This window comes from Aulostomus chinensis, chromosome 24 (genome assembly GCF_037954235.1).
Source record: "Aulostomus chinensis isolate RoL2024-O1b breed Wild chromosome 24, RoL_Achi_v1.0, whole genome shotgun sequence".
Lineage (NCBI taxonomy): Eukaryota > Metazoa > Chordata > Actinopteri > Syngnathiformes > Aulostomidae > Aulostomus > Aulostomus chinensis.
Genome location: NC_141343.1, coordinates 15,897,263 through 16,033,197, shown reverse-complemented (window position 1 = coordinate 16,033,197; position 135,935 = coordinate 15,897,263). Strand labels below are relative to the sequence as shown.

The following is a 135,935-nucleotide window of genomic DNA, read 5'->3' as shown; positions in this document are numbered from 1 at the left end:
TTGGGAGTGTTCCATGAACCCTAGCGTTGTCGACCCAATCAGAGCCTTTAGGGTAGGCCTTCACGTTGGGCAGCAGCATTTCGAAGTTGTGCAACTGCAATCACCGTCCTACCTGCTGAAATCAAAGAGCCTGAGTTTGGGGTTTGGGGTGAAACATGTTCATCAGTTAAAAAAAGAAAACTTGCAACCCCTTGGTTGGAGGATTCATCCATCCAGCGAGGCTCCTGCTCGTCTGTTTTCTAAATAGATTTGCTGTTTTGGGTTTTATGCTCCACTACATAGGACAGTTGAAGGTCAACTTTGTTTTCAGGTAGAAGTGATAACATGTGAGGTTGGTTTGTCTCGAGTCCGTTTGGGTCCTACCTGCCATTCAGGAAGCCCCAGACTTAGAAATCCTTCATCCAACTAATTCATTCCGACTTTATTTTATAATTATTCTCTGACAATTTCTTGAGATGGAATTCTCTGTTGAAAAGGAAGATTTTACGATGAGTTAGGCCTTATTACATCTAGACTCAGATACAAAACTCTCTGGTTTGGAGAACTTGCTACTTGATATTTGAACAAGACTCAAACTCCTAAATCAAAATGGGGTTTGCAGGTGCAGCTATAAGGAATATGTGCGATTGGACGTTTCCTGCCCCTGATTATTTGTACAATTGTTTATTTCTTACTGGGGTTTTCGAGACTTCAGACTGGAGGGAAAACATTAATGAGCACGCGAAACTGCTTCAAGTTGGATGGTCGCAGGTGCTGCCATCTCCTGGCAGAAGAAGTGCCAGGTTGTTGTTTTTTGTCTTCATAAAATGTAACCTCAACTGACCACAACCAGTAATTCAACATCAACAATGCCTTCCAACATTCAACACATTCCATATTCAACATTTTCAGTGCTGAGTGCTCACTGAGTGCCGGGTCTGAGACCTTGGTAGTTGGTAGTTGATCCACCATGTGGGAGCAACAGAGGAGAGTCTAGCTAGAGATGTGGAGCCACGCTGGGCTGGGAGCACCAGCCGTCTCCCACAGGCAGAGCGTAGCGGCGAGAGGGTGTGTAGACCTGGATGAGGGGTTCCAGGTCGGCAGGAGACCTTCTGGTCACTGTTTGTTAGCCAGAGGAAGAGCTTTGAGTTTGACTGGAGCTGCCGCTGGAAGCCAGTGAAGAGGCATTAACAGCGGGGTGACACATGCAGTTTTGGGCGAGTGAAGGACCAGACATGCTGTTGCATTCTGGATCATCTTCAGAGGTTCAAAAGTACACCAGAGAGGCCTGCCAGGAGAGAGTTGCAGTCGTCGATGCGCAATGCTTTCAGATACGACATAGAGCCCACATTGTCAGTTCAGAGGGCAAAAGAATGTTGAATAAAGGAAGCTAAGAAGGAAAACAACAAGTTCCTTATCTTTTGCTAATCACTCAGCCATCTGAAAGCTAGCTGTTAGCAATTCCATTTTAACGCTGCTTTAATGAAGTGTCTGACAGACTGGAGACAAGCGACCTGTCAGATTCATCTAAATCCTCACGCCTCAGTAGGGAACCATTATTTCTGACTACTTAGCACCACATTTCTGTATTGCTGATTTGTCACACCATAAAAGGCAAAGCTTGACATTTTCTTTTCCTCTTACAAGCCACTTATTATAATAAGGGGGAATTATGATCTTTTTCACTGCTAAAACATGCACAGCGAAGCCAAAGAGTAACACTAACAAGTCATTGTTCAGTCAAACACTGGTTTAAATACATTTTCTCTGTATTGTGTCAACCTCCTGGGGCTGATAATTAACAACCAGCCTTTTATTTCTGCCACTGATGTATTTTTCTTCTATTTTACTACAAGCCATCATAATGAACAGCTCAATGTGGTGTGTCTTGTGTTAGATGAGGGTGCAGCAGGAGGAGGTCGACAAACAGAAGGTGATGCAGGGTACAGAAGCCGGTCTGCAGCGAGCCCTCGAACAGATATCTGACATCAGCACAGCGCTGAGTGATATACGGCGCTACTACCAGGAGCAGGTGTGTCTGTACATGTGCGTATGCTAACAGGAGCACATCTGCTGTTAAATTAACGTTTTTTGCCACGGCCATGTGTTCAGGTGCAACATCGCCCTACCTTAGACGAAGGAAGCGGCGTCCTTGGTGAACTGCAGAACCTGAGCGAACAGCTGAGGAGGAGCGAGGAGGAGAGGAAGGCCTTAGAAATCCAGCTGTCTGAGACTCACAGAACCGCCGCACACCTGCAGGATGAAGGTAGCTGCTGGTGGGGAAGCCAGTGGGCCACAAATGTCATTACATGTTGATGTTTGGTTGAGTGTCAGTTGTGTCATCAGGTGACGTATAACGCCTCCAACCCGAAGGAGAACACTGATGGGCGCTGATGATTTAAAGAGATAGTTCACATAAAAACTGAAAATTCAGTCATTATCTATTCAACCTCATACTGGTGGAAGATTGGGTGAAGCTTTTTGGGCCAGAAAACACTGCTGCAGTTTCACAGGACAAGGTGTTGCAGTTATCTCCCAAACAGTTGTGAATGGTGTCCAATTTTCAAAACTAAATATGTAATAAAACCATGAAACTTCTTCACATTGCTCATCTAAAGTCATCCAAGTATCCTGAAGCCTCGATATTCCAGGTTGTTTTGAAAAACACCACAGATGCCGTGGTTGTAGTGAGGCTGAAACCGAACTGCTTTCCTCTCACGAGAACCACAGGGGAACAAACTCAAGAGCCAAAAACTCGTATTTATAAAATAACCGAAAGGGAAGTAGAACCGCTATTCCTTTGGGTCGAAAGGAACCAGTTGAGGTGGTTCGGGCATCTCGGTCTGATGTCACCTGGTCGCCTCCCAAGAGAGCTGCTCCAGATGCATCCAGCTGGGAGGAAGCCATCGGAGGGACTTCATCTCCAGGCTGGCCTGGGAACGCCTCGGGATCCCCAAGTCTGCAGGACTTTCAAAATCATGTTTTTTAATGTTCTGTAACACTGAGCAATGTTGTGTGACGTCCCCAGAACATTGCCTCCCGGGTTGCCAGCCATGACACGACAATAGTTAAGAGCTCGTTTGGTTCTGGCCAAAAACGGAACTACGTATTTCCACTTCCTCCCGTTGTACTAAAATGCAACCAAATGTGATTACCCATTAAATCTTTAGGCAGATTTTTTAACAAAGCAAGAAAAAAAAAAAACCAGTATTTTCAACATGGCGTTCCATGGTCTTCTTTATTGCAGTGACGCAGTTAAAAGATACACTGAAAAGGGAAGAAAAAGACGTCATACCAGACCAAAACACTGTCCTTGCTCCTCCACCACCGCCTCCTCCTCCTCCTCCACCCCCTCCCACGATTGTCACCATCAAGTACGTGCCACCAAGTATCGCTAATCACAGACTACAAACATGGCTGTAAGAGCCAGAATTGTTTGTGAAGGAAACACTGCTGAATTCAGGTAATGGCAAATATCTAATTGTGAGATACTCAAAAGCTGTATGTGACCTCTCGCTCTGTGTCTGACTAGTTCACTTGATTTCCTGAGGAAGAGGAGGAAGAATAAAGCAGATCAAAGTGAGTGACACTTGCATTTCACTGGATTTCACTAAAGCCTCTTACCAAAAAGAACAAAACCTGCAAACGTCCATGAACATCTGGCTTATGTCTGCACCGGGAACTGGTTTGCTCAGCCCTTTTTAGCGTGCACATGCACACACAGTATAACTTCCATCCACAAGCAGACCATAAACAATCTCAACTAATCGGCTGATTTATATCCCAACAAACTAACAAAGTTTCATGAGTGAACGCATGCTAGCAAGCCAGCAGAAAAACTGAGCTGTTTCCACAATTCAAGCTACGACACCCTTGTTGGACGTAAAGGCGAGAGCTATGGATGAGATGATGGAGCGGATAAAGAAAGGCATTGTCCTGAGGCCCATCACCAGTCTACAGGTAGTCGCTGGTAGTTTGAAGAACAACCAAGTAGAAACCCAAAGTCATGTGCTTAAAGAACCGTCTGATTTGTCTTTGTCTGGTGACTGCAGGAGGATGACAGCTCATGGACGGTCAGTAAGTCTTGTGGTTGTTCATTTTCTTGCCTAATATCCTGTCAAACATGAGCCTTAGTGCTAAAAAGCGTTTTTTGATGAATGTCTTCTCATAGGACCAAAAGAGCGAAAACAGGAAATCCGCTATCGTCGAGTTGAAAGGAATGCTGGTAATTCAACTCCAGTCAAACCCTTGTGATTAAAAGACGACTTTAGTGACTACGTTCTGATCTTTCTCCAACCCTCTAACACCTCAGGACAACATGAAACGCAGGAATGTCAGCAGAGTTCCATCCAGGAGGAGAATCGGCCGAGATGTGGGTGAGGCAGAGCTCCTGCGGGTGCTCCAGAGGAGGAGGAGAGCCATGGATGGCTCCCAAGACCTACCCTCCTCTTCGCCTGGTATACACTCCGTGTTTTAGTTTGTACCCTGTACAAGCAGTCAGCTCAGGAGCCTGAAGTACATCAGAATTTTTGGGGCTTACCTCCACGGATGCAGCTTTGATCCAGTTCTGATTCCTGAAATTGGTACTATCAGTGGTCACAAACCCTTTTCAGCAAGACGTACTCACTCAAATGCTGGGAAAACATATGTCCCATACTACGAGGAAAATTAAATCAATTTGATTTTTTTTTTTTTTTGTTGCTTCTAAATCCAAGGAAAATCTAAGTCAGAGATGTCAGACCCGACTTCCACAGTTACTAGGCAGAAAAACTGATGTCAGAATACCAGATTGTTCCCAGACTGCACCGTTTTTGATTCAAGCAACAGTACTTTGTAGTATTTATGATAGGAGCAAAGTATTCCACTACTGTCATTTGGTAAATTTCAAGATGCAGTCATGTGGTACTAACCTGCGATGATCTCTTGGTTAGACCCTGAGTCGTGTCAACTCCATGTCCCCGCGGCAGCAGATGTTCCCGCGGCAGCCCTGTGTGCTGACGCCCCTGTGCTCCGGAGGCTGAGGCAGAACAGGGAGAAGCGGGACTCTCGCATCCGAGCTTCAGCACTGATGATGAGCCAAGACGAATGAAGGGAGGCAGTCGAGCAGCTTCAACACCACCGAGGTCCAGTCTTACTTTGAGGATGTACAGTTACTTTGCTTTTTGTCAGTAATTAATTGAATAACCTTTTCTTTTGACCTCTTTTGATTATGTTGTTAATTTTAATTGATTTAAAACATGAATACTCACAATTCAATATCAGTAAATTTATACAAATAATTATTATAAAATAATGGCACTTATTTTACTCGTTTTCCAATGTATCACAACAACGTTAGCTAGGATGTGGCTGAATGCTAATGAAATTAGCTGTTAGCTGAAGGTAGCTAACGGATATGTTGGTACCTTCAGGTATGGCCTCTGGACTTTTACACCTGACAGATTTTTTTCAGTTGCCAGCTGCCAGTTGGTAATTACCGTGATAGTTGCTGCTTGGTACCGCACTTCGACATTATTGAGGAGAAAAGCGTGGTTACCATGCAAATGTAATGACTGCCAGTAAACAGCACAACAACACGGTTTGTTTTACCCTCCAGGGAGTCCCAGACGGGAGGGTGTACACAGTCAGGGTGAGCTAAAAAGCAATGAAAAGCATCTCCTGAAGCCATTTTAGCCAGCTTCTCTTGAAATAACTTGTACTTGTTCCGTGCGAAAGAATACTTGATGCATTCAGATGTGTTTAATATCCAGTATCATTCTACTTTGGCGCCTGGATTTAACTGACCCGAGTGCAAGTTACAGCACTATGCAATTCTGCTGTGAAAAAAACAGCCATTAAAAAAACACTACGAGTGGCTACGAATGCCCATTTCTCTCCTGAGGTGTCGTCCTCTTAAAGCTCGGTCCTGCAGAAGGAGGGAGGCCGCCGCCGTTTGTTTAGGCACATTAAAGCTCTCACACCCGCAGCTCAGAGGTGTTTTTAAGTTAAGAGGGCTTCGCCTGGAAGAGAATGCGGCAGGTCGCCTTTTGTTTTCTCACCTCCACACTTGCAGGCTATATATGTGTGCATGCACGCATAAATGAATACGCGCACCATCTATCCAGCGGCTTATCTGCCTTTGTTAAAAGCATTTGAAGAGAGAACGCAATTACTCTCACCTTTGACTCCATTTTTCTTCACACTGTTTCACATTTTTTATTAACTTTATTTAGCTCTTTTTACACTCTGCACTCTCCTGTATACATATTTTATTGTTTTCCTCCACAAAGGTGTCAGCTCTTGGAATAAAGTAATGAGGGCTGCCCCCTGGCTGTTATTGAATCCACTCACGTGACTGCCAGTGTGTGTGTGTGTGTGTGTGTGTGTGTGTGTGTGTGTGAAGTCAGGATCTGTGAACTGACATTGTGGATGCTGATATTACCAGAAAAAAAGGAAATAATACATCTGTGTGAGTCGCTAAAATAGAAACCATGATAGCTTAAGATAAGCTAGAACTTTATTAATTGCCATAATATATTATGCTTAAACCAGGTTGCTCTAAACCAGTGGTTCTCAAACGTTTTCATTCCCCCCTTTGGAGGAAGAAAAATTTTCATTCCCCCCCACGCCAAATTTTTTGACAAAATAGGCCATGTTTAACTTTATTGACCAATTAAAAATGACAAACATTCCTTTAGTTTTTCAGAACTAGAAAAAATGAAATAAAATGTATTTCATCCGTGTCAAATATCTCTCCATTTTAAAAACAGACCTGACAGCAGTTGCTATGAAAGAGGTTTGAAGCGCGCTTTGGTTCCGCCCCCCCCCCCCCCCCCCCCCCCCCCCCGGTGAGGGGGAACTAATGTTTGGACGTCGGAATTTTTTTCCGAACCATAAACAAAGCGAAAGGTGAGGGGGAACTAATGTTTGGACGTCGGAATTTTTTTCCGAACCATAAACAAAGCGAAAGGTGAGGGGGAACTAATGTTTGGACGTCGGGTGACTCGCGCCCCCCGGGACGCCTCCACGCTGCTCCAAAGTAATTCAACACAAATGATGTAAGTTTCAGTGTAATGAGCATTTTTGGTGTTTACGCGTTGTGGCGGGGCCACAGAGAGAGAGAGGATCATTTGTCAGCACGAGAGATGACTTGTTCCCTCAATTTAATCAATTCATGGCCACAGGATTGAACTTAAGATGATACGATTCCTTAAATTAGAATTTTTGAAAGTATTCCCTATCTTGTGGCCTCTAAATATCTAAATTGAGAGAATAATTTACATTTTGTGGCCACAAAATATGTATTTTTTTCTGTCTCTGGGGCTGCTCCAGGGGCTAAAGGAGCTGTGTGTAAGTTTTAGAGGAAATATTGGGAATTACGTTCATTTTAGTTCCACGTGAGTCCAAGTGTATCTAAAAATGATTGAAATCAGTGCTGCCTGGTCATATCAGAGGAACACATTTCCCCCATGATTAGACGGATCGATCAGATCGAGGATCAGTGGTCGCTGCACCAGAACAGATCATGCAGAGCAAACAGCAGGAGAACACCGATATTAAAACCTCCTGGTACAAAAATCCTCAACCGCAAATTCAAAAGAACAACATTCACTGAAACAACTGCAGTTCTGTAGGTAACGATGTTTTTTTTAATTTTAGCCATTATTTTCCTTCAGTGCAAACAGTAACTGAAGAGTAACGTGAGCGGTGCATTTCCAGGGTTTACAGGCCGGAATTTGTCAGTTCCTCCCCAACAACAGATGGCTCTACAACCACGAGACACCAACGCCTTGTTGAAGTTTGTCCCTTCTCTCTTGCCCTCGCCAGCCTGACAGCCGAGGCGGCGACCTCTGACCAGCCGGAGTTAGCAGCCAGCGCGCTGTCCCCCCTCCTGTCTTTCTGTTGCGTCGTTGTCGTTTCACATGCATAGAGATGTGGTTTATTTATCTGCTTAGCTGGTTGTCGCTGCTCATCCAGGTGTCCTTCGTCACTCTCGCGATAGGTGAGTGGCGCTGAGGATGTACTCCATGACGCGCGAATGTACCAAGATGCTAATAGCTCGGCTAATGCCAGCGGGGTGAGTTGAGCGGGGGAAGTTGCACCATTTCGCCTTGTTTTGCCAAGCCGAGACGGACGAGTGCGGTAACATTAAACTATGGTTACACGCAGTGTTGTCTGCTCAAGAGTAAACTGATGACGCTGCTAGCTACGAGCTAGCTGCTAGCTAGCTGGTGCTCCAACTTCAGACACAGGAAGTTATGGCACCGACACAGATGTGATGTAGTTTCTCATCCAAGACTAAACCCGGCAGTCCTCGCAGCACCGAGTAGAACGGAACCGGGTTCGACATGCACTTCTATCAACCAGATCTTGAGGAACAGCTCGGCTGCCGGTGGTCATCTAAGTTAGCATGTTTTCTCTTCCCAGCTCAGCTTTATTGATATGAACCAACCAGTTAGTGCGTCAGCAGGTGGACGCACTTGGACATGCGTGTGTTTTATCCGGTGTTCAAGTTGAGTCTGCGGTAGAAAAGGTAGCATGCGAGCTAACCCACCACCTAAAAGGTTAGCCATGCTTTTTATTGCTAAATGTTACTTGAGCAGCTTGCGAGCTTGCAAGTGACACGTTAAAGTTAGTTGTGTGTGTGTGTGTGTGTGGGGGGGGGGGGGGGGGGGTGCAACTGCTGTGGTGAGGACCTGCTGCGTCCACGTCATCAGCCACATAACACCAGTCAGGTGTGGCTGTCTTAACCCGTTTCTATCACATGATACCTGCATGTTCATCACTAGTAGAGCTGGACCAATAACAGAAGAGAACACTGTTGATTTATTGGCACCAAACCCACTTGAACGCGACTGAGATGATGAACTATTGAACATTTAAGCATTCAAGCCGGCTTCAGTCTCAAGATCAGGATTTGCTACCTGTTGGGGTCGTTCGTGTGTTGTTGTTCATTATTTTGAACAAATAATTTTGGTTTCTGGGAAGTTGAGCTGAGCCGCATGATTTTATTGAAAATACTGGTGTGAAATATTGGGATATGGTATATGATGTCACAAGTCTACGCGCTCGATCGTGAAGAAACACGAGCACACGTCACGGCGTATTCTGAGTCGTGTAGCCTCAAGTCAGGTGTCCGAAGTTGGACGAGCACGAAAGGCTCCTGAACATCTCTGCAGTGCTGCAGGTCTTGTGTTTGGGGGCTCATGGTCTTCTCTGCCCACAGCTGCTGGCCTGTACTACCTGGCCGAACTAATAGAAGAATACACGGTTGCCACCAGTCGAATAATCAAGTACATGATACTGGTAAGACTGGATTTACTGGTCAGAGATGTAGAAATGGCAGGATCCAGGAAGCATGCTGATGGGACTGTGAATGTGTGCAGTTCTCAACAGGTGTGCTGGCAGGTCTATACATCTTTGAGGGCTTCCCCATGCTGATGGTGGGAGTCGGCCTTTTCACCAACCTGGTGTACTTCGGCCTCCTGCAGACCTTCCCCTACATCCTCCTGAGCTCCCCCAACTTCATCCTCTCCTGTGGTGAGTGTGGACGACCAGCTTCTCGTCCTGTGTCCAACGTTTCAAGGTTGTTCGTCCATCCTCATCTGAGGAACCTCCCCCAGCAAATGTCTTCAGATTTCACACGGATGTCCACCGAGGCTCGAAGATGAACTGAGGAGAATTTAGTGGTCGAATACCTTCCCGAAACGGGCCTTTAAGAGTGTTGTTTTGATGCCGAGCCATTGTGATTTTGCCCATAATTGCCTAAACATCTGTGTCATCAGGGAAATGTGGTGTCTCTCTTTCTCCTGCTGCAGTGTTGGTAGTGGTGAACCATTACATGGCCTTCCAGTACTTTGCTCAAGAGTATTATCCCTTCTCAGAGGTGAGGTAGTGTCTCTTTTCGTGCGTCTTCTATCGTCAGTGTCTCTTCCTGTTTCCCGTCCAATAACCTTCCCTTTGCCCCACCTCAGGTGCTGGCGTACTTCACCATCTGCCTCTGGGTCATCCCCTTCGCCTTTTTTGTGTCACTATCAGCAGGAGAAAATGTGCTTCCATCCACCATGCAACAAGGAGGTGAGCTCTTGACTCCATTTTGTTTTGGACTGGCGGCTCTTAAGGGGTTTGGCCTGCTTAGAGAGATCTGGACCAGCGAGGGCTGCCGGGACAGCCTCTTGTGGAAGGGCATCACTGTTGCTCTCACGTGCTAGGGCTTTGTTTAGATTTGTTACAAAGACTGAATCATGCCTGGGATGAGTAGTTACTTGTGGTAGTAGTAGTAGTAGTAGTAGTAGTAGTAGTAGTAGTAGGATTTGGAGTAGTACACCGCTTTGCACCTTGACATTCTTTCTGTCATCCTTTTTGCCTGAACCAAATATTTTATGGTCTTGATTCACTTGTTATAGCAGGATTTGCTCAAATGTCAATAGAGGAATTTCGCTTGAGACTCGGCATATGAGATCGCTGCTGCTGGTGGAGGTGACGCAAGACCCTGCGACGTCCAGCGGTCCCATGTTGTCCAGGATGGAGCTGAGCAGGATCTCGCGGTTGGATCCTGTCATTAACAATGGCCTGTATTTTCTTCCTAGATGACGTAGTGTCTAATTACTTCACCAAGGGCAAGAGAGGGAAGAGGTCCGGGATACTCCTGGTGTTCTCCTTCCTCAAGGAGGCGGTGCTACCCAGCAGGCAGAAAATGTACTGAGCAGCTGGACTCTGGGTGCAGCCTTGGGGGGTCAGAGGTGTGAAGGAGATCCAGTAGAAGCAGGACAGGACGGACTGTATTGAAGTGAAGAGGATGGACCAACGCTGCTGGACGAGCTGATGAGTCACCACGGGCCACGTTCGTCTGTTTCTGTCTGTCTGTAACGACCTCACTGTGGGGGGTGTGTGTGTGTGTGTGGGGGGGGGGGGTCTCGTCTGCATCGCAGTGCTTTCTTTTTGTCACGTCGGACTCCTTCGACTTTTTTAAGCTTCGATATTGAAATAAACGTGTCTGTGCAGGTTCTGGAGAAAAAGCCTTTAGATTTTTACAGAACCATGACGGCCCTGAAGCGCCTCCACGTGCTGTCACTTTTTGTGTCGTAGGTCCCGCCTTGAGGCAACATTGGCTCAGATGAAGACTGCGGGAATGAGCGAACGCTCTACCCTAGGAAGTCTAGTCAGCACGCTGCAGGACAATGCAGAAAGAGTAGCTAGGAATGGCAGTGAGAAGTTGCTGGGTCCTGTTAGAAATCGCTTCCAGCTGCTGCGTCACATTTCTAAAAAGGGGGCTAACTGGGACTTGTGTTCATTCACCCCTCGAAAACGGGAATCCGTGAGTTTTCTCTTCTAAGAAAGAGGAGAGTAATACTTTTAGCTGTTGTACTACTGCTGTTTATGTAAATCTGAAGCATCTTGTAGGTGTTTAAACCTTTAATCTGTGGTCCTTTTATCGGGAGGAAGACTAAAATTTGACAACCGAAGCTGTGGAATGTGGAACCACGGCTGCCGGCGAGTGATGCTGTTACCTGCTTTCAGAACCTCAAATCTTAAACATTTCATGTTTAACACTTAGTGAGACATTTGAGCCTACAGCAAACCCGACTGCATTCCCCCGTGTGAGGACGTTTTGGTGGCGGCCCATCAGCAGCAACCGTTAGCTAGCATGCGTTGCCCGAAGGGAACAGACGCAAAGTCATCCCTTTATAATTGAATCTTTGGTGTGAACACAACTGTCAAATTCACCCACCCGTAAATGAAAGTGAGCTCTTTCACTCCAAATACACGACAAGACGATACACTGCGTGTGTTTATTCATGCTGTTCTTTTCAGTTGTCTTAAATGTCGAGATGTGCGTCGATCAGCAGCGCTGCAGTGCTCAACCTGCCCAACTAAGAGAGCATCAAAGTACTGGAGCTGCTGCAGGTGCGCTTCAGTTTTGTACCTTCCAGGTTGTTGGGGGTTGGAAGTATGACTGAAGAAGCCATGTCATACTTCCACCGTTTTAGATGGATTCATTTTCTAGATAAGAGTCTGATTATCAATTTGCTGTTGAATTTTGATTAAAGGAACACAACAACTTGATGGGAAAGTCCTCTGTTGTCCATCCTCTCGAGTGACTGACAAGAAGATAAATATCCTTCCCTCCATGAGCCCTAAAGACCCATGCTAGTTAGCTTAGCATAATGAATGGTAGTGGGTGGGGAGTGTTAGCATAACCGTAAAAGTCTTCAAATGCGATTTTCATTCAAAACATCATGAGGGTTGTGCATGGCACTTGTGTAGTGACTGGACTTTGTCGTTTGACAATCATACAGTTGGAACTACTTTTCTGCTCGCATTGATGTCTTTTACCTCCAACTGTAGCATGAAGCTGCAGCTTATTTCCACATTAGCACCAGTTTGGAGTCATGTTTCCGAGTCCAATATTCTCTTTTATTTAGTTGTTTCTGTTTTGTCCCTGCCTTGCTGGGGGGGATGATCTGGCTTTTTTAGCTGTAAAATTCTGCGCTAACTAGACACTAAGTATGCTGGCGGGTAAGCAGGTTGTAACATGGTAGAGCAGGTTCTCTGAAAATGGCTGCCTGCTGCAGCAGAAAACCACAGCATGAGAGCTGTGGTGACATTTACGGCTAACAGATGAACAACAAACTTCTGTTGTGGCTGGTTGTCCTCTCACCAGCTGCATCAGCCAGGTTTATTCAGCCTGATGTCATGTTTGAGTCTGCTAATGTCAGTGGGATGGAAAACATGGTCGATGCTTCTTCGTTGTGACATCGGCTAAACCAAATGTCCGTTTATGAAAAGAAGTGCAACTGCTGCTACAAATCCAGAGAGGATGAGGACGATTACCTCCATAAACACCGATATTGGGAACCTGATCTATTCTGACTTTTCAGAGGTATGCTATCACTTACCATCTACTACCATTCATTTTGCTAAGCTAATTAGCAGTCCTCGTGTCTTTTAGAAAAGTTGAAGGAAACAGGACTATCTTGTCTGCCCTCAATGACGGTGAAGAATAATAAATATATTTCCCAAAAAGTTGGAATGTTCCATTATCGATAAAAATGAATGAACTCCCTTGATGCCAGAACAGCTCGCTCCCATGTGGTTTGGTTGAACTTAGTCCGCACTTGGAACCTCACTGAGGTGTGACATGCTTCACCATCTAAAGGAAAAAAGACAAAACCACATCCCAGCACACACACGCACACACACACACTGTTGCCAAACCCTCACCTGGAATCCAAGTTGGTTCCCTGGAGGGAATCGGTGAAAATGCAAGGATGTAGCTGTGACAGGTGACCCAGTTCACCAAGGGTTCTCACCCCAGTCTCATCAGTACATTGAGTGAGCAAGACGTTAATTTTGTCACTTTTCTTTCATGCTTGTTACTGGATGACACTACCAGACAACTCTTGAGTAATTTATACATGTTTTTCTAAAAATAAAATCCTCTAATTATGTTTTTCCTGATTTGATATTCGTGTAAATGTTATTAATTTTGATGCGTTTCTTCAAGCTACTGAGGAGGTGTAAGTGGGGGGGGTCAGTAGTGCCCAGGCTCCAGCACCTCTGCCAGGTGCATGGCCACTTCTGTCCAGGGGGAGGAGCTCCCCCTCTGTGGGCGTCCTCTGTGTGGGACCTCCAGAATGTCCTTACTCTTGAATTGCTGGGGGGAGGTGATCCTGGAGGGGAAGTCTCGGGGGAACAACACCCTCTCCAGGACATCCAGAGGCACATCAGGGGCGTCACGTGGCGTACTGTCCCACTTAGTGGTGTATTGAGGCAGCTCAACACTGTCATCCCTCCACACTGTGAGGATGCTGCGGAGGTCTGGGTCTTGGGCGGTGTTCTCTGTTTGGAGGCCCATGTAGATGGACCAGGGTTGCTTGGTGGAGGTGGTGTTGGTCTCCTGAGGACCTCCTGCCCGGAGAAGGTTCGGATCAGATGAGAGGCAATGAGCATGATACCGGCTCGCTACAGCGTGTGGGGACAAACCCTTCGGTACAGTCAAGCCTTTTTTTTTGGCCTCATCCAGCAGATTGGCGTACAAAACCTGAACCTGCTTCCTCTCCACCGTTTCCTGCTTCTTCTTCTCCTGCCACATGCAGCTTTTCAGAAACCTGCCCACATGAAATCTGTTAAGAAGCAGTGTGTTTTTACAGCGACGTTTCAGTATGAGCCTTTACCTTGCTACGTTACGGTGGCACCAGATGCGGGCCAGGTCCAGAGGTGTATGTCCCATGTTGTCCTGGGCCATCACGTCCCCTCCAGCCTGCACCAACAGCTCTGTGCAGTCCAGGAGGCCCTCGGAGGCAGCCAGGTGGAGCGGGGTCTGGCCACCATCTGTGGTGCTGGTTAAAAACAATAATGGTTATTACACGAAGGTGTTTGACAGAACATGAAGACTTTCAGAGAAAGGCCTCTACGCGTGAACATCGGCGCCATTCTCCAGCAGGTATCTGAGACAGCTGAACGTGTCAGGTGAGCTCCGGGGGGTCAGGACCATGTGAACCGGCTGGTGACCGTGGAACCCGCGGCTGTTGATGGAAGACTGCCCAGAGGCCAGCTGGAGCTGGATAACCGCCAGCCGGCCGTACAAGCAGGCCTCATGGAGTGCTGACGGGACCTGAAGGATGGAGATCTTGTTGGTACAGTGTTCTCTTGTCGCTACTGCAAGGTTCTAGGTACATAGGAGAGGACGTTCTCCATTGCACCAATATCGAACTTTGGGCACGTTCTTAAAACATTTTCTTTCCTGCAGTGTAAAATTTACAAGATGACCCGAGAATGTTCCATTTTGACCTTTTTATGGTCGCTGCAAAATTACAAAGGATATACAGGGTGCAAAGAAAACGTTCCGTATGGTTCTCTGCAGGTGAAATGGATACTTATCCAAACCAGAAAGCTGTAGCTGTTGTAAAGGATGTCAGCTTCTAATTTCACCACAGTTCCTTAAAGACTGTGGGAGTGTTGTTTACCAGAACAATGGGAATATTCACTACTTCCTGGGAATGTTCATGTGATGTCTCCCATAAGGTCTTATAAGGTTAGGGCATTGGAACCCTCAGCATTCTGCAAATGACATGGCTAACATGTTGGACCTTTCCTCCAGGTCTCTATGCTGTGTTCACAGAACATTTTCAGAACCTCATGTGAGACTACAGGAACCTTCAGGGGACCAAAGAATAATGTCTTGGTTCTATTTAGGTTCTAGCATCACCTCCTCTGAATGTTTGCACACCCTTAAATCAAATTATAAGAAGTTTCTCCAGGAGACCTTGAGGGAACATGCCCTATGTTCTTGTTAAACATTCCCTCAGTGTTTCTAAAACTGTCCCCAACATCCCCGTAGTCTTTAAAGAACCCAACTTGGAAATTAAGAATGTTCTAGGGTTGTTCCAGGACAATGTAGAGGACGTTTTGACATCTCCGTGTTAAATGCAAGCAATGGGGACGTTACTTATGGTTGTAGTTATCACATTTATGATATATTTGCATCATAAATTGATGAAGTAATCGATTTTAAAGTAATGTAAAAGAAGCCACCTGTCTGTCCAGGTCCCGAGTGTCCACCGTCAGTCTCTCACTTGGCTGCTCAGAGCTCCCAACAGCTTTGTGGGAAATTTTCCTGTTAGATATAGAATGTAAAGCTGTGATGGAGAAGAGGCTACCAGCAAGCTAACTTGAACCGGGGGTATGGAGTGAAGGAAAGAGTGGAACAATGCTGTAAGTGTAATTGGTCCCAACAGAACATCTAGATATGATAATTTGACGTGAACTTAAACTTACAGAAACGTACCGTTAAGATGGGACTTTTTCTTCTTTTTTTTAACCCTAGAACCTGAAGCTAACTAAAGCCAGCTAATAAAAATGTAAATATGTATACCTATTTAAGCTAGGCTACCGTTAAAATGTTTGTATTTACCCGTTTTTACCTCTCCCTCTCCGGTCCCTGGATTTGTTGGTGGTTGCCATGGTAATGATGTAACCAGGAAACCGTTTTTTTTTTAACCCTAGAACCTGAAGCTAACTAAAGCCAGCTAATAAAAATGTAAATATGTATACCTATTTAAGCTAGGCCACCGTTAAAATGTTTGTATTTACCCGTTTTTACCTCTCCCTCTCCGGTCCCTGGATTTGTTGGTGGTTGCCATGGTAATGATGTAACCAGGAAACCGGCGCTGATTCAGGTCTGCAGTTGTAGAACTGTGAGTCTGAAAGTATTTGTCAGTAGTATTTGTATGCATGCCACTTGCGTCATTCTTTCGGTGTTTTTGTGGCTGGGGTTGTGTTTCTTTAAGCAAGAGATACAAACATCTCACATGTATATTCTGGTTCTGTGTTTTTGAGAACCCTCAGCCTTTTCTAATTTGGTGTCCACTTTATCTTAATCTAATCAGGCCTAACATTACTTAAGCTGATGTTATGTGCATCTTTTTCATTAAACATTAGGCATAAATAAATGTTACTAAAAGTAATGTGAATCATTGGCAATAGCTTCTATTGATGATGTCAGAGATCAACATGGCACCAAAAAGTGAGCTAGCGTTAGTTAACACAACTTTTGTACCCTTTGTACAATTTTTGTAACCCTAACAGCTTACAAAATAATCAGTAATTGCTCTTCTTGAATTAAAAAAAATGATTAAAAACCTCTTTCTTTACACAGCGCAGTACTCCGAGTCCATGTAATAGCTTGTGACAGTTGGAGGCAGATGAGTAGCTGCAGGCGTGGCAGGAGCAGATACTTGCACCCTCCCATGAGTCCACAGCCCTCGTATTGATGGCCGCTACGTTGTTTGGTCTCAGTAAAGCAGATCGATGTCGCCACGACCGCAGGAACCCGTTTGTGCCACTGCATCTCAGACCGGCAGCCTCAATGTGAGTAAATCAGGCAGAAGGCCTCTGAGTTATTGACCCCTGACTGACACCGTGAGCTCTATAGCACACAAACGTTTAATGTGTGTTCTAACATTGTTAGCACTCGTACGTAGTTGCTTCTCTCATCCTGTCAGCCCAGTTCCTGTAAAACAGTGTCGTTTCAGCAACTCCGATGTCATCATCCCCTTAAATCCTCCTCTGTCAGTCCTTGACCGAACACAAAGCATGAGAATTTTAGCGCCTTGTCCAAATACCCAGTACTGATTTGGATTATCGAACATGGATCTGACATGAAGAGGAAAACAGAATTTACATTCCATTAAACTGCTCATATAGAACATAGGGAACTGTAAACGGGAACATAAAGGAGTCGTGTCTGATGTGTCCCGTCTAGGAATAGTAACTGATTTGGAGTCCTGAGGTCATCTGACACAGAAGCTACTGACAAAAAGAATCAATGTTTAAATTGTTAAAATATATTCATAAAAAATGGGTATGAGAGAGTCCAAGCTGCTGCAGGAACAGCAAGGGGGCGATTGGGGGTTAAAAGGTGTTGGCGCCACCTGGCTATGCCCCCTGTCCCTGCAGTGTAGTACCACCTATATAAGCCCCCAGCTTCTTTAACTGTCTCCCAGCGGTGTGTTGCCGTACAGTCAGTTTGATTTATGTTGTGTCCTTTCATTCTGTCCGTCTCCGTCCATCAGAGCGATCAGGGTCCAATGGAGGGTCAAGGACAGGCTGTGGACCCCTGCCGTCCTGCTCCTAGCACCAAAAGCCCCAGAGCCTTTGACACAGCAGTGCTGCTACTTCGATGACGCATGCATGCGTGTTTATGCGCGCAAAACGTGAGTGAGAACTTGGCTATTTGTATATCTAAGTGTGTGTGTGTGTGTGTGTGTGTGTGTGTGGGGGGGGGGGGGGGGCTTAATAGTAAGATGCCTCAGTAATTTCCACGTTGACCTGTCATGGTGGTTGTACGGAGCCGCTGATGTGGAGCCCTTTCATGTTCATGTCCCTGGACAATGACCCCACACAAGGCCTTGTTCTTGGATGACTCAGTGTGTGCGTGTGCATTTGCGTGTGCATTCGCGTGTGCATTCGCGTGTGCATTCGCGTGTGCATTAGCTACACCACACTCATCGGTGCAGAGCAGATTAACGATCAGAGCAGTCCAAACCTGCTCAGGGCGAAGATGAAAACGAGATCATGTCCCACCAGGCTGGCGGAGGATGCTCCCATTGGTCCATTACATTATTCATTCACTTCTGGTCTGTTCTGATTGGTGGTTTCTGCCCCGATAGTGGTCCTGACCAATGGGAACAAGGAACATACACACACAAACACCAGCTTTTTATGTATACAGAATAATACCCTCAATTAATTTGGTTATAAGGGACAGTGCATTCAAATGCTCAACCCTACCAAGAAAACACTCTGGGCTTTTGTCTGGTTTCACTTCATTTAATGGTCCTATAATGAAACCTTTGGTCTGATGAAATCATATCAAAATATACTTTTGAGAAGGACAAAAGAGTTATGAAATGTGGAAAACATTGACCTATATGGAATGGGTCACCTTTCAAGGACCCTTGGCTTCTGGACCTGTGTAAATGCGCTGATTTCCTTTTTTTGCTTCCCTTTTCTCCTCCTCTTCCCTTTGACTTTTACACCATCCCTTAGCTCCTCCTCCTCTCTCTCTCTCTCTCTCTCTCTCTCTCTCTCTCTCTCTCTCTCTCTCTCTCTCTCTCTCTGCCTCATGCTCAGCCAGGCGGCAGCGCGCTAATGCATCATGGCACATTCTGCAGCTTCAAGTCACAATGCGACCAGGCTTTGCGCAGTGACCGCACGGCGACCTCCCTCAGCATCGTTGCACACGGGCGCTGTGCTGTACCAGGGCCTGTTTAGGGCCAGGATGAAGGCGGTGGGTGAGGAGGGGGTGGATGGAGGATGACGGAGGAGAGAAAGCCGGATTCTGCCTCTGACAGGTATGATCAGATCAAATGACAGTGAGATAAAGGAAAGACTGAAGCACCCTTACATCGTCATCAGCCCTCGTCTTGATGCCACATTTACACACTCAGTCCAGGAGGAACACGATGATGCAACATGAAGAAGGCCTCGGTAACCAGGTTATTCTCCCAGTCATGTTCTGCACCAGTGAAGCACCTGTGCATAAATATCCAGCCTAGTCTCCTCAAGCCGGGGTTGGGTGATGTCTACAGCAATGACGGGTGAGCCAAATGCCATATCTCACAACAGGTTTATAAAAAAAATGTGAAGCAAAATGTAGAGGGTTCTTTGGGCTAAACTACACCTTTCCTCCAAGCTTCCTAACTGTCATGCTACACAATTGTCTGTACAATGAAACAAACTGTACCAAAAGCACAACTTCGCTCTGGGAGGTAATGACGGGAAAGAATCTTCTGAGGAACTGCTCCTTGAATTATGTTTAACTGCTCAGAAATCAAGGGCCTCCACCAAGGGGAACTTTCCAAATTAAAAGCACAAATTTTTTGCATCATACAGCTCACAAAAGCAGCATCAAAGCTAACAAATCGTTCCTCATCCCTAGACGTTTATGCGTTGCACCAAAACGTAATTGTTGTGAATGTTAAACCTTGATTATTTTTTATTTTTTGTATTCTTTCACTGCTCATGTTCTGTGCATCCTGTAAAAGTGGACGTTCTCTTCAGACATGAAGGGGAATCTTGAGCACACTACACACAATGTGAACATGTAAAGTTTTGGGAAGGGACTTCGACTTTGTTGAGAATATTGTTACTGGAGGAGTCAGGGAATCGGATTTAGATGTTGCAGCTGCCTTACCCTTCTTATGTTGGTTCATTTGCTCGCATCCCTGAGGTCCCGACAGACATCCTGACATCACACCTTCCCATGATCCACAGCTTTGCCCCACTTCCCTCAGACACATTCCTCACAGACCTCACAACTCCGCAGAAACAACCGGAGGGAAGTGGAGAGAGATAAAAGGACTGGGATAGTGAGAAAAGAAGGGGGAGGCCATAAAGGTCAATGCTGTGAAGGTAAGGACGGGAAAAGATGGAGGGAAGAAGTGGCTAATAGCATAGCTCAAGCTAGGTCATGGCAGACTTGTCCGTGTTCTGAAGAAGGCAGTGTGTCACCTCTTCATCAAAGCTGAGGCTGTCTCTGTCCATCTGTTGAAGTCAAAGTGTAAAAGTCTCCCTCAATAGTTGTTGGATTAAAACAGACGCTTCTCTAATTACCAGTGAAAACCAGTCGATTGCTCCCACTAAACTCCCAACTGGTCCTGTCAAGGGTTTATGTGATTACAGAACTAGAGAAGAGGGGTTTTGCCTGCTTGTCAGGTACTGCGTTCTGTTCTGGCGGATCTTTTTTGTGTAGCTGTTGTAGCTCCGCTTCCATTAAGGAAACATCGTCTGTGAAACACGATGTCATAAATGTGACTTGAAGACTCGCCTCCCTCTGCGATCTCCAGTGGTTTTTGCGACGGTGACCTGTCCCCTACGTGTTCTCTATCTGCTCCTCTCACGACTTATCGATGTCTTAAATATCTTTAGCTATATCTTTAAATACAGCCAGCTGTTTTAGAGGGTGGCACCAACAACGTCCATTCTGGATGCGGACAAACTTTTGTCAAAAAAATCAATTCTTTGCCAGTTCCGCTATTCTAGGACAGTGGTGGTAGTCTAAGAAAATGGCCAAACCAACATTCAACTCTGCATGTGAGTGGATGGACAGATCTAGTTTAAAGCACAGGAATGTTTTTGGAACTAGAACAAAAATAGAGGTACCGAAGTGTACCTAAAAAGAGCGCCAATGTAGAGGGTGACAATTGAGTAGCCTTCAGTTTATTTTGTACCCTTCTGTTACGCAAAAGTTGCACTTCTGGATCCTTGGAAACAGAAATTGTACCTTTGAGTTAACAAATGTCCATTCTTTAAAAATGGACCTCTGAGTACACAGCTGTTCTTTTCTCGTACCTCCATTTCTGAGCGGGTAGAGCCGTGTCCACAACTTAAGCCAGTAGAAAAGGCTTTGCGACAGGTCACTGTGGGTGCATATTTTCTCGCTTTCTCACATGAACCTTCCAGTCGTGACCCAGGAGTTTACTGGTTCAGCTGCTGTGCAAACTCACACTCTGGTTGTGTGTAAAGCTGCAAAGATCAACCGCTCAGCGACACCATTAACAAGGTCGAACTTCCCCTTCCAGGAGAGGCAGCAGCAGCTATCACAGCTTTGCACTCTTAACCTGCACATGAACATAAAGCTTTGACAACAATGGCACGCCACATGTGTGTGCAAACCCAGCATGTGCGTGTGTGCTTTAAGCATCGCATGTGTGTGTGATTCCTTCGCCGTGGTCTTTTCAAACATGGCGGCCTCTCCTCTTCAATCCAGGTCACAGAGCATTGGTTCGTCCCAGTTCAGCAGAAGGGCAAAGCTCCACAAAACCCATTGTTCTCGTGACATGCATCCAGATTATTGGCAAATGTGGTGTTGGTAGTGATAACATGGTGTAAAGATACAAATTCCATCGGGACGGGGATACCACAACAGCTCCAGGACAATCAGACACTTTACAGTATAATGTGTACATGCTGGTGAAACAAACACGATACAACAGGACATGAAAGACGCACACACACACACACACACGCTGTATATTCTGCTTTTGGCCTGAGGTTTCAAATTTATTCAATTAAAGTGCTTGCAGTTTGCTCCTTTTATGTAGAATGGGACCTGGAATTAGGCCAAAACCTAAGACAGAGTAGGGAGGGTGGAAAGACAGCTGATCCGATGAGCTCATCCTAAAAAACTAATCTGACAGTTGCTTTACTCTCCGGAGACGCACCGCAGCTACAATCACCTAATTACCTCCGTAAATTATTCAGCACTACGGCAGCTCCGTGCAGAAACACTGAAATCCATTTGACCAAACAAGACTAAAAGGATGTAGCTTCAAATCCAGCGTAGGACATGTTGATAGCTGTATTATTGATGCAGGAGCGTTCCTTCAAGCTGAACTAAACCTGGAATAGACCTGAACTTATCTCAGAAGGGTATTTCTCACTGAGCGGAAACCACGAGTTCAGTTTGACAATAAATGCCTTTAACAGCAGACTGGCCTGCGATCATCAGAGGTTGGACATGTTTCCTTCAGCAGATGCCAGAATCCACAGTGTTGAAATATTCAAAGTTATATACTCGATTCTGGAGGTCTTCGCTGCTGCTGCTCTCCCTGCCTTCAGCTCATGTGATCCCAGGACTGAACCGCATACCAGCCAATTAAATCTAGTCCTTTTTTTTGGTGAAAGTGGTCCTGACCTTCTCAAACCTTTCAGATTACACATCGAAACCCTTACCAGAGGATACCAGTGCATCATGGTGACTGTGGAAATGAGGCCTGAGAGGGGGAGAAAAGGCTGTGTAGAAGATGTAATGAAGGCACAATCCCTCCCATCTGTGGTCCTCCATGAGCCACTTGAAAGTTTGACTCTTCTGTTCTTTTTGCGTCCTGTATTATGCTCTGAGACTTTCCAGAGATTCCGGACTTGTCCATCTGGACTTTGTTTCAGTCTCTGGAAGACCTCTTGCCTGTTACCTGGCTGGGCGATGAGATCCAGGGTTCACCCATCACCTGAGGACTCCATGGTCCTCGCTTGAGGAAAGCAATGTCTTTCAGCACTGGGACGCTGATATTTGCCCTCCCAGGCAGCTTACAACCACTGACACTGACAAACTGCTCTCAGATGAGTTTCTCAAATTGAATGCGTATACAAATTTGCTGGCTTTTGTTTTTTACTTGTATTTCTACAAACTCCATATACTTCCTGCCCCGCAGGGGGAACTTCTAAAAATTGACAAATAAATCAACATTATACAATTCTTAGTTTACATGGACAAGAGCAGTGAGCATGAGGGGAAGTTGCCCAACGCTGAAACGATGCGCTGAAAGACAGTAAAGGCTTCTGAGGTGAAACTGCAGAGTAAGAGTGACTGCTTCCTGTGGGTCATCACAGTGCACAGAACCCTTCACACTGGTCATCTGAGCCACAGCTCTCATGGAAATAGAGATTATTTAAAAGTATAATCATAGGAAGATGCACTAGTCTGGTGTATGTTTTCTGCTCTTGTTTAGACTGTAAGCACGTGAATGTGATCCTCACCTCCCCTGGCGCGACCAGCAGCGCCAGTACTGAGGTCTGCCACCCTTTAAACCAAGGTCCTCCTACCGGGGGTTCCTCTGTCTGGCAGTATCCTGGGTGATGGTGACGGGGCTTCGGATGGGCCAAAGGGCAGCAGATTGTAATCCTCTCTGGCATGTTTGGGCTCTCTATCTTTACAGCCCGCTCACCTACTGCGTGTGTGAATGTTTGTATCCGTGACAATGGCAGACGTGTTTTTTACACTTCCACACAGATCCGTGTGTTTTCCTTCTGCCATGCTTTTATATACATCGACAGCAGTCATAACATGTGCTGTTAGGCCATATGTTAAACACCAGCTGTGTGGGTGAACGTGTTTGTGTCTGGGATCGTTTTATCTCATGAAATCAAACGTGTGTGCGGGCTTTTGCACACTAAGCTGTGTTCCTATCTGAGAACTTACGTAGACGTTGCTCAGAGGAAGTCCATGTGAGACGTCTGAATCAACTAGACCAGATTTAAACTGACTTTAGCCTGCCAGACCCTGTAAAGTCCGTCAGCTGACCCTCTTCAGTCTGTCAGGACGTTGTCCTGAGGAGTCACATTGAGCGAGTGGTTCACATTGTTGCCATTTCGACTGGTCCAAAACTAGAAGACAAGAAGATGTCTGCAAACATTCAGACGTTTTGTGTTTCTGAACTGGTTGATGAGTTTGTATTCTCGATTTGTTCGAATCCAAGTGATCCGGAAAGCCTCACAAACCCCTGGAGAATGTTCAGTAAAAGTAATTGTGGGATGTGTTGAGAACGAGAGTGAGACAGAACATACATGAAGACAGCCGCCAGTTGTGGACAAGCAGTGCAACCAAAAATACAAAGAAGACTTGGTTAGGAACGGTTCAGGTCAAACTACACCTGGAATTACCTGGAAGTCAGGTTGGATTGAGTTCTCTGCACATTTTCTGCTTCAAACAATAGTAGCCAAATGGAGCAAACCATGTTTGAGGGGGAGATAGTAAAGGAGTTCAGACCAGAGGAGATGTGATGTGCTAAGAAGTCTGTGGTGAAGTCTGCATCACTGTTGTGTGATTTTATGAATCTTGGGAGGTGGATGCAGGAACAACCTTAAATACGTACAGAGGCCTGAAGAGTTGGCTTTCCTACCTTGGTAAGAGCAACAAAAGTGTCGTACCGGAGGGACCAGGAGCTCTCGGAAGTTCTGTCGGACAAGTTCAAGGAAGAGACTTGTTTATGACCTAATGACTTTTTATGCCATGTCCTTACGCACTCTACCCAGCCACCTCTCACCAATCTGAGTACTTCTAGTAGGTGACAACATATCTGACATGGACTATATCCTGTTGTGCGCTTCACGTGTGAAAGGGCAGTCCTGGTTCATATGAGAAAACAGCTTCAGTTATGTGTTTGTCCACCCTCGGGGGATGGGACGTGACCCATTAAGCCAGGCTTGGCAGGGGCGTGCTCGGTGTGTCCTCTCACGGGTGAGGGTACCTCCAGATGAATTACCCGGGGTCCTCTTGGCAACTGTGATGGAAGTGTGAAAAGAAAGTCTGGGCATGAGAAATCAGGTTGAAATCCCACCCGCCGGACCGGAGTCTGGCTCCTCTGGATCTAAGGTGTCCTCTCACCTCTGATAATGTGAAGGAAAGACAATCCTGAGAGGCTGAAATCATGAAAACAGTGTGTCCTAAGACATTTGTTGGTTTCATACTGCCGCCTCTGAACTCAGTACATAGACTCCTCTACGTGCTGTTGATGTCGGTACCTTCGTCGTCCTCCTCATCACCCACCTGCTCCCTCCGTGTCCCTCTATACAGCCGAGGAAGCTATTATATCACTGTGATGCTGCTCTCAGGCGGTGAAGGGAATGACATCTCACCTCAGCCAACAGCAGGGGCTTTTAAAAACCTCCCCCGGTCATTCCCAATATTACACCGCCAGCCGGAGAGCCGGGCTCCTCGTTCTGTTCTGACCTAATGGGCAATGAAGCAGCAAAGGTGGGAGGGGACTCACCAGGTCACCTCCCATCTGTCTTCCTCTCAGGATCTGTCTGTCTATTTCAGTTTTGATTTCTCTGAATTATCTCCTAAAACCATGAAAATATTGATCTTGTTAGTGCCTGATATGAATTCTGTGTCTAAACTGCGGAGAAAGGTTTATTGTCACAAGCGCACGCAGTCGAGCAGAGGTTTGCAGACTTGAAGTGCCCGATTTAGCCTTAGGGTGATGGACAGCGATCTCAGGAGAGCAGCAAGACCGATAAAGACTAGAAGACGAGAAAAACAGACAGACTCCTTCAGGTACCCATCGTTTAAATCCTAATTTTATTCTTTAAAAACTGCTTCTCTGTCCTCTAGGCTCTTCCTGTCAATGTGTCCAAATGTCTTGCGGGCCATTAGTTAGTCAACCTCTATTTTCCTCACTCAAGAGCTTCTTTCTTCCTGGTCCTCTGTTCCCTGGGTAGTGTCATGCTGTTCCCTCTAGTTCTGTCCTCTGCCTCCTCCTCTGGCGTTTGCAGCTCTAAACTTCACACGTCTTTGTTTTTTTGGCTTCACGTATTTCTTCTGTCCAGGTGACGTCCACCTCAAAGCTACTGTAGCTACGCTGTCTCGGGTCTTTTTGAAGGCATGGATGTAATTCGACGTCTCCAATCGGTCAGTCGGAGGCAAAGCCTGGCTGTAACTGGAAGGTCAGGCTTTGTCAGACCAGTCTTCAGAATGGACTTCACACCGGTTGCACCAAGCAAACCTACACTGTAGCCTCACTGCACCCGAGCTGAACTACCCATGTTTGTCTGACCGTTGCCTTGGCCTCATTCATGAAATGTTCTTTAGCACAAATTGGTTTGTACACATACGTGTAGCTGTCAGGGTGGACCCAGTAAACATCAGCAGCAAAGTTACTCAAACTCCTCAGGTTGTGTTTCCTGCCTGTCAGACTAAATTTAGGGCTGAGCTAATCTGGGTGATGCAAAAGATCATCTGGAGGATCAAAGAACAAAAAAGGACACTGTCATAAAGATGAGTACCAAAGTGAGTGAAGAACTGAGGAAAGCTTCAGCCGTTTGGTCGGATCTTGAGCAGTCCTGGTTGCGATGATGCAACGCTTCACGTCAGTTAACCCCGCCCTGCCAGGTGCTCGGTGATGGACGCCAGTCAGTCAGAAATGTTGCTGTGACAGCTGCACATCACTGTCGGCCATGACAGCAGTTGACCTTCTGCACTCAGAACCTACAACCTACAACTGCTCTACAGCCCAAAAATCCCCCTCTCCCCTCTCGTGTGCTCTCGGCTGACTGGACTCAGCAGCAAAGATAGCATCATTAGACGGCTCAGCTCAGCCGAAGACATCACGAAAGAGATCTCATGATGGATGATAGTGAGACTGAAAGGCACGTTTGCCTGCTGGACACACACCAGCAGCACCTCCGGAGCCGGTGCTGCTCGGTGGCCAGAGTCGGAGGACGACGCCGGGCCGAAGGAGCCCTCTCACGTCGGCCTGTTTGTTAAAGATCTGCAGGCTAAAATGAGCTGACAGCGCTTGATGCAGCTGCTGCCCGGCACCCGAGCCATCAGAAAAGCTATTTTTTGCTGATGTTAATTTGCTCTGTGTTAGGGCGCCGGTTCACAGCTCGGTCATCCCTCCCTGATACTATATTGCCGTTTGTTTCAGTAAAGGTTCTCCCGTCACATCGCATTTAGGTCGAGATGCCTGTGAACTGTGAATGCACCGCGCGCAGGGACCGGGCCGCGCCGAGGTTTCTGGGTCCTGGAGTCCATCAGTTTCAGCCCAGATCCTCCTCTCACTGTTGAGGCGGTTATTTCTAGGTTTTCCTGGATGTTCAGAGCAGCGTTAATAGCAGTCGAGCTCCACGTAAAGCTTTTTTAAATCAAACGCATTCTATTGATATTAAAGTGATCATCTTTGACCCCCCCCCCCCGAGCTTCTAAAAAAACACTTTAATTTTTTAGCAATCAATGAAATATTTAAAAACTATAGCATGCAATGATTTAATGTTAATTTAATCACATCAACGTTAAGAATATAGATTTACTTTTTAGAATTAAAAATGCATACATATGCCAGAATAATGCATAAAACCAATTTTTAGATTAAGAAAAAATCACACTAGAATTTACTAGAATATAATCTGAAGTACCATCTCGTCATTACTGATGTAATTACCTGATTTCTCGTCCTCCAGGCGGCGGCAGACCTGCGGTGCGTCCTCTAAGAATCAGCCGCGGCGTCTCCTGTCTTTATAAGCTCCTCGTAGGCGAGCTGATGCCTTCATTCTCCGTCTTGTTATCGCTGATTTCATGAATAATTCATCACACCGCCACAACTCAGCAGCCTAATTGGGGCCTCTTTTTTCTGGTCATCATCATTATTATCATGATTATTATTCCCTTCTCCTGTGCATGTGTGATTAAACATGAAATTAAATTAATGCAATGGTGAGAAAAATATTTTTCCTAATAGAGCTGCATTAACCCTCTTGTTAATTTGAAAACAGATAAATTAATTTCAAATTTGAACACAGTTTACGAAGGCGTGGGGGGGGGGAGACTGCAAACAGCTAATTTAAGTATTAATTTATGTAATTGCTCAAATTATTTGCCAGCTGAGATATGCTAATATTTCTTTTCAGCCAAGCCGAGGGGGAAGTGATGAAACGGAGGTTAAATAAAAGATTAAAGCAGATAAATATTGAAAATGAATTTGGATCCTGATACTTTAGAGGATTAGGATTATGGCAGTCTATATTTAAACACACATAAATATACACACACACACACACACATATATATATATATATATATATATATATATGTGTGTGTGTGTGTGTGTGTATGAGCAGCACATCCATCTGTGATTTTTTATTTTTTATTAAAGGTATTTTCCAGTAGCGCATACACAGTCCTCATAGCTGCGTCAAAGTGTGTGTGTGTGTGTGTGTGTGTGTGTGTGTGTGTGTGTGTGTGTGTGTGTGTGTGTGTGTGTGTGTTGCCAGGGGGCAGCTGAGTGTGTACCTTACAGTGAAGCGGTTAAACGGAGGTTAACATGTGACGAGGCAGAACACAAACATAATTAGGTCGCATCAAGTTCACGACTTCCCCTGAACGTGTTTCTTTCTCTCAGATTTCTTTTTATCCGGCGTTTTGATTTGAGGTTGTTGTGGGGGGAAAAAGAAATAAAAGAAAGACACGACTCCATTCAAAATTGATGTAACATCTCCACTCACTTCTCCATGCTAAAGGCTCTCTGGTTTACCAGCTCTTGCCTCTGCTGGGTCGCTGCACACGGAGGGAGGGAGAGCCTCAGAAATCGTTCTCCGGCCTTTTTTACCTTTCAGTTCAGAAGCAACACAAACAGCAGCGATACACCAGATGACCACGAGGGCAAAACGCACATCACTTGCCACAGGGGCAGTATTTATTCCCTCAGTGGGTTCCTGAGATATCACATCCAAAAAAAAAAGAATGGAACAAATACTGTATAACATCTGGGGCGACCTCGACCTTTGACCACCACTGTCGCCAGCACAGATGCTTCGTAACCCTTGATGAAGGATACAGAAATATCATCAGTTAGATAAATGTTGTTCATAGTTGGAACCGAACCTGGACATGAACACTTGTTTTAACCAGCAATTGAAACCACATCGCAGGAAGTCAGGAGACGCCCATAAAGGGGGTGAAACGTCTGTATACAGAGGTGGAGGGAGAAAGGCAAGTCAGTTTTGACAGGATTTTTTTCAGTGGGTGTCAGAGCTCATTTGAGACCGAACCACAATCTGTTCCCAACCCCAACCCAGCGTTTGGTGCTACAGGTGTCGTGTCAGAGTTGTTGGCTCAACCTCCAGACTTTTATATCATGGAATGTCCCAGTTCTCTCTCTAGGAGTCTCGGGATGTGTAAAATTCTAGAAAGTAATGAGCTTAATTTTAACTGCATCTCTTGGTCCATCTCGCAGGGGTTCTCCACTGCCCATGGAGACCACCTCTGGCTCCCTCTTTCCCCTCAGGAACCGGTGAATAAGATGTGTTCCGATGTGTTGGAAAAACACTGGTAATGGTCGTGTGTGTGAGAGGATTGAGGACCCCCAGAGCTCCTGAAAAGCCGGGCGTCATTACGCTCCACTTGGTGTCAAAGCACATTAAAATTCACCTGCAGCAATAATAACAATAATAATAATAATAATAATAATAATGAAAAAAAACCCTTTATCTTCTTCTCTTCCTATCTGTCCAGCAGCAGCAGCATGCAGTTGCCATGGCAACAGAGGCAGATGTAGCAGGGGTCTCCTGTGTGATGGGATGTGAACTATTGACCTCTGCCTTTAGAAAAAAAGAAAACTGGCAGTAATGGATATGGATTTATGAGTGTACGTGCTGCAGCTGTATTGCAGCTAACGCAGCTTGGCACACCATATGCCACTGTATGCATTTTTTATGACGTGGGTCCTCTTACTCGCAGGGGTTCCGGCGGCTTACACAGGCAGAACACACATGAGCTCTACAGTATAAATGCAATGACATAAAAGCGTTTTCAACACAATCTGGCTGATACATGAATAAAACCTCCCGATTCATGTGACTCAACCTAATTTGACAGGACGCATGTATGCATTTACGCCTTCTGGCCCATCGTGAGTCACAGAAATGCAGCGGCGACCACGAGGGCTGCATGCTGTCCACAGGCGGTACGACTCAGGCTTCGGGCTTGGGCCGGTTCCTACATGAGCAGCTCTTGTTGTGGAGCCTTTGTTACTACAACAGAGCAGGGTTGCATCCTGTCATGTCACTCTTCATCTGTCACGCAACATTGGACAGGAGACCCAACAAGTCCTCTGACCCACGCAGTCATACAAGTCACCTGTTCTGACCCTCTGATGCAACGCACTTGTAGCACAGTCTGGCTATGGTAGGGGTCTGAACAGGCCCTGATTTGGGTTCAAGTGAGCACTGTTTCCTCATCCCTGGCGATAACAGCAGCCAGCTCCCACAACACGGTATCCACTCCCGTTTAGCATCCGTACCGTATCCAAATATCCCCTTCAAAATGGCCAACAGCAACCATCAAAACAGTTTTGTACCCCTTGAAACCCCAAACACGATAACCCTACACGGCAGCGGACTCTTCACCAATCTGGGAACCCATCAGCTGACCTCTTGGAACGAGTGCCAAGACTTCCTTGCTCCATCTGCCGCTCACTGTTAACAGTCTGAAGAGTGACTTCAGATGTTCGGCCCTGCAGTTCAGCCAATGCATTCCGTCTCTTTTGCACTCCGCACGGATTGTTCACGTAGGTGCAACCAAAGGCCGCTCAAACATGATTGGTCGAATCTACTCCAGCGTAAACCAGAAACTTTCCTGTCCAGATATTTTCTCCCTCGCTGCAGAACAAATTATTTGTTTAACGAGATGAACTCTTCCCCCGCTGCTCCCTCCACCTCAGCATACAGAGTTTCCCTTCTTTTATCATTCTTACTATGACCTTTCTATGCCCAGGCTACTTTACACCCCCGCGCCAAGTGTGGTGAAATTTGGTCTTTTGGACATCCTAACAAATGGCGCAGATCAGCCATGATGGAGGTAAAAGTTTGCTTCAAGGACTTTGCAAACTCTACAGAGTGAGATCATTTCAGAAAAGCAACTGAAAACCCCAATGTGAGATTTTCAAAAAAAAATTCTTGGTTCCGACTAAAAAGTCAGGAGATCCCGACCAAACACGATAGGTGTGAAAATGGCCAAAATGAAGATTCAACAGGCGCAGCCCAGGCCACCTGAATATTTATGCCAGCGTAATTACATGATATTATAAAGTTAAAGTGCCATTAAGTTAAAGGAAAAGTGGAATTTGAATGCATAATATGTTCTTCATTTTTCAACAGAAAAATGTGTTGGTCAAAGTGCTTTTCCATTCATAGATGATGGGAGAGACCTCAGGCGTTAATGTCCCTATTAGGGATTATTAAAGTTATTAAAGTGAATAATTACTCTGGCTCAAAGAGGAGATGAATGATGAATTACAAGCAGAGTGGCTGCTTTAAGCGACATCTCTGACACGGTCCTGAAGCACCAGCCTGGAGAGCGAGCAGATCGGCCGTACTTCACCCAAACGTCTCGTGCCTTTCAAGTAAACTGATAGTTGTTTTGAGCTCATGAAGACGAGTGTTCCAGAGGGAAGTTAAAGGCTGATTTGTATCATTCAGTCTTCATGCAAATGTTTAACTTCCCTCCAGTTCACCCACTAAAGGTTTCACTCTGTGGGTCTTCTCTTCATCAGGAATGGCTCCAAAACACCTCTCCACCTTATCGTCACCAAAACCAGTGGAGGGAAAAAGATGTGTGAACTTGATGAGGTGTTAATGTAGTCCAGCAGGAAGTTAGCATCTCCTTGGGTTCCCTCAACCAAGAACCAATGGGATTGTTGCATTGGATTTTGGGTTATTACACAAAATGAGCTCAAGGTTTACTCATGAATTTGATGCCGTAGAACACAGCATTTATAACCCCTCAGCTTGTGCTCACCTCACACCTTCTGTTGTTGATCAAATGTGCTTAGTTCTTTAATCTTTCAGACACTCGCCGGCATGAACAACAGACCTCTGCAGAAGACAGTGGTCCTTCTGAGATTGACTTCATTATACTCACACAATTAATCTTTCATCTGCTCCTCACCTCCATCCCGAGCCATGACTCTGCCGGCCTATCAAACTTTTATAAGGGTAATCGAGATAAAACCAGAAAGAAATAACCGCTGCCTGCTTATAATCCCCGAGGAAAGGTGAGAGAAAATGTTTCCAAGGTGTTACGAGGTGCCAGACGGCACTCGGAATGAGCTTTTCTATCCGAATACGTGCTGCTGGAGCAGCCGGCGAATGGTTCCGCGTGTAAGTGTTTTCCAATAGAATATTCTAACTGTGCCAGAGAGAGTGTGTGTGTTCGTTCCTAGGTTTGTGTGTGTTCCTGTGTGTTTGTGCAGCAGCTGTTCATACGACCCACCTCATAGCTGAGTTGCTGGTGAAATCAGTGTTGAGTTTCTTTCAAGCCTCTAAATGTCCACTGTAGCACAAAGGTCAGAATACGAGGCACAATTTGGGCCTTTTTTTTCATTGTTCCCTCCAAACTAAGTCCTTTAACCCACTGTTGTGTTTCCTCTCCTTCAAGCCTTCGAGGGGTCTCCTGGGTAAAGACGAGGTCGGATGGGTCGAGGTCCACTTGTTTCCAGTTGCTTCACATCTGTATGTCCGTCCCAGTAGGGGATCCATCCGCTGAGGTTGCTTCTGGTTTTCTCTGTGTAGGATTCCTTTGGTAAGTTTTTCCTTGCTTGAATCAAAAGTGGAAGGAAAATGTATCTCATGGTAGCCAACAGGTACCTGCCATGCTGGCGACTGATGCTGGCACCAATGAGTTTTAGCCTCCAAGCTAGCATGTCCCTTGCCATGGTTGTGGGTTCAAACCCTGTGCCAGACCAACAACAGATCGGGCTTGTCTACAAAATGCATGTCACTCTTGTTCCAATCGTCCCCTCTGAGGCCAACTGTGGTTTGGCCTCTGAATAGACAAGCAAAACCTGTGACCCCAACTACTTTATTTTTGGGTGAAGCTAAAGTTAGGCAGTCAGGGTTATCCCTTTGACGCCACCGTCATCAAACAAAGGGGCAGCTGAGACACTAAAGGCGAAACGCAGGCCAGCGCGCATCATCCACAGTATTCCAGTCCCATGTTACCCTGAAGGAACGAGAGTACGGAGCTTAGTTACATCCTACCCACATCCTGATAAGAGATACTGACACGACAGTCTTCAGGGCCTGCAGAAGTATCCTGAAAACATCGAGACTCATTCATGAAGTGTTGTTACATGCAGGTTTGTTCTTAATCCTACATGTTGTCTTACAGGCACGGTTCAAAAAGTCCGATGGGAGCAAATTTGTGCAACCCATAAGAACATTTCAAGATGATCTGAGTCAAACTAGAGGTGTGTGTGTGTGTGTGTGTGTGTGTGTGTGTGTGTGTGTGTGTGTGTGTGTGTGTGTGTGTGTGTGTGAGAGTGTAGCAGGAGGAAAGGCACAATGTAAGACGCTTTTGGGCGCACAAAGGAGACACAAGAACAGTTCATTAGGGCTCAAAAAAGCACATCTCTAGCTGGTAAAACACAGATTTGGGGTCAGTTTTTAAGGTTAATGCCATGCAAGTGTGTGTGTGTGTGTGTGTGTGTGTGTGTGTGTGTGTGTGTGTGTGTGTGTGCGCGCACGTGTTTGCATGTGTGTATGTATGTATGTAAAGGAAAATACATGGAAACAACATCATGGCATTGTGCAAATACACCAAAATAAACGTTGCCCAGGGGCTTACATTCATGCATGCATGGCTGCCCTGTATGCATCTGCATGCATGAATTAATGAGCAAAGCAAGGCGTGGAGGACATGATGTACAGTTGGGACGCCGTGTTCTCCACTAGAGGGCGCACAACCCCCCTGAACTTCTGACCCCGGCTGCTGCAGGCGCTCAGACCTTATCACATCTGCTATTACGTGATCTGGCTTTGATTAATTAGGCGAACGCGATGATATGCACTGACTTCATGACCCTCCTGCGCCGGACAATCTCCATGTCCCCTCTCCTGATTGGTTGTAGCCCTTCCACCCTGCCACTCTCTTCTTCTTTTTTTTTTCCCTGCTGTGCTTCAGCCTTCAGGCATCTGCCACCATGAGCTGATCAGAGGACGCTCAGTTCGGACCAGAAATGCTCATCATCGTCATCCCCTCGCCGTACATCCTGACCTCCAGCTGAACTCCCCTCCAGAGCAGAGGAGGCCGCTAGAAGCTAAATGTCAGCGACGGGGCGAAAAACTTGCAGGTTCTCTTTTCTTACGTCCTCCTCCTCTCAGTCCCCAGTGCTTTTCTGTCTCATTCTCCTTCAAATGAAAGGTTTTGCTTTTGCCTGCACTCTTTATTTGGTCGTAGTTCTGCACAATAATGAAATAAGAAGGCAAAGAGGTGAGGGCGAATCAAAAAGCACAAACAGAACGGAGAGGAGAGCAGCTCTGCATCGTCTCCTGTGTTCGTGGGCAAAGGGAGGAATACATTTCTATATTTTGAGGCCATGAGACGTTTCATTAATTGTTCCCACCACTAAGAAATGCTGCATATCACTTCTCCCCACAGGAGATCGAAGCTCCGAGGCCATAGAGGAGTACCGTAAATTTACAGCTAGATTTTGTTCCTTCAGTTTGATTAATTCGTGGCCACAAGATCGCGGTTCCTGCCTTGAGTTTGGCTCTTCTGAATCCACAGGAGACAACTTGTTCCTCCAGTCTGTGAGGCCACGAGATGCAATTCGTTCCCTCGATTTATTATTTTATAACAAGTTACGCTTCATGGCCATATTTCATTTCAACTGAGGGAACAAGATGTATCACGTGGCCTGAAAAAAAAATCCAAAACATTTTCTTTGGCCGAACAGTCCAACATAAAAAGAGGAAATTGTTGCTCGTGATGTTGTTCCTCTTGGTCCAGTTTCAGAAAGACCATCTGAGTGCAACTAAAAAATATTTATTCCAGATGAGAAGTACTTCCCTTTGCACGTTGTAGAAAATACAATCTTTAATTCATGCTGCGAGCATGTCGCTCATTGTCAAAGACTGGGATATCTCGCCCTGAATTAATAAAATCTATAGATATGTTTTTTTTATTTTACAGCAACCTGGATGATGTCTTGTGATGTTCCCAGGGACCAAATCATGACTTATTCAGCCAAGAGAGGGCGGCGGAACACGTCGGGGATCAAACGCCATGGACGGAGGTTCATGTGGTGTGTCAAAGAGCTTCAGATTGGAATTTTGCCGCCATAAATCTTTAAAATGTTGCATTTTTCAAAATATTTGGTTCGTGAGACTCCGAGGAGCCTCTTGACACCCAAACATCATCTCACAGAAGTTACAGGGACATGAGCAGACTTTAGATTAGATTCTTAGATTTTGGCGTCTGCGTTTCACTGCACTCACTCAGGTTGGTGGGTTCTGGATATGAATCCTGCCACTTTGATCTGCAACTGGCCCTGACAGCTGCTAGGAGACGACTCCACCAGCCAATCGTCTCGGCCGCCGCCGTCCTCTCGGCCAATGGGACAGCCGGGGTCCTCGGGGTGTGTGTGTGTGTGTGTGTGTGTCTCATTAGCTAGATTCCAGGACCTGGCTCTGGCCCACCGGACGCACTCAGCCGGAAAGGATGCAGTCCAGAGGGGGATTCGTCATCTGCAGCATCCTCCTCGCTCGACTCCCTCCCTCTTCAGGGAAAACCTGGTAGAATTTGGGGAAAAATATATATCTTTCTAGTTTTTATGTCTCCAAGATCAGCTGATCAGTTTGCACCTGCAGGTACATTTTGTACCTTTTTCAAGTCTTGTAAGACACAAAGTGGGGGGGGGGGGGTGTTTCCTCAAAACCAGGAACAACAGGTTGAAGCATCGGTGCCAAGGGGGTTTTCTCTCTGTCCCGCTTTTGTGGCACAAAATGTGCTACGACTATTTTGGGCGAAGAGTCCAGGGGGCCTGTAAATGAAAGCGTGGGTTTATGAAAATGATCCAAGTGGGCCAAGTCAGTCCGAGGAGGGCGGGGCAGATCTGGAGCTCCTCCTTAAAAACCTCCTCACACTTGAGAGACGAATGACTCTATAGTCTACTCTAGACTACTATCTATCTATCTATCTATCTGTCTATCTATCTATCTGTCTATCTATCTATCTATCTATCTATCTATCTATCTATCTATCTATCTATCCATCCATCCATCCATCCATCCATCCATCCATCCATCCATCCATCCATCCATCCATCCATCTATCATCTATCATCTATCTATCTATCTATCTATCTATCTATCTATCTATCTCTATATCTATATACACACACACACACATATACAGCCACAATACTTAGCCCTAATCCGGGCCACATGTGGCACTAACGGCCCACTTACGGCACTAACGGCCCACTTGCGGCGCTGATGCGGCCTCATGTGAGTCAAATCTTCATTTCTATCTGAGTGGATTTCCTTTTAGTCAGCAGCCAAACAATAAAGTCAAAAACTAGTTTTCTATAAAAGCAGAACAATTTTGCTTTGTTTCATAAAACTCAACCTCAAATGTTGCAAACTAAATAATAAGAACAATAATAACAACAATAGAACCAGAAGAGCAGCTCTGAGGTATTTCTGTCCTCTCACAAGGGAGGGTTTCTTCCTCATGAAACCATCTTTTTTCCTCCGCCAGCCAAAAGCAATAATCAGAAGCTGATTTATCATAAACTGCCAGCGCGCCGCTGCAGCTCTAATTACAAGAATAAACCTTGAGTATTAAAGCCACTTGAATATTAATGCAGGTGTTAAAGCGGCATCACATTTATTTCCTTCCTGGGTCAAGTACTGAAAAGACAAAACATTGTTGGAAAGACCATTATTCAAATGAGAGTGCACAGACCTTAATAGAAATCCGCCCGACCATTAACTTCTGCTTTAACGCAGCCGTGTAATTTGGTTTCCAACATTTGCAGACGTGAGTGACTGCGGCGTTGCCGTCTCCTGTAGTGCATGTAAATGTTCCTCAAAAAGCCCCATTCGGGACCTTAAAAGGCTCCAAATAAAGACACATCAGGGTTACGTTATTGCCTTAATCGGAACTAACCAGCTCAAACCAGAATGAGTGGCCAAGAGTGGTTCCACCAGTCACTGCTGCCGGCGCTCAGAGTGACAAAGATGACACGTAGCGAGAATTCACCTCTGAGCTCATGCAGCGCCGCTTTTTACCCACTGAAAAGACGAATACCGCCCCGAATGGGCAGAAGACCAAAGAGCCGTCCGTCCCCGGGTCTAGGACAGCGTAGGACAGTGTAGGACAGTGTAGGACGCACTATGGACTTCATACAGAAACGCTCAAATATAGGAAGCATTAAAAATCCATTCCAGTCTGGTACTTACATCTAAAACTTGGAGTGCCTAAGTCACATGACCTCAAGCCTAACCCTAACCCTGAACACTGGAGAACAGGAACACTGAAATATTCCAAACATTGAAGTTCTATGTTTGCAGTCATGTTTGGGCACTCTGGATGAACCCATGAGGTTTTGGTGGTCAAGGCCACCGTCCCCTCACGTAGGACGTAACGGTGGCCTGATGCCTGCGTGATATCGGCCCCGCTTTAGTTAACGCCACACCCCGGGCACGCCTTGAAGAAATGACATCACATTGACTAAAAATGTTCACTGGGACTCATGGATGACCTGAAGACGTTTTGGTGGTCAAAGGTCAAAGGTCATAGTCGCTGTGACTGGCACATCGATTGATGTAAACGAAATTCTGCTGTTCTGCAGAAACAAAGATAAAGTTTTTTAAACATTATTGGAAAAACTTTGTTGAATCCAAACTAAAACCAAAGAGTTTGAAATGGTTTATTTATTTATCATCTGTCTCAGAATACTTGATAAACTCAGCCAGCCTCAAATGTGTGTGTACTTTCTCCCTTTAAAAGGATGTTTAGCTTCACAACCTGATGCACCAGAAGTCTGGAGCGTTTCTCATTCAACCTGTAATGGCGGGTCCGTACCGCGTCATCAGTCCCACCTCATAATCAGTAAATCGCGTGCTGTTATGCTGTAAACAAGAAATGTGAGGATATAAATAAATGTTTAAAAGACAGAAAAGTAGCGCTTCTTAGAACATATTATGGCTGAGTTTGCGGCGAATTTCTGCTGCCTTTTAAACCTGACGCGAAATATAAGAAAATTACGTCTGCGTCAACTGCAATTTTTGCTCTTGATTTCTGGCCGTTTGAAAACACCCTGCAGAGACGCTCAAAGAAGACGCAGCAGCCTCTCATCTCGCTGTGAAGGCAGCGCGCAGCTGAATGGGCCGATTAAAAAGCATAGCTGCCATGTTGGATGCAGACCAGCACTCACACTCCATAATTATTAGCCCGATGATTGCGCTCAAGTGTTTTTTGGATGTTGCATCTGGCGTGGCCGATGATGGGGGTTGTTGTAGCTTTTTTTTTTTCTTCCCCTGACTGTCAAAAATTGCGTTGTGAGAAAGCTGCACTCGTCTTTTCCAGAGTCATAATTTACTTGTCAGAGCAGGAGCCCTCTCAGCGTGCGTGAGGCCCCCCGGGGTTATAATTGCGAAGACGGTTGCGGGTCCCCTGAAATGCCTCCACTCAAGAAGGAGCCAAGGCCTTCCAGTCAGGCTGCGGGCTCTCCAAAGAACCGCCTCTACCTCAGCACAGACCAGTGTCTCTGCACTGGACACGATCGGGTCTCTCAAGGCGGCGAGGGTGGTCTCTAAACCGACGCAATGTCGCCATCTTGTGGGCAAAGCAGGAACGCTACCAGAGCAGAGCAGCTAAAGATGAGGATGTGAAGCTCAGTTAGGATTAATAAAGTCATAAAATGAGAAGGAAAACTGGTCGTTTTTCAAGAACCAAGCGGACAGTTCTTCCAGTTCATGCAAAGGAAGTTGGTGGCTGGATTTTTCAGCTGTAAGCACCTTTGCAATGCTAGAACAGGTTCTGAAGGGAGGTTATTATGTTTGTTCCACTCACTTTCTTCCTGTTGAGTGATTCATTTATTTATTCATGATTTTCTCTGAGGTATTGGGATGTTCCATGGGATGAGCTGGGACATTTTTCCCATCAGAACAATGCCAGTAAGGTTCTAGTGCTTGCCTGGAGAGGAGAGGCTGACGTTTTCTACCTGAAATAGCAGGTAAAGCAGTTGCTGATGATGAACTAATTAATATCACGTGGTTGAACACAATCCTCAAAGAAGATGAATAAGAAAAGTCTGCCTTTTACAGTTTGTAGAGGAACGCAACTTTTCTGAAAATACTGTTGCTGCTCATCCTTTTACACGGCGACAGTTGTACTTTTACTTGAATGAAGAGCCGGAGTGCTACAATGTTTGGTTCACTTTATTATCGCATCTCACACGCTGTCATATTTCGCGATGATTGTCCCTGCTGTTCAGAGCCACCATGTCCTCCATCTTTTCCACTAAAGCCTCTGTCAGAGAGCGGCTCCCTCTGCTGGTCAGGACGTGGAAACGGCCTCCGCATCGCTCCACCAGCCCCGCCAGCTCGCCGTTCCTCAGGATGTGCTGCTCCCACCTCTCTCCTAAAGTTTCCCCCCAGGTGCAGACCAGCAGGCAGCGCTGCCATGCGTCCCCCCCCAACAGACCCACGTGTTCCTCCAGCGCTCGCCGGTACTTCTGTGTGCAGGTGATGAAGGCAGGCACCAGCAGGAGGACCACCTGAGGACCTGGGTGGCACCAGGTCAGGCTCTCCAGGATGCTGCTCCTCTGAAGCAAGCTGGCGTTGCCTGGTCCATCTCGCCACCTCAGACCGAGCGGCTCCACGACCACCAGGTGGCGTCCAGCGACCTGACCTCTCCAAGGCCTGAATCCAGAGGAGGTGAGTGCGGCCGCCTCTCCCCCCAAGATGGTGACTCCAGCTGGGGAGCGAGAGGACCAGCACTCCCCTAACACCATCACCCTCAACTCACCCCCTGGGCCTCTGGATGACACCTCAACCTCCCTTATAACCTTTGACCCCTCCTGCTCCTCGTTGTCTTTCTTTCTCGCCTCTTCCTGCACCTCTGCCGGCGCCGTCTCACAAGGAGAGTCATAACTCTCGTCATCAGTCTGCACCTGTTTTCTCTCTCTTCCTCCTCTCCTTCCCTCCCTCTCTTCCTCTCCTCCCACGCTGACCTCCTGGTACATCAAACACCTTCCGTCCGCTACATCCTTCCGCTTTCTCCGGCTAAGCTCCGCCTCTCTCTCTTCGAGATCCAGCTGCCATGCTCTCAGTTTCTTCAGCGAGGTCTTTAGGTTGGCCTCCTTGCCTCGGAGCTCTTCCTTCAGCAGCGCCAGGCCCCGCCCCATCTCGTCCAGCTGCTGCGTTGTCGTGGTTACGTGCTGGTTTTGCACCTGTAACTCAGACTTCCAGTTGAGCAGCTCCCGCTCCTCCTTTCTTAAGAAACTCTCCCGGTCGTTCAGCTCTCTGCCTTGATCTTTTAGGCCTCTCAGCTTCCTCTGGAGGTCCCGCCCATGAACACTCAGCTCTTCCTGTTTGCCCTCCAGCGCTCGCAGCAGGCCCTCCAGCTCCTGCTCTTTCTTCTGCCTGCTTCGCTTGTGTCTTTCCTCGAGTTCTTTCTGTTTCTCCTCCAAACTCGCCTCCCGTCTTCTAAGTATTTCTTCGTTACTTCCAAGCGTTCCCTCTTTGGCATCAAGTTCGAGCCCTCGTTTACGCAACTCTTCCTGGCGTCTCTTCACTTCCTGCTCCCTTGTTGCTAACTTCTCCTCCGCCTCCCTTTCCCTCCCTTTGACCAGCTCATCTGCCTCTTTTCTCATTCTCTCCTTTAGCTCCTGCAGCTCCTCAACTCTCGTCTGACTCTCCTTGTACTTCTCCTCCAGACACCTTAAAGCGCCATCTTTCTGCTTCGCCACTGTTTCGAAGCTCTTGTTTTTCCTCTCCAGCTCCTTCTCGTAGCCCTCAATCATGCAGGTCATCTCCGCCTCCATCTTGTCGGTGAGCTCCTTCAGCTCCGCCTTAGTCTGCTCGATGGTCAGCCTCAGCTGGGCGACCTCCTTCTCGTTGTCTTTGTCTCGCTGTCGCAAACGATTGAGCTCCTCTTCTTTCACCGCGAGCTCCGCCACTTTTCGCACCTCCTGCTCGGCGCGACCGCGCAGCCGATCGAGTTCTATCAGAGTCCCGGTGGCCCGGTGGAGCTCGTGGTCCTTCTCTGCTAAGCAACACTGCACACGCGCCAAGTCTTTGGCGTTGATGTCACTTATTTCTGCCAGTCGGTTTATTTCCTTTTCTGCTCTCTGGTCTTTCTTCCTCTGCTCTTCCCGCCATCTTGCCTCCCTGGAGTCGGCTCCCTGTTGGACGCGTTGCATCTCGCTGTCCTTCTCCCTTACTTTGCTCTCCATGTCCTTTAACAGTCTTTCTCGCTCTTCCTCTTTTCTTTGCTGTGTTTCATGAATTAACTTTTCCATTTCTTGCTCTTTCTCTTTGTGACTTTGCCGTTCTTGTTCTCTCTCCTCCTCCGTCTCTCGCAGTTTTCGCTCCAGCTCTTTTAAATCCTCCGTCATGGCCTCCACTTGCCTTTCTTTCTCTTTCAGTCTTTGTTCTGTTTCTTCCTTGCAACTGAAATAACTTCTCTCACTCTTGTCCTTTTCTTCCAGTCTGTCCCTCACTTCCTCCACCCAAAATTTCAGCTCCTCTATTTCTTTTTCTTTTTCTTTCACGCTCTCCTCCAGCTGTTTCTGGTGACTCAAAACAAGCTTTTCCTTTTCCTTCTGCATTTTCTCCTCAAGTTCATGAACGTGCTGACATTTTAATGCCTCTATTTGTTTGTCTCTGTCTTTCATTTCTTTCAAAATGTCCCTTCTGTGTTTTTCAATCATTGTTCCTTTCTCTTTCTGGTTTTCTCTCCTCCTCTCTTCTATTTCGGAGGCATGTTTTCGTTCTAACTCTTCTATCTCGGCTTGTCTTTGCTTTGTGAATTCTTCCGTCAGCTCTTTCGTTGCTCTTTCTCGTTCTCGCTCCATCTCCCTGATTCTACCGCCGTACTCCTCTCGCACCCTTCGCACTTTTCTGTCCATTTCCTCCTCCATTTCCACCCTCCTCGCTGCCATCACTTCATCCACTTCATTTGCTTTTCTTGCCATCTCATCCTGATGCTGCAGTTTTAAGGCTTCCACTTCTTTTTCTTTCCCCAGCAACTTTTGCTCCACCTCTTTTTTGTGTTTCACGAGAATCCCTTCTTTTTCTTTTCCAGCTTCCTGCATCTCTGCCTGCATGTAGAGGCGATCTTGTTCCAGCTCTCTCTCTCGAGCCTGCATCTGTTGCTCGACGTCCTTTTCAATCTGCTCTTTGATCTCTCTCATCTCTCTTTGTTGTTTTTCATGCATGTCTCTCATTTCATCTGCATGCTTTTGTTTGTTCTTTCCCATCTTTTCTTTCAGCTGCTCTACTTCTTCTTGCTGTTCAACTCTCCTGCTCTCCATCACTTTTTCTAGTTGGCTGATTTTTCTGGCCATCTCATCCCGATGCTGCTGTTTTAAGTCACGGATTTCAGCCTCTTTCTCTCGCATTTTTCTCTCTATCTCCTCCAGATGTTGTGATTTCATCTCTTCAACTTTCCTTGCCATGTCTTCTTCACATGCTCGCTGCTTTTCTCCAGAGGCTTTCATCATCAGTTCTTCTGTTGCTTTGTCTTTTTCCAGCAGCTTCAGTTCCGTTTCTTGTGCTTGTCTCTCATTGAGTCTTTTCAACTCTTCAGCTTCTGCTCTTAAAGAATCAACAGCGTCCATCCATGCTGCTTTCTCTCTCTCGTGATGCTCTACACTTTCCTTCATCCCCTCTTGGTACTCTCTTCTAATGGCGTTCTCCCTCTGTTTCCTCTCCTGTTCCTTTTTGGTGCTGGCACATTCAAGACCCAGCAGCTTCACTTGCTGCTCATCGATTCTTTCGTTCAGCTCCTGGATCTCGTGCTCCTTCAGCTGGAGTTGGAGCATCGCTCTGTCGCCGTCCCATGTGCTCTGGTTCAGTGCCACGCGTATTCTCTCATTCTCTATGCTCAGATCTTGAATTTCTTTCTCTTTATCCTCCGTCAGCCAGCGAATTCTCTCCTCAAGCTCGCCGATATCATTCTTCCTCTCGTCAGTCGTCCTGTCCTCATCTTCCTCTTCCTCCCTTTGGACGTCGGCCTTCCCAGCTGGTTTTGTCTTCTTCTTACGATCGAAGAACCAGCGGATGCTCCTCATCTCCCTCTCTCTCATATTCTTCAGCTCCACTTCCTGACGAAGCATTTTATCGGACATGTCCTTCAAGCGTTGGTTGAATCGCTCGTTCCTTTGCTGGCTCAGATTCCTGACCTCCAGCACCAGGTCAGAGAAAGCCTCGCACCGGTTCGCTGCCGCCATCGCTTCCACCTTATCCAGCAGCGATACAGGGCTTCCTCCGCCATCCCCACTGCCAATCACATGATACCTCCTCCTGCACTTGTCCAGCAGCCAGTGCATGTCCTTGCCTCCCCCCAGGATGTACTGCTGGATATCCACCCCCTGGCGAAGCTGATCCCCGTGGGTGAAGAGCAAGATGGTGTGCCGCCATACCCCCTCCCCCAGAAGTTCCAGATGTTCCCTCACATGTCCGGCCCTCACCAGCATGTCCACCCTCAAAGTCAGCAGGATGGCGTGGGGACCCGGAGGACACAAGGCCACACTACCGACAATCTCTCTCTGCACCCTCTCAGGTGTGGTCCCCGCTACGCCGCCCTCCCAGCCCGGTGTGTCCACCACCGTCACCTGCCGCTTGGCCACCTCCGCTTGGTGACGGATACACTCTTCTGTTGCCGTTCCCACCTGGAAGAAGCGCGTGTCCCCCAGGATTGTGTTCCCGGCAGAGCTCTTTCCCGTCTCGCGCTCACCCAGGAGAACCAGCCGGACCTCCTGCAGACGTCGGGGAGTCTTTGAGAACGAATGGTGGGCGTCTAACTGGGACGCCTGAAGATCCTCACCTGGAGGGAGACAAAGACCAGTTGAATTTGTTCGTAGTCTGTGAGCAGCGTCCACGTATTCCATCATCTTTAGTGACGTTCGTCACTATGGGTCGACGCTCTGATCATATGCATTCTCTTTTTGTACATGATGATGATGAATGAATTAACTTACTGGGAGTTTACTTTAACTTTACAGAAGAGATTCTGTTAAAGAAAAAGAGAAAAATGTAAAAACAAAAATGTAAACAAACATACTTTTATGTTCTCTTTTTGTGATTAAGCACTTTTCCTGCAACCCGCAGCAACAGAGGGAAGTATCTTCTCTCTCTTTAGCTGCTAAATGTTCCACAGTGTTCAGCTTTGCCTGGCAACTAGCTAGTTAACTAGCTAGCTTAGAACTTAAACAGGCCAGTGATGTCAGACAAAAATGACCACCGTGTCAATAGAGTCTGTCGCTGTGAACACTTTTTCTTTCCGTTTCTACAAGAGAGGAGTCATATCCTGAGGAGAACTCACCCATGAGAGCGGCTTTGATAGTTCCCCTCTGCATCTGCGCCTCCATCTGCCGTTGTTTCTTCCTCCTCTCCCTCGCCCTCCTCGTTCTGTCTGCTTCCAGATCCAAGAGAACGGCGTGATTCATCTCCAAATAGCTGCCTCCGTCCACCATCTCCTCCAGCTTCCTCATCAGCTCTTTAACCTGCGTCCCGTCACCTTTGCTCAAGTTGTTTATGACGTGGTACCTGTTCCTGCACTTCTGGAGGAGTTTCTTGAGTGCTGGTCCACTGCTCAGGATCCGCTGCTGCATGGACACCAGGCCCAGCTCATCTCCCCTGGTGAACAGCAGCATGATGTGATCCCAGACCGCCTTTCCCAGCGGCTCTAGGTGCTGCTCTATCTCAGAGATGTACGCCTCTGTGACTGAGGCACAGGACCGAACCACAAGCAGCACAGCGTGAGGTCCAGGAGGACAAAGCGACACACTCCGTAAAGTCTCTCTCCTCACCCAGTTAGGGGTTCTGTTGAGTGGGTAGTACCACTCCCACCCAGGGGTGTCCACGACCATGACATTTCTCCCTGCAACATCGGCTCTCCCCTTTACACACTCCTCAGTGGGCCTGCCACTCTCAAATCCTCCTCCTAGAACTGTATTGCCTGCTGCGCTTTTCCCTGCACCTTTCCTCCCCAGGAGAACCAGACGAAGCTCCAGGGGTTGAGGGGGGACAGCGTGGGAGGCAGGAGGATGGTTGAGGTGCATGGCCACAGGCAGGCTCTCATCTGTGAAGAAAGGAAGAAGTACTTCCTCGGTGCTGCGTACCGGATAGGCTGGATGAAAAAAACACACACGAATGTAGCAGGTGTCAGTCGGCTAGTTGCTGTTGAAGAGTTCTTGAAAACTTCAGCAAAGTAGTAAAGTGCCTCAAAGAACTTCAGTACTACTGAACTTACCTCCATTCACAGCTGGGCTGCACACTTCATCTTCCGCCTCCATCAGTTCTCTAACCTCTCGTCCTTCCGCTTCCTCTTTTTGGTTCCTTTGTGCCTTTTACAGGAAGAACAAGTTCTGTTTTGTGGAACTTGGCTGCTAGAATTTGAAGGTTTGGATGCCACTGAGCTCCTGCACAAACACAGAAGGCACACAGAGACGGACCTGTGGGTTTCTGACGCTTGTGCAAGATGACAGGAAGTTGTGCGATGGCACGTTGGGTTCATACGACAACTTCCAAAACCACACACACACACACACACACACACACACACACACACACACACACACACAGAATACTCTAATGTACTGCTGTACTACCCCCGCTTCTTATTTGTATTTTATTTCTGTGAAAAGGTACTGTATTAAACTTTATTCATTTGCATTTGCATGCTGGCACCCACAAGATAAATCACACTAAATTTGGACTTAATTAAAAAGTTTATTTTTTCATATAATCCAAAAAAACTACACAAACGAAACAAAGATTATGTAAGTGTAGATTATTTTTTTAATATATATTCCCTGTCCAGGGTGAACCCCGCCTCTCGCCCGTAGCCGCTGGGATAGGCTCCAGCCCCCGCGACCCTTAACAGGAATAAGTGGCAGAAAATGGATGGATGGATATTGGAAGAGTTCTTCTGAAGTTGCCTCCACATAAAGACAATCAATCAATGCTGACATGAACCTCCATCTGATCTCTAAATCTGGTTGAAATGATTAAAATTGTTATGCAGAACAAAACTCCAAACTGATACACAGGACAGAAGATAAAAGACAAGTATTGGACAAAAGCAGTAAAAATATTGATAGAAACTCCCAAAATAGAGTGTGATGTGTGAGCAATAAGTCCACATGTTTTTGGGTAAATCAAATAAAACTTTGTTGCTTAGACAACCAGGAAGGACAGAAAGGGCAGTCATTTAATCTTTTGCATCTATGACAGTATTTAATACCTGGTAGAGGAGTCATTATGACTTGACACCCTTGATAATGTGTGGGTTAGCATACCTTCACCTTGCAAACTCAGCTACCAAACCCCATTCTTCCTGTTTTTATCCTGATTCAAACAGATACGTTTCAGCAGCTTGATACGTCCAGAGGTCAGCCATCTTAGGCCACGACTAGTAGGAACAGTCACTCTTCTAGGTGGAAACGTTTTGTTTTGTCGGTTGAGGTTCACGGTTTAACCGTTAGCCGGTAGTCAGCACTCAAGGCAAGATTTGTCAAAGTGGACAGAGCCGCTGTGCGCATGCGAGGAGCTGCTGCAGTAGGTCTGACAGTGATGCACGTTTTCACAAGTAAAATTCTAAAAGTTAGGTGTTTGAGACGATCAAACAAAGGAATTCAATTCACTTTCTATTCATCCTCTAAATAAAGATTCTACGTCTGCTCGTGATTTAGCTTTCCAGTTTGTTTTCTGTTCTTCCTCCCACTGGGACGTGAATTAGTTTTCACTCCTTTTAAATATCAACTTGATTTATTCACAGGCTGTAATACATTATAATGTAAAATTACATGTGTTTGCTCACAGTGGGTTCTTTCATGACACCTTGGCTGTGAGGCGTCGCTGGCTGCACGCAAGCACCAACATTAGATTACGTCCTAAATGATTCAGCTTTTCCTTCAGCTTCACTCGGGGGTATAAAATACAAACCCTGTTTGTGGAAAGGACTGAACCAGCCGTACTGATTTGCTGCTGTTAGCACCCGCGTTGTTGTTTTGAGGTCCGTTCCCTGAATTTGACCATGATGGATGTTTTCACTCATGCTGCTTTTTATAGATGTCTAGGTGAGAAGGACTTGCTTTCCCATGGACTCTCCTCAGCGGCAGCATCTGAAAGTAGCTGAGGTTTAAGAATGCAGTTGCTAACTAAGCTAACTAGCAGTAGATTAGGATCTTTTTTTCTTTGAAGCTTCCTCCATTCCTTGTTGCCACATAAGCCTGACATCAATAATTCAGATCGTCTTGCCTCCACTTATGTAGGGGTCCTTAGTTCTGTATTATACAAGTTCATCCCCAATTTAATTACCGCTTCAATTTATTATCTTATACAAAAATAAGAATGTTTGACACAGATTTCTGACAGTGTAAAGTATGCTTGCATAAACAAGCTAACAGGCTTGGAATGAGCTAAGCGACAGGCATTTGGTGGACACCACACATCCATGTGCAGAAAATAGACAAAATCAAGGACTGTGTGTGCAAATGGAGGCGTACAATTAGGCCTATTTTCTTCTCTGTTGTGATTTCTGCCCGAACACCAAAATCCCTGAAAGCAGCGCTTCAAGCTAGCTGGAGTTAATTAGCTCAAGAGCAGGGACACACGTTTGGAGGTCAGAGTTGGAGTAAATAAGTTTCCAGCCGCGGCAAAACCCAGCATTCCATCAAAAATAATGATGAAAATGTTATTTTAAGCTAAAAAGTTAGCAACTGAAATAGACACAGGAGGACTTTTTCTCCTTCTTCTTCTTCTTTTTTTTAATGACGACTACAGGTTAAACCTAAAAACTCTCAGGAGATGCCAGAACAGAGAGTCCGTCCCCGGCTGGAAAGACAAACGCCCACTGGTGGTGTCCTGGAAGTGATGACAAAACCCAACACTTCTAAATCCCAAAAGCAAACCAACAACGTGATGAAATGTGCCATCGCCAAACAGGAGTGGGCTCAAAAATAAGTGCTACTAAAAGCGGCCATAGACCTCATAATAAACTGAACTCAACAGACGGAACACTGTTTCCAAATCGGGTGCAAGCTACACACGACCTGAGCGGTAGGACGTTATGGCATCTTAGCTTAGCTTTCATCTCCTATTCAGAGTTATTCAGGTGAGTAAGTTCAGTCATTACCGTGGAATGTCAGAACCCTTGAATATTCCGGTAACTCCAAAAATCTGTGTACATGTAAGCGCTAAGTAAATTAGTTGAAGAGAAATCTGCAGGGTTTGGTGTTTTTTTGCTGTCCAACAGAAAGTTAGCATCTCCGTGGGTTCCCTCAACCAAAGGATGGGATTGTTGCATTGGATTTGTGTACGACCACCACTTTTATGATTTTTTTTATGTGTCAGTGTGATTGTCAGAAGTACAAAGCTAATGTTAGCCTAGCAAGGAATTGCCCTCAACCTGTCACCTGTCAGGATGTGTGTAAGAACAAAAACGATTGTTCTCCATGGACTTTGTTTCTGGAAGTTAGCGATGGATGAGGGAACCAGACGCTCAACTATGTTAACTTATTTCAAGATTTCTGGACTCATTTCTTTGCCACACTCCAGAAGTCCTATGCCACTTGATCTGTCACATGATCTGTTCCTTCTACGTGTTCCCAAAAACAAAGCAACTTGGTTAAAGTGTTGATGGGCACGTTCAAACTGACGGATCATTGACAGAAGCGGCGCTCCGTTTGAATGCCGTGATCAGCCAAGGCCTCATCCAGCTGTGGTTTTTACTGCGATCACAGATTCCACATCCTGTTCCTAAGTTACACCCATGACAGCCCCATCTCCCCACACACACACACACACACACACACACACACACACACACACACACAGATGCTGTGGTTCTCCAATGTTCTCTGGCGTGTCCCACATGCCTCCAGAAACTTAATAACAGGAGAGGCAACTAATAAAGGAGGTGTTTGTTTATTTTCCAGACAAAATTCATATTCACTCCACGTTTAATGACTGTATGCCCCCCCACCAAGGGGACCCGCCCCCTGTGTTAGGAGCCTCCAACACACTCATGGAGGGCAGCCTCCTCCTCGCCTGGTGGGGTATATAAGAGGAGACTCCCGGACGGCAGCCAGCAGGCGATTCTCCGACTCTGCCGCCATCAGCTCTGCCTGAGGAGACCATCCAGGTAAGAACCCAAAGATTCCACGACATGCTAATAACTCGCAGCCCCGAATACGCGGATGAATCCTCTCCAGCTTCTGTGGGTTGTTTAGAAGTGATGGAACCTTTCCAAGTGAACCACACGTTGTCTCTGTCGGTGAAGGTGCTCATGCAAATGTGTAAACGGTGAGTGCAAATCATGGTTGAAGACTTTCTGATGAAGCTGCAGAAGCCTGCAGATGTTTTCAACCTCCGCGAACAACAAGGCTCACTTCTGCTATCCCCCAACCTGCCCGCGATTCCCCTGCGTCAGCTTTTACCAAAGTTGTGTTAGAAGTGTGCGTGTGTGTGCATGCGTGTGTGGCACGTAGATGTGACACAGTAATCTGACAGATTTAGAGCCGCTTCAACTTCTCAACCACAATTCAAAGGCAACAAACATCCGTGCTGACACATCAGTACTGCTGTTACGTACGAGGTGAATGATTCTACTTATTTATTGCTTTACTCACAGAACATCTGCAGGATTCGGTGCAACAGCTCTACTGCAATGCTGCAATAAAATAAGCAAATGTTATCACTGGAACCAAGAACTTACTGTGAAATGTGTATTTTTTCAACTTTTACCAGCCAAAAATACATTTTGTGCAGGAGAGTTTTCAGAACAATGTGTTGCTGAGTAAAATGTCTTACAAAACAAAATATTTATATATTTATATTTGATGTTTTCATTAGATAAATGACAGCATTTTATTAGATAAACTAAATACAAATATCTTTCACATTAAATACCAATATTTTGCTAAATAAAATAAACACTGATGTGTTGTTATGAAATGACAGAATTTCACAAAGCAAATACAAATATTAAAAAAAACTTTTTCTAAATAAAATAAATACTAATATGTTACTAAATGAAATAAATAATAATATTTTACAAAAAGTAAATAAATGGCAATGACCAAAACAATATTTTACAAAAATAAAACACATCTGCAACATTCTGCAGTACTGCTGAAAATACATTAAATACACTGATGCGTTTTGGTCATTGGCCAACCTGAGTGGCCCTCCCTCACTTTCATCGGTTTCTGCTGATGAGTTATTTAAATATTTCAAGTCTAGCCAAATGGTTTGCAACAGCTTAAACTGTGAAGAAGAGAAAAAAGAAGTGCATGAATGTGTTGAGGGGTCCTGGGGGGCCACGCTGGGGCTGCACAGGATATTAAACCAGTGTTTCCAAACCCGCGGTCCTGCCCGTCTGTGCCTATGCCAGACAGTGAGCAGGTCTATCGGTGGTATTAAGGTGGGAACAGAGCCCTCACTGTGCTCCACCGCGACACACCCTCATCCAGCGGTCCACACCCACCTTCCCCAGCTGTGGGCTTCGCCCCCAGGCAGGTGCTGGCTGCCTGCCGCCACATCGAGGGAAAGCACTTCCTTTGTCTTTATGAGTGAAATCAGTCGCACTTTTATCATCAGCGTGCCAGCGACTTCCTGAACCGCAGGACCCGATGTAACGGCTCCTCTGTGTTTGATGCTTTCACGAGTCACACCAGAGCTGAAAATGCCCAGTAGTTCAGGGGTCAAGTTTTCTCTGCTTGACTGCGTTTTGAAGAACTGAATGAGCCTTCATCACGTTCAAGTCCTCATCAAGCCAGTTCTCACGATGCTCGTTGAGCTAATCGTACATTATGACAAGTTTCACTTCAGTTCATCGTCTGTCTCTGGTAACATTGATCAATAAACAACTTAAAATGAGGAACTCAAATTAAAAAACAAAAAAAGGTTGTTGCAATAATAATCTGAGCTATTTTTAGTTAGAATTAATGCTCTGTGTTCGCGACCAGAATAACAAACAGTATTTGAGGAGGGAAAGTGAATAAATATTCTATACCAGGACTGTACAGGAAGAGGAGAGACCGTAAACTTCCCTCCAGCCACAAACACATGGAAACCACTAGCAGTTGTGTTCTAGGCCTGTTGGAAATCTCTGCTTTCACAGGTTTTATTGTTTACTCGCTTTATTTCCTGAATAGAAGAGCCGCTTGGGAATACTGAAACATTTTGCACACATGGTGAGCAGATGTGAAAAGCCATGGAGAGAATTCAGCCTTTAGAAATGAAGAAGTACCAAGCAACAACATGTTTAAGACATGAGCTCAGGTTCAGAACCGGCCACGCCCACCTTCCCCTGCAGCCCCCACACCTGAGGCTTGTTGCCCCACTAGCGAGTGTTTATGGCGACTCGCTCAGCTCTGCCCGACTGTCTCTGTATAAAGTCTTCTGAACCCTGGGTGTTTTTGCCCCATGTTTGGGTACTTCTGCTTGGCTGGACTGAGCTTGATATTTTTATTTATTTGACTGTTTTTGTCTTTCCTGAAGCTCCAGTAAAGCATGACGAGCGTTTCTCTGCCTCTCACCTCTTAATCTGCTCAAACTTTCCTCCAGACACGTTTGTGATCTTGGAAATGTGTTTTATTGGTGAACCCTTGTCCCCCTCTTCCAGTCCTACAAGGCCACATTGACCCTCAACCATCACCGCCATGTCCAACCAAGGTGACCTTGTGACGCCCTCCCCCGCTCCCCCTATTCCCACCGGCCCTCCCCCGAAGGTCCCAAACCGTGGTCGTGCCGCGGCTCCCACCGCCAGCTCCAATGCTGACACCTCGGACGTACCGGAGTTTGAGTTCTTTGGTACTCCGAGAGGACTTCCGCCTCTGACTGGTGAGACATGCATCTGTGGAAGCTCAGAGAGGACATATTTGTAGTTAGTATTTTGATAAGTAAATTATGTTTTTTCTCTTTTATTTATCTCTATAGCTACTAACAGGTAATGAGATTTGAACCGATTATTCAAGTATTTAAACAGTAATTACAAATTTGTAACTGGTCCACATGTGGAAAAGTTCATAACGATGCAGTTCATTTGGTCACCCAGCGACTGCGTCATCCTCCTGGTACTTCGACATCCAAAAGAATTTGAACAGCTGATTTTTATTGCTGTTGGTTCTCAGTTAAGAACCCAACATCTTCAAATGTTCTTATTTGACCAGTGTGAGAAATATTAATGATTTTGACGCTTTTGTTTTTTTTTTAATTTTTGGTAGTTTAACAGCAAGGACAACAACTCCCATGATCCCACGCTGCATCATCCAACTACGTATTCTGTGGCGTGAAAGTCTGAGTTTCAGAAGTTACAAGACTTAAACAGTGACATAAGACAAGAGTCCAAGTGTCGCTGGCTGAAGAACCACTCTGTTCTTCTGCTGAAAGGTTTAGAACATGATTGGCACATGAGTGACATGGAATCTGGATAAACGCCACCCACTTCCACCCACCCACGCAGAGAGATGAAGGCTCTGACAGGCATAGTAGCGATAGAGGGTAAAATTCGACAGGACAGCAAAAAGCTGTGGCGATGAATGATTGACAGGCTTCTCTCTAATTTTTTTTTCCTCTCAGAGTTTCTGGACATCTGGGACGTGAACATGGTCAGCGGACTAGAAGAGACCAACAAGAAGCTTCACCACACTAAGTTTTACTACTCCGATCAACTGATTGTCCGAAGAGGCCAAGAGTTCCAGATCAAGGTCACCTTCAACCGTCCCTTCAAACCTGCTGAGGACAAATTCGCTTTGGAGTTCCTCATGGGTGAGACAGCTGAGCTAACCGCTGTGTTGTAGCCTACATTAAAGCACTGCGTTTGTCTAAAAGTTTGTTCTTGCACTCATTATATGAAACATTAGCTGGTTTTCAAATGTACAGACGTTGTGACAGTAAAATGAGGGAAAAAGTCTGAGCCAAAGGTGCAATTTATTGTGGAAGTTTTTTTACGTGGGGGAAAGGTTTTGCTAGGATTTTTTTTTTTCATGTGTTTAGAAAAAAAAAAGCTGAAAAATAATCATCAAGATCATTTTTGTCATTGTAATACTCAATTCAGCCACGAGAGGCACCGTTCACCACTCTGTGTTATAAAAGTCATAAAATCCAAGTGGAAATCATTTGAAATTACAGTATTTTTGAAAATCCTCTCCTTTGGCAATGTTTTTAAACTTTTCTTCCTCATGTGCCCATCCAGGCTTCCGTATTGTTTTTATTTCTGAATAAAAAAGGCTACCAGGGGCCAAGTTGGGCTTAATAGTTGCTAATCTTAGTGAAAAGGAGGTTTTAAATCCAATCCTGTTCCTGTAACAGCCTCTTGTCCTCTCTGGCCCAGGACCCAGCCCCCAGTACAGTAAGGGCACCTACATCCCTGTCTTCCCCACCGCCGAGCGTCAGAGCTCCTGGGCTGGACGCATTATTGACTCCTCTGAGAATATCATCACCATGGGCGTCACCCCCTTGGCAACCTGCATTGTGGGGAAGTACCACATGTTTGTTGCTGTGGTAACCCCCTACGGCATCCGGAGGACCAGACAGGATGACCACCGAGACGTCTACATCCTCTTTAATCCCTGGGTGGCAGGTTGGTTCAGTCGGTAGAGTTTTTAATTGAACCAATGAGCAAGAACATGACGCTGTACTTCCTCTTCCCTCAGAGGACGCCGTGTTTCTGGATGATGACAAGGAGAGGGAGGAGTGTGTGCTAACTGAGATGGGGATCATCTACCACGGTACCTATGATGACGTCGCTGAGAGGGACTGGAACTATGGACAGGTGGTAGAACAACTGATCTCAGGACTTAAGTGAACTTCATATTTTTATTGATTGATTTTGATTTGTTTGTTGTGGTTGCCTCTAGTTCAACTATGGAGTATTGGATGCTTGTCTGTACATCATGGACAAGTCTGAGATGCCCCTGACCAACAGAGCAGACCCAGTGAGGGTGGCCAGGAAGGCCTCGGCCATGGTGAGAAGCCCTGATCCTGATCATTATTTATATCATCAAAGAGCTCCCCCACGATTTGACCATGATTCCAAAATTCCATCTCAAAGACCAGCATTTTGGGCACTGAAACAAAGCAGGCATTTTGAGTTGTCATCGTAGGTGTAATTTGTTAGATTTCTAATGTACACGGCTCCTTGGCTTAGGCAGGGGTCCTGTTACTGGGGATGCTGGCTGACTGGTCACACCAAAATGAACAGGAACACCATTAGTTTGATGAATCACGCATTGGCCGGCCTGGGTGTGCAGCATGGTAGTGCAGCAGTTAAGACTGTTGCCTCACAGCAAGAAGATTCTGAGTTCAAAGCCTTAAGCTGGTCATGGCCTTTCTGTGCAGACTTTGTTCTCTGTGGGTTCCCAAACATTTACATCAGGTTAAGTGGAGACAGAGTAGGTGTGACTGGTTTACAGTCCCTGTGTGGCCTGGCGACCTGTCCAGAATATCCCCGCCTCTTGCCCCATGACATTTGGGGTAGGCTCCAGCCCCCCACTACCCTGGAAAAAAAGGACAAGTGGTTGATGTTGGAGGGACAGTTTGCCCTGCCAAAATGTGACAGTACCTACCCTGCGGTACCTTCCCCATCCTACCCTGCGGCCAGCTCATCAGGACTTTTCCCGGTGTAGCATATCATTGTTATGCGGACGACATCCAGTTGCATTTTTCTTTCAGGCCCGAGAATATGCAATGTCTCAGCGTTCTGCTGGAGTGTTTGGCCGCCATCGAGGGCTGGATGGTGAACAACCTCCTACAGTTAAATGCAGCCAAGACCGAGGTGCTCGTCATTGCCTCTGACAGTGTCACAGCCAGGCTAGGAGATCATCTGGGCCCTCTCAAAAACAACGCCTGTCCTAGTGTCAGGACCCTTGGTGTACATTTTGATCATTCAATGCTCCTGGACAATCATGTAAAGTCTCTGAGTCGTAATTGTTCCTTTCACTTAAGAAACATTGCCAAATTGCGTTCCATCATCTCGCACTCAGAGCTGGAGATGGCCGTACATGCTTTTATTTCGTCCAGGCTCGATTACTGTAACGCACTTTTCTCTTGCCTAAACCAAGCATCCATAAACCGTCTCCAACTGGTCCAAAATGCAGCCGCCAGATTACTCACCAGGTCTAAGAAATCTTGTCATATCACACCAATACTTGCTGCCCTACATTGGTTACCTGCTACGTTCAGGATCCAGTACAAGTTATTACTGTTCACTTACAAGGCTATCCACGGCTCTGCTCCCAGCTACATCTGTGACCTCATCCACCATCACACCCCCAGTTGCTCTCTGTGGTCAGCTGACCTGGGGCTCCTGGCAGTGCCCCGCACTAAATTAAAAACTAAAGGTGATCGGGCCTTTGCAGCAGCGGCACCACGTCTCTGGAACTCTCCTCCTCAGGCTCTGAGAGCTGCCCAGTCCGTGGACAGCTTTAGAGAGCAGCTCAAAACCCGTATGTTCCGGCAAGCCTTCCTAGCGTAGGCCTGAGGCTACACCCTCTCCAGGGCTCCATTATTTTCATTTGTACAGCTGTATGGTCTTCTTATTGATTGCTGGTGAAAAATGCACTTGCACCCTATGTCAGACGGCCTCTGTCACAAAGCTATGGCTTTTATTACTGATGTTGTTTTTGTTGTTGTGTCGGTGATATCGGTCACCTGACTGTTCTGTTCTATCTGTTTTTTACTGTAAAGCACTCTGTGTATTAGTACTGTGAAGAGCGCTATACAAATAAAGTTTTACTTACTTACTTGAATACATATGGTACCTTTTCCTCATTGTATCAATGTCATTGATCATCTTGTCATCTCTTCCAGCTCAACTCTCGTGATGACGAAGGGGTCCTGGTGGGGAGCTGGAGCGGTGACTACACCTATGGGGTGCCACCCACCTCCTGGACTGGCAGCACTGACATTCTCCTCGCCTACGCCAGCAGCAAGATGCCCGTCCGCTATGCTCAGTGCTGGGTCTATGCTGCTGTCTTCAACACCTGTGAGAGCTTGATGGGATTTTAGAGGCTGAAAATATCTTGAAAGATTCCCTTTTTGATGTTGTTTTTCTTTTTCCCAGTCCTGAGATGTCTGGGCATCCCTTCCCGTGTTGTCACTAACTTCTTCTCTGCCCATGACAATGATGGAAACCTGAAGACTGACATCATCCTGGATGAGAATGGCAGGATAGACCGCAACCGCACCAGGGATTCCGTCTGGTACCACGCCACATAGTTTGCTGCTTCTGATGAGCTTGAGTGGCTTAAAAATTGTTCTGTTTTCTCACCAAACAGGGGTGCTTTCCCACCCCTGCTGTACCAACCTACACGGCACCCTTTGGCATCAATATGGGATGCAGCGGGCCTTCAAATGACTTTTGGTGTAAATATGTGAGAAGAAAGTCTATAAGACTCGGGCTGGATGGCAGATGACATTAGCTATGGTGCTGTAGTGCCTTCTTACACACTGAAGTAACAATAATTGTTCAATATAAAATATCCCACTGGCCTCCCCTCACCTGGCTGCCACAATATGTTGCACATTTGGATGCCATCAAAAGATTGATGTCACTGATTTCTCAAATAATATCTGAAAATTATCAGGAACTATCACTGCTGGAATGAGTGCTTCATGTCCAGACCAGACCTCCCCGCTGGCTTTGGAGGCTGGCAAGCTGTGGACGCAACGCCACAGGAAACCAGTGATGGTAAAAAAAAAACTAAAAAAAACAAAAAACATTTGTGAACTCTTCACTGGCTTCAGATGTTATTTGTAGTTCTATGAATGGCTCTTTATTTACAGAGACACAAATGTGCTCTGACTCAGGATACAAATCACTATTGATCAGTCTTCCCTCCTGGTCCCTAAAGGCATGTACAGATGTGGACCTGCGTCAGTCCAGGCCATCAAACACGGAGAGATATGCTATCCATTTGATGCTGCCTTTGTATTTGCTGAGGTGAGTGTCTTTAAGCTAGTTTTTGTTGAACGAACCCTTCTCCAAGGAGCTTAGACCCACACTCGTTAGCTTAGCAAAATGAATGTTAGTAGGTTAAAAGTGTTAGCATAGCTCCATCAGAAGTCATCAGGTGGGTTAAGCCAGGTTCCTTCTCAGTCGTGGGGTTTCTCTGTCTTTCTGCCCACAGGTTAACAGCGATGTGGTGTTTTATAGCCGAAGGAAGGATGGGACCTTGGACCCGGTCAAAGTGAACCACTCTCATATTGGGCGCATGGTTCTGACGAAAGCTCCGGGAGCGATGACCCGCCGAGACATCACCGAACAGTACAAGTTCCCTGAAGGTCAGTGACGAGAATGCTGGCACTTTGACGGTCAACCTGCAGAGTCTCAGCAAACCAGTTTGTAACCATTAGTTTTTATTGCACGTTAAACAACTAGGTTAACCTGAATAATTTCATTTTTTGATTTTGATACCTTCAGTCATAGCCAGGATTGTTGTTCAACACCCTAGTAAGAATGTACGTTCCGGACAACTTGCATCATGTTCTCTTGCAGAACTTCCTCAGGTGATGAACATTGGTTCTTTGTAATCTTAGTTCAAAGATCCCTACAAGGCTTCATTAGAATCCATTTTGTATATTCTATGATCAACATTATGGTGAGCAAACGTTACCACATGGTTCTGCGTAAGTCATAAGACAAGATTCCTTGTTGGACATCTTGAGAGGGAACTGTTCCCCAGGTACAACTGCTACAGTCTCAGAACATACTGGGAACGCTGGTTTAAAAGAACGTTGCTCTGTACCCTGTAGTTGATGCTCGGTATGCTCTGGAAATGTTTAAGGGAGATGTTTCTCTCTAGCTCCCAGCAGTATTTTACCAGAACTTCTCTGCGTATTCGGGATGATTCAACAGACGTTATTGACGCATTAAATTGTTACCAATTTGTTCGCGTGTTTCCATCGTCCGCTCCAGGAAGCAAAGAGGAGCGAACCGTCCTGGAAAAAGCTGAGGAGTTTGGATGTCGACGAGAGAAGTCCAGCCTTCCTGTGGCTGACGTGGATGTGCTCGTACCCACCCTGGAGATCAACTTGGGTGACGACTTTGAGCTGAGCGTGGAGTTCGTAAATCGTAGTGACGAGCAACGCACTGTGGATGCCTACATCAGCGGGAGCGTGGTCTACTACACCGGAGTGAGCAGCTCGGAGTTCCTCTTCCGGACACCATCTGTTAAGATCGGCCCCAACAAAAGTGAGCAGGGGGGATGATTCTATCACCGGGGAACCTATGCAGTGGTTTCGGGGTGTTGAGCGTCACCTGGTTTATGTTCTGCAGGTGTGAAGGAGGAGATGATGATCGAGTCAAGGAAGTACATGAAGCATCTAGTTGAACAAGCCAACCTCAACTTCATTGTCACCGGGAAGGTGAAGGAGACTGGCCACATCGTCTCCACCATGAAAGTCGTCACCCTGCGCAATCCCAAACTCAAAGTAGAGGTCAGAAAGCAATCTTGAATTTAAAAGTTGTAGACGCACAAGCAAACACTGCTCAGTTTGTGAAACTACGTCTGTTTGTTCACTGGTTGCCTGGCGTGTGCTTCAGGTGTCGGGTCCAGGAAAAGTGAATGAGGAGATGGTGGTGAGTGTGGAGTTCACAAACCCCTTTACCTTCAGCCTGGAGGACGTCTACATCCGCATGGAGGGTCCCGGAATCATGCAGCCTAAATCCAAATATTACAGGTTGGTTTTTGCAGTTGAAATATACCCTTTTTATGTTTTCATAAAAAATATATTTATATGGATTAGTCTTATGAGGCTAAAAATGTTATATTCCCAGAAGATTTGAATGAGTTCTCCTCTGATGTAAAGAACGTTGCTAGAGGGTCACGTTGTTGAGTTCTTTATTGGTTAGGCTTTTTTTTTTTGGTGGATCTCAAGGGAGCATCCACATGATCTGGAGGGTTTACAGAATATTAACAACCATGTGGGGAACTGTAAGACTTTCAGAGGAAAAGGAAGTTCTGCAAGGGTTTAGGATGTTTGTCATTTTTGCAGAACCTTTTGAACTGTTCTAGACCGTTTATTTTGTCATATAGATAATTGGATGCCTTTGCCCTAACATTGTTTAGGAATCTAACCCCAACTCTGCTGCTTTCAGTCTGATCCCAGGGGGCTCCACCCTGCTCTGGACAGAGTATTTCATCCCTCAGAGGGCCGGCACCACCAGGATGATCGCAGTTCTGGACTGTGCTGCTCTCAGGCAGGTCCATGGCCAGGCGTCCCTCACCATCAAGCCCTGAGGATTGGTGCAGGATGATTGACACCTGGCACCGTTCTGCTCGTGTAATACAAACATAGGCCTTGCTCTTCCATAACTGTAGTTTTATAACCAGCTAGAGCTTCTTCAGCATTTATGATAATGACAGTTTGTCTGGAAATAAAGAGTGTAGTCCTCAAATCTTGCAGATAACAGCCTTCTTTATTCAATGTATTCATGCATGTCTGTAGCTGCTTTGCTCAGTTGTTTTCACCTTCCAGTCGCTGCACGGTTGGTGACCTCAAAGCCAAAACAATGAGCTGAAAGAGTCCAGAGATACTGATGGAGGAGCAGAGCTGGGGAGCGTTAACATTCAACATGAGCAACCCTTTTCAGTGCTGCATTAAAAAAGTTATCTTGCTTGAGTAAAGTGCCTTTTCTACCTTTTTATATGAATCTGTAAAACTTGATTTTCCCTGTTTTTTGCCTCTGTACATCACCTGCAAAATCAATCAAATAAAGGATAGCACAGACCTGTGAGAACATGTTGATTGCAGGTTAAATTCCAGCATGTTGAGCAGTACCACACGGTTGCAACGTGGAGAGAAACACCTGATTCTGATGACAAGACTCAGAGAAATACATCATGAAAAAGATCTTTTATGCTGGCTTTTTCTTCTTAGCTTCCTCACAACATCCTCTTCCATCTCTGAGATGATTTCTGTCTTGAGAATTCCTAGCTAGTTTCTTGAACATGAAAGCAGCACTTCAAGACAGCGTGAGGTGAAACTAGCTCATGTGTCAAAATGTAGTCGCTAACGACCGGTGCTACATGGGCTAAGACTAGCGAGCAGGTAAGAGTTTTACTTCTTGGCTCACTCCAATAACATCGTCTTCATCAACCTCTGATGACATTCCTCTTGAGAATTCCCAGCTTGCTTCCAGAACGTGCAAGCCAACGTCAGGTGAAACTGTAGCAGGTGTTTAGATGTAGTTGCTAACAGCTAGCATGACACTGACTGGATGGCTAGCAGCAGGTGAATGTCTGCTTCTTGTCTTATTTTCCTCCATAAACGTTGTCCTGCTCTGCCCCTGTGTTGAGAATTCCTAGCTTAGCATCTTGTAAGTGAAAGCAGGACCGTCAGCGAGCAAGAGGTGAAACTAATAAAATGCTTGGTGGATCATTTTCTCAAATAATTGAGTGGCAGTGGGGTCACGACAAAATCAGACACACAGTAGCTGACTGAGGTGAGTTAGATCTGATATGTCATGCCGTCAAAAATATGTTGAAGTGCAAACTAAATTCATTTAAGTGCCATCAAAATACAGTTTGACTCAGAGGAATTCAATTCCTCAGGTAACAAATTATATTGCTGTAGGAAAACAAAAGTCAAAGTTTTTCTCAACACCATTTTGGTAGTTTTGTGTAATAATGTATGAAATATCTTTGTACATTCTATGCTGTTTTATGCATGTGGCCCATCAAAATTACACCTGGAAAAAAATGCATCAGTACCAGAGTACTGTAAATACTACATTTTTCTGTATCCATGTATACATTCATTGGAAGTGTAAGTTCTCTCATGTCTGTATAGATACAAATACCTACTGTAAGGAAACCCACCGTTTTGACTACAAGACATGGAGGGCAGTCACTTGAATGTGATAAGATAATCTGGGTAAGCTTGGTTATCTTGGAACACGACAAACATGTTGGGGCTGTTAAAGTCGTCCACCACGCTGTCATAGCGGTCATGGGGCTTTGCAGCGCTGCGGGGCGGGGCGGAGGAACTTTCATGTCACTTTTGCCAAATGTGTAGTGTCCGGTCAGCACTTGAGCCACAAACATGAACTGAGAGCCGTCAGCATTCGGCCTGGAGTAGATGGGATTGGCTGAGTAGTTCGCATTCACAGCGAAGTAGCGTCCAAGACCGAACGTAGTCGCTGAAAATAGTCAAGAAATAGAAAATGAACCAACAGTCATCACTTTTGCACCTTCTGTAACAGACAAGACATATTCATATGAAAGTTTCTTGATCTGCTGTTTTCATGGTTTAGGATTAGTGAAGTTAGGGTTAGAGTTACGGTTCATGTGTTTGTGATAGTCAGTCACAAGAATAGCTTAAAATAAAGTACCATTCTGCCCAGCGAAGCGCCTGTTGAACCCAGTTTTCATGATGGAGTGGCAGTTTTCTTGGCTCGTCCCATGGAACAGAAGTCTTTCGCCTGCCTCCTTTTCCTGTCCGTATTTATCCCAAATGCGCTTCCTCTGGACTTCATAGGCTCGTCGTAAATGAACATTCTGCAGGCGTTCAATCTATAGTAGAAAAAAACAAATCCAAGAAAGTGTTGAGACTCTAAAATTAACTTGGAAAAAAACTGAAAACAAGAAAGCATTCAGAAAGTGTTAACACTAAATCCAACCCTCCACCAAGGCCTCTGGAACTTTTGTTCTTAGGTCCTAATGAGCACTCCATACAGCAAGAAGGAAGTTAAACCCAGTAACACTTTGCCTCCGCATGAAGCCAGACTAATGTTGTCCACTGGGTGGTGAAATGTCAAAATTCTCTGCCTCACCTCAATAAATTTGCTGGACAGAAACTCAAAGCCTGACAGTAACCCATCACCAAGTTCTTAAGGTTTTTCTGACCAGACTTGGGTTGGATCTAGTCAGTCCTCTAGGAGGAGGACATCCAAGTGTAATGTAATTTGCTGTTGCCATGTGGTGGTGCTTTGACTAAATTAATGACTAAACTGACACCAAAAAAAAATTCATGGATTCTTTCTTGGCCCACTCCAGACCCCTTATGATCTTTTGTGTTTCCTACTGGGAGTCAAACAGACAAACGCCACCGAAACAACCGCACTGCTTGGGGGAAGGCTATCGCACATCTAACTGACTGAAGCCCTCAATCTAAACTCCAGCATGCCCACCTTCATTATCTTCTTGTTGACAGTTTGTCTGAAGGCCTCTTTCACTGTCCTGTACTCTGAGGAGTAAGGCTGGAGCACAACCACCTTCAGACCTTCCCCAGTAGCCATGTTATCCCAGTATAAGGGGAGAGAGAAGTCTAACAAAAATGGATATGTAAACATGAGCAAAGATGTCAGATATTTTAGTGAATGTGTTTGTTTTCAGGAGCACGCTTAGAATGAATTTGGGACTATGTATTTTGTTAGTCAGATAAGCTGGAGTTTAAACGTACCATGTAGCTTTTCATTTTTCTGAAGCATAGGTTGGTCCAAGTCATTATGTTCATGACATCATGGAAAATCAGCCAAAAATTAGCTTCAAGGTCAAGAAGAAATTGAACTGCGTTGAACCCAGAAAATAGCCGCAGGCATGATTTCAGTTCTGACCTGTCTAACTTGCTAGTAACACATAGACTACTGGTACGCCCCTAAGGCATGTCTGAAAGTTCAGGTCCTAAACAAGTCTTGTGTGACCTTTATATTACATTTTCAAGCAAAATCTTGTGACGTAGAGAATCAAGTTCTGACTTACAAAATTTAGCCATCAAATTTGTGACTTGAGACCTCAATTCTGGCCTCGGGTATCAGTATCCTCATGTGTCTCACACTCTGTTGACGTGTATTTCCTCATGGAGGATCATCTTCTCACCTGGCAGATTTACGATACGCTTCAGCTTTGTTATTTGACCGGTGAACTGTCTTATGACCTCCATCCTCTGCCCGTTCACACTCCACTGGTTGTTCTGCTGGTCTGTTATTCCTTGTGCCGTGTTGTTAGTTTCCAGGTTGTAATTGGCTGTTGAGGGTAACCTCTCCCAGGTACCGTTATCTCCCAAGATGCACCATGTCACACGGTTGTACAAATCCATCTCTTCCCTGATTTTCATCTCTCTCCTGAGGCAGTCATGCAGACAGGTGTTGATCATCTGCATAGCTTGGCTGACCCCGTCTTTTAACCCACTCAGGACCAAGTCACCTGGGCTGGACTGGTCCTCACGCACATTCAGGCCCAGCTCCTCAACCAGTTGCTTCAGATTGTTTAAGTCATCCTGAGTTAGGACTTCCAGCTGTGACTTTTAGACAGTTTGTGTAAGGCACTGTGTCTCATACAGAGATTTTAGCTTTGTCATGGCGCTGTCAACATCCTCTCTGGAGAGACCGAGGAACAGGAAGCTGGATGGCTGACTTGTAGGACTGGTACAGAGGAGGCTTATGTCAGCATTCAAGATTGTAGAAGAGGGAGCAGAAGGTGGAGGGTGTGGTTGTGGTGCAGGAGGCAGCTCAGGTACTGGTGCTGTAACAGGAATCAATCAGATTCCACGATAAGACACATTTTGAAACCATGATAAAGGAGGCATTGGCAAAATCTCTCATCACCTTGGTTGATCATGGAAAACACCTGCAATGCCTCCTGTTTAAATGCCAGGAAAACTTTGCTCTTGATGAAGACAAGGCTGATGGTTGTGAGAGAGGAAAGTGGAAAGGATGACGTGGCTGCATGGATACCCTGGAGCATGGAACCTGCTACGACACCACTGTCCAGCCCACCAACTCCTGTACATTTGAAATAACAACTGAGTGACTCAAGCCATGAAAATGATAACTGGATATCAGTTTTTAACCCTTAACGTGTATTTTTGTCTTTTAAGTACTCACTAATATGTGTCTGGTGCTCATGAAGTTTTTTCCCTCCTGCATGACTTTTTTGACTCCAGAGTGCAGCGAGAGCCAGCCTCGTGTATGTACAGTGACCGATTACTAAGAATGGCAGAACTGTCCGTTTACAAACCCTTTAGGTGAACGGCTTTAATCCATGGCTTAATCCAGCTGTGTCCTCAGCTCAGTAATCCACAAACACTTTGATTTAAATTATAAACAAACAAAATAAACAGTTCACGGCTAATTAACAGTAGCTCGGAACTCAGGTTGGTGCATGCAGTTGAACCTACCTGCTCGTGCACGCTAGTGGTCATACATGGTAGGGTCAAAGTGGAAGGGTTAAAGAAATAGTTATTTTCTCTTAAATCAAAGTGTTTGTGGATTACTAAGTACATGGGTCATATGGTTAGCTGTTCGTGTCCTTTAGCTTCAAGCTAAGTATACATGGATGGTTCTCTCTGCCTTCTGTCCAAAAAAGAAGTAATGCAAGTTGAGAACATTTTTATGAGCTCAAAATGCCTATTAGTGAATACACAAAAGGCAAAATACACTCGGTGGGTGAAGTATGGCTTTAAATGTCTAGTAAAACATTTACCTGTACAGAGGGCAGGAATGGCCACAGAGCTGAGTTCAAGTGCCTCGCAGTACTGAATGATACAGTACATCAGACGTTCAATGACCTTCGTATCATTATTTCCATTCACATGTAAGATGGCCTTACATGGTAATAATCCAGGCTGGGTAATAACGTCTTCCGGGCTCACTTTTACTGGACACAATACAACAGACGAAGCATCAGTCAGAAACTGTTTCATGTGAGTGACACCAGACGATTGGTCCCATTCACTCACCGGCTTTCAGTTCAGCCTCCACCTCTGGTCCAGCTGTGGTTAGGATGTCTCTGCACACGGCCGCTTAACAATAAAGAACACATTTACAATTCAACATGACACAAAAGCCAGTCGGCCAACAGCATGTTAGAATCACATTTCACTCAAAACCATAAATGCTTACCCCATGGTGGTGCGAAAGGAAACGTGAAAGGGGACATAATAAGGATCAGGCCAATAACCACATCAGTTCTGCTGAATTTATTTCATTTTCAGAGGCAAAACATACTTTACACTCACCATGCACACAGGGTCAGGTAAAAAGGTACTGGTGACTAGGGTTTTTTGCATGTTGACCAGTGGGGGGTGCAATCGTCAAAGTAAGTATTCGCATGCCCTGAATTTTTGTGATATCTCTTTTTAGAATTGCATGTAGGCTGTTCAACCATCGCAAAACTATATGCATGATCTCAGCACCCTCATAATAAGAATTCATGAAAAGAATTATGACAATCCAAAAATTGAAAAGTTATAAAGGAACAAAGTTGCCCTCCATTTAGGACGTGGTACATATCTTAGCAACTATACATCAGTTGTTTCTTGATCCCCATTGAACCAAAATTAGGATGGAGTGAGCCTAAACATGTGAGGTTTAGTCCTACCTAGTGTCAAGGATGGGGCAGGCTGAAACTATAAATATTTAGGGCTGCGCGATCTCACAGGCTCCAGAAATCAGATCAGTAAATCGGAGCCAGTGCCAACCAGCACTATGTGGCACCTGTCCACAAAAAAACGAAAGCTTGTCCTCTGCGCAGGCACAACCTAGACGCTGCAAATGGTACTTGCACCACAGTGCAGCATTTGTCCACGCCGTCACTCAAAGTCCAAATATTATTGGGTTTCATCATCCTCTTAGTCTACAAAACAACTGCACACTGCACATGTTGCTGCTGGTAGTTTAACCCTTAAATGGAAAATACAGAGGCTGGAAGTTCACCTTGGTGGAGATTTGCGCACTTTCAGTGCTTTCTTGTTCAGTCTGTGATGGAACTGCATTGGCTGACGTTTCCTTTTAGTACCAACAAGCTAAAAGAAAACGTGCTGCTGCTGCTCACTAAGACATCCTTGTCAGGCATTCTCATCCACAGTAGCACCAACTTACTTGTCTGTAAGTTGATGAAATCAGTCAAATTCACAATAGCATCCGTAGACTCGTTGATGATGTCGCCAAACACCAGCTTGAGGCTAGCACCACCCGTCAGTGTTATCATGACATCATCAAGGTCACTAGTTAAGGACTTGAAGATTGCTAAGAGAAAGAGAACATGTTTTACATTTGTCTGATATTTAATCTCTTTCAGTCAATCAAAATAATGTCTTACTTTGGCCTCCCTGGTCCATAGCTTTGCTGAGGTGCCTGTAGACTTTGTGATAGCACTGTTGATAAAAAGTCCATCATTACACATATTCCACAAATCATTCAAATAGTGGTCCAAGTGTTGACAGTCACCTCCTCAAAGTCCTGATAATCGGGTTGAATGACAATGTGGATGGTGGAGAGAGACCCAGAGGACGGTGAGAAACCAAACTGTCTCAGTCAGTATGCGAATGGCTTCTCCTTGAGGATATTTCAACAAAATCCCTGGACCAATAACTGGAAGAGCCACTGAAGACAAGCCTTGCTGTACACAGAGATCCAAACAGGTCCTCAGCCCACAGGCAAGAGCCTGCAAATCAAAAGTAGCTGTAAATTGCTTCTACTATGTGCACTAAATGTTAACTGCACTTTTGAAGTCTATCTAGCCAAGGTAGCATACCTGCCCACTCTGCCCGCTGCCTCCATCCCATGGCGTACACTCAATGAAGAAGATCTTGGAGCAGGCTAGAGAAGGTGGTCCATCATCCTGAAGGACACCACCCGGGCCAAGGGGGCAGTTTGCTGCCATTTTTGTGAATTTCTTCAGGATATTTCCTGCTTTACTCAAAATACATTTGCCAATTTTGGTTGATTGTAATGTCTTGTTGAGCATTGGGACCACAAAGACATTCACCTGTGGAAGTAAAATTAAATAATGGATAAATATAAATTCTGTATTCCTTTATTTTTTTATAAAGTCCTTTTTGACCATGACAGCTTTCCTGAGGACCAGAGACTAGGTTCTAAATTTCTTTTTAGAAAGTATCTCTTGATCTTGTCCATCTCTTTTTGCGTGACAGCTTTTGCTTCAAAGTACACCGGATATAAGTATTCCTCCATTTTTACAAATACCCTTTCTGTGTGTTGCTCCTCTAGAGTTCTTAATCCTTTATTCTCCTTTGCTTTCAGTTTTTAAGAGTTTTAGAAGGGAGTCAGGTATTTCCCTGGTCTGACCTGTTGGGCAGGTGTTTCTGTTGCGTAATCATCACCTGATGCATTGCAATGACAAGACGTAGCAGGAATAAAGCAGACAGATGAAATAAAATAAGTGCTACTGGCTTCATCACTGTACCCAAGGTGCGACTACATCATTGTAACATTTTGTGCTACCTCCACCGAATATGGGAGGTCCCTCAACGACGATCTATACTCCAGCAGGGGTGTCAGGGATCAGCTAGGTGACCAGCAGAGGCAGGAACTCTGTAGACTCAGACGCATCCTCACACTTCTAATGAGGCACAAGCAACAACTGTGAGGGTCTTTGTTCGACTCAGTTGGGGTTATTTCTAATAACAGTGCTTCTTCTTGTGCCTTTTAATTTACAGGGTACATACGGTGAACGTTGAGGAGGGGCACTTGGGCCATCCAGAGGAGTATTTGGGGGAATGCTTGGGCCGTACTGCAATTGGGACCATTCCTTGTGTTCTACTGTGGCAAATGTCCTTTGGCATGGATATGGCGAACGGCAAAGATGTGGTCCATGAACCTGGTGGCCCAAGGGCAGGATTTTACAGGTACGATTATTTTTGAGGGGCAGCACAGTGGCGCAGTGGTCCTCACTGTGGGCCCCCCAGCAAGAAGGTTGTGGGTGGAGCCCCGGCTGGAGCACGGGGTCTTTCTGGGTGGAGTCTCCATGTTCTCCCTGTTCCTGCTGGGTTCTCTCTGGTACTCCAGCTTCCTCTCACAGTCCAAAGACATCAAGAGGGGACCAGGTTAATCCAGACTCTAAATTGACCGTAGGCGTGGCTGGGAGAGCCAATGGTTGTCTGTCTATATGTGTTGGTCCTGCCATGGACTGGTGACCTGTCCAGGGTGAACCCTGCCTCTCACCTGAGGGCTGCTGGGATAGGATCCTAGATTATAAATATAGTTGCAGCATATACAGGAAGTACAGGCGCACACTCTGTGTATGACAAGTGGCAGTCTTGTGGGTGGTGCAAGGGGTCAGAGTGCAGGGAATGCAAAGTGTTCAGGAGGAGGACAGCCTGGTGGACAAAGGTCGATCTCCTCCTCTGTTTCCTGCAGGCTGGACACCAGCGCCTGTGGCCTGATGGCAGCCTCTCGAATGCCGAGAAGAGAGGGTCCTTCAGGATCTGGGCAGCCATGCCACGGACCTGCTGCTCACACACAGGTGTCAGGGAGCGAAAGGGAAGTCCAGTTATCTTGGAACATACCTTGACGATGCTATGTAGGCAGTTGATGGAGTGGAACCAGCAGACCACTGAGAACGATAAGACTGACCCAATTCATGTGTAGAAGAAGATCAGAAGGATCTTGCTGCTGTCAGAGAAGGAGTGCAGTTTCCTCAGCAGGTTCATTCTCTGGTGGCACTTCTTCAGGATCACCTCTGTGTTAGAGGAGAACCTCAGGTGGTCGTTGAAGACACAGTCACAATCTCCACCAATGACTGGAAGGGTGGAGATGGCAGCAGCCATCTGCCAGGCTGTGGGGCTGCAGGTTGTTCAAGCAGAGGAGAGGTCTGCAAACAGAAGCCTGGCCGAGGTGTTGGGAGGCTTCCGTTTGCAGACCTCTCCTCTGCTTGAACAACCTGCAGCCTCACATGGATGAATGGATGGATGAATGAATGGATGGATGGATGGATTGATGCATGAATGGATGATGGATGGATGGATGGATGGATGGATGGATGAATGGATGGATCATCCCCTTGTTGGAGGTGTTGAAGGATGTTGGCGACCTTTGTTGTATTCTCTGTCCAATTTTGAATGACTTGGGTGTGTAACTGGAAATCATCATCCCAGTGGAGAGCCAAAATAAACTTTAACAGGCAAAATTATGTGTGTGTGTGTGTGTGTATCTATATCTATATCTATCTTATTTCTTTTTATTATTCTTATTATTATTTCTCGTTAAATTTTGCCTGCAAATATTTGCTGAGTTCAGCAAGAATTGAGTTCATTTAAAAACTAAGCACAGAAAGGAAGGTGTTGAGAAACGGCTCCATCACGGGACGCCTCATATTTGTCTTTTATGGTTGTGCAATAAGTTTTCCCTGTCATGCTGACTCATGCATCACAATGTCGGCCATGCCTCTGAGAGTGCAGTGTGCGGGTCACCTCATAGGCACCAGTGACTGAAAATATCCATCTTGCCCGTGTGCCATTGTGTTCAGACTTTTACCACAACGCTCCAGCCGTCTCCACGCCACTTGAAATCTTTAGATGCGTGGTTCTGCAGACACTTGTCTTGTGTTGTGTTGTGGGAGGGTTTTAGGGGAACGTCTGTCGGACATTCCAGCAAATGCGTCCTCTTCCAGTCCAAATCCATGATTCCTAAAGGTTTTTTTGAATATTGCAACGGTGTGAACTGGTTTGTCCTTCCAGACAGTGGACATGTATCCAGGTCTGCACGTGTCGGTGCAGCTCAGGGCCAGGGGCATCAGTCAGGTACCTGTTGTGGTCTTGTTTGTGCATGTGTTCTGGAACATGAGGACAAAGAGACTAAGACGGGCATGAATGCGAGCAGTGTCTGAATGCATGGCTGCTCAGTGGATCAGCATGGAGCCAGACTCTCCTTTGTTCATTCATTCACCTCTCAGAGGACGAGAGCAGACACTGTTGGGACGAAGTCCTTCTGGGTCCCGTGTCCACGCGTCTCGGTGCAGTTTGGAGTAACAGAGTTTTCATTTTCATCCCAGCTTCAATTTTCCCATTTCTATACCCCTGAGAACATTAGCAGGGAACGTTCTGCTGATGTTCTCAACAGCTGTGTTTTTCCTCATGATTCTCTAAAACATGTTTGGCAATAACCATGAAAAGTCCGGACGTCGGGCCCTGCCTTCTTCTGTTCTAACGAGATTATTTGGAGGTAATTAAAGTTTTTATTCGATGACAGGAAGCAGAACCTGTGGTATTTATTTTCAAGCCTGTCCTTGATTCTGCTGAGCCTCAATAGATGGTTCATTTTCAAAAGTCATGTGAGGTTTAGCTTGATGACCCACATTTGTGACCGACATGTCTGATAGAGACAGACGCCTGCAGTCATATGGGAGCTCCGTGGGTTCACCACGCCGAGTGACCTCACCACGTCGAGTGACCTCACCACGCCGAGTGACCTCACCACGCCGAGTGACATCACATGTTGCTCATGACATAAAAAAACCCCCACACCGATTCCGTAGAATATCTTTGGAATGTATTTATTTATTCATTGTTAATCAAAGTTTTATTTTGGAATCCAAATGTTTGATGTTAGCAAAGCCATAGCTGTCCTTTGAATTGGTGATTTGGCTCTGAGTCTTAAAAATCGTACTTGAATGTATTAAAATTCTTGGAATCCAAAAAGTTCAAAAGCCCAAACTTTTCTCAGTGAATTCCGTCGCTGTTTGCAGATTCAAGGTTTACTTGAAGAATGCAGACGTGTTTTTAGATGAAAATATTTTGTTTGTGGATCTGAAGAACTTCTTTGCTAACTGTATTCTTGTTTACAAATGCAAAACAATTTGTTCTTGAAACTAAACATTTCATTTAAAAAAAAAAAGCCAAACTTTAATTTGTGGGTTTTAGACGTTGTCTGTCCGACTGAGCTGCCGACCTGTCCTGGTTCAGATCGCAGCGATGTGAGTCGGACAGCTCGCTATGGAACCTGGAATTAGAGGTTTTGAACTGAACGAATCCTGACCGTTAAAACAAACCTGTTGTGTTTGATGAAGAACAAAAGTAAAAGTAACGCCGTAAACAAGAGAGCAGAACGAGCCGCCACCAGCCTCAGCTCAGTGCCTCTGTGTCATGTGTCCTGTAGCCACCGGTGCAAATGTTGAACTCCCATCTGCTGACCGCCCCGCCGTTAACCTCCTCAGGAATCAGGTGGCAAAACGGCGTTCAGAAGCTCGGGAGCAACGGTGACAAGCAGAAGAGCAGCGACGCTGCAGCCTGACGGTCCAGACAGACACGTTCAGGCTGCATGACTCATTTCTGTGGCCAGGGACACCGAGGCCGCACGCCGGCCTCCACACCGCTCCTGAAACCGTCGGTCCCATGACTGCACATGTGCGTGCACCAAAGTGAAAGAAACCACACACACATCTGGGACTTTTTTTTCTGAAGTCTTCCACAGCTGAGGAGCACATGATTCCAGGCATAAATACAGCAGGGCTACTGTATGATAACAGACCAGGCTCATCAGAGTCCAGCATCATCAGACCAGGCTCATCAGAGTCCAGCATCATCAGACCAGGCTCATCAGAGTCCAGCATCATCAGACCAGGCTCATCAGAGTCCAGGCTCATCAGACCAGGCTCATCAGACCAGGCTCATCAGAGTCCAGGCTCATCAGAGTCCAGGCTCATCAGAGTCCAGGCTCATCAGTCCAGGCTCATCAGAGTCCAGCATCATCAGTCCAGGCTCATCAGAGTCCAGGCTCATCAGACCAGGCTCATCAGAGTCCAGGCTCATCAGTCCAGGATCATCACAGCACCTCTCACCAGCAGCGGACCCAACAAGATGAAGCTCTGCTCTGTGCTGGTGTTGGGGGGCCTGTTGGCCCTTGTCGACGGTGAGACCCCTGAGTTTCTGTCTGTCTAAGCTGGAATGTGAGGATGAGCTTCGGCGTGCGTGGGTTTGGGTTGTGTGTTGTCATTTTATCGTGGAAAACATCTGAAGACAGGCTCTTATTGTGGAGGGGAGAAATTGGCCTCAGGCCGTTGTGATGCTGGACGCAAGAATGAGCACAGCAACTCTGCTTTCTACTTCACTTTCCTGCAGCCGAAGCCTTTGTGTTACCTGTTCTACGTACTAGCAAGTTAGACTGCGCGTCCTGTGGAACCTTCACATTCGTACCCGACAGCGAGCAGTTTTCCAACTGAGCAACCGTTTTTGGTTGAAACCTTAGACTCCACAGCTGGGAATTTTGAAGCCTTTTTATTCGCCTCTACGGCAGTGGTTGCTAACGAGCAGCTAAAGATTCCAACTGCTGTCTCGGATGGTCAGCATCATCGCGCCGAAAAGCAGAATCACGAGTCTTGGCGGCTTCCAGAAGGGCGGTGGGGTTCTTAAGGTGCGAGGATCTTGACCCAGAACAAGTGTCAGGCGTCTGTTCAGCACCAAGGGTTGCAGCGCGTTTGTTGGAGCGGCCATTCTTGATCACTTAGGCCATTCAGCATTCTCCAAATTGAAGTTTGTACTTTTTTGAAAACCTCCAGTTTGAACTGAATCTAATTGAAGTCTGGATGGTGAAACGTGTGTGTGGGGGTGTTTTATTATGGCCGCCAGTGAACTTTTCACACCACAGTAAGAACAGAGAACTGGGGCGCCTCCTCATCGTGACTTTGTGTATTTGAGTCGTAGTTGACAGGAAGAGAAAAGAGGAAGTTCCACCAGGGTTTCACAAGAGTGAAGCTGGTGGCTGTGGTGAAAGCGCCTCCTTTCACTTTGTTATATCACCCATGGTGTTAAAGTGTGGGAATCAGCACAATATTTATCAGCTGACTGTGAGGAAACAGGAAGAAAAAACACTACTTTTCAGTATGCCAATGTTTTCTTTGAAAATGATCTGACTTTCAAAATAAAAGACCAACCAAAGCTCTGAGATAAAAGCCCTTTTTATTTAAAAAAAGAATGTAAAATACATTGCGAAATAACTTAATTATCTAATTGATGACAGGAATGCCACCGATCAACCGTGACTACAACACCCACTGCCGGTGCCTGCAGGTGGAGTCGAGGATCATCCCCCCCGACAGCCTGAGGAGCATCAAACTGGTCCCTGAGGGACCCCACTGCCCCGACACTGAGGTCATGTAAGTGCACGCCAGTATACTGTATGTAGTATTTTATTGTATTTTTATCTTTAATCTTATTTTTATTCTCTTATTTATTCCCACTGTCATGTCCCTGATTTTTTTCTATTGTTTTTAATGTCATGCTCAGTTGTACCGTACTTTAATTGCCCCTCGGGGATAAACAAAGTCATCTGCATCTGAATCTGTATCCTCTGACCAGCATGGACACAAAAACCTGATTTTTTTTTTTCTGACACTGGAGCTTTCTTGTTATATTGCTAATTATTTTAGGGGTTCAAGAGAGTAGAACGTGCTCATATATGCAGTAGAGTTCATGCTTTTATTTTTGCATTTAAAGGAAATTCAGTGTCATAAACAGCATCTACTAAACACAATTTCTGGTGTAATTCCATTTAAGAATTACAAGTTTCAAAGTTAATGTGATATCAGTTGACAAATGGGCGGGTCAACGCTCGTTTAACCCCTCATTCGCTGGATCAGAACTGTTGGTATTTGAAAATCTAAGAGTGGAAATGATGTGGAGTTCTCCAAGGCTCAATCCTGGGACCTCTAGGGTGAATATTATTTATAAACATCAGAATATCTCAGACTTACTGTGCAATACCACACAGAACTAGTAATTGAATGTAACTGCATTTTTTTCTTTGATAAATAAATCAGTAATACTCTGAATCTTTTTTTTTCTTCTATCAGTGCCGGACTGGCGAACGGTGAGAGGGTATGTCTGAACCCTCGGGCCTCATGGGTGAAGCAACTGGTTGGCTTTATGCTGGAGAAGCAGCTCCTCCAGAAGGGCGGCGCTGCTCGCAAAAACAAAGCCTAACGTCATGATGAAACTCTCCAGTGCAACGATGAGCCCGCTGTATTACTTTAAGAGACAAGTGTCCCAATATTTAATCCCTCTGTCTTGCCTGTTCTAGTTCCTACTGTGGAAGCCAGGTTCTCTGTATTTGTGTTATTCTATTTTATAGATCTGAGCCACGCTGTAGCACGCCAGAAAAAGCACTTTAGTCCAGAACTGTTTGTGATGACAGTTTGGTTGTTGGAGGCCTTCTGCATCTCATTTGTGTTATTAAATATTCAAACACACATTTTTGATCCGTTTTTTTTATTAAATCTCACGTCATGATTTAAAATCTTTACAAAACCTCCAATGGAGCTTAAAACAAAATCACTTGTATTTTTTACTGAGCAGAACCCTCCAGCTGTTGCCATGGTACCAACGATGGGAACGCCATCCCGCCACAATCAGAAATCAGAAAAGGACTCATAAATAAATATACACATTAAAACAGGTATACAGAACTAAAAACCTCAATTATGAGACATCAAAGCTCAGTTTTGTCGATCCAACACAAGGCCGAGGCCAGGTGAACAAACCCTGAGGGACTCCGCATCAAAGCAAAAACAGGAGATGTAAAAGAATAAGTTGATCAGTCATAATCTCAAAATAACACCAAAATAATTCATATTTGATGTCTTCGCTCGAACCAAGAGTCACCCTGTCAGAATTCCTTCTAATCCACTGGGACGTGAGGATGAACTGGACGATTTTGGAGGTCAAAGGTCACTGTAGGCCAGTCAGGAGCCTCTTCCAAAGGTTACTGATGAGGATGACTGTCTGTTCTTCTCCGGCGAGGACGCCGCTGCGGGCTCCGCCATACTTGACGTTGGTCATCTGATTCAAACTCTGCCACTTTTACTTGGCTTCACATTTATTTTTAGAGTTGCTTGACGAAGCATCGCCCTGTTTTCTGCGTCCACCACCACTGTGGAAGCGACTCTGCCACCTACTGGTAGACATCCAGGCTGTTCGTCAATGTGCTATGTCAGCGTTGGAGAAGCAGGAGGAAGTGTGTCGTCCAGTGCCACCACGTAACCCTTCCCCGGGGGGAACCATGTCCGCAGGGCGTCTGTCCAGCTGCCGGTCTCACAGAACGTCAACAAGATGTCAAACACTGCGACGGGCGAGAGGCGTGTTTCATTAACCAGCACGAACGAGGGTCAAGAGACGACGCCGTGAGGGTCAGGACTCACCCTGGTTGATGGCGAGGATCTTGGAGTGGAAGTTCTTGGCGTTGTCTCTCTTCCTCATGTACTCGTCTATCGGCAGCCTGGCCGTGCGGACGCTCAGCTCAGCAGCCCTGGAGAGGCTCAACTTCTGCAGGAGGAAAAGAAGATGAACCAGAGGAAACCAGGCAGCTTCACATCCCAACCGCCTGAGAGGGAACTTTCAAACCTTCTGGACACTTTCATCCACGAGACCCCCCAGGACGTAGACCTTGTCAGGGTCCAGCGTCTCCAGGACTGGAACCACATCGGGAAGGCCAGGGAACACCAGAACAGAGCCAAAGCCATCAGATACAGACATGAGATCGTGCTAAGTGCTTCTCTGTTGTTGGTACATTTGTCTTCGTGTCCCACCAGCCCCTCATGTTTGTAGTTGAGATATTTATTCACGCGTTTACCTGAGTATTTCTACACATTTTTAAATTAATTGCCATGTACAGAAAAACTCCACGATATTCAGCTGTGATGTCACAGAGCGGTCAGTGGTGTCGCGTTGCTGAAGCATGAGCCGAATAGCAGTAGTAGTAGTAGTTGTAATATTAGTAGTAGCAGCAGCAGTAGTAGTTATAGTAGTACTGGCAGCAACAGCAGAAGTAGCAGTAGTAGTACAGTAGTAGCTGTAATATTAGTAGTGTAGCAGCAGCAGTAATAGTAGTAGTCATAATACCAGAGGTAGCAGTAGTAGTAACAGCAGTAGTACTTGTAGCAGCAGTAGTAGTAGTCATACTAGTAGCAGCAGTAGTAGTACTAGCAGTAGTCGTAGTAGCAGTACTAGTAGTACTTGTAACAGCAGCAGTAGTAGTAACAGCAGCGTGTCGTGGCCGGGCCAAGGGCGCCCTCTGCTGGTCAGGGCTCAGGCTCCTGGTACCCAGCAGCTCTGTGGGCCTGGACGGGCCTCACCTTGCTCGGCGTCTGGCGTCAGGTAGACGATGGACTCTGGAGCGAACAGGTCCAGACACCCGTCCTCCGTCACGTCCATCTGAGGACCGGCAGCACAGAGACAAGGCATGACCTTTGACCTGTGTCATCAAGCGTCCTCCTGGGGAAGTGACGCCACTACCCACCGTGTAGTTGAGGAAGCCGGCGTTCATGCGGACGCACTCCCTGTAGAGACGGCTGTCCTCTCTCAGGTCCGCCAGGATCAGATGGAACGGCTGCCGCGTCCTCCTGTTGGAGCCGTACAGCCGCCTCAACTGGCCAGCCAGGCGGCTGACCTCCTGCAGCACATGGGAAGATGGCGACATCTTAGCGGAGACACGCACTAGGTGACGTCAGAGTCCCAAGAGCGTTCCCTCACCTTATCAGACATGAGGTGGGTCAAACTGAGGTCCACGCACAGTCTGAGGCCGCTGGACTGAGCCTCAGCTAGACGCTCTCTGGTCTCGGCCTTCATCTCCCATTTGGTGAGGCGAGGACGCTCCTCGCTGCCACCTGCTGGAGAAACCGAGATGCGAGCGACTACGGGCCGCAGGATGGAGGGGCCCCTGGTGTTCTGCTCCGGCCCCGTCTGGTGCCCGCGCTTCTGCTTCCTCCGCCGCTTCTCCTCCTTCCTCTTGGTCTTCTTGGCCGCCAGGCGACGCTGCCAGTGACGCTGCTTCCTCAGCACGTTCTTCTGCCACAGAGAAAAAAGACTTTCAACCCTGAATTAAAAAATCTGTACTTTTTAAGTTCATGGAACTCAAAACAGAAATCGGTGTTAAACTGCATTCTTGAACTTGTTTTCCCACCACTGCCATAACGACATGACGTTTGAGCGCAGAACGCGTCCCACAGGAAGAACATGGGTGTTCTCTGCGGGAATGGACCTCTGTCCTGAGGGAACCAAGAGCCGCGACCCACAAACACAAATGTGACACACCCTGGCCACATGTGAGCCTCATGAGGACAGCAGCAGGGGGGAGGACGGTGACGAGCCACTGATGGACGTCAGACGTTTGTTGCGTCAACTTACTGAACAGAGTCCGTCAGTCCTCGCTCCTCTGTCCTCCTCCCCCTCCTCCCCCTCCTCCCCCAGGTCGATCAGCAGCAGCTCCATCCCCTCGGACACTCCGTCCACTTCATTCATAGCAGAGCTCACAGGAAGCGTCCCGGTGGTAAAAGTCTCAAAATAACTTTATAATAAATGAATAAAGAAATATCGTGACGCCGCTGAAAACCTCTCAAGTTTTTTTTTTTCTCCCGGAGATCCAGCAAGCGACGCAGTCGAACCGAAATTCGTTCAGAAGCCGAACGACATCAAGTCTGAGTCCAGGAGTTTGGAACAACTCGCTTTCAGGGTTCAAACACGTTCACGTCGCATGTGGATGGCGTCAGTTTGAGCTCATGGGCGGGGCGAGGCTCCATAATAATTTAACAACAATAATAAAACATATTTTCTCACATTCCATCGGAACTGAAATGTTTGAGAACTAATGTTCCGTAAAATATCTACGACCTCCATCCTGGTGATACGTGGTTCCACATGACAGTGTTTTGAGCCGGAAGGCAATAAAAGCTGCACCCTCGCACCCCTGCTAGCCGGCTGACCTGAACGTTGTCATTTAGAGACCAACATTTCTTTTTATTTCATGATGTTGAAATGACGTAACAACCGGAACTCGGGTGATTCGTGATGACGCTACAGGCGTTAGCCCGAGTTTGTTATTAGCAAGTGATGTTAACACGCCTTCATGCAGCAGCCAATGAGAGAGAGGTGTGCGAACAGAGGCATTGTGGGTAATCGTAGTAAATATATTCCCAATCATGAATCTTCCGTGTGAGTGATGCAGGTACAGGTACACCAGGGTGTACTTAGTATGTGTACGTTACTGGAAGGAGTTTTAGATTTTAGAAGTTGTAGTTTTTCAAATGCAGTCGAGCTTCATTGTTGTGATGACACCTGAAACTTCTTCATCAGGAATGAGTTCGATATTTTAAATCAAGTCACGTGTCGCAAATATTGGCTCTGATAAACAGCTGGAGAGGTGAAATTATTCTCTGCCGAGCGCAAGTTATTGGGGGGAATTCCAAGAGAATAATTGAACACAGAGTAGAAATATTTGATTTATACCTAATATTTGTTCATTGATCCAGATTAAATCCCTCTCCCTCCTGTCGTTGATCCTCAGACTTGAACACACACAAGGGTGATTACCTGCTGAGCACTAAACTGCAAAACAGTGTAGGAGGATTGTAAGGAGGCCCGGAGTGGCCGTGTAAAGAAAAGTAAAATCATCAACATTAAATTAAAAAATAATGTTATAATGGCTACAAGACATAACTTGTTCCCTTAGTTTAGTTACTTTGAAGATTCAAGGTTCCTCCTTCAGTTTACAGTAGGTATTTTTCAGTGGATCACATGATTAAACTATTATATTTCATGACCACAAAATGACTTGTTAGGGAGCGAGTTTGGAGTCCTGGAGACACCCTCAATAGAAGACATGTAGAGGAGGGATAAATGGAATTGTGGCAACAAGATTCAATTAAATCCTGTTCACGGGGTTACAGTTGTGAGCTTATTTTAGTTTGCGTGAAGTTCTGTTATTTTTAAGCCACAATGTCAAACTTTTTCACACAAGTTACAGTTTTGGATCAGATTGTTAACTTGTTCCCTCAATTTAATTCTTTTAAGGTCATGTAATGTCCTCCCTACATTTCTTCTTATCTCAATGTAGTTACTTCAAGGCACTGAGATTAACTTGTTCCCTCAGTTTAAAAACAGCGTGGGACCAATTATTTTACTAGTTAGGTTCACGATACAGTGACATTGAGGGAATGAATGACATTTTATGGGCAAAAAGAAAAAAAAAAGCTTCTCTAAAGAAACTTGTTTTCTCTGTCTGGCCTCTCCGGGCCTCCGTAGCTCGTGGTCCACCTGCACGGAGCCAGCAGGAGGATGGCCGGGACACATCCCGCCCTGCCAGCCTGCTCAACTCTCTCCTCCCGGTTCAGTCGCTCTGCTGCGCCACAGATTGACGCAGCCTGCGCGGTCGGAGGCGGACGGGTTCACCCCCCCTGGCCGCCGGAGGCTTCTCGGACCTTTCTTCTGGAACTTTATTTGACTTATTTATTTATTTGTGGAAATAAACGAAATGACTTTTGTCGTTTAAAGCTGACGGTTGAGCCCCAAGGCAGGCAGGCAGGCGCGCTCCCTCCTCCAGCCGCACCATGAAGCTCAAATGATGTTCGGGGTCCCCTGGGATGGAGGCCCCCTCTCGAACAACTTGGAGGACTTCGACTCGGTCCGCAGCGTTCTCCTCTACAGGTCAGCTCGCGTGCTCTAACCGGGGGGGGGGGGGGGGCGCTTCAGCCTCCCCGTGTGTGTTGGAATCAGCCAGAAAAAGCTTTTTACGACACTTTTGATGAATTAATTAATCGTTATTTTTTGCTCATAGTTCCTGATTTAACAGTCGCGTCATCTTCGTCTGGGGTGGTTCTCTTCTCTGCGGTACTAAGAGTTGAGTCCATGAACCAAAGGTGATCCTTAGCGTATTAGTGACGTAACGGGCTCGGTGACGTGCTGCGTCATTCGCCGCCCCGCGGGTCCTCCGCCGCCAGCTGACGCCACTGCGGCGCGACGCTTCCGCGTTGTCAGGGGCAACTTCGCTGTCCACCAATGAGAGCAGGCGTACGGCATCATGTGACTCCCCCCTCCCCCTTGCGGAGCTCCAGCAACATGGCGGGGTGCTACTGCGGTGTGTTCTCCGTGCCGTCAACGGTTACCAGACGCGTTGAGGGACTCCTCGGGGTGTAAAGCGATGGCTAGCGGCCGACGGTTGACCGGGGAGCACCGGGCTCGCGGCCCAACGGAGGAAGACGGTGACTGTAGTGACGGAGGAACAACATCCTCGAGTTTCAGCTCTGAGTAAGAGGCAGGAGCAGAGCGTGAATGTTCGAATACTCCGGTGCTCCTCAAGATCCTGGACAACATCCTGCTGCTCAGCAAAGTCCATGAGGGCTGGCAGCAGCGTGGGTCCAAGTGCCAGAGTCCTGGCGGTTTAGACTTGTTACCCTCTCCTATCAACACCTGCGCTGAAAGTTGAAATAGTAGATTATCATCTTTGTGTCTACGTTTGTTGCTCATTCCACCAATTTATTAAAAAAACAAAGGACGAATATCTGCTGTCCAGGGTGAACCCCGCCTCTCGCCCGTAGATGCTTGGAAAGGCTCCGCCCCCCCCCCTCGACCCTAACTAGTAAGGAATAAGCGGAAGACAACGATGGATATCTGCTGATGCGTCTAGAAGCCAAACCGTTAACCTGGACTTGATGTCTGGAGGACATTGACAGACGTAAACACAGGGCAGCCGTCAAAGAGTCAGGTTCTCTGTGTGGTTGTGGCTCACACCCTGTCGAGTTGTCATTCTAACAGGAGCTCACGAGGTCCCTGAACATGGCACGGGTATGGAGGCCAGGAGCGGCTGTACTACGTCGTCAACTCGTTATCATTAGATACCACCAGTTTTCTCAAGATCGGCCTATCAAGTTAATTATCCGATGCTAATGAGTTGTTATCTCATTAAAGAACGTTAAAACAGTGAATAACAGCCCAGCCTTTCTCAGTTCCCTCCCGGTTAGCGGCTGAGTCCTGAGAGCTGCCGCTAACCCTCCACTGGGAGGTGAAGCCGCTCAAATAATTGCAGCCTTGAGCAGCAGATTTATGGACGTCGTGTTCCAGCGGCATCTTCAAAGCAAAAGAAAAATATTTACTCTCCCCCTGCTGGTCAGGCACGTGATTAGCTTGTACAAAGTAGCTTGTCATTTAGCTATTTTAGTGTCTATTACATGAGCAAGTGAACCTCAGTACTAGAGCGGTCCCAACCGTGGAGCAGGTGCCGCTGTCCTAGTCATTCCAGGACACCTCCAGGGGGGATTCCTTCAAGTTTGGTACTAACATCCTCTGGGACTCTAGGATGAACAAATGACCTTCAGATATTGGCGGTCAAAGGTCAAGGTCACCTCGACAGTGTTTTTTTTCTCCTGTTACTCATGTGACCTCTCTCTCTGTCCTGCTGTTCCCTCACTTATCTTCTTGTTATTACAAGATTTATTGTGTACTTGTACTGCAACTTCACTCTCCCAGTTCAGCGAAAACTTTGGCTCGACTCATGTTTTCGTTTTTTCAGCGATCTCGAACCAGAATGGCTGGACGACGTCCAGAAAAATGGCGAGCTCTTCTACCTGGAGCTGAGTGAGGGAGAGGAGGAGGCTGTATTGGCGCAGGCCACTGCCAGTCAAGGTGTCTCCACCAACCATGTTCGCTTCAGTGAAAAGGAGGCGGAGATTATCACGGAGCAAAAGAAGAAGCAGCGCTGCAGTTCACGCTCAAAAGGTGAGCCCACGCTTAAGAAGCTGGCGAGGATCTTGAGGAGAAAGCGGCGGCCGTCTCAGCGGAGAGGCGGTGGGAAAGACGCATGTAAAGACAGTTCATCGTTATCGTCTCCACCGGCGTCCATCCTGAAGAACCAGCCAGGCCAGAGGCAGGGCACGACCGTCCAGCAGCAGCTGAAGGAGGTGTGTGTCTACCTCAACCCTAAACGTCTGGGGGGATCGTCAACGCCTCTCTCTCACAGCGGAGGACTGTTGGAGGCGCTGCTTGGCGTGGTGCATCGCCCCTCGTGGACCAGAGGACAGGGGGGCCCCGCGGCCGTCAGACAGGAGGAAAGACTGACTGTTCATGGGTTGATTCCCAACAGTCCTGCCATCAAATGTGGCCAGATCCTCATTGGTGAGATGATATTTCTTCAGGGATTAACGGTTTTATAGAAATATTTGTAATCAAACCCACCATTGTTTTGGGAATTTTGCTGATTGTCCATCCTTCTCAGAGCCAGACAAGAGGCCAGAGACTCTTCTCCTCTGTGCTACATAGGCAGTTAAGAGTCACGCTAGTTAGCTTAGCACAATGGCTGGTAGTGGGTTGGAAGTGTTGGCATCAGCTAGCTCAGGTCCAAGCTAGTTAGCTTAGCCCAGTGGCTGGTAGTAGGTAGGAAGTGTTAGCATCAGCTGGCTCAGGTCCAAGCTAGTTAGCTTAGCCCAATGTCTGGTAGTGGGTTGGAAGTGTTAGCATCAGCTAGCTCAGGTCCAAGCTAGTTAGCTTAGCCCAATGGCTGGTAGTGGGTGGAAGTGTTAGCATCAGCTGGCTCAGGTCCAAGCTAGTTAGCTTAGCCCAATAGCTGGTAGTGGGAGGGAAGTGTTAGCCTCAGCTAGCTCAGGTCCAGGATGCTGGTGTGTCCAGCAGGAATCCTCCTCCTCCTCATCATCAGTAGCAGCAGTCGCTCTTCTAGTCCTCAACAAACCTTTGGTTCTGTTGACCCAAGTTCTAATGGAGCTTTGGAGGTGCTGCGTCAAATCACTGCTCCCAGTCAGGAAAGTAGTTCCGGCCACGTGTCTGATTCTACCACTACAACGTCTCCTCATGTTAAACTGGTATTCATCACCAAGGTTACACACAACCCTTCTGATATCAATGCAGGCAGAGACGGAGCTACGCTAACACTTCCCACCCACTACCAGTCGTTGCGCTAAGCTAACTAGCCTGGGTCTCACAGAAGGCATTCTGTCTTCTTGTTTGGCTCAATCGAGTGCACAAATATCCCCCAAAAGTTAGCATGCTCTTTGAACAGTGATCTCAAACAGTGGACTCTCAGCTGAAACCAGCTCATTGGGCTGACTGTTACTCTGTAGAACTGGTGATTTCCTCCTATCTGGGTGAATTATCGGCCACAAGCATCAACAAACACGAGCAGCTGTTTAGAGAAGCTTCTAATGCAGCGCAGCTCCATCCTGAAACAATTTGAGTGGAATACCTGAAATAGCTGCGTTGATGAGTTGGTGGTCGCTGCATTCACGCAGCTGAAGTGTAGCGGACAACAAAGTGGCGTGGTTGTTATCTTAGAGCCCTCAGCTCCTCCAGTAGCTTAGCTCTGTTTGTCCCATCTGGTTCTCAGGTGATGTGCTTGTAGCTGTGGACGATGTGGATGTGACCTCTGAGAACATCGAGAGAGTTCTGTCCTGCATACCGGGACCTACACAGGTTTGTAAACCGTGCCTGTGCGAGCAGCTGGTAATGGTCAGAATATCCACTTTTATTTGTTGCTTGCCTTTACAGGATAGCAGATTGCTTCCAGAGCAACTTCACACTGTTTGGTTAAACTATCAGTCGTGCTGATCTGCGGAGTCAGACCCTCCGCCCCTGAAAGTGAGAGTGCGCCCATATGCTGACCTTTATGGAGGGTGCTCGGAGAAACCCCACAGAGTTGCTAGGTCCAGCTTCTGAATGAGAGCATAATAAATCCTCTATTGAATTGGAGAACTGCTCATTTGAAGCACTTCAGAGTTGACACACCTCCTCCTCGGTTGTCCAACAAGCTACCTGCTAAATGTGAAGTAGGTTGGATCGCGAATGGTTTGTCGAGTTCGGCAAAGTCAGATGAAATTTTGGCCCTTTGGTTTGAACCGGGGTCCTTCCAGACTTTGGAACCCGATATCAGTTTTAGAACAGAGAAAAATGTCACTGTTTATTGTTGGTAATTTTGAGCCTTTTTGTTTTGTTTTTTTTTTTTTTTTAAATATTGCAGCTCGGACCAGACAAGGTAGGAGTGAAAATTCCTTAAAACGATTTAGATGGGAATATTGGCGGCCTCTTAAATGTACGTGTCTGTACATTCATGCAGTGTATAAAAGGACAAATTATTGTGCTCGTCTGAATTAACGGAACTTTTCAAAAACATGTAAACACATTCGTCCGACTAAATTGTACTTTTCAAAGTCGGACTAGATAATTCTGTTTGGAATTCACTCAGGGAGACGCTTCGCTGGGCCCAGAGTTCTGTCTGTGTCCCGTAGGTTCTGTTGTGGTCTTTAACCCAGAGGTCCAACAGTGCAGTCAAGGGCGGGATCATGATAGTGGATTCTAGGATGAAAATATGGCAGGACAGACGAGGAGATGACCTTCAGGAGTTTGTCTTTGAATTAAAGCGTTGATACTTCACTTGTTTTGATATGAGATGCAAAAGGTGAACCGGAACAAAGTCTGATTGCAGCCAGGTGTGATGGGGCGTACCGCCAACTATTGTTCCGTATGCGTTCTTCAAATTCTTCACCAGTTCTGGTGTACTGGGTCAATGACAGTAATCCAATTAAATTACGTAATGGAGCTCCAGCTGCAGCTGGACTGTAACCATGCATGTAAACCCAACGCGCTGTTGTGTCTAACACTTCCTTGAACTGAATGAGCCTTCCAAATTTAAAGGTAGCATTGAGGTCCTGGCTTGTCACGCACCGCAAACTTGGACAGTAAATACAGACATTTGAGACCAGTTTGAACCTCTGAGCTGCGAAAAAGTGCATCGGAATCACAAGCTGGTGCTGTTTAACATTAGAGAACCTTCAATTACAGTGAAGCCATGCTTTGATCAGTGGCTAAAAATCCCTCGCCTGTTCCCCAGTTGTGCGTTCTCACCACCATCAAACAGCTGGAATTTGCAAATGACAGAGTTTGTGTCGGGTAGATGGTGAACACGGTGGATAGACGGGAGTGCGGTGCAACTCGTTTTCACCGCCACAGGAAGCTGACAGTTATGTTGCGGGCCTGGAAGCCCTGCTAATTAGAAGATGTCCTCGGAAACAAAATTATATTGTGCGGAAAGAGATTTTTGGGAGAAATGTAAGCTTCCTCAGGCAACAGGACGACTCTCAGAAGGGTGGAAATAGAGTTGTTTTCCTGACAGAATAATAGTTCTGTGTTGTTGTGTTGGTTTCTTTCTCTCCCAGCAGGAATGCAGACAGTACTTATTATGTTTGGATGCCCAAATATTAAAGTCAGCCCTTTACTAACCCTTATTACAGTTTCTCCCATGTGTGCGTGATTGTGTCCATCTATGAGCGAGCGCTAAATAACTGACATCAAGCGACTGGAATTCCAGCGAGAGCACTCTCCAGACCGCAGTCGTATTATTTATGATGAGAGAAAGTGCTGCCCTCTCAGACTCAATGATTCCCTCAATTTTGTCTGAAAATCGCCTGGTCCTTTCCTGAGAACAATCAAGATAGCCTCGAAGCCCTGAAGTCTATTGAAGGTCGATCCCAGTTTTTCACTTCCAGGACAGAGCAGTCAAAAGGTACATTAAATGATGCGTCACCACGACTAGATTTCCTCTAATAATACCCTCAAAATCAGCTACAATGGCTGGAAGCCCAGATGTTGGCGCCTGTCGGAGAGGCGGGTGGCCTGTGGTTATTGCTGACAGGCCTTGGAGACTTCTGGGAGTGATGGCTGGATTAGAAAAATACTGTTGCTGACCAGGAAATATGATATATAGCATATTTTTAGCATTTTTGGAAAGCACCATATGGTCTAGGACTGAGAAAGTACAGAGCTTTCAGGAGAAAAGTGACCGTAACACCTCATTTCTTGGAGGTAGACGGTGTTCTTCCTTGTGTGATACCAACGCTGACTGGGCTCAGTGTGAAAACATGGTCATGCAATGTGCAGCGCAGGTTTCATTTCTGTGTTTCAGTCAAATGCCAGCATGAAGCTGCTAGCAGGGAGTGTTGTGTGTAGATGTCGTGGTCAAAGCCTACAACCGTGAGGTTCCTTTGAGGGCAGATGTTCAACCGAAGCTCCGCAGACTCCCGGTGTTGATAACACAGTTCACGCCAAAGTAGCACTTCCCAAACCCCAGCGAGACCTGGCTGCGTGAGCACACTCTGCTTCTAGCCTTTCCAAATGTTATCAGAACAAATTCTGATGCAGTTTATCCGTTGTCTTTTAGCTGTAATTGTAACGAGGAGGCTGCACTATTTCCCTCCACTACTGAAGTACAAATACTAGACGTTCATCAAGATAAGTGGTAGGTGGTACGCAGCCATGACTGTCACGTGACTGAAGCACATCCTCAAGTTTTCAGTGACTCCGCCTCCATTTTATTTCACGTTGATCTTTTTAATGATACACTAACTTTTCCACATCTCCAAGTGTATAAAATGTTTTTGCGATATTTCGAGGTTTAGTTGAATGTGAAAATGTGGAATAAGCAAATGCAAATGAACATTAAAAGTTATTGATGCAAATGCACGTTGTGGCGTTAGCATGTCAACACTTAATTGTAATAACTGTCTGCACCAGAAGATGGAGACAAATACGCCAAACTGTAGCTTTGGCTCGCTACGGCTCTTTTATTTGGTATCAGGTTTTCTCGTCAGTTCCTCAGAAAGTCTTCTTCTTATAAAAGGCGGTAGAATTCTGTCGTAGGCCTTCTCCAGCGGAAGGTTCGGTGCTCATTTGCGAACCTTTAGCAGCTTCGCCCGAGCTGTGTGTGGAACCAGTGAAATGGAATGAATTTTATTTTGGATAGGGTTCGACTCGTTCCAGTCATTTTCTAGTTCCTGGTCAACTTACTATGATTGTTTTGGTTTGTGCTGCTTTGGTTGGGGATTTCTGTTGTGCCATACCTTTCGCTGATGATGCAGTGAGTCAGCTGATAACTGTTGAGAACACAGGTCAGTTTAGTACTCAGAACCAAGGTTCAGGTTCACATCTGGGTGTCCAGATGGACTCTGAAAGGGAATCATGGCAGTTTACGTGAGTATTTAGCTCTCCTCCAAAGCCAGCACAGATCTATATACAGCACGTTTCGTGTATAGATTCAATTCAAGCCATTTTATGTCTCATCACGAGCCGTAGGGATGAAGTGCTGCTTGCCTTTCACTGTTATTTTCTCCTGTTTTGCTTGATTATGTGGATTAGGGACTGAGGTTTAGTGGTTGTCTTTTTGGTGTTTCTTTTCTCCATAGGTTTTAGTTAGCACTGAACTTGGGTTTTTGTTTGTTGTTTTGGCCTGAGTTCACCTGGCCTCTACTCTGTACAGCCCTGCCTACATGTTAAAGTGTAAATAGTGTTGTAGATTAACTGCCGTGAGTTTAAGTACTCCCTGTTCCTCTTGTGTTGCGCCCTTGTACCTCTTGTTGCTGGGGCGGAACACTCAACATGCTATTTGAGCCTGGCTCCCGTCCAGGCTCCTAGCTGTGGGGACAACTAGCCTACAAACCCATTTAATGGCCAGCTTTCTTTTATTGACTAAGCAGAGAATCTTGGTTCGTGGTGATGTCCCACCAATAATACAAATAATAAGCGCCGGCCTACATATGAAAAGTATAATTTTCTCAGAGTCCGGAGACAGTTGTGGTCTAGTCTAGTCTGGATGGGGCCTGGAGTCCTGGGTTTAAGGATGTCTGACCTCCTAGATAGAATCTGATGAATCTGAGTGACGGGGGGTCGTTCTGTGTCTCGTCACTACAAGTTTCCACGTGGGTTCTTGATGGATTCCATTCAGCTCCGTTTGTAACTTTCTATGAATGGCAGCATAAGAATGAGAACTGGAAAGCAGCAATCCTCCATGAAGCAGAGACGATAAGCCATCTGCTGTCTTGCCACTTTTTCATGGCGTTGCCGCAGGTCTGGTTTTAATTTAGTCTCACACACAAAAACACACAGATCCCTGCTCTTCGTTATGCTGCGGTCGGGTCTGAATGCCACTTCTCTGACAATCACCGTCCAGCTATTCACGTTTCTGCCTTTTCCCCGAATGAATGAACTGCACACAAGCACGCCGCTATTTTCCTAAAACACTTAGAATTCCTTGCCAATATAATCATGTGGAGCCACAGTTACTGAACATGTTTTTTAAATGAAGGGAAACCGAGTAGGTTTTTGGGTTCTCCATCCATTCACTCCAGTCTTGTTGACACAATGTGAAATTTGGCACAAATGTCCACTGGGACAGGAGCACGAACCAAAAAGGCTTGATGGTGAAAAGTCTCTGTCACCTCACTTGAACACGATCTGTCAGATACTTGTTAACACAAGATCTCAGGGAATTCCTTCGTCGATGCGTGGATGAACTGAAAGACGTTGGTAAACATCAAGGTCGTTGTGACATACAACAGCAGTGCAGCCCTTCATGTCCCCATCTCCCTTTTATCCCTTCAGGTGAGGCTGAGCCTGGAGACGGCACGTCCCAGGGACCAAACCAGTGCCGGTGACAGTTTGTTGGTCGGGAAGACCAAAGCGTCTCCGCCTGTAAGCCAGCTGGTGCGTCTGCTGTGGGGGGAAGACACAGCCGAGCTCCAGATGTCCATCGGTCACATCCCACATATTGTCATGTACCTGTCCCTGAAGCTGGACTCGGCGTCGCCACAGGAGGAGGTCAGTTTGTTTATGGTATTAATACTCACAGTTTAACGCACAGTTGTGTTGATAACTGATTAAATATTGAGTTCTGTCTGAACTTTCAAATTTAAACCATATTTTAGTCCTTTTTTTTTTTTTTTACCAGAAATTCTGAACTAAGTGAGCGAAAGCGCAGGCTCACCAGGGCAGCTTCAGGCATGACCCAGTATGCCTTGATGACCACTTATTTTTCCATCCATCTCTTTGGAAAGAACGGGACCTCAGGGAAACCTGATCTTAATGTTGTGGTCAACAGCACGCAGTTACTGCCTGGACATACACTGAACAGATGTACTTAACCGTATTCCTTCTTTGAGGTGTACTCTGTTAAATGAGTGTTGGAAAGGCTTTTGTTGTCCAGGAATTCCTGATCCCAGGAGTGGAAGATGTTGGAATGCTTCCGAGACTACCGCTCTGGACGGCTTCCAATACCTGCGGTGCTCCTAATAGAAAACAGAGACAAAAAGAGAAACAATTCTGTGCTACTCTTGCCCATAAATGACCTGTGGTTTGAATGCTGTGACTTGCAGTTTGGACTCCCACAGTTCGGTTTCATCTCAAAGTGTTTAAAGTGCCCTGAGATCCATTTGCTGACCGACTGCTACCACCAGGAGATGTTTAGCTCATGGCAGTTGTTACCAAACTTTTTAAAGCCCCGTACCCCGAGAAAGATCCAGCCTCCTGCCTCCTGCCTCCTGCCTCCTGTGTTTGCACCACCAGGGGCTAGGCTCCTACCGCTAACATTAATGCTAGCTCTGTCAGACATAGTAGAACTGGAGCAGACAAATTGGACAGGACTTAGGCTTCATGTTCAGTTTATGCTTGTGAGATCTTTCCAAACCACCTTATTGCTTAAGGGCCTTATTTTTTCTGACCCAGGCGGTACTGGACATACCTGGGTGTGTGTCCCAGAAGAACCCGCCCACCCATCCTACTCCCCCTCTGACTAGCTAGTACCTGGTGCCTTAGAATATTAAAGGTGTGTGAACTGAGATGAACCAGTCAATAGAAAGAGTAGAAGCAAGAGAATAGAGACGCGGGAAACATAAAACACTGGTTTATTTTGAGAGGATGCTACAGATCTTTGTGGCCTACCCTCCGATGCAGCTGTGTGCACCACTGGAGGAACGCATACCCAGCTTGGGAATTATGGGTAATGGTTGCACTTCATGCCTGTGCAGTCATGTTTGTTTCTATCTGGACCTAAAGGACACTGGGGATGTCTGGAGCCACATCAGCCAGCGGTTTATTTTCTAAATGACAGTGCAAGAACCCACTAAACTCAGACTTTGATTTTTTTATTCCTCTGATTATAGTGCAGCAGAAACCGGAGAGGTTTGCTGGTTGCGTTTTTAAGTTTCAGCTTGTTGTGATCTTTTTAGGGTACAGCTGAAGCGTTTTACGGCTGCTCGTCAGCAGCACTCGTAGGCTCTCAGCGGTCAGCTTGTGTATGGTTTTGACCTCGAGGTGCATATCTTCCTCGGGTAGTTGCTCGGTTCTTTGTTCTGGTTGCCAAGGCGTTCTATCCCCTCCTCACCCAGCGCTGTGTTCTCTTGATCCTCTCAGCGTCTCGCCTCTTATCCACCATGAATCAAAAGTGGCCAGATTCCCGAGCAGAATACTAACATCACAAACAATACCTTGAATTGGCCTTTTCATTGTCTCTTGGGCTGTGTTCCAAATATTTTTTTTCTGTGACATCTGGTCCTGTAGATTTTCAGCTTGAAGAAGTAATTATTCTTTTCATCCTGGGATAAGTACCAACACAATCATGATCTGTGCTCAGCCAAACCCAAAATGCAGACGCAACTTTCTTGGAGGTTTGGATGAATGTCAGGGTAACGCCTTAGATGAAGCTGCTTGTAACAAGCATCAATGAAGGTGATAAGGTCCTAATAATAAGCCTTTATAAGTTGCTTTAAATGTGCAAATACAGCTCTGTAATTATCATCGCATCACAAACACATTTCCTGTTGAATAACCGTTAAACCTTAACCAAGTTTTGTGTTGCTTTATTAAGATAAGTACACATTTTATTATGATTTATCAATAGTTAACTATGTGTTTCATAACAGTTTACCAAGCTTTTTGCAGCTACCACATTTTAAGTTAGGATAATACATTATTAGGAGTCCTTCATTATGTACTTGTTAACTGTTAATAACTGTGTAATAAGGCAACGAAAACCTGCTGAGGTTTTAATAATGGCATATTACTAAAGTCTTATAATTAACAATGGGTTAGCTTTTTTTTGCTATCATAACATTTAGACTTTACGTTATTAACTCCTAATACACCTTTTATCAGGACTTATTACCTTGTAATTAGCACGTATGACGAGCAACGTAAAGTGTTAGCGCCTCATGAATCAGTTGGATGAGTTTAAGCGCTCGAGTGTGCAGCTTCATCCTCGTGAGTTTCGGAGTGTCATATTCCTCCTGCAAAGGTGATTATTTGTTCATCACACCAAAAATATTGTTGCCATTTCTGTGTAAGGATGCCACCAAGTCCTCTTTCTGGTGAATCCAAATGGCAGAAATACATACATGATGCTTCTGGAGACCAAAGATTAACGATATCACAACTGGAGAAAAGGTCTGTTCATGTTTACAGCCTCCAAAAGGTATCATCCGGTAAAACCCATGTCTTCTTTATCCGACCATAAGTTCAGTCATCCAGGAACACTTGGATTTATGCTAAAAGTACCAAACTGAAGCATTTCTGCTTCTACGAGTCTCTTGACCCAGCAGCACCAGCTCAAACTGTCGGGGGGGGGAAATCTCGCCTTTCTTTGTGAAATAAGTTTGATGTTGTTTGTCAAAGAAGTTCTCGATGTGTGTTTGTGTCCAGGAAGAGATTTTGTACCAGTACCCGGTGTCCGAGGCTTCAAGCCAGCTGAAAGGAGTGAGGGGCATCTTCCTCACGCTGTGCGACATGCTGGAGAACGTCACGGGAGGCCAGATCGTCAGGTACGGAACCAGAAGAACGCAACCAACATTTCTGCAGGTTCACCCTTGAACGAGCATCAACACAGGTCAACGCTCTCTTTTCTTTTCTTCAGCTCATCTCTTCTGCTTGGAAAACACCTGGTTCATGTGGGGTACTGGAAGGAGAGCAACAACCTGCTGGTCATTGGCCTCCCAGCTGACAGGTAGAGGGCGCCCCCCACACACGCACACGCACACGCACACGCGCGCGGTTGTCAAAAACCTTGTTATGAATGTGAGTCATGTCATCAATGGAAAAAGGCAATAAATAATGAAAATGAAGAGTTATTGTTACCGTGGGGAGTTTTGCAACATCAGATTTTCAGGCTAAAGCTTGTAGGCCTCGCACGACTGATGTGGTAGTACTTTTCCGATCATGACTCACGATTTGTGGAGATGAGGAAAAACACTTAAGCTCGTGATCTGTGAAAATAATTGACTTTCATTGTCAGTGTCCTTCGCTGGCCGGATCTCTTCATGGGCCGAGCGCTTGTAAAAGGCTCGGAGAGATGAGTCATAATAGCCATCTCTGATTCTCAGCAGCCAGGTGGAGCAGGAGGACTCCTCCTGGACTCGTCTGGAAGGGACCCTCAGGAAACGGCTGTCCTCTGAGGACGTGTCCTCAAGAATGTCTGATAAACAGTCGGTGTGCTGATGTTCATCCGCAGCTTTTCAACATTTCCGTTTCTTTCCAGGGTTCCGTTGCTGTATCTGCAGACAGTGGTGGGAGACGTAGTCCGCACATTAAAAGTGATGTACTGCTCTTTAGACAGGTTTGGAATTTTTCTGTGGTTCTACTGCCGTTCTTGTGGTCGTGTGGAGCCCTGGAGAGGTAATAGAGAGAGTTTTATTAGTAGCCATGAAGAGAAAAATTGTTTAATTCATGGCAACAAGTCTGGTATGGAAGCTGCGAAAGGCCATGCTTGCAGGTAATTTCTAATTCTGTTGTCATAGCAACAAGATAAATGAACCTGAAATTATGAGAGAATCAACTTTGTTATCTTGAGTTAAAGAGAACTCTTCATAAGAGAATGCAGATGTCACCTCACGATAACAAGTTAGTTGTTCATCAATTAAAACTGGTTTTTATCAAGTCATAATGGGACAGTGCAGCTTGTTATGAGCCGTTTTAATGAGAAATAATCACAAACAGGATTATCGTTGTTGCTTGAAGATAGAACTTCTCTTAGTTAAGTTCATAGCCAGATGTTAGCTGTTGTTCAAAAAGATGACATCACCAAGCGAAGGCAGCAAGTTGTCTGTCATTGCTTCGACATACTTTCTCCATTGTCTCTCCAGGGTCCTTTGTGGTTGAAACTTCATGCCTTTTTTAATTTTTAAGACAAGTTTAGTTCTGAACTCTCCACGCCAGCGTGTTACCATGACAACCACATGTCTCCTCAGTGCGTTCTGCACGGCTGAGCACGCTCCCAGGCTGGACCACTTCTTCTGCCTGTTCTTCCAGCAGCTCATCCAGCCGTCTCGCCTGAAGGATGGCATCTCAGCCCCGCCCCCCGATATCTCAGGGACCCTCTTCCTGGATGGACTGCCGGCGGTACGGTGGCTTACGCTGCCACCAGAAATCAAGGTGAAGATGCAGGGATGAAACGTTGCCAGGGAGCTGTGGTAGAACTGGGCCGGCTGCGGGGCCCTCTTGTGGTTTCTGTGAAAACGACATGTTTCAGCTCTGACCGCTTGTTTCCATGGGTTTATTGAAACGTTCTGGAGTGCGAAACACAATGGGACAATCGTGTTATTGAGCTGTGGGTTTCTCTTTCTTACCAGATGGAGGTGGACACTGTTCTCACGGACTTTGAGTCTTCTGATTTTGGTGAAATGGTACGGTCTGGTTGACATCTTGTTTCAGTACAACTAAAGAGCTGCATGGTTTGTTGTGTTGTGAGTTTATAGAAATGACTCCGTTTGTCTCAGCTCTGCCCTCTGGTGGTAGATGGACCAAATCTTTCTGGTTACTTTGAGTTGATCCATGTAAGAAGGATCATTCATCACTTTTCTAAAGAAACAGAAACTTTGTCACTCTAGTTTTTACAAAAAAAAGCTCATTCATTTTTTATTTTTGTTTTTTTTATCGGGCATCAGTTAGTATTGGACAGTAAAAAGATCCATTTAAAAAGATGCGGTGGTTCATATTCCCTTCAAACTAGAAGCCTCCTATTTACTCTGGTCCCTGTTGCTATCCGTCGTTGATCTTGGTCTCGTCTGTCTTCTTCTCTGTCTTGGTTTCTGTTTCCCAGTCTGAAGACTTCTTCGGCCTGCGGCGTCTCTATGTCATTCTTGGCTCCTGTCTCTTCTTCAAGGTAGGTACCTCGGTGCCAGCAGCCCCATCAGGTCTAGAGTGTCTCACATCCTACCAGTGATGGAGGAGATTTGTTGCATCATCATCCTGATGGATCAAATATTGAAATATTGACACGAGGAGGAGCAGTAGTTTGCAGTGTGGCCGCTGTTACATGGAAAATAGGCCTGTTTCTGTTACGCTGTTGGGTTGTTTGTCCTATTCTTTAATTATATTTATTCTTCAATGAAACTAGAGAAACTGGCACAAACATCCACAAGGACTCGAGGATGAACTGAAAAGAATTTAATGGTCAAAGGTCGACGGTGACCGCGACCTCACGTCCATCTTCATGCAGCACCTTAGGAATGCCTTGAGGGAATTCCTAAAAGTTTGGGACTTGGGATGAACTTGAGATGTTCTGAAAGTGGAAGCTCAGCCACTGTCCGCCCCCATGAATCACACTTCTCAGGAGTGCGTCTGAGGATGTGTTTCAAATTTGGCGTTCATGTCCCCTGGGACTCTGGGGTGACCGGAAAAGACTTTGGCAATCAAAGGTCAAGCTCCCCTTACATATATGCCCTGTCTCTCCCATTCAACTTAAAGTTATTTCTCAGGAACGCCTCAAGAGAATTTCTTCAGATTTGCTCCACTAGGACTCAAGGATGATCTCCAAGATTTTGGTGGTCAAAGGTCATAGGTTAAAGTTGCTTTAACAGTGCCATCCTAGAGGCAAACGACTGCAAAGCACCATTTGTAGGTCATTTTTGTGTTATCAAGGGAGGAAAGTAGCACCAAAACTTGTTCTTAGTAGCACATGAATCACAGCTCCCAGTACTATTATTGGCTAATACTCATCTGCACGCTCCCTGCTCAGTCCTACCTGATCGCCAACCACCTCCCTAAAGAGGACCTGCTGGACGTCTGCCTCTACTGCCAACACTACTGCCTGCTGCCGCTGGCGTCCGAGCAGCGGGTGGGTCAGCTGGTCATCTGGAGGGAGGTCTTCCCCCAGCAGAGAACCGGCGGTGGCAGCGCAGCAGCCGGCTACAGCCAGCCCCAAGGACGCCACTTCCTCCTCATAGTGGGGCTGGTAAGGAAATGAGTACCCAACTTTTTTGTTTGTTTTGTCTCTTGTAACATTCGTCGATCTTGAGATGATATTTGCCTCTGCCTGTCCTCCTGTGTCCGTCCACCCAGAGGCACTTCATGCAGTGTGTGCTGTTGGAAGCTGGAGGTTGTGCTTCTCCAGCTGTGGCTTCTCCAGGACCAGACTGTGTTTACGTCGATCAGGTGAACCTGAAGCTCCAACTTTGTTTATCATTCAGTGGCAGATTACAGGAAGTGTAATGTATAGTTCTGCGGGGGTGAGGGATGTTTGTAGTCCAGCAGGAAGTTAGCATCTTCACCCTTCACCTCAATCAAAAGCTAATGGGATTGTTACATCTAGTTTTAAAATTGCTCCAAAATGGTGGAATCTATTGATGAACAAAACTAAAACATCTTCAGCCCCTGCTAAGCGCACATCTTTCACCAGCCCGTTCCTAGCGACTCTCTACAACTCTCTCAATGTCTTGAACACAGGTGAAGGCCACCCTCCTGCAGCTGGAGGTGTTGGAGGCGGGTATAGAGGAGCGCCTGAATGCTCCTGCTGCTCCCTGCCTGTCCTGTGCTGACTGGTTCCTCCCTGCTGCCACAGCCCGAGACCGCTTGGACAGCCTGGCGTCTTCCACCCCCGTCCTCAGCAAGCTAGCCGGAGCAGTCAAAGGCTCCTCCCCGGGGTCCAGAGTCCGCAGCCTGTTTGGGGAAAAGGCCCGGAGGTCCAGCCCTCCGAGGAGCATGTCTGATGGTGGGAGCGAGGGACAGATGGACGCGGGGTCAGGGTCAGGCCTCAGTCCCCATTCCACGCCAAACTCAGCAAGGAAGCTTGGGGGACGACGGGACTCGCTGGGATCTGGAGGGTCAGACGGGAGCGGAGGCAGCGGAGGTCTGTTCAAGGTATCAACTCCATCAAGGTTTGGATGTTAGAAAATCTCAGTTTATTAATAAAAAAATGTAGCACAATTTCAGGGCCACCACTCACAGGTCAGAAGCAAAGGTCTGTCCATCCACTGGGACTTGAGGATGAACTGAAGAGGTTTATGGAGGGCAAAGGTCACCTGCTGTGATCCGGATTTCTCTGGAACTTATTTGTATTTGGTTGACAGGTCGACTGGGGCTTGAACTTAGAACTCATGTTTTTGTGGGTGATGTTTTGCCATCAGATCCCCAGGATGAAGCACCCGAACCCGTTCCACCTGGGCACCTTGAAGAAGACTCTGACTGAGCGGGAGACAGAGGAGATGTATCACACCACCAAGTATGTAAATAAGCTTAAAAAAACTTTTTCTCACGCATCATCATAGAGTCAAATTAAATCTCCGCGTCCTGTACAGGCTAACCTCCGGCGCTGAGAACACCTTGTTCCACTACGTCCTGATGGAGAAGGTGCAGGGAATCTTCATCGCTCCGACTCACAGGGAGGTGGCGCAGCTTAGCGGCTCCATTCACCCGCAACTCATCCGCAACTTCCACCACTGCTGCCTCTCCATACGGGCGGCGTTCCAGCAGAGCCTGCCGGCCAGGGTGAGGCCAGAATTTAGAGTTCCTGGAATGCTAACACTTCCTGCGCTAAGCTAGCTAGTGGGGTTGTCAGCTCCCTAATGCAGCACAGAAGAAAGTTCAGTCCAGGTTATGTTGCTGTGATGGTGTTTTCAGGGCCGGCGGGCAGCAGACCAGCCTCAGGGGGCTGGGTGGGGTTTGGGCCCGGTGAAGGAACACGGCGTTCTGTTCCAGTGTAAACCTGAAAACTGGACTGATCAGAGGAAACCTGCTCCCACCATGACGTACTGGGTCATCGGGTACGTCAGCGCTGACTGAAGAACTTCAATAAAATCAGTTTTACTTCTTAATTTACCTTATTCTCGTTCTTTCAGGCGGATGCTGCTGGAGCCCGTCCCGCAGGAGTTCTACGTCTGTTTCCATGACTCGGTTGCGGAGGTTCCAGTAGAAATGGCTTTCAAACTCTCCTTCGGTCTGGCTTTGTGACGCCGACGTCGTAGCTCAGTAACACAGGTCAAACTCAGTGAGAGGGGTTACTGTGTGCCTCATGTAATAACATGTTTCCCAGCAACACTTTGTCCAGAAATCTGTGTGTCTGTGTGTTCTCGTAAAAAGCCACTCAACACTGAATACCTCAACATGATAAAAAAGTCTGTTAAGAGTTTGCTGCTGTCACATGATCTCAGCTGGACCAATGAACATGACCAGCATCTCCACGGCTACCAGCTCCCATTCATGTGCTCACAAGTTGTTTTAGGCAGTGTTTCCCACTGCAGGTTCTAGTGCTCAGTTCTGCTAATTTACTTCCAACTTGCCTGTGTACATCTACTCATAAAAGTACACTCACTGAATACTTGAAACAACCCACACGAGTGCCAGTCACAGTAACGTTACATATCATTCAAGTGCTGCATTTTCAGTGACGTGCGACTAACAATAGTAGCTAAGATTTTCCCCCATCATGTAGCTTGGTTTTGCTGTTGAAAATATATTTAAATTCCTTGTAAAAGTCTTACAAAGCCTCAAGCTGCAGCCTGAAACTGATCTCAGAACATCTGATTCCAGGTGCCTTTATATTTTTTTATGGAGTCAAAATACAGATCTGACCTGTGACACGCGTGGGCTAATAGAATTGGGTCACTTGTACCAGGAAGTGTAAATGAGGCCTCAGTTTTCTTAATCTAAGCATGTGAGTGCAGTTTTCTATGGAGTCCTTTGTTACAAAGCTGTATTGAATTAAAGCATTTCTATTTTTATTCTTTCTAAACAAATGTGTGTGTCATGGATGACCCTGTTGAGTCTTAGCACTATTTACTCTCAACTATTTACAAAAACATACACAAGTGCAAAATTAACTGTTATGAAGTCACAAAATCAGCTCAGTATGGGTTCAACAATGACCTCAATCATAAACGTCCTCTACAACAATCTCATATTTATGTTACATAATCAGTCACTTGAGTTATAAAAAAACAAAGAGGCCAACCCTTTCATCTCATGAATCCTTGATTCAATACTGCCCCCTGCTGTTCTGCTGAAATGTTGCACAAATGTCTCCCTGACTCGCCCTGATCATTGCAACTCATTTCTCATGGAATTCACAGTGTAGTGTCGGTGTCCCCAGAACACCTTCCCAAAACAGACGTCCCCACAATGTGAGTGTTTAAACACACAAGTCCCCGTAACGGGGCAATAGGAACATACAAGTCCCCACAACGTCAGGACAGATGCGCACCCTCAAGAATGGTACCTAAACACTGTTCTCTGATGTTTGTTCTGCTTTGCTATGAGAGAAATCAAGCTAATACATTTCCTTGATATTACATAAAAGTACGAAACTGTCATCAATTTTGATGAAGAGTCCTAAACTGAGTAAAATACATTTTGACTAGTTTCCATGGTGTTTCTTGGTAAACCACACTTCATTTTTTTATACATTCATTTTTTGCAGCTGAATTACCATTAGCGCTGAAGCTAACTACTGGTTTATGCTACACTTACCTTCAAAATGAGCAAGTCAGATTATGTGGCATTGGAATTGCAACCTTCTTTCCTCTGTGTGTGTCATTCTTTAAAACGACTGATTGAGTGGAAGCTTTGGTGACTAATGGCTGGCGTATGTGAGGCCGCAGGTCACTTTTGAAGAGTCACATTATAGTTATGGAATATTTAATGTTAAACCTGATACACAAATCTTGTATGACACAAATTGTGTCCCAGAACTTAAACCCCGCCCTAATGGGGCAAGCAAACCTCATATTTTCCTAGAAGTAAAACTCATGGAAAAGTACCAACCTATTATTACTCAGGTTATATGTTGAAAGTATTTCAGCTCTGACGCATTTCCTCTTTACATTTTTCTGGCAAACACCGCTGCCAGCAGGCCTGTCCTGACCTGACTCTTGCTAGGGCCCCGAGGGCCCTGCTTACTCACCCACCTAAGGACCCCTCTGAGTGGGTATATAAGCTGCTGAGGAAACCGTTTCAGCTCAGACAGAACCACTGTCGGTGCGATGGCGCTCAGGGCTTTGCTTGTGCTGACTCTCATCTTTGTGGGGTCGGTGTTGGGACAAACAGGTGACATCATCTTTAGAGAATGGCCGACCATTCAGGTGGCGATGAAGAAGGTGGAGGATAAACTGCAAGACGTAGAAAGATGGCAAAATAATGTTGAAGCTCTTGAGGCCAGGCTCAACGCGACGACCGAGGAGTTCATGAGACAGAAGTTTGAATTCGATGCACTGAAGAAGGAAAACAAGGGTACGTTGACATTGTCACATGTGCAGAACATCTGGTCAAAATTATCAGTAATAAAAATTCTGTATTTTCTTTACAGAGTTGCAAATGAGACTGAACACTACAGAGGAGGAGAGTGACAAGCTCAAGCAGACTACAGGTAAAGTCAAACTTGCTTTTACCTGCAACTGAAATAGAGTAAAATAGGAGGGAAAAACAAGCTAGCTTCCAATGATTTTGTTAAGCTTGGAAAAAAAAATCCTAAAACTGGCATTTATTTGACAGTACATCTTTCTAAGTAAATGTTAGCCTCTTCAACTTTTGTATATGAGCTCATTTTTGGCAATTATCAACATTGGAGGTATCCAAAACCAGCAACTGTAACTGCCAACTGTTTTTATAATCACTGATTAAATGAATTTACTTACTAATTTTTAGCATTTCTCCATCCTGAGCAGCTCACATTGCATTCTCCGCCTCTTTGGTGAATTCTGGAGAAATCTACAAAGGACCTTGTGAAGACAAGATCCTGGTTTTCAAAAGAATCTTCACGAACTCTGGCAGCGGCTACGATCCAGAAACAGGTACATTCATGTCCGAGAATTGGGAATCAAGTTTGTCAGGAGCTAAAAATTGTTAATGTCCTGAAGTGGGCAACATCATAAATCTGCCACAGGTATTTCAAACAAATAGAACACAAAATTATTGGTTGCTTATCTGGTCTCTAATGTGTCGAACTGAATGGAGTTTTAAGCCAAAGTAAAGATTGATATTTAGAAAATGTAACTGCAACAGGTTTTGGATGTTGCAGGAACCTTCACAGCGCCAGTCAAAGGTCTCTACTACTTCAGCTTCAGCACCTACGGCTACAACACTCACGTCTTGGGGGCCGCCCTAATGAAGGACGGCGTCCGTCAAGTCTCGACCTACGACAGCCCCTCGGCTGACGGCTCCGACAGCAGCAGTAATGCCGTGATTCTGGAACTGGACGCTGGGGATCGGGTCTACATGGAACTGTGGGAGAACGGCAGAGTGTATGATAACCCTAACGGACACACGACCTTCAGCGGGTTCCTGCTCTTCCCCGTGTAGACACGTTCTTACAGTCCCCCCTTTATTTCCTAAATAAGATCATATTCAGTCATTTAAAAAAGCTTTGAAGAGAAAAAGGAATACATCAAACTGGATATTTTTTGGCGATATCTGACTCTACTGCTTATAGAACACAATTTAAGTAACCATAGGGGAGTGAGAAAAAAAACTCCAGAATGCGTGAATACATATATAAAATTCACTTTAGATTTCAAAATAACCTTCTTTTAAAAAAAGGGAAAAAAGCATTTTTTTTCTCAGCTTTCTGTCCAGAAATGCCAGATTTTGAAGAAACCACCCCCCATTCAAGTGTTAATTTTAAAAAAAAAAAGGAATGGAAGGACTTGCAATGAAAAAATTTCTCTTTTTGAAAATAATTTGTTCTTTTTAGATTTATCTGTTCAGTTTTATTCCTGCTCACAGTGTGAGTTAGACTGGGACCATTAGAAATTAGTTAAAAAGTTTAAAAACTCTCCCACTAGTTGGAAACAAGTAAAAAAAAAAAAAACAAAGGCAAATATGTGCCATTTTTATAGCGCCTCCCTACGAAACAAAAGGTCCCAGAAGGTGTGTCAGGCCCAAGGAAGGAAACAACAGCAAACCAACGCATCTTCATTTTCCATTTGGTTTTAATGGACGTAACAGTTTTGGAACTTTCTTTAGAATCATGAATGCAAAACTATAAACTACTGACTTCCCACTCTTCTGCACGAATCCTTGTACACATCCCTGAATCTTCTCTTTCATGCAGTTAGACGATAGTGAGGCTATTTTACCTCCATACACAACAAATGAGCCTTTTTACAGTCGGACATTTGGTGGCAAACACAGCAAAACAGCTCGTATGTCGTTGTTGGGCCCAGGCATCTTCCCCATGTTCTCCCATCTTTGGATAACAGGGTCGTAGCGATGGACCATCTTTGTGTCGCTGTAGTCCTCCTGGCTGTACCCCCCCAGCACGTAAAACTTCCCCTCTAAAACGGAACTTCCTGCTCCTACATGTGGTACCGGCAGAGGCATGAAGGCCGTCCACGAGTCGGCCGCTGGAGTGTACATCTCACATGCAAGCTGGTCGATGATCGTTATGGGTTCTCCAATGGTGATTCCACCGGCCACAAACAGATGGTCACCCAGCGTCTCCATGCAGTGGCTAGCACGTGGTGCAGTCATGTTTGCAAGGTAGGTGCTTCCTGTTTCTGGGTGGTACCGGAACATAGATGCAAGACACGGGTAGTCACTGTTGAGGCCTCCTGAGATGAAGATCTGGCCTTGTAAAACCTTTGCAACATGTCCACTGAGAGATAAATCCAATGGACGGACAAAGCTGAAACAGAAAATATAATAATTAATATGACGATAAAATTCTTCAAATTAAAATTTAGAATTACAAAAAAGGCTACAATTTTGAGTTGAACTGCCCAGATGGAATCAGGCAGTCACATCCGTGTGACCGCAATATCTCTCAGACACCTTGAGGGACTTTTGTCAAGTCTGACACAAACATCCACTGGGACTTAAGGATGAACTGAGAAGATTTGGCGGTCGTAGATGAAGGTCACTGCCCACACACGTAGGCATGTTCTGCCCCATTCTCATTAATTTGACATCTGAGGGAACAGAGTTGGCACTGGGATTACTGGACTGACCTGTCCAGAGTGAGCCCCGCCTCTTGCCTGAAAGCCGCTGGGATAGCGCCCCCCCCCCCCCCCCCCCCCCATAAAGTGGGTCTCAGGGATGAATTAAAAAGATTTTGGTAGTCGAAAGTCACTGTCCCCTCACAGATACCTGACATTTCAGAACCGCGGTCAGTTTCTGTCGTATCATTTCACTTCAGAACTGTGGCATATTTCGCTAAAAATCTTTGCAACCAAAACCAGCTGATAAATGCCTCCTTTAAATATTTTTACAAGAACATACAAGACAATCAGTTTTGGACATAACTCAAATATCTGACTGACAATTTGACTACAAAGGGAAAATATCCAACAGCGTAGATGGCATACTTTGCAGAGTGAAGATTGTCGTGTACCTCCAAGAGTTGTCAGTGGGGCAGTACCGTTCCACACTCTCAATATAGTCCGGGTCACAATGTCCACCAATGGCATATACGCTCCCATCTAGGACAACCACGGAGAAAGAGCTTCTCCTTTGATTCATGTCGGCCAGTCGCTCCCAGGAGTTCTTGACAGGGTCATATCTACAAATGTGGTGAGGACGAAAGTGAAATCACCACTTAAAACTTGTCAAAGACGCACAAGTTTAAGACGACTTACCTGTATGCTGAATTCAGGGTGTCACCAATGCCATAATACCTCTTGCCCCCTAAAATGTACAACAGTCCTTTGAGCACAGCCACCTCGTGACAAAACCTTGGTGGCTCTGGGGTCTCTCCCAACCTTCTCCACTCCATAGCCTTTTTAATCCCTGTATGGTTCATCAGGGAGTTCCCGAACCAGAGTTCTCTGCTGATGCTACGTTTACTCAGATCCTCACTGATCTGGTCACCTCCAATCAAGACCAGACTCTCTTTTGGCAGGTAGATGCGACACTGTCTCTGCGGCACTGTCTCACTGGAGCAGAAATCATCTACAACTGATTCATAGAGTTCTGTGAGACCATGTTCAGACCACATGTTCAGAGATTGAACTTCTCTGAATTCCTTAAATGTCATCAAGGGAAAGTTGATTTTTTTCATGAGTTCTTTGGCGAGTTTCAACCGTTTCTTGGGTTTAGCCTGGATCCAGGCCACCACTGCTTGGAAGACAACTAGCTCAGAGGGAACGCAGAGAGAGTAACTGCTCAGGTACTTGAGCAGTTGTTTGGCTGGCAGGTCTTTAAATTTTGAGGTGCATGCCACTTTTTGGAATTGCCGCAAGACAAAATCGTTAGCAACTTCAAGGAGATGTTCCATTTCATAGGCTTCAGCAAAAGATACTACATCCAGGCAGGAGTTAGGGTTTATTTCTTGTTGCAGGAAGTTAAGGCACAAGGAGAGGGCAGGCTGGTGCTGGAGCTGGAGGGAGGTGCTGGTGAGCTCAAAGACACAACTCCAGCCAAGGGGGAGAACACCGCTGTAGGAGAAGCCAATCAGAGCCTCCAGGTCTGACGCCAGGAGGAAGGGAAGAGTGACACGGGACTGATGGGATTCTTTCATACCCAAGCTGAACATACCACGGAAGTAATCGCTGCTGGCAGCCAGGATGACTCTGTGGACTGAAGGCAGGATGGAGACGATGGGAAAACATGTATTACCAGCAAATGCCATGAGATGGTGCTAGCTGCACTGAAAATTAGTGTTCCTGGCTATACAGACTAAATCCTACCAAAACCTATAAAGTTGATTCTGAATAATAAAAACAAACTGGAGGTGAACATGTCTGAGAACATATTTGACTGCTGTAAAAACAGAGAAACCCTGTATCGTAACTTTAGAAAGCAAAGCCATGACTGTGTGCTGTGGTTAAGTTTAGACCTGTACAGATGGGGAGCTCATTAAGTTCAGCTATTTCTGTTGGTGAAAGAGGCATAAAGAGGCCTCTTCAGTGGTGACTCAAATTATCCTACCATTTTTTATAACATTAGTATTTGCAGTTTTCTCCTACGTGGGTAAATCCACTAAAAATACTGGGAGGGAATGAGTTTGACTTTCTCTCTGTCCTCCCAGTGTGTTGGTGTCTTCATATGAGTTACTTCAGCCGGTTGATCCGTTCAACAGCCTTTGATAGCAAATGTCCTTTGGCGTGGGTGAAGTCCAAAAAGACAAGGCAAATTTAGGTAGTTGTGATTCAGCCATACCTTTGAAATAGCACCATTGAGTCAGAATTGTTCTGTCGTTCATTCTCAAATCTTGGCCGCATCTGTGTGTTTATTTGGCCCTCGTCCACACCACGCAAACAGTTCATCATCAGCGCGAGCTGACATCACTCAGCATGTCTGCTTGGTGGCTAGCGGCTTGTTAGCATGCATCATTAGCAAAACCGTGCCCTGCTGCGTAGCTCTAGAACCGTGGGCCAGGAGCAAGAGATCAACTATATTTATTCATTTATTTCTTTATTCGAGCTCAAATCCAGATAGAGCCGGCTGGTAATGTTCCCACAACATTAGCTAACAACAGCTGAGTTCGAAAGATGTGAGAGAAAAGGTTTTAATCCAAGGATGCTAAATTTGTATTCTGCTCCCACAACCAACACCTTTTGTATGTTTTTAGGGAATTTTACCCTACCATCAGGATGAACATTCTGGGGAACAAATTAAAACTTCACCCTATGAATATTACCAGGATAGTGCGCATGCTATTCTCAGGTTTAATTTTGTTCGCAACATTTTCACAACAAAACATTATAGCTGCGGTGGTTTGGTTCCTAATCAGACCTTTAGTCCCAGCCCTGTCTGGACTGTCAGGAAGTTTTGCATGTGTTCCTGAGAAGAGCAGGAGGTTCTTGGTGTGTTTTTCTCTGCAGAGGTCTGTTGTGGTGTACCGATCGCTGATGTTGAAAGACATTAGTTGTGTTATCCTGGAAAAAAATGTGCTAACTGTGCATCCAAAACGGGTCAAAATGTGTTTCAACATGGAGGTCAAGCCACTAAATGCCATTCGTAGCCCGTCTGAGCTGAGGTCATAACACCCTCTCTCCTTCATAAACAAGCCAGATAGTAGTGGGAGGGGTTTTTTGTATCTGGTGTGAACAGTGTATTCGTATTCACATGGTATCGTCTTGGCTAACGCTAACATGCCTCTCATTTCTGTCCACTCACCGTGCAGTGATGCCCCAAGAGCTTCTAGTATGACATCACAGCCAACTTTGTCCATCCACAGCTGTTTGATGGACTTAAGACTGATGACCATTTGCTCCTCAGCAGAGATACTTCCCTCTTTTTTCTCTCTGCTAGTTTTTCCGGACTTCTCTTCTTCCTTTGCGCACAGATCCAACACCCGGGGGGCCCCCAAAGTTTGAGCTGCAACTTTTACTTTGTCCAAAGGGCTAAAATGTGATATGTGTCCCGTGTACGCAAACTCCACAATGGCCTCCAACCCATCGGGATCCACCTCTGGACCCAAACACATGGACCAGCTGTGCACTCCTGAATTCGTGTTTGGATCGATTCCATCGCTCAGACTTTCCTTGACGAGGGAGCTGACGGCAGCCAGGACAGGCAAGTGTACCAGGAAGCTCTTCCCATCATTGGTGCTCAATGTGAGGTTAGCAAGGAGCGAGGAGTCCCTGAACGCAGTAAGACATTGGAATATAAGTGTCGCGTACTCATCTTTGCAGTAAATCTTGACCACATTCTCTTCATCGCTGTGGTCATCTTCAGTTTCTCCCTCGTCGTCATCTGTGGACTCGTCTTCAGGAGTTGCACAAGGTTCTTCTGCCATTTTCTCACAGCACAGCTTCTCATCAGGAGCTTTCAGTTCTTCAGGATTGAGAGAATCTCTGGCACATTTTTCCGTTTCGTATCCTGAAGGATCAGAAAAGTTTGCTTCCTCCTCGAGTGTTTCTTGGTTTTGCTGAATGCGCTCATCCTCAGATCTTCTACAGTTCCTGAGTTCTCTCAGGAGCTCTTCTCCTTTGTCTTCGTCCTCCATCTCCTCAACTCCCCTCTCTTCACTTCCTCCCTCGTCCTCCCCTTCCACCAAATCCCCTGCCTCTGTCCCCCTCTGAGCTTCCTTGTCCATCACTTTGTTCGCCTCCCTCTCCCTTCCTTCCTCCTCCATTCCCTCTGCTCCCTCACCATCACTCTCTTCCTCCTCCTCCTCCTCACTTGATTCATCATAATCAATCTTTTCCATGTCACCATCTCTCACCTCCACTTTAGCCCAACGCCTCACCCTCTCCCTCCATCTCCTCCTCCGTTTCTCCTCCATCTCTCTCTTCAGTTCATCCCACTCCTCCTGCTGGCATGGATTAGGGACTTCCATGCTGCCTGTTTCAATCCTGCAACCTCCAGGCAGATTTTAGGTCACTTAAAGAGGAAGTTGTGTGTGCAGTAGTAATCCTCTCTGTGGATGTTGTTATTGTTGCAGCTCTGTCCCGTCTGCCGCCTCCAGCTGATCCTCTCCTCACTCTCTCTCTCCTGATGAATGTGAGACAGTAGCCAGCCTTCCTCCTATAACCCAGCAAGCTTCTATACACAGTCAGGTACTGATATTCTGTACTGTTTAAAGTGTTAAGCTCAGGTTTGAGGCACTTTATCCATGACCAAATTTTACATTTGCTACCTTTTTTCCTTTAATTATCTCATATTGCAGTCTATTCCTGTGACAGTGCATGACAGTCCTCCTGTAACTTCATACACTGATGCAAGTGATATGAGGGGATCTAGACCTGGAGGCACTTGGACTGATGACTCCTCCAGTCTTGGCAGATACTTTTATTCTCAGCCATATGACTTGGGCTGCAATATTAAATGCCTAGAGGGTCAAAAGATGGGTCGCATTGCTCCTCCACATCCAAACATCGAGGAATCTGGGTCAAGGATCGAGAGACATGAAAGGAAGAAGTAGAAGGCCGAGGGGCGGCGGGGGGGGGGGGGGGTAAACAACACATTTACACCTGTCACTTTTTGAGCTGTCAAAGAAAGCAAACAGCTGGGTCACCCTGGAACCTTCGTTTGAGGAATAGCTGAATTGAACTCACTGGCAGCTCACAAATATGCTCCTTGTATTACCCCCTGGTCAGAGTGGATGTTCGGGGAAAAGCTCTGGAAATTAAAGAAAAGTACTTAATACACAGGTTAAGCAGACAGATTTAGGGAGAGATGATGGATTTAAGGTAGATCCAAAAGTTTTTTCCATGTTCAGCACAGAGGTGGTGACACGAGAGAGAAAATGGACACAAACATGTCTGGATGATGCAACCAAGACACCCTAGAAACGCCTCACGGGTAGCGAGGGTGGTCAATTTTTCTTGGATCATTTTGTTAAATTCGTTCCTCAGAAATGTCTGATTCATGACACTCTCCTCAGCCTGCAGAACTGTTCGAGCCTCTCTTTTTGCAGTAAAAAATCCTACTCTTTTAATAAACTGAAATGGCGTGCCAGTTGCAACGGAGGAGCCTCATGGAAAATTGAACAGAAAACCAGAGATGTCACCAGTTCACCTGCCTCAAGTGAGGGGACTGTGGCGTGTGGGAAGAGCAGGGAAGGTTTTGCCTCAGTTGGGCCAGAAGGCACAGCTCTGATTGCACGATCGCGGATACCAGCCGATGAAACGGGGTTTCCTCAAGAGGGTGGCTGGCATCGGCCTTGGGGATGAGATGAGTTCCATCATCCGTGAAGGACCTGGAGTAAAGATGCAAAAGAGCCAGTACGGTGGTTGGGGCGTGTGGTCAGGCTGACACCTGGGGTGGTGTTACAGGCATGTCCAGCTGAGAGGAGGCCGCAGGGCAGGCTGGGGACCGGATGGAGGGCCTGGGATCACCTCAGGATCTGTCAGTGATATCTGATTGATGGGCCCAAGGAAAAGGAAGTCTGAGGTTCCCTGCTGGAGCTGATAACTCCAAAACCTGCCTTGGAATAGGCAGTTAAAGGAGGACGGATGGCAACGTTTGCCAAGTCCGTCACCCTTTTCTGACACAAGAAACGTGCAATCGAGACATGTCGATGGACTCTCGTGGTGAATGTTGGAATCTTTGTGAAAGCTGTGGAAGAAGGTCTTAAGAAGTCCTTATGTCTTTTGTAGGAGTGGCTGAGAACCAGAGAGTCTGCAATGTTCCATTCCAGCTTCTTTTTTATTTCAGGGCAGTTTGGACAATAATGTGATACTCAGGTTCATACTTCAAGGCTTATTGGACATGGACACAAAGTCCTAAGCTTTATTTCTATGGGTGAGAGGTCAAACCTTCAATCTGAGGTGTGACGATGAGTTCTCCCCTCATGAACACCACTGGAGCATCACCTTCATTCTGTCAACATTTCTACTGGACGGCTTTTGAAGCTGGAGCAGCATGAGTGGGCGCACTAGCAAATGAAACTGGTGGTGCCACTTTAAAACACACTCCTACCTGAGGACAATGACTGCTGTTCTCTCAGCCACACACACACACACACACACACACACACACACACAGGGAGGTTCAAATGAGTCAGGTTCTATTACTCAAACCTACGCAGAAAGAAAAGTTGAAGGCATTTAAACAAGAAAGAAACTTGAGCTCACGATGTTCCGGTGAGGCAACATCTCTCCTCTCGGTCCATCTTTTAACACACTTTTTTTTAAACCATAAATCCCCCCTTTTCAGCTGCTGCATTCAGGACATCCTGGAGGGGCGTTCTGGCTATTGTTGTCTAACCTCTGCAGGGTTGTTAACACCATCAAGTCCTTGAGTTCACAAGTGAGTCCAGGCGTGAGTGATTGGTCCTGAGAAGCCTTCGAAGTGCCCGACCACCTCCCCTGTTGTTTGACATTTTTGACCCTCCTCTTTAAAACCACCTGTCCTCTCTGTCCAGCCTTACTGTCCTCTAAAATGTGCCCCTTGGTCTTTGGGTGTAGGTGGACAGCTGGAATTGGCGGGTGTATCTGAGAAGCCCATTCATACAGAGGCATGTCCCTCCCGTAAAGACCATCACGGGAGTGTCAATTCCTCAGACCAAGACTTGATGGTACATCTGAAGGACAAAGGACACACCAGTCTGAGAGGTGAGAGGGACGGAGCCTTTGGCTGAATGCTCACAGTGAGCCTCTAGCAGTGAACTGCACGATGGGTCTGTAATTATTTTGGTGTTTGCTTCATTCAAGCTGCAGCTACACTCCATCTCTGCCTCATGGTCAGTGGAGCCAGTGATACCCGCCGCCCGGGAGGCCATGAACAAACCCAGATCAAGAGGTCGTGTTGCTCTTCACTACTGGATGTAGTTCAAAAACCGCGAATATACACCATTATCACAGTGAAACCATGACTCGTGCAATACCTTGATTGACAGGCAGGGCCATAGGTTGCATGATGCCACTGAACACCAAAGCTGTCATCATGACTACATGCACTGCCCCTTTATCTGGGGAGTTCCCTTTGCTTAAGGGGTCTTGGGTGGTGTGATATCACAAAACTTCTCTTGACTTTGATGTCTGGGTTCCGTCTTTAATCCTGTTATCGCTGACCCCCTTAAACCCCAGACTTGAAACTCAGCACTGCACTTCCCCGAGTCGCCAGCAGCACACACGCGCCAACGGTCGTTCACGTCATGGTGATTTCTTGCCTGATTTGAGTTATCATTAGGAGCAAAGAACAGGAATGTAAAAATATCCTTAAATACCACACAACCCTTAAGTTGTGCATGAACAGAGTAAACATGTTGGTTTATGCTGGCATCCTGAGTTTGTAACAGCAGTTTGCAGCTGCTCTCATTATCGCCTACAAGAAGGCTTTTTCGCTTGAGGCAGCTCACAATCTACTTATGAAAAGTCTGCTTGTTCTAGGACTGGTTGTTACCATGACAACCCTGGCAGATGGAGAGAAGTTACCTCGTTAAGGGACCCTCCCCCTCAGAGCCTTTCCTCAAGAGCACTCCACACTGCTGGGACTGTGATCAGCGGGTCTCTCCTGTTGCTCAACCACTGGGCCGGGGTATGAAACGGAGGCGACCGCAGCTGTGACTCGTTCTCTACAAGGGCTAATGAGGATTTAAAGTTTTAATCTGACGTTTAAAGAACTTTTAAGTTTTCTCACCTTAAGATGATCTAACAAACGGCAGAACTTTTCATCTAGTGCTTTAATTATTTGAGCCTCTCTGGGCGTAACACTGCTGTTCTTACCTGTTTCATAACCGTCATACTGCAACTCTCTGCCTGCCCTACTTTATATAATCCTTTAAAGTCAGAGACGATGGAACCTCTAACGCCTAGAGACCGTAATTTGGTAGAGTAAAAGGCAACAGAGATGTCCAGCCTGGGGTGGGAGGCTAATTTGGCCGGGTTTTTTTTACACCTACATGTTTGGAATATCCTCTTTGGAACTCTTCAGAGATAGAAAAAAGCCTGTAGTTTAGCTTGCTTGTAGCCTGTTAGCTTGTTCTTGCTAGCATCCTGTCAGTGTCCTTTTTTTTTTCTACATAGTGGAGTTAAATTTAAAAGCAAACTGTCCTCTCAAAATTTTCTATGTGCTCTGGGACTTCCAGATGTGCAAATGCAAAAGGGATGCATTAAGGAATTAGCACAAAGACGGACGACACAAATAGCATTAAGACACGAAAAGTCAAAATTCAGTCTAAATTTATTGAACTGCTATGGCCCAAGAAATACGGAGGTGAACGAGCACAGTCAAACTCAGGAACATGAAACGTTTCTCCACAAGGATGCAAGCAATATGACAATAAGTGAAAAAGCAACCTTTAAAACATACAAAAACAACATAACCAGTTCATACAATACAGTAAATTCAGCTTTAAATTAGTAGCGTGACTGATTGTCAAGCTCATGACCACAAACATTCTTAAATATGTTTCATCTTTAAGACTGTGAAAAAGTGTTTCCATGACAATAAATTACAATAAATCTGATCTGAGGTCAACTTATTCTACTGAAATCAGACACCGGCTAGAAAGAGGAGCAAACATGTTTTAAAGCAACAATCATAAAACATGTCAACAGACGTTCTGCACGTCATACATGAAGGGAGCTCGATCACGTCTCTCCGGCTATTGCTTGTTAAACTGGGTCGTGCTCTATTTTAGAAGTCCCTGCATTCATAAAGTAAACTCCTCGGAGAGCAACGGGGGTGGGGGGGGGGGGGGGGGGGGGGACGTAGACGCACTTTGACAACAGTAAACGTGCCACAGTAGGAACAGAGGAATTGCATAGATCAGCAGCATTGTCTCTTAAAAGTTTCCCTTGAGTCTCTCCGACGTCTCGCCACGCGGCGCTCCGGCGGCTCAAGGAGCGAGACGAGGTTTATTTTTAAAAAGGAGCCGGCAGGAAATTGAGACGCTCAGCGAGATGTTCCATGACAGCAACACATAAGTGCTGAGCTTACGTCGTCATCATGGTGAGCTGATGCTCGGGGTCGGAGGGGGAGGAAATAATACCGCAAGATTTTGTATCTTACTTAGCATGTCAAAAAATAAACATGCAAAATAAAATAAAAATCAGACCCTTAAACCGTAAAATTCACACGAAAACAGCATTTAAACCTACTGGAGCCAAGAGGCAAACGTCCCTGAAAGTTCTTGAAAATCCTTCCAAAAATGTGTTCCTGTGTATTGTGGTTGAGAGGAGAACCTCTAAGCTAACGGGCCTCGCGCCAGAATTACAACTACACTGTCCCTCCTCGCACATTGAGTTTTGTCGTAGACATCAACGCACCTGTCCTATGACTAAATAACGGTAATGTGACGTAAAATCATGATGCTGTCCTCTGCTTAAGTTCTGAGTTTAAATGTGAACTGACGTTGACAAAAATTAGCTGCGATGCTAGCTAACTGGCTAACGTTCAGACTCCAAAACTAAATTGAGGGAACAAATTACATCTCTGGGCCTCAAAATGATCTTAGTGGAAATAAATCATCTGCTCGTTATAACATTTACTGAATAAAACCATGAATGGAGTTGAAGATGAGTTGATAACTGTAGAAAAGTACAAACTAGAGTATTTGACAGAGGAACGTAGTTCTAGCACGAGGCCCAGCTGTCGTCACCATGGAGGCTCACCTTCACGACAGCATCCTCACTGAGTCGACCTTAAGAAAGCACCATTATTAGTCCGTCCTCTACCTTACACCCAACCTTGTCTGTAAATCGCTGGAATGGAACCGTTCAGGTGGGTCAAGCGCTGGCCCACGGTAGGAGGAAGGACACGATGACGATGACGAGGGAGAGTGAGAGGGGCAGCAAGAGGAAGAGGATGAGAGAGAGAGAGAGGGACGACGGCCACAGAGACACCAGACCTTTGGAACCTTTGGAGGCTTCAACTGGACTCGTCTGCTTCTCCACATTTGGCCTGCAGATGACCAGCGGCCGGACCTGTGAGATGCTCTCCTGGAACACACCAAGAAGCCGCCATGTCATGTGACCCGGGAACTCCACCGGTAAAAGTACACACCTCTTTCTATGGTTCCTATGTTTCCAACCGAGTAACCTCGGCTTGGCGCGACTGTGTTCTACCTCCAGTATGGTTCTGCTATGCGCTCGGTCAGGACTCAGCCTGAGGTTCCAGCGATGGGACCTGTGACTCCGGCCACCGTCGTCTTCGCTCTCGGTGGTGTCTTGCCGCGCTACCCGTGGACGTTTACGTCTCCGCGAGCTGATCCGCTGGAGAGAACCCGGCTCTTGAAGTCTGAAACGATGGGGTCAAAGGTCAGGAAGAGGGAACATCTGCTGCGTGTCGATATGAGTGCTCGCGCGTGTTCACCTGCTATCAGTGTCCTCGATATCGGCGTCCGCATCGCTCTCACCCTGAGGGTCAGACAACACACACTCCTCCTAGAAAACATACACACACACACACACACACACGAGCTATGCGATCAAACAGAACACGGAGAAGCTGTGCTGAGATAAAACATTGACTCATCACCCACAGCCACTACTTGTAGGCCAAAATTAAAACTCAATGACGCCATTTTGTCTGCGTGAGTGTGCTTGTGCGTCATTTTCAAAAACGATTTCAGCACTGTTATCACGTATGAATCAGCTGACACCTCTGAACACGACTAAGGAGTGACAGGGATTCTTTTAGCTCAGTCGCTGGAGTAGAGAGTAACTCCAGGCTTGCTGTTAGAAAACTCTAGAAAGAGTTGAGGTGACAGTTTCCCCGTTTTTCTCTCTTAGTTGTACTTGGCCAGTTCGCGCTAACTGGCAGTGACATCATCAGTACAGAGTGACTTGACCTGACACTGAATAATGATTATCCCTCTTCATACGTTCGATTAGCAGTTTTCAAGAGGACAGCAGAAGTTAGCAGGTGTTCATGCAAGACATTAGCAGGTGTCATCTATGAGCCAGATGCTAGTAGGTGTTAGCAGGGAGCAGACATTAGCAGGAGGCCAGTCGTCAGCGTAGCGGTTGTGAACAAGGAAGCAGACATTAGCGGGTCATAGTGCCAGACATTAGCAGGTGTTACAGGGAGCCAGTCATTAACTTTGTGGTTGTTAACAGGGAAGCAGTGGGTTTTAGTGCCAGATATTAGCAGGTGTTAGCTAGGAGCCAGATGCTAGCAGGTGTTAGCGGGAAGCCAGACAATAGCAGGGAGACTGATGTCCGCTTAGCAGTTGTCAACAAGGAAGCAGGTTTTTAGCAGTGAGCCAGACATTAGCTATAAATCAGGTGTTAGCATGTCGCCAATTGTTAGCAGGTCTTAGTCGGGAACAAGATGCCAGTGGGGAGCTGGGCGTTAGCAGGTAGTAGCGGGGAACAAGATGTTAGTGGGGAGGCAGATGTTAATTTTTGTCAACACGGAAGAAGCTGTGAGCAAGTGTTAGTGCCAGACATTAGCAGGTGTGTGCTGGCAGCCAGACATTAGCCGCAAGCCACATGTTAGCTGGTGTTTGGGGAAAGCCAGAAATCAGCAGGGAGCCCCGGACATAACATGTGTTAACGGGGAGGCAGATGTTAGCCCGATGTTCACGGGTGATAACAGGGAACCACACATTAGCCGGTGTTAGCTAGAAACCAGACGCGAGTAGGCGTTAGCAGTGGGCCAGACATTAATTGGACTTCGCAGGGACCCAGACGTTAGCATGTGTTAGCAAGCAGCCGGACGTTCGGGGGTGTTAGCAGGGAGCAGCTCATTAGCAGATGTTAGCAGGTTCTCTGGTCAGTAGGAAAACAGCAGAATCACACGCGTGAACACACGTTACCTCTGTGCCGTATCCCTCGGAGAACCTGGTAACCATGACTCTGTTTTTTCCACAGTGTTCACACAGCAGTGTGTCCTGAGAACGGAAAGTTTCACAACCTCAAAGCAGAGACATCTGCTAGAACCACAATTACACATTGAGAAACACGCCAATCCCAGCACTCTGAGTGGCGGACGCAGGCACTTAAGTGGCGAGCCGGAGCACTCACCGGCGTAGGCGTATGCGCTTCGGAATAAAGTGTACAGGGACTGGCCTCGCACAGACACACACCGTCCACCTCTCCACAGCTCGCCCCCATCTGAGACGGAGAGAAGAGAGACGTGTGATCTGTTGACTTAATGGAAGACGCTGGTCTCCTTTATCTGCAGCAGCCGCAGGTTAGTGAGGGAGGGAGGAGACAGAAGCTTCTGACGGACACGTTTAATACCTGCAGTTAACCCCCATCCTCATAAATGTGTGTGTGTCTGTGTGTGCGTGTGTGTTATCCCAACTGTAACCAGACCTGAACAACAGTCTTGTAACATATCATTTTCCAGTGAAGAGAAAAGGAACAACGTGATTGACGGATGAATTCATATTCACAGTTTCCACATGCGACAGTCGTTGAAGGAGGAATGATAAACCACCTCACAGTCATTGTCAGACGTCTCTCCGGAGGAAAAGAGGCCATGAGAGTCAGAATCCCCCCGCAGCATGACCTCTGACCTGGCGCACACACTCACATAGACCTGTTGGACACACACACACACACACACACACACACACACACACACACACACACACACACACACACACACACACACACACACACACACACACAAGTGAAGAACTTTGAGAACAACTGAAGTATTTCCTCCTTGACACCCGGGTGGTGTTGATCAGTGACGACCTCGCTGAGCAGCGGCTGGTTTTCTATTTCACAATCCTATTGGCTACGGTGGAGGAACCATGACATGCTAACTTGCTGTTGGACTACAGAAATACCTCATCCATATCATGCTAACTTGCTGTTGGACTACAGAAATACCTCATCCACATCATGCTAACTTGCTGTTGGACTACAGAAATACCTCATCCATATCATGCTAACTTGCTGTTGGACTACAGAAATACCTCATCCATATCATGCTAACTTGCTGTTGGACTACAGAAATACCTCATCCATATCATGCTAACTTGCTGTTGGACTACAGAAATACCTCATCCATATCATGCTAACTTCCTGTTGGACTACAAAAATACCTCATCCATATCATTCTTACTTCCTGTTGGACTACAGAAATACCTCATCCATATCATGCTTACTTCCTGTTAGACTACAGAAATACCTCATCCATATCATGCTAACTTGCTGTTGGACTACAGAAATATCTCATCCATATCATGCTAACTTGCTGTTGGACTACAGAAATACCTCATCCATATCATTCTTACTTCCTGTTGGACTACATAAAAACCTCATCCATATCATGCTAACTTCCTGTTGGACTACAAAAATACCTCATCCATATCATTCTTACTTCCTGTTGGACTACAGAAATACCTCATCCATATCATGCTTACTTCCTGTTAGACTACAGAAATACCTCATCCATATCATGCTAACTTGCTGTTGGACTACAGAAATATCTCATCCATATCATGCTAACTTGCTGTTGGACTACAGAAATACCTCATCCACATCATGCTAACTTGCTGTTGGACTACAAAAATACCTCATCCATATCATTCTTACTTCCTGTTGGACTACAGAAATACCTCATCCATATCATGCTAACTTGCTGTTAGACTACAGAAATACCTCATCCATATCATGCTAACTTGCTGTTGGACTACAAAAATACCTCATCCATATCATGCTTACTTCCTGTTAGACTACAGAAATACCTCATCCATATCATTCTTACTTCCTGTTGGACTACAAAAATTCCTCATCCATATCATGCTTACTTCCTGTTGGACTACAAAAATTCCTCATCCATATCATGCTTACTTCCTGTTGGACTACAAAAATACCTCATCCATATCATGCTAACCTTCTGCTGGACTACAACAATATCTCATCCATGAAGTGCTACCTTGCTGTTGGATTAGAAAAATACCTCATCCTGCCCATTCTAAGTTCCTGTTAGACTACAAAAATGTCTCTTCCATGACATGCTAACTTCCTGTTGGACTACAAAAATACCTCATCCCTGTCATGCTCTCTGGAAGAGTGATATAGGACACGCTGGCTTACAGGAAGCACCTGAATTGTATTTTCTTATAGCCTAAAGTCATTAGTTATAATTTATAGTCCTTAATGTAAACATACTGATAACAAACATAATGATGGACCTCATCTAAGAAATAATAATAATAAAACAACAACAACTGCATAGAATAAAAAAAGATGTATTTGGTCAGTGAGGAACTTGTGGTCACGGAGGTGTGTGGAGATGATGGTGGCTTTTCATCAGCACCCTCCGGAACAGCTGCCCAGCGGTGGCCGCACTCCCGTTACGTAACAGCAGGAGCAACTTTTCACACCAGCATGAGAAATGACGTCTGAATTCCGTGGCAGTGCCAAAATACACAATTTATCTCAAATTATAGCCCGGCGGAACACAAAGACAAGTCCGGCTTCATGCGGTCAGAGCCGCAGCAGCAGAAGAGGAGCCCCGTCTTACCTCAGACGCATGACGAGGATGAGAAACCTCTAAAAGGTGAATGGAGTTTGGCGTTCAGAGGATGCGCAGGAGCTCGCGACGGTGCGTGTCATCGTGGCGCGAGGAAGCCCGGAGCTCGCGCTGCTGCTGCTCGGTGTTTGACATTGTAGCAAATCCTCGGTGACGTCACTCAGGGGCGCGAGCGAGTCATGACAGGCTCTCGAGACGAGGCGGGAGCGCGCGCAGAAGGAGGAGGGACTTCCTGTTCAGCTCTATCAAAATGAAAGCCTGTTAGAGAACGAGACAGTCTAAGCAGGTATGAATGGGATTTTTTTTTTTTTTTTACTGCATGTTTATTCATGTAGGAGATCTTCTGCAGAAGATGACATGATGACGTAAGTAGAGGTAAAACTTTATGTAACTGCAGATGCTAGTACAAGTACAATTGGAATAACTTCCACAATAGACACAAATATAAATGTAGCGTTAAAACAATGAAGATGTAATAAAAGTAAATGTAGTTATGAATTAGTTTAAAAAATATATAAACAAATAAGTTTGGGAAATCACACGGGGATGAAAGGAGGAAATAAATCTTTATTTAATCTAACTGGTAAATTATTAATTGATTTTTAATAATTGAATTTAATTATTTTTGATGCATTTAAATGTACACACTTTTATTTATTGACTATTTTTCTTTTATTTTGAAAGGACTTAGAGTAGCTAAACGTCTCGGAGAAGGATGAGTCAAGTTCAACTTATCTCTGCTTATTTTCTGCTGTCAACTTGTTAGGTGCAAATTGAAATGAACACTTATCATTTGCAATTACTGCATTAAAATCAGGTGACCATTAATATCACCACATTAAATGAGCATCCAGGTATTAAGCCCCTCCCACTCACCTGCCTCCCACTAACCATCAACACTGACAACTGGTACTTTTTAAAAGCCTGACTGAATCACACGAGACCTCAACAAAACCTGCGATCACCTGGAGGTGATGACGCCTGATTTCTGCCTCGACCTTCATCTCCCTCCCGGGGAGAGTTGGACCACATTTGTAGCCGTGGTAACCCAGACAGAGAAAGAGATGAAAAGAGATGGCACACGCACAACAAAACACACACACAGACCTACAATTTTCAGAGTCCCATGACAGCTTCATCAAAACAAAAGTCAGCGCCAGCAGGGAATCCGTCAGTCCAGAGAGTCACAACATTCATGTGTCAAATGTGATGATTGTTAACATCGTGCCCGTCATCCCCGTTATATTTTGGTGCATTTAAACAAACACTGTTTGGCATCTGAACATCACCAAGAAGTCAAGCACGTCTGAGGTTGTAGAACCACGCCCCCTCGTGCAGGGAGCGGTGCTGAAACGACTCCCGAGCCTCAGTTATGCTACAAAAACCACAGTAGTTTTTGTCAACGATGATCCTGTTGAGTTTATGTTGAGGGAAGCATGGAGGTGCGAACCTCCAGGTTGGATGCCCCCGGCACTCCCTCAGTATCAAGAAAGTAACATAGAAAAGGGAAACATTCCATCTGAACCGTCTTTCCCTGGATGCTTGGAAACATTTTTATCTACATGCGTCTGTAAAAATGTTCCAAATGGAGCTCGTTCTGGCCTAAAGGTCCCCTGAGCCCCCTGCAGACAGCCGGGCCGCAGAACGAGATAAAGTGTAATTAGGGCAGAGGGCTAATGGCTGAGGGAGGGTTCCTTATTATGGCAGCATGTCGACCATGCAAATGACCCTGGTGAACAACGGCTGCAGGAGACGTTCCAGAACCTTCAGGACTGACTCTGGTTTTATTGCTGTTGGCTTCACAACTCCAACTGTTGAGAATAATCTCTCAGTCTGCTGCATAATTCCCTCTTAAGGCTCAATGTTCTTGCCGGTGAAACGGCACTGGAGGCATTTCAGGATACTCTGGCCGCTGAAAACTACAACATTGATGACTGCAGTTGTAATGAGAATGTGATTTAAAAGTTGGATCCATGGTTCTCCTTGGAGAGGGAGAAGTGGAGGTCCAAGAGGCGGGAAGGACCAGATGAGAGGCAGATAGAGAGGTTGTGTGTATACAAGAGGCAGTACAAACAGGAGATGCAGGCTTGATAAGGAAATTAAGGGAAAGGGTGCAACTCAAATAAACCAACTGATGCACCACCAGACCAGCGCACCCTGCGCTCGCTTTTTCGCTCTCACCCCTGTCATTTCCAGAAAGAGAGTGATCACTGCAGGAGCACATCGTTTGGATGAGAACGCTCTCGGAATTGGACCCAGAACCAACCCTCAAAAACGCTCGAGTGTGGTCGCAGCTTTCTGGACAGTCAGCTTTTGGACGAAGGCATCAGCTCGTCATTTTAGACTTGAAGGACAAACACTGCATCTCAAGGCAATTACAGGTTACAGCTGTGAGAGAATACTGGGAGGTGGAAAGATTGGGATTTGGTGGTGGGAGTTATGTGCTGGGCATCCACAGGCATTCGTGCAGTGTCTGTGAGGTGGCTGCTGACTGCACAGTGAGGCGAAGACACAAGGAAAGTGGAGCTGATGCATCTCAATAAGGAAAGGCTCTGCAGATGGAAAGAACCTTCTCTTGAATTAAAAAAAAAGCGCTCTGCTGCTGAATTTTAGTGTCACATACAAATGAAGGAGTCGGACCATACCAAGGAGAACCCCCTGACCTGGGATGTAGACCAATCCTGGGGTTCTTTCCTCAAACCTGCAGCACGTCTCTGCCTCAACTCCTTGGATTTTTCAGACCTCTGGGATGAGGAAGACCCAGAAGACAGTACTGAAGACGAAGGCACCAATGATACATTGAAGAGTTCCCAAGCTCCTCCACCTCCACCTCCACCTCCACCTATTCCTGCGGTACCCTTGATCTTATCTTCCCCTAAAGGTACAGTAAATAAATGTTGCACCTTGAAGCTCCACTGGAGGGAACTGCAGAGTTTGGCACCGCTTCCCAGGATGACTCGTTTTGGGACGCAGACTATTTGGGCCGGACTTGAGCCAGTCCATTTGGACACAAACCGTCTGCAGTACCTGTTTGAGTCTAAGAGCAAAGGTGCCTGCTTCAGTGTGGTTAGTGGACAGCGGGTAAGAACCACAGGCGTGTTTTTTGTTTCCCCCCACAGGAACTCAGACCACCCGCCAGACGATGCAACCCTCTATATAATCTCGTGAAACTCAAGATGAAAAATTGTGAGAAATTATATGTGCATAATCCCACAAATCGTGCAACAAAGATTTGTGCTGGTGACAGAAACCAGCCTACAGGGTTTTGAGGTTCCCTGCTAGCGCTTCCACCTGCCACACTGTGGTCATGAGGTCACTGCAGGATGAGGCCTGTCCACGAGACGCAAGCCACACCGCAAACCCCTGCAAGGAGAACCTGGAGCTAAATGCCAGACATTCCTTTTCTTCTTGGTGCAAAATGCAAGGTTTTGGTGGTCAGGGTTAAACCCCAAACCATGTGGTCAGGGAGTGTTCATGGTTTAGGCTAAAATGTCCCGACCTCTTGCTTCTTGCGTCTTATGGGAAATCTGATCGGAAATCTGGGAATCAGGTGTGGTGCTGATGTTATTAATGGATTGGATATCAGTGTCAATCATCATGACAAACCAGTGCTGTTTGGTTTGCTATGGTGTTGAAATGCAAACTTTAACATAACGCCAACATCAGCAATGGTGAGCACACATCAGCATCAGTTATAGCATCATCAAAAGTACATCAGAATTAGATCGGAACTGAAAAAAACGTGGATTTGTTCATCTTTACAATAACATTGGATTCTTTTTCAAGGGTTTAACTACGAACCCTGAAGGGAAACTGCCTGCCCTGATTGGCCTGTTTCATCTCTTGATTTCAACTTATTTTGCAACTTGACATAATCATTTTGTTACATTTTCCTTGTCGACATCAAGTCTGGGTTCACGTGCTAGTAAAGCTCTGCTAGCGCTGATGTTATCCCACCAGACTCTCCGCAAGAAATCAAACTAGCATGTCGAACACTTCCTTTATGTTTAGCTTCTGTCTTTTCTTTCCAATGCAGAAGCAAACCTCCATCTCAGTGTTGGGGATGAAGCGGAGTAACATCATAACCATCGCCCTGAGCAGCCTGCCCCCTCCCCGCCTCCTCCCCCCTGCCATATACAGCATGGACAGCAGTGTGCTGGACAGAGAGGATGTTCAGGTACAGCAGCGGCCATATTTGATCAACCTCCATTTTATTGGATGAAACATTTCTTTTGTTGAGAAACAGGTTTTACCAGTGTTCCATCTAAAACAGCGTCTCCAGGCACTCACCCCAACAGAAGAGGAGCTTTGTCTGATCCATGAGGCCAAAGCCCAGAACCCACATTCCACTCTGGCCCCAGCTGAGTGCTGCCTTCTTGCTTTGGGGGAAATCCCTCACCTGAGCTCAAGACTTCAGCTGTGGGCCTTCACTCTGGACTACGACTCCCTAGAGAGGGTGAGCCAAAGCAGAGTGTGATGCTCTTGGTGGGAATGTACTTTTCAGCTTACTTTGTACACATCCACAGCGGTTCAAGGACTTATTCCTGAGCCACTCTATCGTAAGAACCAAGGGAACGCTAACTTCCTTGGTAAAAGCTCTGGTTCTCGGGTGTTAGTCCGTCTAAAACTGGACACAAAGTTTGACTAACTTACCTCGCTAATTTATTTCTGTGTGTTAGACCTCATTCCTATCTCATGCTATGAGAACTAAACAAAGAAATACATCTAGGATACGAAGGTAGCAGGATGCGGTGCTGCCAAAAAGATGAGGCTTTTCACTTTCAGGTGCTACATGGAAAGTTTCATTTTATCGTCAAAAATATGACCAGACAATCTGAGTGTGATGGCTCATCCAGTCCGTGTTCATCACCATGTTGTTCTCTCAATGTATTTTCCCTCATCTTGTAGGAAATTGCAGAACCTCTCTTCAATCTGAAGTTAGCGATGGAGCAGCTAGTAGCCAGCCAGACCTTTAGATACGTGCTAGCTACAGTGCTAGCCATTGGTAACTTCCTAAATGGATGTAAGGTGAGTGTGTTCCAGTCATCGTCTTTATGTTACACACTCGTGATTGTTATGAAGTCTTTAATCTCCCTGCAAACTTGCCCAGGCCCGTGGATTTGAGCTAAGCTACCTGGGGAAGCTATCTCAGGTGAGGGACACGCACTCCCGCCAGCCGCTACTGCATCACGTCTGTGCTCTACTGCTCCAGCTCTACCCACAATCCTCTGATTTGTACTCTGACATCACCTCAGTTACTAAAGCCGGCAAGGTGTGTAATCATTTATGTGAGTGTGTGTTTGTTACAAGTCTAAGGCAAAGTCATTTTATATAAACTAAATAACAAAAGACCCTGAAGGAAAGGACACCACAGGCTGACAGCTGTAATCATCGTATTTTCATAAAAACAAATCAAAAGAAGTTCACATGGTTATCATTAACTTTATTGATGATGTTCATGTATGTAGTTGCTTCTGGTAGCCCTCTGCTAGCTTCAGTGTGGACATGTAATTTAATTGTTCTGCTCTTAAAAAGTTCCTAAATCTTGTTGGACCAAATACATCAAATTCTGGTGCTTAAACGAGTCGTTTCATGGAGGTTTTGTGAATTTAGCCACCATTTTACAGCCAAAACAGTAATGGAGAAGGCTTCTATGGTGCCGGTGGTGTGGAGAAACGGTCCTCACAACAGCTTGAAGTTCAAAACTACATCTAACCCTATTGAAGTGAAAATAGAAGAATAATTCAAAACTGTCCTTTGTTGGGGATAAATGGAAATGTGTTTTCTCTTTTCCACGTTCCAGTGTGACTACTCTTTAGTCAAAAGCAACCTCGCTCATTTGGAGGCCATGTGCAAAGCATCATGGGGGCAGCTGAAGGTCTTGGATAAGGCTGAAGAGAAGAGGAAAGGGGGAAAGGTGGTCAAGAAAAGATCAGCAGGAGGGGAAGATCAAGCCCTGGAGGGTGCCCTCCGTCACAGGCTGCCCAAGATCCTGAAGGAGTGTGAGGACAGGCTGAAGGTCCTGAGAGCCGTTCACCGCCGCGTCATCAACAGGTGTGGCACAGCTCCACAAAACTCTTTTCCACGAGCGTCAAGTCTTTAGTCTCAAGTTCAAGTCAAGTCCTAAGTGTTTCTCTCTGTTTACGCTTTAGTAGCTGTGCCAGTTCCCCCAGTTCTTCCTCTCTTGGTTCACTGTTAGCTAGCAGGAACATCATCCTGAAGACGACCACAAAGACAGTCGTAAGCTAACGTTCAGCTGATGAAGCTGAGCTAACGTTAAACATGTTTGCACGTTAGCTTTTACGTTACAAAGTTACTGATTTGTTCGGACGTGATCTCAGGTGATGGATGTGCTTGTCTTCTTCCTCCTTCGTCTGACGTCACAAACGATGCAGATGCCAGATGTTTTGTTTGTGTCTTTATGTGAGGTCTTTATGCTGGAATTAATGACAAAGTCAGTTTGGGGGTCATTTTCCAGGCTTTTTTCCCATCAATTAAACATTGGGATGATAAAATTTGAATTCTTCACAGTTACTTAAGATGAGTCATGGAAAGATTTGTCCGCTTGTCTGTGTGTTGTGCTCTCTTCAGCGTGATTGATCTGAAAAACTGCAGCCTGTTGCACAAGTAGCCAGATATGAAGCAGGTTTTGTACTTGTAGTCGTGGGTCCACACTGTCCTCTGCTGGACAACACAGAGGCTCAAACTCCTTTAGCTTTTCATGACACAATGAAACCAAACTAATCAATGCTGACCTGTCTCTCCAGGTTCCACTCTTTCCTCTTGTTCCTGGGCTACTCCCGAGCTATGGTGAGAGGAACCACAGCCGAGGACTTCTGCAGAACCATAAGTAATTTTTCTCTGGAGTTCCGAAGCGTACGACAGAACATCCTGTCCCAGAACGAGCGGGAAAAACATAAAAGTGGTGCCGAGAGCCTCCGGCCCAACACTCCTGCAGCACAAAGGAAGCTCCAGGCATCTCAGACACAAGTACACGAAACGTGATTCTGGAGAAGATTATGGACAAACTGTCATGGCTCAGATTAAATGAACTGTCTGTTAATCCACCAGGAGAACGACGAGCACCACAGGCTGGAGGAGGTGCTGAGGACCCCCGAGGCCACCCCGAGGCTGGACGGCACGCTGCCCCGCAGCCGCAGGAGGATGAACGACACAGGAGGTGAAAACCGCCAAATCAGTCAGCTTCACTCACTGGCATGTTAAAGTGAACATGTCTGCTCTCCTCACAGGTCCGTCATCCAGGGGACTGAAGTGGTGACACCGCTGATTAAAACCCATTCAAAACCGAACTGTGTTTGTGCTCTCGATGTTTCCTCTGTTGAGTTTTTGTGCCCGATACTGAAGGAAAACATACTAGTTTTTAATTGTGTTGGAGTTTAACGTGGAGTTGATACACTGAATAAACCTTTGAGCTGGAGACGTGTCGTCTGTCTGCTACTCTGCTGTTGTTCATCATCATTAACTGATGTGAATTTCAGCAAAATCTATCTAAAATGATATGGAGCAGATCACCTGACCTCGACAGCTTTGGAATATATATATATATATATATATATATATATATATATATATATATATATATATATATATATATATATATATAAAACCAGCAGATTAGATAATTTCATTTTCATCATTTATCAGGAGCTCATTACTTTTTTCTTGACTTTCTTTCTATTCTAACTTTGCCTTCTTTGTCTGATCCTCAAGATGATTTATCATTTTATTATTTATGATATAATAAATTGTTTTCAATATATTTCTTTTTCCATCATCTTGATGATAATGTCGAAACACACCTGAAAACCAGGGCAAAAAATAAATAAAAAAAATTAATTACATTTACCAGTAACAGACTGCCTTTTTTTGTATTTTCACTGGGATTGGAATTGTAATTGAATGATTTACAATAAAGTAAAAAAAACAAAACTCGATCTAAATCAAGTCAGTCGTCATTCATGATTCCGACTGACACGCATGACAGCCAATCAGTAAAGGGCGTGCGTCACATCTCCCGCCCACCCGCGGCTTCAACGTCCAACCAGAAACGGTACTGAAAGTGAAGTGGGCGTGGCCAGGGCTGTGTGCGTGACGAGACGACGCCATTTCGTGTCCGCTGGTTTCAAGGTGATACAATCAGCCTGCGGAGCCGTAAACGGATCTTTACCTACTCAAGTAAAAACAGCGTTGAATTTTACTCATTTTTAGTGTTAAGCTCGTGGTGAGTATTTTTAACCAAGAGATTTTTTCTCCCTATTTTTTATATATATATTTTTTTCCAGACTTTGAAGCGTCATTGGGACTTTTTGTTTTTATTTTTAATGCATTTTTCCTGAGACTGTGTTGCTTTAAAGGTGGCGTACATTTTGTGCTGGCGGTAGGCCTGAGAGCTGCGCAGAAACTAGTTCCAAGTAGCTACCATGACAAGATTTTTCTGTAAAAAAAAAACCCTCAACTCACCTCTATTTTTCAGGGCTACTGTATCTTATTATGCTTGTGGTCATGTTTTGGAGGAAATATAAGATTTGTCCAGTCTTTTTATTGCCATTTTTTTCTGGAAACGTGTTTTTTTAGAAGGCTTTTCTCGTCCATTGTGTCACACCCACCTGTAACTTGATTTGACTGGTTTTTGCTAATTTTCTACAGCGAATGATGGTTTTTCAGGCCAGATGTTTTCCTCCATGTGAGAAGTGGGGGTGTTTTTGCAGGAACGTACAGTCAAGGGGTGTGTGTGTGTGCGTGTGTGTGTGTTTGTTTATACGTGTGTATGCAGAGGCAGAACCTGGTTCCTCATGATGAGCTGTAGAGATGCTAAGAATTAGCAGCAAAGCTATGTTGGGGCCTGCAGTGACATGTTTTATGCCAGTTTTGTTTGTTTTTTTAGCTCAGGAATTTCTTGAATAGAAGCGAAAATTACCCACAATTCAGCCACTGAAGAAGGTTTATGGTGTAGATGCAAGGTAGAATTGAAGTATCTGGGTTGTTTTTTTCCCCCTCCTTTCAGTTGTGTTCTGGAGGTGCCCTTTGACCTGTGACCACTGCATGGGATCCACACATTTCCCCAGAACCCCATGCTAAGGTTTTAAGTTTAGCATCAGTATGTTACCCTGCAGTGGTCCGATTAGCAAAGCTAAGCTAACATGAGCTAAGAAGTCTCTCCTTTGCTCAACAGATGATAAGAGAACTATTGAGCTATTAGTCGGTCGAAAGAAAATCATTAACCAACAGTTTTGATTTTTCAAGCTAACAAGCTAGCTAGCTGGCTACTGTGAGGGAAGCCTTGGAGAATGCAGACTGGAATATTATACCTGCAACATTCCTCCGCTATTGCAAAAAATCAAGACTTTAGACGGTGGATGGACGAGAGAACCTGTCACTTTGAGTCACTTTTGAAAATGATTGTTAGCCCGAGAATCAGCGAGGTAAAAAAATAGAATTGTGGGCTTTTCCAATGTGTTGGGGAATAAAGAAAAGGGTTTTTGTTTTGTTTTTTGTCGCTGCATCTTCATCAGCTACATCTTATTTGTAATTTTTTTCAAGCATATTGTTTAATTTATATGTAACTAATTTGTCTTTCGCCTCAATTCCACGTGCATACACCTGGAGTATAAGAATAAAGTAGATATTTTGCCACAGATTTGACAGGACATTACTAGCTAAAACAAGCTAACATGCTTCTAGTGTGCTAACAGGCTAGATGAAAAACAGACAAATTAACCTCATCATGAGCTTATAAGTGGACATTTCTAGCATCTAGAAAAGTCATACTTTGCATGTTGTAAAATGTTTTGACGCCAGATGTATGTATGTGGAAATGAGGCATTTAAACAGCATTTTTCACTGAAAAACATACACAGTATTCACTAAGAAAAAAATCTGGTTAGTTCTTTAAAAGCAATTTGCAGTATTAGTATTGAACACATTCCCCTGTGAATTTGCCCCTCCCCCTGCTTATTGTAACACTTTTGTTCATTTTGTAAAGGGCTTTTTGTCTAATACCTTTTTTTGTTTCCCCCGTTTAGTTTTTGAAGCCACTTTTTTGAACGGCAGCAAATCGTAAGTTGGTCTCAACTTTTTTTTTTTGTTTTATTTTTCATCTCAAATTTTGCATCATTTTTATAAAATAATATTCCAGTTTTGTTTTCACCCCTCTGTGGTTTAGCCTATTCCCTCTCCCTCTTTTGGATTTCCCGCAGCAAATAGCATGGAGTAATTTTTTTTTTTTTTGTGCTGTGATAAATAAAATCAAATGCTTCACTCCAACTGTTTTGACTCTGACCTCTTAAAGGAACATGCCCACTTTTTGGGAATTACACTTACTGTCCATCGTCCCCAGAGTCAGGCAAGAAGATGGATACATGTTTCTCTTCTATGCTGCATTAGGGAGATGAGACGCATGCTAGTTAGCTTAGCACAATGAATGGTAGTGGGTGGGAAGTGTTAGCGTGCTTGTATTCACTGCTGATTTTGTAACTGAGGTTGAGCAGGACTACCTCTGGAGATATCAACATCCTGAACCTGATCTCCTTGAGGGCTTTTATCGGGCGCATGCTAACACTTCCCATTCACTGCCTTTGATTGTGCTAAGCTAACTAGCTTGGGTCTTTGTTTGCTAATACAGCACAGAGGAGAGGAGGGTATCTTCTAGTGCTATCTGACTGTGGAGAATTAAGAGTATTTCCCTGAAACTTGATTCAAAAAGATCCTCCCACATTTTGCTCCAAGTTTATCATAATCCATTAACCCTGTTACTGATTCTGAGAGGCCAGTAGCCAATTGCTCCTTAACACCTCCTGAACCCCCTGCAGTCCTCCAATGAAGGATTTGCAAAGTAATCTCAGATTTTTTGCTGCTTTATTACTGCTTTTTGTGAGTGTGCATGTCAAAATATTCACATCCAATTTGTTGCCCACACAAAACATAGAGGTGTTGCTCCTTATAATTATTGTGTCACCCTTATTATTAGCTAGTACCTATTAAATACGCATGCCAGCACTAAATACTCACACATTACTAATTCAACAATCACAACCATGAAGTTTTTATTGTTTTGTTTTTTTTTACTCTATAAATGCCCCTAAACACATGACACATCCGTACCCACAATAAAGCCAGCCTGACGGGCTGGTCTGTCTTCAGGAATTCCTCCTAATAACACAAGTTCAAGCACAAAGAATGAACTCTCATATAACTGAATGAACCCATGAGCCACGATGGGACCAAAGGTGACAGCTGGCCATAACACACTTAAGGCCCAGAGAAAACATTTTACGACTCGTTATGAACCATAAATCATATTTAGTGTTATTTGAGCTTCTGTAAGCATGAATGAAACAATAGTGTCCTCTTTTTTTTTCACTCTGGACACAAATGTCATAAAAGAACTGAAAAAAAATACCAGAAGAAGCTATGCTAGCATTTGGAAGCCTGTTTTCACTTTTGTTAATAAGCACTAATTCAAATGAAGGACTCCATACCTGTTCAAGTGATATTGAAACATTTTTTTAATGTGATTCAACTGAGCTTTTTTTTTTTTTTTTTTTTTAGTTATCTATGACTTACACAAATGTGTAGCGTGGCACAGGAAATAAGTTAGCGTGTTAAACGTCTGTTTGTCTTGCCTCCAGGTCAATGGGCTCCTGGTTAAAAGCTCTAAATGAGGTCTGTGGTAAATACGATAAGATAAATGATATATTTTTGTTCAACAGCATAAAACATGCCAGTAAATATCACACTAGTAAATTTTGAGGCTTTACATGTATGTTAGTGGCTGCCAACAAGTGTCCAGAGGATACAACAGGATGCTGAGATTCCTTCATATTGTAACGTTAGCTTCGGCTAAGACGGTCCTTTGACATGGCTAACGTTGGCCTGGTGCTTCTATCCGTTGCGCCTCACTTCAAGCATTGTCAAAGTGATGTTCATTAGAGAAGGTGATCTTTGTGAACAAAACCTGAAAGTCTCATCAACCTTTGTTCACCACTCTTTATTTTTTGGCAATAATCCAAAATACTAAATAACAAGGCCATTGGATTTTGGTGGAGGGAAGCTACCGAGAGGCTAACTTCCTGTTGGGACAATGAAAACTACTACTTCCCCGCTATGCTAACATTTGTGCTCAGACATTCGACATCACTGGATGTATTTCGATGAGAGTCCTGCAAATAAGTTCCACTGTTATTTTCCTCTATGATGCTGCTGTAGTTTGAGTCAGTCCCGTAGTTTTGTGCATCTTGCAAAGGCTTTTCCAGTCCCTCAGCTGTTATGTTCAGCATCACATGGCTGGCTCACATATAAACCCTGGATATCCCCACTTGAACCCTACAGGCCACCAAGAATTAGAAACACTTGTTAAACGCTATGTGATGCCTCCCCCTCCTGAGCACCCCGCTGTTGTTGTAGAGACCCTGTCAGCTCGCCAGGCGATAGACATGTCCCAGCTCAACGACGTAGTGGCGAGCTGAGCGTTAAGCTTTGGCCAGACAGCACGCTGCAAACCATGTAATCCCCCCTGCTGGTTGCTACTGGCCAGAGAGGGCGAGGCTGTTGCTGGGTGACAGGTCAGCCAGCAGCCGTGTTGTTTTTGGCAGGTGAGATGTGGCTGAAGAGGGAGTTGGTAATAAAATGAAGGGCTACAGGGATTGAGAGGGAATTAGCAAGAAATGATGTGTGCTGTTGTTGAGTGAAAATCCCACAAAGTTAGAAAAATAAAGATTTGTCTTTGGGGGTGAACACATTAACACCACGGCAGATACTTTTCTCAGGACGTCAAGGTTGTACTACAGAACCCATTTTCCATGTCATGGCTTGTAGTGCTATTGAATATTCAATAATTCTTTGTACCTCAGAGGTCAGACCGACGCGTGATGTCACATCTGAGGAACGGTGTTCTAGTTTGATGGAGGAAAATATTTTTTATAAACCTCACTTTGTTGCAGTACCAGCAAGTAACACTACATGCTACTTTCTACAGAAACATGGTCGCAACATGTCTACAGATGGAAGATGACCAGGAGGGCTGATGTAGTCTGACACAGTTAAGACAGAAGGGCTAAGAAAGGTGTGCCAACAAAGCACTTCGACTCGTTAGCAGCCATGCAGGCTTGTTACAGAAGTGGTCGCATTTCCTTCTCTCCAGTTGAAATTTCCAACTTGGGTTGCACTACTAGCTTACTAGCAGCCAGCTAGCTTGTTTTTCCTAGCGCACCGTCCAGGGTCTTATCAAATCCTTCCTTCGTGGACTCTTTGGAGGACCACAAATAAGCGTATTTCTGCAAATGTTGGCATGTACTTGCAGTATTTTCTTCACCCTCTGACATGGAAAATGGAAGTTATACACGTTTGGTGACGAGTGAATGACTTGGAAAGTATACAAACATGTATTTTCACACATTTATTCCACAGGTTTTTATTTTTATGAAAATCCCTATTTTTAAAAAACATTTTACCACCTCCTGACCACAAAAGACAAACACTAACTGTGCGGAGGTGCCCGCAGTTACTGACCCCGTCTCTCGTACTTCCACGACCGCCCTCTTCTGTCCACCAGACTCAGACAGGCAGGCAGACCTCCACCGACCAGAGTACAGACACAATGGAGTGAGTGCCGGCTGCTTCACACTGTTCTTATACTAATATCGATATCCTCAGTGCCTCTAGGTCCCGACTTCCTGTTCATAGTGGATGAAACTCAGGTAGTGAGCGAGTAAAAGTACAGAACTGCATCTCCTCACTGAATCCACCATTGTATCAGTAGAAGGTAGAGAATCAAAGTATCGTGCTTATAAAGTGCCAAACAATTCTAATGATATAGATGTGGTTGTCCCGCGGATACCTGTGAATAATTACCGATTCGTATCTTCTATTTTACAAACTGAACCAGTGAATGTCTCCTGGACTCTGTAATAGCGTAGGCTTGAGTCCCGAGGCCAAAAAATTAAGAAAGCATTTCTAAACGTCCGGTTCCCGCGTCTACAAGTCAATGGATTTTTGTTAAAGGTCTGTAATGAATACTTGCTTGAGATCATTCATTTTTCAGTGTTAGTGGACGCAACACTTTTTAGTTCCAAGGCCCATTCGGGTGTCTTCAAAACGAAGGCTGCTAACATGGGGCTCAGCATAGCATGTTAGCTCTGTACTTCTGTATTGAAGTGTTGTTCATGATTTTACAGAATAAAACATTTAAAGGCCAAAATACACACTGGTAGTGAAATAATACATCAAACCTCTGTCTTCACAAGGCAGAGCTTTTTTTTCCAGCAATGCAAAATCCAGTTCAACAATCCCATTGGCTTCTGGTCGCGGGAACTTGTTGATGCTAACTTCCTGTTGGATTACCTCATCCCGAGGCGCTCTGTTATGAAACATGATTTGGTGTCGTTTTCTGCAAGAAGCTTTCAAATGTGCAGCTGCTACGTGTAATCGGCATAACGCGACCCGCACTAGGCTGTAGTCCAACAGGATTGATTTTATCGGGACTGAAAATGTCCAAGCACATAAGAAGCTCTCCCGTGCTAAAAACCATAAAATACAGTGCCAATAATACTCGTCTCCTTGATCATCTCCATCTTTTTGTCATGTCTTCCTCTCTCTTTCCTTTGTGTCCTGCAGCCTTTCTAGTTGGTCGTCCTCTTCTTCCTCCAGCCTGATGGCCAGCAGCAACGTAACCAACAAGACCGACCCTCGCTCCCTCAACTCCCGCGTCTTCATCGGGAACCTCAACACCCTGCTGGTGACCAAGGCCGACGTGGAGGCCATCTTCTCCAAGTACGGCAAGATCGTGGGTTGCTCTGTGCACAAGGGTTACGCCTTCGTTCAGTACCCCAATGAGAGGAACGCCCGGGCGGCCGTGTCCGGCGAGGACGGCCGCATGATTGTGGGACAGGTGTTGGGTGAGTGTCGTTGTAGAAGGTACCGGAAAAGGGAAATAATGGTATCTGTTTATGCGTCGTTGATAACAGAACGCCACAAAGTTGCTGTGTGAGGCCATTTTATAAATTCACCCTCTCGTACTGGGGTGTGCTGATGAAGTGATGCAAGTCTCATGGAGTGCGTTTGCTCGTTGGTTCTGTGACCGCCTCAAGTGTTTTTGGCTCCGCAGACATCAACCTGGCAGGAGAACCGAAGCCTCACAGGTCGAAGACGGGGAAGCGTTCTGCGGGAGACATGTACAGGTACGCGCTCACACTCGGGCACGCCCAGGAGAGTCGAAGGTCAACGATAAATGTGTTCTCCTGAATGTCGCCTCTGTCTTCGCTCTCTCTAGCTCTTCGTTTGATTTGGACTACGACTTTCAAAGAGATTACTACGATAGGTACGACTGTTCAATCAGCACAAGCTATGGAATTGATAATGTGTCATATTTGTACAATCCAATAATACGAAATCGTGTAAATTGGAGTTGATGAAATTTTGGTTTCCAGAAGAGCATTGCTTTGAATCCTCTCTATGTGTCACCCAGAATGTACTCGTACCAGTCCCGGGTGCCACCCCCACCTCCTCCCCTGTCCCGCGCCGTCATCCCCTCCAAACGTCCGAGGGTCAGTCTCAGCAGCGGAGGGAGCCGACGGACCAAAACCAGCTTCTCCTCGTCCTCCAAGAGCAGCCAGAGGGTCTCCCGCTTGAGTGGGTCTCTTCTCAGTTTCCACACATCCAGAAGAGTTTCAGCATCCTGATGGGTTTTCCTTCATTTGTCCTCCCACAGTGAGGACGGACGACCTTCAGACCATCAAGAGAGAGCTGACCCAGATCAAGCACAAGGTGGACTACCTGCTGGAGAGCCTGGAGCGCATGGAGAAGGACCACAGCAAGAAGTCTGGTGGGTTTCACTAGAAATCATGCAGTTCAAGTTATGGAGGATGAAACCTGCCGTAGTTGTCCTGAAGAAACGAACGTGCTGGAAGTGAAGAATCATCATCATGAAACGAAGCAAACATGAAGAAAGAGATATTGCAGAAACAAACCATTTAAGATGAAAGAAAAGCTGGGGCATGAAGATTTACCTAATACAGATATTTAAATACATAACATTGAAATAAAATAAGAACATATATATATATATAGATGGGGAAGATGGTATTAAAAAAAAGGGAAAACAAATATTAAGTCCTACCTGCTAACTAGCATTAGCAGCAGACTCGGTGATTTATAGTATTTCAGAGTAAAAGCATTAGCTGAAGGATCGTGGTACTTCCTGGTACTGTTCTCCTACCTCTCTCACTCTGTATTTTCACTGGCATTTACTCAGACATGAAGAACTCCAAACCAGAGCCGGGGGAGGTGTCCCCCCTTCACTCCTCCACCTCCAGCAAGAAGGACGGCAGCCTGAAACGGGACCGCGAGGACCTGAACGACTCGGAGGAGGAGGAGGGAGATCTGCTGGAGGACGATGACGAGGTAGGGAGGGGTGAGGAGAAGGAAGGAGGGAAGGAAAGAAGGAAGGAGGGAAGGAGCAGTCAAAATAATTATATCACCTTATCACCTCTGTGCAGGTGAAAAGCCGAGGCAGGGAGGAGGATGAGGAGGAGGGTGAGCAGGAGGAAGGCGAGGATGACGGCGACAGTGCTAACGGGGACGAGTGCTAAAGTAAAGGATGCGTGACCGTATCTCGATGTGCTCCTGATTTATTGTAGATAATTCAGTCACACATGCAAACTCCTGTTTTCTCCTGCATTCGTCTTTATTAATTTGACATAATCAAGTTTTTTTGATACTTTTAGTTCACCATTTTTATGATATTTTACGCTAAAGATTATGAGTTACTGTATTCAGGTGATCCTGACCTTCAACCTGAACTAGAATAAGGTTGCACTCTGCTGTAGTGTTGCTCCTTAGCCAGCAGGTGGCAGCAGTGCATCACAACTCAGATATCTAAGGATTTGATTCTGTTGTTCACTTGAAATTATGATTAAATCTTTAAAATCTCATGTCTAAATGCGTAAATGTTGAGTCAGATGTTCTGATGTCATCGTTTGACCTTCACCGACCTTGGTTTGACCTGTGTACTGCAGTAGTAGTTCATGTTTGTCTGTTTCTGTGGAGCAGTCCTTTAACTGCATTGGTGAAAGTCAATAAATATGTTTTACAAGTTGTATGGTGTGAAGAGGTCTTGGCTCTGTCAGCATTAGCAGTGGCTTGTCAGCCTGCTAGCTATGGGCTGTATAAAACAAGAGCAAAGACTTTCTCAACGTTCCTGCGATAGAACTCTCGCCAGTATGTGTCAGAGAAGAAGCCAGCTAGAGCGCCACCTGCTTGAAGCAGGTCATTACATGTTTTATGTAGACTTTGATATCCAGACTTGAAATCTGGTTCTTTTCAAAGTAAAAGCATCAAATCTTTACATTTTAAAGGTTTTAACTGTGGCCTGTGGAGAGTTTGTGGAGTGAGATTATGGAAAGACTTGGTGGAGGGGCAGAGCCTGAGCCAAGGATGACCCTGTTCAGTTTTGGGTTGCCACCTGGTGGCAACAGGAAGTGACATGTTTTCCACTTCTTTTTTCCCCTCCTAGTGGGTTGATCAGTGTGTCTAAGATGAAGGCTGCGTCCGAATTGCCAAGTACCAACCTACGTCCTCCTGCTACGACCTACCGCTACAGCCTAAACACAGCGGCACCATTCAGACACCCTAGAGGACTGGTGGTGAAGCACGACCTCTGCTGGCAGAGCACAGATACCGCAAATAGGTAGACAGCACCAACGAAAGCCCCACCTGCTGGCCTGACTGTGGTACTGCACTCCACTCTGAGCACACCTTTCACTCATTCTCTATTAAGCACATTAACGCACCTGTAAAGGTGTGTTCACACGCGTCACGTTTGGTGTGAACGCACCTTTAGTCATCAACAACTATAAATGTTGGTGTTGCATCAGAATGGGAGACTGTTGGTGGCAAACTTGGCTTGCGGGTCCACGAGTTTTTGAGGACGAAGAAGAAATCCGCGGTGCATTGTGGGCCATAGGTTGCTCCGTAGGATGCTCCTGAACCGACCTACAATGTGGGCGTGTTTAGGCTGGAATTTAGGTCGCGAAGTAGGTCGCTACTGGTGCCAGTTGTGGTTTCGGACAGCCTATGACCTGCTCTGAGACCTGCCATCAGACCTGCTTGGCAATTCAGACGCAGCGATGGTCAGGACTTCCTTCAGGACCTGGTGATGCATCACCAGATGACGTCTATGCGCTGAACTGAGGACATAGCGCCCCCCCATGGAGCAAACATCAAGCATGTCCTCCTGTAGGTGCTGATTTATTGTGCAGTCACTAGTTGTCAGCACAACAGGGAGCTTATCTTGTCCGGAAAAACTCAGGCTTTGGTGAAAACATTAAAATGCAGAGAAATATGGTTTGATTTCCGTTGAGGATGCCGTGCTCACAAGGTCAGGCTGAGGTGAGTCCGAGTGTTTCATGACCTCAGTAAAACTTCTCACTGACTCTGTTTGCATCCACCCAGAGACGTTAACATTGCCCAGCATGGGCTGTGGTTCACAATCTTGGTTTGGAATCAAAAATCGGAGAGACGGATCAATAAAGACGAAACCTGGAACATCCGTATGGCCCGTTTACAACCAGAGAGTCAACGCTGTGGCTCAGTCTAGACGTTGGCCAGCAGAAATGAAATGAATCTAGTCTTAGAAGAAGCTCGCGACTTCCCTTCAAACGGCATCGACCACAATGTCCTGCTATTAATGTACGTGATGCTGGCAGGAATCGAGAGGTAGCAGGGATGATTAGTCAGGAAGCAGCCGCGACCAGGGGGAACTGTCATTAACGAGGGAGAGAGAAACAGAAGGGGCCAATGAAGAGGAGGATGGATGCGCGGGCCATGGAAGACAGATGGAAGAGTAGCTGACAGATGGAGAGAAGACGGAACCAGCAGAAAAGATTTCCCGGCGTTCACTGGAGGAATGAATAGTACAACAGTTGCTGCTGGGAGACACCTTTTGTTGAAACGCTAGCGCTTTCTGAGCCGCTAACCAGCCCCTCCAGGCTGTTTCTGTTAACTCTTAAAAAGAGTCATAATTGAACTAATTTACACACTTAGGTTCATGGATGTTGTCAAGCACCGCCAGTTTGTCTTGTAATACCAGTTTTTCCTGAAGAGGCGATAGCGAGCTGCTAGCATTGAGGAGCGGCGGCCTCTCATAGAAGCTGGACTTACAGGGCGTAACTGTTGATCTGTGGCGCTCCTCCCTGTGTCATTCGCCGCCGTTCCTGACACTCGTGACGTAAATCAGCAGGAAAATTGTGGTCTCACACCTTCACATTTCTGTCCGCCAGTCCTGATTGTTGTGGGTGGCGCCAATCCCAGGATGTAGCGACCACACGCTTGGAGGTAAAAGGTCAGCAGTGAAACTAGTCTTCCTCAGACAGCTAGCTTGTATCATGTGTTCTATTCACCAAAGTAACCCAACAGACGACAAGAGAAAGTGTCAAATTGGTTTCCTGTCATGTTACTGCATGTTTGCCCCAACTGGTAATGTGCTGCCCCCTGGTGGTGTGGCATGGTGAAGCAGAAGCTTTAAGCTCCTCTCCACCTTTAACCATTGAAACATGCAGCACAATCAAATAACAGGCGTGAAATCTGTGCCAGGTGATGGAGTCATGTAGGTGAGGATAAAAGTGCCGCTGCAATCTGAGGGAAAGAGAGGTCATGAAAGGAGGAGAGAGGAAGGAATGAGAGGAGTGTGAAAGAGAAAAGGAGGAGGGAGATGAAAGCGAAGGGTATTACAGGGCTAGAGAGAGGTCGAGAGGAGGGTGGGGAGAGGTGAGAGGAGAGGATGGAGCTGTTTAAGCCTTCAGGGTGATTTAACGGTGTCACCCGGAGCTCTGTGTGTGTGTGTGTGTGTGAGAGAGAGAGAG

General features: G+C 45.8%; 13 protein-coding genes and 2 long non-coding RNA genes across 35 annotated transcripts in view; 10 read left to right on the top strand and 5 right to left on the bottom strand.

Moving 5' to 3' along the window:
• The window catches only part of shtn2 (shootin 2), an 11,344-nt gene extending 5,094 nt beyond the window's left edge, over window positions 1–6,250 (top strand). For both annotated transcript variants that reach the window (XM_086197153.1, XM_086197154.1), the window contains 9 exons: window positions 1,877–2,011; window positions 2,092–2,245; window positions 3,227–3,353; window positions 3,512–3,558; window positions 3,842–3,939; window positions 4,032–4,052; window positions 4,151–4,204; window positions 4,292–4,436; window positions 4,911–6,250. In XM_086197153.1, coding sequence (XP_086053279.1) covers window positions 1,877–2,011; window positions 2,092–2,245; window positions 3,227–3,353; window positions 3,512–3,558; window positions 3,842–3,939; window positions 4,032–4,052; window positions 4,151–4,204; window positions 4,292–4,436; window positions 4,911–5,068 — 939 coding nt within the window. In that variant the 3' untranslated portion in view covers window positions 5,069–6,250. The remainder of the gene's footprint in view (window positions 1–1,876; window positions 2,012–2,091; window positions 2,246–3,226; window positions 3,354–3,511; window positions 3,559–3,841; window positions 3,940–4,031; window positions 4,053–4,150; window positions 4,205–4,291; window positions 4,437–4,910) is intronic.
• A 1,207-nt stretch (window positions 6,251–7,457) lies between these two features.
• tex261 (testis expressed 261) lies at window positions 7,458–13,424 on the top strand. Of its 2 annotated transcripts, none has more exons than XM_086197679.1 (7): window positions 7,458–7,588; window positions 7,678–7,960; window positions 9,185–9,264; window positions 9,345–9,498; window positions 9,777–9,844; window positions 9,933–10,035; window positions 10,548–13,424. In XM_086197679.1, exons 2-7 carry the CDS (start codon window positions 7,891–7,893, stop codon window positions 10,661–10,663), a joined length of 591 nt encoding a protein of 196 aa, XP_086053805.1. In that variant the 5' UTR covers window positions 7,458–7,588; window positions 7,678–7,890; the 3' UTR covers window positions 10,664–13,424. The 2 variants fall into 2 exon arrangements, with proteins under 2 accessions (XP_086053805.1, XP_086053804.1); XM_086197678.1 differs by having other exon boundaries at window positions 7,464–7,592.
• On the bottom strand, window positions 11,664–16,040 carry ankrd53 (ankyrin repeat domain 53). 2 transcript variants are annotated; one of them, XM_086197676.1, is made up of 5 exons: window positions 15,875–16,040; window positions 15,496–15,577; window positions 14,376–14,575; window positions 14,136–14,300; window positions 11,664–14,084 (listed from the first exon to the last, which is right to left on the bottom strand). In XM_086197676.1, exons 1-5 carry the CDS (start codon window positions 15,922–15,924, stop codon window positions 13,493–13,495), a joined length of 1,089 nt encoding a protein of 362 aa, XP_086053802.1. In that variant the 5' UTR covers window positions 15,925–16,040; the 3' UTR covers window positions 11,664–13,492. The 2 variants fall into 2 exon arrangements, with proteins under 2 accessions (XP_086053802.1, XP_086053803.1); XM_086197677.1 differs by having other exon boundaries at window positions 11,668–14,069.
• LOC147238918 (uncharacterized) lies at window positions 15,548–18,663 on the top strand. 2 transcript variants are annotated; one of them, XR_015111838.1, is made up of 5 exons: window positions 15,548–15,675; window positions 16,121–16,157; window positions 16,619–16,830; window positions 17,535–17,675; window positions 18,595–18,663. It is a non-coding gene; the product is annotated as an uncharacterized LOC147238918 (long non-coding RNA). The 2 variants fall into 2 exon arrangements; XR_015111839.1 differs by having other exon boundaries at window positions 18,599–18,660.
• Window positions 18,664–18,785: 122 nt separating this feature from the next.
• LOC147238917 (uncharacterized) lies at window positions 18,786–38,864 on the top strand. Its single transcript, XR_015111874.1, has 6 exons — window positions 18,786–18,815; window positions 18,912–19,061; window positions 32,177–32,320; window positions 33,701–33,869; window positions 34,712–35,313; window positions 38,648–38,864. It is a non-coding gene; the product is annotated as an uncharacterized LOC147238917 (long non-coding RNA).
• Window positions 38,865–38,990: 126 nt separating this feature from the next.
• On the bottom strand, window positions 38,991–45,389 carry LOC147238916 (uncharacterized). Its single transcript, XM_086196575.1, has 3 exons — window positions 45,008–45,389; window positions 44,078–44,884; window positions 38,991–43,579 (listed from the first exon to the last, which is right to left on the bottom strand). The coding sequence occupies exons 1-3, from the start codon at window positions 45,048–45,050 to the stop codon at window positions 38,991–38,993; spliced, it is 5,439 nt and encodes a 1,812-aa protein (XP_086052701.1). The 5' UTR covers window positions 45,051–45,389.
• A 3,357-nt stretch (window positions 45,390–48,746) lies between these two features.
• On the top strand, window positions 48,747–59,493 carry f13a1b (coagulation factor XIII, A1 polypeptide b). The gene is made up of 15 exons (XM_086197883.1): window positions 48,747–48,901; window positions 51,386–51,603; window positions 52,342–52,530; window positions 53,096–53,344; window positions 53,418–53,536; window positions 53,622–53,729; window positions 55,573–55,747; window positions 55,826–55,964; window positions 56,349–56,452; window positions 56,616–56,704; window positions 56,892–57,045; window positions 57,680–57,955; window positions 58,040–58,200; window positions 58,307–58,443; window positions 58,862–59,493. The coding sequence occupies exons 2-15, from the start codon at window positions 51,423–51,425 to the stop codon at window positions 59,001–59,003; spliced, it is 2,223 nt and encodes a 740-aa protein (XP_086054009.1). The 5' UTR covers window positions 48,747–48,901; window positions 51,386–51,422; the 3' UTR covers window positions 59,004–59,493.
• A 7,732-nt stretch (window positions 59,494–67,225) lies between these two features.
• Window positions 67,226–98,073, top strand: intu (inturned planar cell polarity protein). Of its 4 annotated transcripts, none has more exons than XM_086197881.1 (17): window positions 67,226–67,353; window positions 80,777–81,378; window positions 82,601–82,686; window positions 87,643–87,858; window positions 90,733–90,851; window positions 90,944–91,033; window positions 91,565–91,642; window positions 92,274–92,457; window positions 92,655–92,708; window positions 93,125–93,187; window positions 94,043–94,258; window positions 94,366–94,458; window positions 94,750–95,163; window positions 95,430–95,524; window positions 95,601–95,790; window positions 95,923–96,065; window positions 96,141–98,073. In XM_086197881.1, exons 1-17 carry the CDS (start codon window positions 67,277–67,279, stop codon window positions 96,250–96,252), a joined length of 2,832 nt encoding a protein of 943 aa, XP_086054007.1. In that variant the 5' UTR covers window positions 67,226–67,276; the 3' UTR covers window positions 96,253–98,073. The 4 variants fall into 4 exon arrangements, with proteins under 4 accessions (XP_086054007.1, XP_086054005.1, XP_086054004.1 ...); XM_086197879.1 differs by lacking the exon at window positions 67,226–67,353 and adding an exon at window positions 78,623–78,915; XM_086197878.1 differs by lacking the exon at window positions 67,226–67,353 and adding an exon at window positions 79,178–79,515 and having other exon boundaries at window positions 96,141–98,071.
• On the top strand, window positions 70,912–73,629 carry cxcl19 (chemokine (C-X-C motif) ligand 19). Its single transcript, XM_086197887.1, has 3 exons — window positions 70,912–71,353; window positions 72,461–72,596; window positions 73,293–73,629. The coding sequence occupies exons 1-3, from the start codon at window positions 70,927–70,929 to the stop codon at window positions 73,420–73,422; spliced, it is 693 nt and encodes a 230-aa protein (XP_086054013.1). The 5' UTR covers window positions 70,912–70,926; the 3' UTR covers window positions 73,423–73,629.
• On the bottom strand, window positions 73,239–77,163 carry trmt10b (tRNA methyltransferase 10B). 3 transcript variants are annotated; one of them, XM_086197886.1, is made up of 7 exons: window positions 76,621–77,163; window positions 75,967–76,281; window positions 75,734–75,886; window positions 75,570–75,648; window positions 74,839–74,906; window positions 74,637–74,760; window positions 73,239–74,557 (listed from the first exon to the last, which is right to left on the bottom strand). In XM_086197886.1, exons 1-7 carry the CDS (start codon window positions 76,732–76,734, stop codon window positions 74,424–74,426), a joined length of 987 nt encoding a protein of 328 aa, XP_086054012.1. In that variant the 5' UTR covers window positions 76,735–77,163; the 3' UTR covers window positions 73,239–74,423. The 3 variants fall into 3 exon arrangements, with proteins under 3 accessions (XP_086054012.1, XP_086054010.1, XP_086054011.1); XM_086197884.1 differs by lacking the exon at window positions 76,621–77,163 and adding an exon at window positions 76,397–76,553 and having other exon boundaries at window positions 73,240–74,557; XM_086197885.1 differs by lacking the exon at window positions 76,621–77,163 and adding an exon at window positions 76,397–76,420 and having other exon boundaries at window positions 73,240–74,557; window positions 75,967–76,278.
• Window positions 98,074–98,194: 121 nt separating the features above from the next.
• On the top strand, window positions 98,195–102,989 carry cbln11 (cerebellin 11). Its single transcript, XM_086196736.1, has 4 exons — window positions 98,195–98,526; window positions 98,603–98,662; window positions 98,961–99,086; window positions 99,314–102,989. The coding sequence occupies exons 1-4, from the start codon at window positions 98,280–98,282 to the stop codon at window positions 99,592–99,594; spliced, it is 714 nt and encodes a 237-aa protein (XP_086052862.1). The 5' UTR covers window positions 98,195–98,279; the 3' UTR covers window positions 99,595–102,989.
• LOC147238910 (kelch-like protein 33) lies at window positions 100,297–105,602 on the bottom strand. The gene is made up of 5 exons (XM_086196574.1): window positions 105,358–105,602; window positions 104,350–105,222; window positions 101,868–102,807; window positions 101,624–101,791; window positions 100,297–100,918 (listed from the first exon to the last, which is right to left on the bottom strand). The coding sequence occupies exons 1-5, from the start codon at window positions 105,512–105,514 to the stop codon at window positions 100,396–100,398; spliced, it is 2,661 nt and encodes an 886-aa protein (XP_086052700.1). The 5' UTR covers window positions 105,515–105,602; the 3' UTR covers window positions 100,297–100,395.
• A 4,194-nt stretch (window positions 105,603–109,796) lies between these two features.
• On the bottom strand, window positions 109,797–116,235 carry LOC147238909 (uncharacterized). The gene is made up of 7 exons (XM_086196737.1): window positions 116,053–116,235; window positions 114,010–114,111; window positions 113,592–113,681; window positions 113,384–113,458; window positions 111,937–112,007; window positions 111,690–111,861; window positions 109,797–111,563 (listed from the first exon to the last, which is right to left on the bottom strand). The coding sequence occupies exons 2-7, from the start codon at window positions 114,076–114,078 to the stop codon at window positions 111,351–111,353; spliced, it is 690 nt and encodes a 229-aa protein (XP_086052863.1). The 5' UTR covers window positions 114,079–114,111; window positions 116,053–116,235; the 3' UTR covers window positions 109,797–111,350.
• On the top strand, window positions 111,144–123,777 carry LOC147238908 (FH1/FH2 domain-containing protein 3). 5 transcript variants are annotated; one of them, XM_086196732.1, is made up of 9 exons: window positions 118,094–119,142; window positions 120,098–120,238; window positions 120,335–120,517; window positions 120,970–121,089; window positions 121,172–121,333; window positions 121,865–122,115; window positions 122,829–123,051; window positions 123,133–123,241; window positions 123,312–123,777. In XM_086196732.1, exons 1-9 carry the CDS (start codon window positions 118,687–118,689, stop codon window positions 123,338–123,340), a joined length of 1,674 nt encoding a protein of 557 aa, XP_086052858.1. In that variant the 5' UTR covers window positions 118,094–118,686; the 3' UTR covers window positions 123,341–123,777. The 5 variants fall into 5 exon arrangements, with proteins under 5 accessions (XP_086052861.1, XP_086052859.1, XP_086052860.1 ...); XM_086196735.1 differs by lacking the exons at window positions 118,094–119,142; window positions 123,312–123,777 and adding an exon at window positions 111,144–111,613 and having other exon boundaries at window positions 123,133–123,303; XM_086196733.1 differs by lacking the exon at window positions 123,312–123,777 and having other exon boundaries at window positions 118,077–119,142; window positions 121,172–121,213; window positions 123,133–123,303.
• A 387-nt stretch (window positions 123,778–124,164) lies between these two features.
• Window positions 124,165–133,165, top strand: hnrnpcb (heterogeneous nuclear ribonucleoprotein C b). Of its 8 annotated transcripts, XM_086197334.1 has the most exons (11): window positions 124,194–124,303; window positions 126,105–126,138; window positions 127,710–127,743; window positions 129,487–129,681; window positions 130,693–130,973; window positions 131,183–131,255; window positions 131,348–131,395; window positions 131,543–131,706; window positions 131,786–131,899; window positions 132,329–132,477; window positions 132,573–133,165. In XM_086197334.1, the coding sequence occupies exons 4-11, from the start codon at window positions 129,677–129,679 to the stop codon at window positions 132,663–132,665; spliced, it is 927 nt and encodes a 308-aa protein (XP_086053460.1). In that variant the 5' UTR covers window positions 124,194–124,303; window positions 126,105–126,138; window positions 127,710–127,743; window positions 129,487–129,676; the 3' UTR covers window positions 132,666–133,165. The 8 variants fall into 8 exon arrangements, with proteins under 8 accessions (XP_086053467.1, XP_086053466.1, XP_086053459.1 ...); XM_086197333.1 differs by lacking the exon at window positions 127,710–127,743 and having other exon boundaries at window positions 124,181–124,303; XM_086197336.1 differs by lacking the exon at window positions 127,710–127,743 and having other exon boundaries at window positions 124,187–124,303; window positions 129,581–129,681.
• The last annotated feature ends 2,770 nt before the right edge of the window (window positions 133,166–135,935 follow it).

Excerpts from the sequence above, each read along its gene's own strand:
- LOC147238908 (XM_086196731.1), top strand. The coding sequence starts at position 118,687 with ATGAAGGAGTCGGACCATACCAAGGAGAACCCCCTGACCTGGGATGTA. Across the intron at positions 120,518-120,969 it reads ACTACGACTCCCTAGAGAGG|GAAATTGCAGAACCTCTCTT; the intron begins GTGAGCCAAAGC and ends CTCATCTTGTAG. Across the intron at positions 121,334-121,864 it reads CAGTTACTAAAGCCGGCAAG|TGTGACTACTCTTTAGTCAA; the intron begins GTGTGTAATCAT and ends TCCACGTTCCAG.
- LOC147238910 (XM_086196574.1), bottom strand. The coding sequence starts at position 105,514 with ATGGAAGTCCCTAATCCATGCCAGCAGGAGGAGTGGGATGAACTGAAG. Across the intron at positions 105,223-105,357 it reads GATTGATTATGATGAATCAA|GGGAGGACGAGGGAGGAAGT; the intron begins GTGAGGAGGAGG and ends ATTTGGTGGAAG. Across the intron at positions 100,919-101,623 it reads CCCACTGACAACTCTTGGAG|CTTTGTCCGTCCATTGGATT; the intron begins GTACACGACAAT and ends TTTCTGTTTCAG.
- cxcl19 (XM_086197887.1), top strand. The coding sequence starts at position 70,927 with ATGATTCCAGGCATAAATACAGCAGGGCTACTGTATGATAACAGACCA. Across the intron at positions 71,354-72,460 it reads CCTGTTGGCCCTTGTCGACG|GAATGCCACCGATCAACCGT; the intron begins GTGAGACCCCTG and ends AATTGATGACAG. Across the intron at positions 72,597-73,292 it reads TGCCCCGACACTGAGGTCAT|TGCCGGACTGGCGAACGGTG; the intron begins GTAAGTGCACGC and ends TTCTTCTATCAG.
- hnrnpcb (XM_086197335.1), top strand. Across the intron at positions 131,396-131,542 it reads CAAAGAGATTACTACGATAG|AATGTACTCGTACCAGTCCC; the intron begins GTACGACTGTTC and ends TGTGTCACCCAG. Across the intron at positions 132,478-132,572 it reads TGCTGGAGGACGATGACGAG|GTGAAAAGCCGAGGCAGGGA; the intron begins GTAGGGAGGGGT and ends ACCTCTGTGCAG.
- intu (XM_086197878.1), top strand. The coding sequence starts at position 79,409 with ATGGCTAGCGGCCGACGGTTGACCGGGGAGCACCGGGCTCGCGGCCCA. Across the intron at positions 79,516-80,776 it reads TCCTCGAGTTTCAGCTCTGA|CGATCTCGAACCAGAATGGC; the intron begins GTAAGAGGCAGG and ends TCGTTTTTTCAG. Across the intron at positions 95,525-95,600 it reads GAGATGTATCACACCACCAA|GCTAACCTCCGGCGCTGAGA; the intron begins GTATGTAAATAA and ends CGTCCTGTACAG.
- LOC147238909 (XM_086196737.1), bottom strand. The coding sequence starts at position 114,078 with ATGCTGCGGGGGGATTCTGACTCTCATGGCCTCTTTTCCTCCGGAGAG. Across the intron at positions 113,459-113,591 it reads AAGCGCATACGCCTACGCCG|GACACACTGCTGTGTGAACA; the intron begins GTGAGTGCTCCG and ends TTCCGTTCTCAG. Across the intron at positions 111,564-111,689 it reads ATAGCAGAACCATACTGGAG|GAGAGCATCTCACAGGTCCG; the intron begins GTAGAACACAGT and ends GGTGTGTTCCAG.
- tex261 (XM_086197679.1), top strand. The coding sequence starts at position 7,891 with ATGTGGTTTATTTATCTGCTTAGCTGGTTGTCGCTGCTCATCCAGGTG. Across the intron at positions 9,499-9,776 it reads CAACTTCATCCTCTCCTGTG|TGTTGGTAGTGGTGAACCAT; the intron begins GTGAGTGTGGAC and ends CTCCTGCTGCAG. Across the intron at positions 9,845-9,932 it reads AGTATTATCCCTTCTCAGAG|GTGCTGGCGTACTTCACCAT; the intron begins GTGAGGTAGTGT and ends GCCCCACCTCAG.
- cbln11 (XM_086196736.1), top strand. The coding sequence starts at position 98,280 with ATGGCGCTCAGGGCTTTGCTTGTGCTGACTCTCATCTTTGTGGGGTCG. Across the intron at positions 98,527-98,602 it reads ACTGAAGAAGGAAAACAAGG|AGTTGCAAATGAGACTGAAC; the intron begins GTACGTTGACAT and ends TTTTCTTTACAG. Across the intron at positions 99,087-99,313 it reads CGGCTACGATCCAGAAACAG|GAACCTTCACAGCGCCAGTC; the intron begins GTACATTCATGT and ends TGGATGTTGCAG.
- f13a1b (XM_086197883.1), top strand. The coding sequence starts at position 51,423 with ATGTCCAACCAAGGTGACCTTGTGACGCCCTCCCCCGCTCCCCCTATT. Across the intron at positions 51,604-52,341 it reads AGGACTTCCGCCTCTGACTG|AGTTTCTGGACATCTGGGAC; the intron begins GTGAGACATGCA and ends TTTTCCTCTCAG. Across the intron at positions 58,444-58,861 it reads CCTAAATCCAAATATTACAG|TCTGATCCCAGGGGGCTCCA; the intron begins GTTGGTTTTTGC and ends TGCTGCTTTCAG.
- ankrd53 (XM_086197676.1), bottom strand. The coding sequence starts at position 15,924 with ATGGCAACCACCAACAAATCCAGGGACCGGAGAGGGAGAGGTAAAAAC. Across the intron at positions 15,578-15,874 it reads AGAGGGAGAGGTAAAAACGG|GAAAATTTCCCACAAAGCTG; the intron begins GTAAATACAAAC and ends TATATCTAACAG. Across the intron at positions 14,301-14,375 it reads AATGGCGCCGATGTTCACGC|CACCACAGATGGTGGCCAGA; the intron begins GTAGAGGCCTTT and ends GTTTTTAACCAG.
- trmt10b (XM_086197884.1), bottom strand. The coding sequence starts at position 76,549 with ATGAGGCTCACATGTGGCCAGGGTGTGTCACATTTGTGTTTGTGGGTC. Across the intron at positions 74,907-75,569 it reads GACGCCAGACGCCGAGCAAG|TCCTGGAGACGCTGGACCCT; the intron begins GTGAGGCCCGTC and ends ATGTGGTTCCAG. Across the intron at positions 74,761-74,838 it reads TGGATGAAAGTGTCCAGAAG|AAGTTGAGCCTCTCCAGGGC; the intron begins GTTTGAAAGTTC and ends TTCCTCCTGCAG.
- LOC147238916 (XM_086196575.1), bottom strand. The coding sequence starts at position 45,050 with ATGGAGGCGGAAGATGAAGTGTGCAGCCCAGCTGTGAATGGAG. Across the intron at positions 44,885-45,007 it reads CAGCCCAGCTGTGAATGGAG|CCTATCCGGTACGCAGCACC; the intron begins GTAAGTTCAGTA and ends TTTTTCATCCAG. Across the intron at positions 43,580-44,077 it reads TATCAAAGCCGCTCTCATGG|GTGAGGATCTTCAGGCGTCC; the intron begins GTGAGTTCTCCT and ends GTCTCCCTCCAG.